This window comes from Lepidochelys kempii, chromosome 5 (assembly GCF_965140265.1).
Source record: "Lepidochelys kempii isolate rLepKem1 chromosome 5, rLepKem1.hap2, whole genome shotgun sequence".
NCBI classification, from domain to species: Eukaryota; Metazoa; Chordata; order Testudines; family Cheloniidae; genus Lepidochelys; species Lepidochelys kempii.
In genome coordinates this window covers 80659797-80803975 of record NC_133260.1, presented here as the reverse complement: position 1 = coordinate 80803975, position 144179 = coordinate 80659797, and the positions used below count along the sequence as shown (strand labels likewise).

The window sequence follows — 144179 nt, the reverse complement described above, 5'->3', positions numbered from 1 at the left end:
GGGTCAAATCTAGGGCCTCAATCTCCGCATACACGGAGGAGAGGCCAGCTCCTGCTACCCTGGGGGCCTCTCCTCTAGGGCCTGCCTCAACGGTCGTCTCAGGGTTCGCGGGGGGTTCGGGTGGTATCCGGGCAGAAGGGGCGTCCTCAAGAGTCTCGGAGGGGAGGGTCTCCCGTGGAGGGGGGATCCTGCACTCCAATGCCAGTCCGTCTTCCCCTCCCGACACCAGCGGATGGATCTCACTCGTGGCCATAGCGGGAGGCTCAACATCAGTGCCTCCTTTCCTGGTCTTCCGGGGGGCTTCCACATCGGATGGATGCAGCGGAGCTCGAGCCTTCCGCTTGCCTCGCTTCCCCTGGACTAGGGTCCAGCCCTCCATAGCGTCGTCTGGGGGTTGGTTAGCAGGGGACGTGTCGGTGGGCGGAGGCGATGGTTCAGGAGTTCGGGGGGGTAGTGGTGAGGCAGCATGAGGGGCGGGGGGTTCTCCTTGGGGCGGGCCCTCTCCTGTACCTGGTAATATCCTTGCCACACCCTCCTCCATAGGCTCTGCTGGATTGGTAATAGCAAGGGTGGAACTCCCTTGCTCGCCCGGGCGTTGTAGGGAAGGTATCTCTTGGGCCCGGACGGGAGCAGCGGTGGGTCGAGTAGGAGGAGGGTTGGTTTCAGGTGCCGGGCAGCCAGGGGCGTCGGCAACGACGGGGCCGATGTCCTGCCGGGTCTCGGGGGTCTCGGGTGCCCCTCCCCCCCGGGCCAAACGGCAGTCTCTGCGGACATGCCCCGCTGAGCGGCAGATGTAGCACCGGGCCTCTCCGGTGGAGTAAAAGACCCGATAGCGGGCTCCCTGGTAGGGGACTAGGAAGGACCCCTCGAGCGCCTCTCCGTCATGTGCCCCCGCCGGCGGTAGAAGCTGCACTTGCTGGCGGAACGAAAGGACGTGACGGAGGGTGGGGTCCTTGCAGCCCAGCAGGAGAGGGCTGATGACAGAGACAAGTTTCCCCAGGGTGGAGAGAGCGGGTAACAGGGCAGCACTGGGTAAAAAGGGAGGAACGGAGGTGAGGACGAGGCGAATGCCCAGGTCTCCTAGCGGCTCCAGGGGGACAAACACCCCCCACACCGCCAGGCCCCTCTCCACTGCCTCCTGGGCGGCAGCCTCCGAAGCCAAGAAAAAAACGACCTTCCCATACATCTTGGAGGCCCCCACAATAGCCGTGGGTCCTACCACCTTTGCCAACGCCTGCACGTATGTCTCCACGTGGGGCGAGGCGGGCACCAGGAGGCAACGGACACCGTGCCTCCTGGTCAAGGCGGGGAAAGGGCCCCGGCCTCTGGTGATGGTAGCGGAGGCTGGGGGGGGGGTGAGATGACGAGGTGGCAGGCAGGGGGCAGCCTGCCACCGCCCAGGCATACGTCCTGGGGAGGGACGTTCGCAGAGCTGGTGGAGTGAAACGCAGGGAGGGGTGCCACGGTTGATGACGAGGCCACAGCGGTGGGGGCAGCCCCTGCCATGGAGAGCTTAGTGGTTTTAGCGGGGCCCTTTCCTTTCTTCCCACCCTGGCCTTTTCGGCCAACTGGCAGGGGGGTTCCTAGAATCTGGGGGGGCGGTGGACGTAGCAGTGGCAGTAATCGCCCCGGTGCCTCCTGCTGCCAGTGCCCCAGCGGGGGCGGTGGCAGGTGTTTTGACAATAGTGGTGGTGGGGGACCTTGGGGGTCGGGCGGGGGGTGGTGGTGGGGGAGGGACAACTGATTTTGTTAAAGGGGCCTCGCCCCTCTCATTCCCCGCCATTGTGAGCAGGGAGAGACGGGGAGACACCGGAAGGAGGAGGGGGGAGGGGGAAGCAGAGTAACCGCTCCTCCCCGCTGGGCTGCAGGTGGGGTGGGGGGGAATGCCGAGGGGGTTGGACTGGGAGGGGGCGGGAAACAAAATCGGGGTCTGGTAATAGGGGCAAGCTGTGGGATAAGCAATCCGGGGGTGGGGGGTGCAGACCCACACACGTTTGTCCAAAGAGTCTCGGTTGGTCGGCTGTTATGTCCGGTCCGAAAGGCAAAGTTCAAAGTGAACAGCTGGATCCGAAGGGAGATGGCAGGTTGCCAGCAGGGACGGACGGCGGGGGGGGGCAGTGACAGTTGTAGTAATGGTGGGGGAGTTAGGGGCACCGATGGATCGGGGGGGGGCTCCACGCCACACCCCCTGTGCCGCCACAAACGCAAGTAAACCACAGTCAAACTCCCCCCCACGAGAGTATAATTCAGAAGGTTACTCAGTCTTACGGCCCCCTTCACGATGATTTGCAGCTTCCCTGGATTATTTCTCCCGTCTTCTGAAATCTTCTTCTCCAGCTGTGTTGGCTGTGTTCCAAGGCTTCCGGCCGGCCGAGAAAAATTACAAAAATAAGCTGACAGCAAAACAGCTGGGTCTGGGGGCTTCCACTCCCCTCTCCGGATAGCAGGTCGGCAATCTTCCCCCCCTCCTCCGGGGATTTCAGCTGAGGCAAATAGCTGCGCCCGGGAACAGGTGTGTGTGGGGGGTGCTGGTGGCAATTTGGCAGCTGACCAGCACTCAGCAGCAACAAAAAACGGCAGAAAAACGAAACGAAACAAAAAGCATCTGGCCCAGTTGGGGGGGGGGGGGGAATCCAGGCCAGGGGGCTTTAGGAAAGAATAGAAAGCAGATAGCTGGGGAGCAAGCGAGGGACGTTCCGTTTCCCAACAGGGAAGGTTTTTTTTGTTTTTTTTTTTTTATTTGAAACAGAAAGAAAATTTATTGGTAATGCTTACAGAATTACCAAAGGAAACAAAACAACTATGCAACAAAACAACGCAATCAGAAGGTATAACACAGCAGCTTTCAGGAGGGAGAAGTGTTCAGGCTAGCCTGGGCCCAGAGCGGGGGGGCTTCCTCGACACTCGTGGTCTTCCACCCTCCTGAGTTACCTGGTGGCCTAGAGCGGGGGGGCTTCCTCGACACTCGTGGTCTTCCACCCCCTCGAGTTACCCAGTGCCGCGCCCAGTGTCACCGATCCTCCCCCTCCTGAGAGTGCCCGGTAAGATGGGCACGGCTGCGGGGTGGGCAGGTTAGGGAGGGGGGGGGTAGACACCCATGTATTATAAGACCCCTCCTAGATGACAGGAATGATGGTATCCACAGCGGCAACGGCTGGGGCTGGCGTCTCTCGCTCTGCCCCTCAGTCAAAGGGTCAGGCGGAGGGAACCGGACGGGGTCACCGAGCAGAGAACCCCAGACAGCGCCCACCGCTCCTCGAAGGCTTCAAGGGAGTCGGTGGACGCCGCCCAGAGGAACTCCGCCCGGATACGTGAGTGTACTGAGGATCGAAAAACGGCCCCACAATCGCAGGACGCTTCATGGGCCAACCTCCTCTCTCTGGTTTTATAAATGGCTGTTTTAGCCAAAGCTAGGAGGAGGTTGACCAGAAGATCCCGCGACTTTGTGGGGCCACGAATGGGAAGTGTATAAATAAAAAGGTGGGGGGAAAAATGAAGCCAGAAGCGTAATAAAATATTTGTGAGGAGCCGAAAAAGGGGCTGCAATCTGGCACACTCTAAATACACGTGCGCCAGGGTTTCCCTCACATTACAAAAAGGACAAGTGTCCGGAATGGGGGTAAACCGTGTCAAAAACACGCCCGTGCTCACAGCTCCGTGAAGGAGCCGCCAACTGATGTCCCCGACGGGCCTTGGGACCAGGGTGGAATACAGGCTGGCCCACCGAGGTTGCTCACCCTCCAAAGGTGGCAGGAGATCCCGCCACTTTGTATCGGGGCGGGACACCAGGGTGTGGGCGTGAAGGGTGTGAAGCGTAAGTGTATATAAGTATTTCCGTGGAGCAATTTGAAAGCTAACCGGCTGCAGTTCGTGCAGCCGGCTTGCAGTGAAAGGGTGAGGGGTTTGTTGGGATCTACGGGGTGGGGGCCCGATGGAAAGGTCCGGCGGGCCCGGGGTAAGGGATGGGCGGGGTGCGCCCTCGCACAAGGCTCGGCTAACATAAGCCCGAGCAGCGGGGGTCAAGGCGGCCTTCACCTCCTGAAGCACGCGCCGGGGGGTACGAAGGCTGGAGAGCCCCATGCGCCGAGCGAGCATCAGGGGATCCAGCCAGTCTCTCCGGCCGTAGTTCAGGAGGTCTCCGACCCTCGTGACTTCCGCCAGAACCAACCTCTGGCGCACCGAGCGGGACTCCGCCACCTGCACACGGAGCTGGGGGTTGTGTAGCAGGGGCTCCGTGAGGAGATCTGCCCCCACGGTGGCCGCCACGGACCTGGTTGTTAGAAACAATTTCCAGGTCCGGAGGAGGTCCTGGTAGAAGACCGGCAGCCCGGAGAGGTCTCGCGGAAAACCCCTCGGAGAAAGATAAAAGAGCTGCCGGTCATATCGAAACCCTTGGAAACGGCGCAGGAAGGCGTGCGCCAGTATGCTCCACGCCGAACTACTTGCACTATAAAAGAGCCTCTGCAGGGCCTGGAGGCGGAAGACGCGGACCTGAGTGTACAGACACTTCAGGCCCTGCCCTCCTTCCTTCAGGGGTAGATGAAGAACTCCAACAGGGGCCCAGTGCATTCCTGACCAAAAGAACTCTAGAATCAATCTCCGGAGATGGGTCAGGAAACCCGGGGCCGGGGCCAGGGTGTTGAGCCGGTACCAGAGCGTGGACAGGACTAGTTGGTTAAGCACCAGTGCTCTCCCTCGGAGGGAGAGACATGGGAGTAGCCTCGTCCATCTCCGGATCCGCTCTATCACCCCGCCCTCTAAATTTTGCCAGTTCTCCGGCGGGGAAGGATGCGTGGCGGAAAGGTAAACGCCGAGATAGAGCAGTGGACCCGCACTCCACCGGATGGTCTGAAGTGCGGGTGGGAGGGAGCTCACCTGCCGCCAGTCCCCCACCGCCAAGCCAGAGCTCTTGACCCAGTTGACTCGGGCGGAGGAGGCTGCCGAATAGATGGCTTGGCATGCGTCCACTCGCGCCAAGTCGCCCGGGTCCTGGACCACGAGAAGTACGTCATCGGCGTACGCCGACAGGACCAGCCGCAGCTCCGGCTCCCGCAGCACCAACCCTGTCATCCTCCTGCGGAGGAGACAGAGGAAAGGCTCGATCGCCAGAGCATACAACTGGCCCGAGAGGGGGCACCCCTGCCGCACTCCTCGCCCGAAGCTGACCGGTTCAGTCAGGGTCCAGTTGAGCCTAACCAAACACTCCGCGGAGGCATACAGCACCCGGAGAAAACTCACAAACTGAGGTCCAAATCCAAACGCCTGCAAAGTGCTCAGGAGGTACCCATGGTCTACTCTATCAAACGCCTTCTCCTGATCAAGAGACAGGAGGGCGAACGATAGACCATCTCTCCGCCCGAGTTCCAAAAGGTCTCGGACGAGAAAGAGGTTGTCAAAAATGCTGCGACCCGGGACAGTATAGGTCTGGTCTGGGTGGACCACGTCCGCCATCACGGACCCTAGCCGCAGCGAGATTGCTTTCGCTACGATTTTGTAATCCGTGCTAAGGAGTGAGACGGGACGCCAATTTCGTAAATCGCGGAGGTCCCCCTTCTTCGGCAGCAAAGCGAGCACCGCTCGCCTGCATGACAGAGGGAGGACCCCGCTCTGCAAGGACTCAGCCCAGACGGTGACTAGGTCTGGGCCGAGAATGTCCCAGAACGCGCGGTAAAACTCCACGGTCAGCCCGTCCATGCCTGGAGATTTATTGGTGGGCATGCGACGGAGGGCTTCCGAGAACTCGGCCAGGGTGAGAGGCAGCTCTAGTCGGTCTCGGTCGCCCACGCTGACCGTGGGGAGTTCCTCCCAGAGCACCTCGCAAGCGTCAGGATCGGTCGGGTCCGGGGAGAAAAGGCTTGTGTAGAAGTCACGGGCCCTCCCACACATCTCCTCCGGACCCGTGAGGGGGGTGCCGTCTTCCGCAAGAAGGCAGGTGACATGTTTCTTGGCCCCCCTCGTTTTCTCCAGGGCATAGAAGAAGCGGGAGCCGCGGTCCATCTCCCGAAGGAGGCGGATGCGGGATCGAACGAAGGCACCTCGGGCCCGGTGGTCCTCAAGGGCCCGGAGCTCCTCCCGCTTCTCCCGGCACGCTCCGCAGAGGGACGGGTCCTCGGGATCGGCGGCCAGGTGCCTCTCCATCTCTAAGACCTCCCGTTCCAGCTGCTCTATCGCCGCATTTCGCCGTCGGCTGGTGCCCCGAGTGTAGTCACGGCAGAAGAGCTTGGCGCGCACCTTCCCGAGATCCCACCATTGCCGCACCGAGGGAAAGGCACGCCACTGCTCTCGCCAGGCCAACCAAAACTCCCGGAAGGACATCACAAAGCTCTCGTCCTCCAACAGGCTGTTATTAAAGTGCCAATAGGCCGGCCCCGGTCTCTCTGCACGGAGGGAAACCGTTACAGCGACTAAATGATGATCGGAGAATGGGGCCGGCCGAATGGCGGAGGAGTGGGCCTGTGAAAGATGGAAACGGGATAAGTAAATACGGTCCAACCGAGAGTGGTGTGACCGATGGGCCTCCACCCGGACGAAGGTAAACGTGGAGGTGTCATCTGGGTGATGGTCACGCCAGATGTCCACTAGGGAATGATGGTCAACTATCCCTTGGAGAATATTCGCAGCGGCCGGACTCGGTTCGGCCCCTGAGCGGTCCCGTTCCTCGAGGGTGGTGTTAAAGTCCCGTCCCAGGACCAGGCACTCGTGCGAATCCAGGGTGCCGAGAAAGTCGGACACCTGCTGATAAAATTGTGGCCGCCTGGAGCTCATTTGCAGGGCATAGATGTTAACAAAATTAACCACGAGTCCCTCCATACGGACTCGAAGGTGCAGCACGTGGCCCGGCACGGCCTCATTGACCCCTAGCACCTCAGGCCGTAGGTTGGGGGAGAATAGGGTTGCCACTCCAGCCTGCCAGGTCGCAAAGTGGCTAAAGTATACCCCGTCCCCCCACTCCAGCCGCCACCTGTCCTCGGCGGCCGGGTCTGTATGGGTCTCCTGCAGGAAAACTACAGAGTACCTCCCCTCCCGAAGGTAAGAGAGCACCTGGGACCTGCGGAGAGCCATCCTACAGCCCCTGGTATTCAGGGTCGCAATAATAAGAGGCGTCATACGGAGGGCTGGGGGGGTGGGGGTCTCGTATTGGCGGGGGGGTTCAGGGCCCCCGGCGGGTTGCACAGCAACCCATGACCCATCCCGTAGGTGAGTAGATCGCTGCGGAAGCTGCGGGCTCGCTCGTAGGCCGCAGCACCGCGCTTTCCTTGCCCCCTGCCCTCCTTTATAAGGGCCTTTGTGGCCTGGAGGAGTTGATCAAAGTCCCCCCATAGCCGAAGAGCCAGCTGTGCCCTATCGCGGGCGCCACGGGAGTGCTCTAGGAACTTCCGTAGCGCATGCCGCAGCTCATGGGGGGGTGGGGTTACAATTCCCAAGGTATTCCCTGATGGGCCTCTTAATACAGCCTCGTGGTCCGCTAAGGCAGGTAGACAGGGTGCGGACCACCGACGGGGCGTCTGACAGGCTGGGGTTATTAAATTCACTTCACGCCTTGGGGTGGAGGGGGATGGCAGGGGAAAAATTGCCACTCCTAACGGGTCGCGACTAGAAAGTGCAAAAACTGCTCCCTGGGGGGAGTCTGCAAAAGGCGGAAAGGAAATAACCCCAGGGGCGGCATTAACATTGCAGGAGGAGGGACCTTGGGCAGGGGCAGGGGTGGGGGCAGGGGCAGGGGTGGGGGCAGGGGCAGGGGTAAGGCTCTGGGGTGCAGGAGGCGAGCAGCTAAAGGAAAGTGCCTCCTGAGCAGAGTCAAGGGTTAAGGGGGAAGGGGAGGGGCTCCCAAGAATGCTCGGTGCTGGCTCCATGGTGGTTTTAGCGGTCACGGCATCAGGTGGTGGACCGCCTTCTGCAGGGTGCTCACCCGGAAAGGCAAAAAGGGGGAGGGAGCATGGGGAAAGGGAGGCTGGGGTAAGGCTGCCCAGCTCGAGGCCAGCCGGCAGCAAATCATCCCCTCCCTGGGTGACCGGGGTCAAATCCAGGGCCTCAATCTCCGCATACACGGAGGAGAGGCCAGCTCCTGCCACCCCGGGGGCTTCTCCTCCAGGGCCCGCCTCAACGGCCGCCTCGGGGTCCGCGGGGGGTTCGGGTAGCATCCAGGCAGAAGGGGTGTCCTCAGGAGTCTCGGAGGGGAGGGTTTCCCGTGGAGGGGGGATTCTGCCCTCCAATGCCGGTCCATCTTCCCCTCCCGACACCGGCGGATGGATCTCGCTCGCGGCCGTGGCGGGAGGCTCGATAGCAGTGCCTCCTTTCCTGGTCTTCTGGGGGGCTTCCGCGTCGGGTGGATGCAGCGGAGCTCGAGCCTTCCGCTTGCCTCGCTTCCCCTGGACTAGGGTCCAGCCCTCCATAGCATCATCTGGGGGTTGGTTAGCAGGGGTCGTGTCGGGGGGCGGAGGCGATGGTTTAGGGGTTCGGGGAGGTAGCGGTGGGGCAACAGGAGGGGCGGGGGCCTCTCCTTGGGGAGGGCCCTCTCCTATACCCGCTAATATCCTTGCCACACCCTCCTCCATGGGCTCTATTGGGGTGGTACTAGCAAGGGTAGAAACCCCTCGCTCGCCCGGGCATTGTAGGGAAGGTATCTCTTGGGCCCGGACGGGAGCAGCGATGGGTCGAGTAGGAGGAGGGTTGGTTTCTGGTACTGGGCAGCCAGGGGCGTCGGCAGCGACGGGGCCGATGTCCTGCCGGGTCTCGGGGGTTTCGGGTGCCCCTCCCCCCCCCAGCCAAAGGGCAGTCTCTGCGGACGTGCCCCGCTGAGCGGCAGAGGTAGCACCGGGCCTCTCCGGTAGAATAAAAGACCCGATAGCGGGCTCCCTCGTAGGGGACTAGAAAGGACCCCTCAAGCGCCTCTCCGTCACGCGCCCCTGCCGGTGGCAGAAGCTGCACTTGCCGGCGGAACGAAAAAATATGACGGAGGGTGGGGTCCTTGCAGCCCAACGGGAGAGGGCTGATGACAGAAACAAGTTTCCCCAGGGTGGAAAGAGCGGGTAACAGGGCAGCATTGGGTAAGAAGGGAGGAACGGAGGTAAGGACGAGGCGAACGCCCAGGTCTTCTAACGGTTCTAGGGGGATAAACACCCCCCCTACCGTCAGGCCCCTCTCCACCGCCTCCTGGGCGGCATCCTCCGAGGCTAAGAAGAAAACGACCTTCCCATACATCTTGGAGGCCGCCACAATAGCCGTGGGTCCTACCACCTTCGCCAACGCCTGCACGTATGTCTCCACGCGGGGCGAGGCGGGCACCAGGAGGCAACGGACGCCGTGCTTCCTGGTCAAGGCGGGGAAAGGGCCTCGGCCGCTGGTGATGGTGGCGGAGGCAGGGGGGGGGCGAGATGACGAGGCGGCAGGCAGCGGGAAGCCCGCTGCCGCCCGGGCATACGTCCTGGGGGCCGAGGGAGGGACAATCGCAGAGCTGGTGGAGGGAAACGCTGGGAGGGGCGCCACGGTTGATGACGAGGCTGCAGCGGTGGGGGCAGCCCCTGCCATGGAGGGCTCAGTGGTTTTCGCGGGGCCCTTTCCCTTCCACCCGCCCTGGCCCTTCTTGCGAACCGGGGGGGGTTTCCTAGAATCTGGGGGGGTGGTGGGTGCAGCAGCAGCAGCAGCAATCACCCTGGTGCCTCCTGCTACCGGTGCCCCAGCAGGGGGGGTGGCAAGTACCTTAACAATAGTAGTAGGGGGGGGACCTTGGGGGTTGGGCAGGGGTGGTGGTGGGGAAGGGACAACTAATTTTATTAAAGCAGTCTCGCCCCTCTCGTTCCCCGCCATTGTGAGCAGGGAGAGACAGGGAGACACCGGAAGGAGAAGGGGGGAGGGGAGAAGGCAGAATAGCCCCTCCCTCCGCTGGCTGCGGACGGGAAGGGAAAAAATGCCGAGGGAGGGGGGCTGGGAGGAAGGAGGGAACAAAATCGGGGTCCAGTAAAAGGGGCAAATTGTAGGATAAGCAATCCGGGGGGGGTGCAGACCCACACACGTTTGTCCAAAGAGTCTCGGTTGGTCGGTTGTTAGGTCCGGTCCGGAAGGCAAAGTGCAAAGCAAACAGCTGGATCCGAAGGGAGATGGCAGATTGCCAGCAGGGACAGACTGCGGGGGGGCCGTGACAGTTGTAATAACGATGGGGGGGTAGGGGCACCGATGGATCGGGGGTGGGGGTCTCCACGCCACACCCCCTGTGCTGCCACAAAGGCAAGTAATCACAGTCAAACTCCCCCCTACGAGAGTATAATTCAGAAAGTTACTCAGTCTTACGGCCTCCGTCACGATGATTTATATTATTTCTTCTGTCCGATGGAATCTCCGTCTCCGGCTGTGTTGGCTGTGTTCCAAGTCCTCCGGTATGTTAAGAATGCTATAAGGTCCGAGCTACTGGCGAAACGGCTGGGTCTGGGGGTTTCCACTCCCCCCTCCGGACAGCAAAATCGGCAATCTTCCCCCCCCTCCTCCGGGGGCTCAGCTGAGGCAAATAGCTGCGCCCGAAAGCAGGCGTGGGGGGGTGGCTGGCGAAGGACGTAGACGAAAAAAAACACAAAAAATGAAAAGAAAAAACAAAAAAGCGTCTGGCCCGGTCGGGGGGGGACTAAGGCAGGTGCAAAAAGTAAGAAAAATCCGGGCCAGGGGGCTTTAGGAAAGAATAGAAAGCAGATAGCTGAGGAGCAAGCAAAAGACGTTCCGTTTCCCAACAGGGAAGGTTCCAGAACAATCAGGAACCTTCTGGAGACAATTAAGACAGGTTGATTAGAACACCTGCAGCCAATCAAGAAGCTGCTAGAATCAATTAAGGCAGGCTAATCAGGGCACCTGGGTTTTAAAAAGGAGCTCACTTCAGTTTGTGGTATGCGTGTGAGGTGTTGGGAGCAAGAGGCACTAGGAGCTGAGAGTGAGAACATGGACGGTTGGAGGACTGAGATGTACAAGCATTATTAGACACCAGGAGGAAGGTCCTATGGTGAGGATAAAGAAGGTGTTGGGAGGAGGCCATGGGGAAGTAGCCCAGGGAGTTGTAGCTGTCACACAGCTGTTCCAGGAGGCACTCTAGACAGCTGCATACCACACGGCCCTGGGCTGAAACCTGGAGTAGAGGACAGGCCCAGGTTCCCCCCCAAATCCTCCAAACTCCTGGTCAGACACAGGAGGAGTTGACCTGGACTGTGGGTTCAGAAAAACAGCCAAGCTGAGGGCTGCCGTGAAGCTCCAAGGCGAGCAAATCTGCCAATAAGTGCAAGACCCACCAAGGTAGAGCAGGAACTTTGTCACAATACACACTACATAAATGTATACTGCTAATGACAAAAATAGACTGCAGGGTGCAGGGGAAGGGGTGGAAGGGAGGTATGAATGATTAAAGATGTATATATTGCAAAGGATGTTGTTCAAGAGGTTATTTCTACACGGGGCAGGTGGGTTGCAAGTACCTTTGCAGTATCCTTTACATAGTTCTCAATGTGTAGTGAGGTCTGGTTGGCTAGTGTTCATGTATCAATGAAATCTTGCATAACGAAGCTGTAAAAGTGCAAATTCCTTTTCAATGTGAAAAGGAGACTACATCTCTTTATTGACCAACAAAATTGTGCTGAACTTTGCATGCACCTGGAAGTCGAAAAACTATCTATGAATAAATGAGTTAGTTTGCCAATCCCAGCTGCTGCTAATATATTTTTTCCAGTGTTAGGCATCTGGCCTTAATTTGGAAGTGATCAGTAATGGATACCCTGTATAAACAATTTACACAGAGTTGTCCATAGCATCATTTTTACATTAAATATTTTGTGGGGGTAGTAGTGGGAGGAAGAGAGTGAACTCACCCACCATTATGTAACATGGACAATTTCCAATCTCCTGGAGTAAGGAAAAACACTTGTACAGTGAGCTGTGTGGACTTAATCTTCACTTTGTTGTCCTCTAGGTGGCACTGTTGGTCAGAACAAGACCTATTAAATAGAAGCAGAGTGCATTTGGTTTTTAAGTTCTCCTTCTGAGTCGTGAGGTCACACTGTGGAACAGCCTTTGCATTCATTAGGCAGATGGATAAAAACACCAGCCTCTACTTTTATGAGTGTCTTTTACATTCTGCACAGCTGGGAACATTACTTCTTTAGCTGATAATTACAGCTACTTCACTCTGCTTAAGCCTCAGTTGATTAATACCATTCTTATATAAAACATTAGCTCAAAAAAAGTCAAAGATGAAAATACTATTTCAGTTTAATTGCAGTCAAGCACCCATCCTCCATGGAAAAGGGCAAACCAAATTAAATACCTTATTCCATGCTTTACTTCTATTTGTTTTGGGGATTTTTGTCCCCTTTTCAGTGCAAGAATCCCCCAAACTGGGTTGAGCGCTCTTCTGTGTGGAATAGAAACTGAGAAAATTCCACTTGTGTACCATAGAGGAAGAAATACTTTTCCAGGAATGAAAGTTTTATACCACCTATGTAAATTGGTAATAATAATTTACACTCCCAGAATATCTTCTGTCCAGGGATCTCAAAGCCCTTTGCGAACTATAATGAATTTAGCTTTGCCATTTCATTGAGGTAGGGAAGCATTATTATCCCAGTTTTACAGATGGTGAAATGAAGGCAAAAAGGTTAAGTAACTTGCCAAGATCACACTCAGAGACAGAAAGCCACGAATAAAGCTCTCTTGCCTCTACGGCCTATGTTTAATTCCCAAACCATTCTTGAGTTTTCAAGGTTTTCACCTTGAGGTTTAAAAAACAACCCCCCCCCCCCAACCCCCTAATAGGCCTATGGTCAGCATGTGATTTAGACTAGGCTATAATGATACAATGTTCTGAGCACAATAGGTGTCAAATGGAAATGGAAAGTGTCTGAGGATATTGCTACATATCACTGCATTGTCTTGAACTTTAGTCCTAATTTAGAGCTGGCTTCCTCCTTACTGATGCAACACTTATTTTTCATGGACCATTGATGAAATATTGCAATCTTGATTCCAAAGAGTGAACATTTCTAGGTTCCCAGCACTATCTTTTATTATTAAACGATATTTACATGTAGTGTCATAAGTGTGCATAGCACTTAACCTAGGCCCAGATTGTGAACCCCTTGCTTACTCAAGTAATCCCATTGGAGCCCATGGGACTACTCATGGAACTACTTGCTAGCATGAAAAAAAGGTTCACGATGCCAACTCCGAGTGAGTAAACGCATGATCCCTCCTCCGAAACTGATCACAACACGGGAGGGCTCTAAGGCAGATAACAGGCAGTAGGATGGAAGAAGAAATATGTAGATTAAGGTTATGTGTTTCTTGGGCGGTACATTATACATCCTGCTACAGTACCCAGCACTCTTTTTTTGCCTAAGGGGAGTTTTCGGGGGGGGGGGGGGTTTGGCTTAAAAAGAATTTAGCAGATCATTGTGAAGAAGGAAGATGCATGGCATACAGGATCAGGGAGGCCATCCTAAGCATAGGAGGCAGCTTAAAAGAAGGCAGGAGAGAATTACGGGAGAAGCAGAAAAGGTGACATGGAGAGAGGTGGATTGGTAAAGTTTGGGGTCCGAACACAAGAGTGAAGAGATACAGGCAAGGGCAGAACCTTGAAAGTGAGGATGAGGAAACTGAAACTGATAGGGAGAGAATGATAAAAGGGAGGATGTGGTCATAGTGGTATACAAGACAGATGAGTTTGGCAGCAGTATTTTAGATAAATCTAAGGTTATGTTAGGAAGCTACAGTGGAGAAGGTTACAGTAGGGCAAGTGAGAGATTATCAAAATTTGGACATGGCAGCAGGAATGAAAGGGATGGGACTGATTTTGAGTCTGTTAAAAAGGAAGAAATGACAAGATTTAGCAAATGCTTGAAAATGATGGTACAGGACACAGAGGAATCAAGCATGACACGTAGGTTACAACTCTGGGGAGTGGGCAAAATTGTGAAACTATCTACCATGATGGTGAAAGAATGGGAGGACTTGGGACAGAGTGAATCATTCTGTTTTTAAGATGTATTCTGACCTTTACAAGAAAAATGACTGCAATATCTCTTAGCCCAGGGCTTGTGTAAGTTTGCTCTGTGGTTTTTGTCAACTCTGATGTAACAATCCATGTATTTCAAACCTGGCTACAGCTGTACATTTGCTAACCTTATATTAGCCAATATTTGCCTAAAATACTCCAGTTTGCATGCTGATTATGTTGTTTGCTATTCCAGTTGATTATCACCAGCTCCTTAAAGAAAAACAAATAGATTAAACTGGGGGCTTAGCTCTGTCTATTCGATATGGACTGTTCCAACAAAAGGACTAGTGCATGGGTTAGGTGTATTTGTTTTGCAAAAGTCTCTTCTTTTTTAAATTGCACAATTATCTGTTACCTATGGTGAAAAATTCATACTTAAATCTGAACATTAACTTATTTCTCCATTTTTTTTTTGTAGCTGGGTTATGAAATTGGCAAGTGGAGCCCTATTAATTTTGCAAATCTTAAGCAACTTGCCCATAAAGTATGAGTTGAACAGGAAATAGAACATATATTTCCTGCCTTCAAGCTGTATGATTTAACCACTAGAGAAGCTGCTGCTTTGTCATAACGTCCGGTTAAACCACAAAGATGTCACAGTACTACTTTTTATCCCTGATGACAACGGGCCTGAGGCAGCTTCTACTAGAGTTAAGGGGAATTCAGGCCTTGTCTACACCATGCGTTAGTTAGTTTTCAACACACTGGCAGGCACTGGGTGATTTGCACCCAGCTGGCGCATATTAAAAGTTCCCTAGCACACATCGTTGTAGTCTCATTACAAAACTGCATTATATCAGTGCTTACTGGAGAGCTTCTAGTGTGTGCCAGTGTAACCCATGTACCTCCTGGGTGCGGTGTTCTGTCCCATCTAGTGGCACCGAGACCACTTAGAGAGAGAGATAAAATGAGTCTGCTCTACTGCCTTAGCTAACCGCCAGTTGACTTTTACCTCATGCAGTAGAGGTTCATGCACTAAGCTCCAGAGGCGCCACGTTCGATCCCATCCACTGACAACTGGGGCCTGTCGGCATCACACCAGCAGGGTCCATGAGTACAGTTAGTGCACAATACGCTTGTGTACACTATAATTTGCGCCCCAACTAGTGCACACTAGCACATCCTGTAGACAAGTCCTCCAGTCCATCAGCTCATTTTTTCAGAAGTCCTATAGTCTGAAATACCTTGTCAACAGCAACTATTACATGCCTACTTTTGTTTTAAGCGCTCATAGATTCCAAGGCACCAGAAGGGACCATTTTGATCATCTAGTCTGACCTCCTGTATAATGCGGACCATGCAATTCCCCCAAAATAATTCTTCGAGCACCTCTTTTAGAAAATCATCCAATCTTGATTTAAAAATTGTCAATGATAGAGAATCCACCATGACCTTTGCTAAATTGTTCCAATGGTTAATTACGCTTTCTTTTAAAAGTTTACACCTTCTTTCCATGCTGACTTTGTCTAGCTTCTACTTCCAGTCATTAGACTGTGTTTATACCTTTTGCTGCTAGACTGAAGTGCCCATTATCAAATGTTTGTGATTAGAACAGAGTGTTTGTTCACTCCAGTAAAGTGGTAAGTTGCTTATGTACTGTTTCTTGAAAGGGAACAGCAAACTTAACTTCTTTAGGTGTACCAGGAGAGGGCAGGACACTTCCAGGCAGATGGGTTTTGGGGACATTAGGATGGGGAGTGTGTTTGAGGTCACCTTGCATAAAATAAGTGGGTGACAGAGAGTAGAGTGGGACTGTTTGTGTTGTAGGCAGGTTGCTGGGGGTCAGAGTGCTGAACCCAGGCTGCACAACCCACACACAGGGGCTTTCGTGCTTGTCTGCTGACTGTTGGTATCCAGACTGAGCCACAGCAGCAGAGCATTTAAGGCACCCAGGATTATAGGGCGCGTGGTGACACAATCTTTCACTAATCTGGATTGCACCCCAGAACATCACACCATTGTGTGCTTTATCTGGTAGAACACTGATCCATAAACTTTCAAGATCATTTTCTTCTGAGTTAGCAGTGACTTGGAAACAGGTAATGCCTTTCTTGACACACAGTACCACTTCCCCTCCCTTTTTGCCCACTCCAGCCTTCTTAAATAGGTTATATAGCCATTGATTTTAACATTTCAGTCATGGGACTCATCCCACCAGGTTTCAGAAATACCAACTAGAGCAAATTTATGCTCAAACAAGAAGAATTAGAATTGTTCATTTGTGTCCGATCGCTGGCCATCTTGAAATCACCCATACAGCTGAACGTAGGAGAGCCTCTCTCACTCCCTCGGAAACTCCCCTGTTAGCTGTCTCAGTTCACAGCTCTCTAGTTTGCCTAGCAAATAACTTTTATATCAAATCTCCCTGCTTAGCTCAGCTCAATACCAGAGGGTGACTAGCCATTCAGACACTTCAAAGAGTGGGGTTGATCAAAACTCCAAGGATTAGAGCCTCACGTCCTTTACCAAGGGACCAACAAATGGATCTGTCTCAGCTGCTTACTCAGGGGCCTATGGCCTGGCTACACAACCTATACACAGAGAGCAAACAAACACCAGAAGCCATGGACACTTAGGACAGTGTAGCATTAATAGATATGAACATGTCTGGCAGCAAGTTTCCAGGCAAGTATTGCTCAGTTTAGGTGGTGTTATAAGACACAGGCAAGTGGCTTTAGCCATCTGAAAAGTGCAATGATCTCCAATAAATGTACTACTTGGTATGTCTTATTCCTACTAAATTCCTGGATCAGTCACTCTGTTCTCATTTACTAGCCCTTGAATTGCCCAATGTTATTCAGACTGTTGTGCAAAATGAAATGCTCTTGTTCTTTTCCTCTGAAATCACCTACACAATCATGAACGCTGACAGCGTTAGGAACATTAGTGCCCAGCAGCATTTAACCTTTCAATCAATGACCCTTGTAGAATTTGGCTGCAAAAGTATTAATTTCATTTTCCCCAAGGAATCGCCACATGCAGTGGGCCTGATTTCCTCGCTATGCCTTATCATGTGCAGTCACTTACACCTCTGCAAAGGGTCTATGTTCCTGAGCCAGAATTCTCCACTCACACCAACTCATGAAAGCATTTTACACCCACTTTGACCAGGTGTATGTGATTTTGTGGCACAGCCAGAGCTGTAACTAAGCATTTTAATGCCTGAGGTGAGCTATTATATTTGCACTGCTAGAAGTGATGCGATTTCTGCCTTCCATTTAGCACAGAGGTTTTCAAAGCGTGGAGTGTGCCTTCCTAGCGGGATGCACCCCACAGTTTGAAAACAGTCATCTCCTGCCAGGAGCTGGCAGACTGGAAGCTGGTGGGAGCCACCTGGTCCACTGGGGCCCCTGGCTCTCCACGCTGTGGGAGCTAGGGTGCTGGCTGGCTGCCCAGCAGCCCTCCCTGCCCTGCTTCCCAAGCCAGGCCACCTCTGCACAGCTGAATGCTCCCCAGGCACAGCAGGTGCCATAGCTCCAAGCTGTGCCCCTGACATGCTCTTGCCTGTGCCCCGAAGGAGCTCGGTGCTGGCCAGTGAGACCCCCTGGGAGCCAGCCCCTATCCATGGAGCCTGGCTGCCATGGGATAGTCCCAGAGGTGCTCCATGCAGTACTCCTCCCACCTGCCTCTCAGCAGCCTGGTCACACCCCTTAGCCTCCTGGGGACCTGCTATTGCAGCTGAGTTGCTGTCTCCACACTTGCTGTGTGCAGAGAGGAACCGCCCTTGCCTGCCCTGCCCCACCCCATGGCTTCCAGGCTCACAGTCACACAGCCCAAGCTCTGAGCTCGGCGCCGTGCCCAGCCCAGGACTTGCTCCTGCCAGCTCTGGAAACCAAGGCCGAGAGAATGGAGCAATCCCTAGGGTTACCATATTTATATTCCCAAATAGAGGACACTGCCAGGGGGAGAGGGAGGTGGAGGTGTGTTTGTGTACTGGGAGGGACATTTGTGGGGTGTTGGAATGGGTTTTTGGAGGGCACTGGAGGGGGTACCTACTGGAGGTGGACTGCCAGTGCTGCGAGGGGGGGATGGGCTGGTTTAATGGTTGCTGCTGAGGGAAAACTGCATGCAGGGTCCCCACTTCCCCACATTCCCGTATCTCCTTCGCTTTCCCATCCCATCCTCCTTCCCCACTGCCCCCCCTCCCTCTACCCACTCCCTTTCCTCTCCTCACTGTTCTCTGCTCCCTCCACTCCCCCAACTCCCACATCCCCCTCTCCTTGCCCCATCCTCCTATCCCCTTCTCTTCCCTTGCCCTATCCCATCCTTGTTCCTTCCCCCTTGCCCTGTCCCCTGCCCTCCCAGGCACTCACCTTTGAACAGAAAGCAGGATGAAGGCCATATAGGGCACTTAGCACATGTAGAAGGGGGAGACGAGCGGCACTAGGACCCAGGAGGTGGCGTCCAGCTGCAGAGGCATTGAGAAGCAGCTCTGGACCAGCCCCTCCACTCCTGGCCAGGGTCTCTGTTTGGGGGGGCAACGCCCCCCAAACTACATCCATGGACTCCAGCCCACGCTGCTGGGCCCAATCCTGTTGGGGGAGGGGTTGATGCTGCTGGGCTGGATCCTGCACGGCCCCATTTTTGCACCCCTTGCCCCGGCTGGCTCTGTGCCCTGGGCAGCTGCCTCTCTCACCCTGCCCTAGTTATGGCCCTGGGCACAAGATAGTGGGGAATCAGGGTCTTTGCAGTTGGAGACCTTTGGCACAGTAGGGTCTCTTGTCCTGTTCTGTATTTTTAACAATACTTTTCAGACATTTTGTCCTATAGAAGGCATGAAGTGAAGAGGCTTTCTTCTCCTCCATCACAGTACAGGAAGTCTGGTCTAGCTGAGCATGTCCAGGTCATAGTTTGGTTAGTGAATCCAGCTGGCTATTGTAACCCACACACCCCCTGGGTGTGGTGTTCTGTCCCATGTAGTAGTGGCATCAAGAGAGAGGGAGAGAGAGGGGGGGAGATATATATAATTAAATGAGTTTGCTCTACAGTATTAGCTAACAGACCATTGGACTTTAGCTCATGCTGTAGAGGCTCATGCAGTAAGCTGCAAAGGTCCCCAGTTCGATTCTGATGACTGGGGTCTGTTGACATTACACTTGTTTTTTTTTCTCCCATAGTGAGCTTTCTAATTGTTTTGTTGATCAGATTGTTCATTTGGACTGAACTGATCACAGCTGTGGCTACAGTGGACAAACACCATGGTTTTACTAGTAATTCACAAAGTTCCATTTTCTTTTCCCTCTCCCTCCCCACCAAAAGCACATTTTAATAGTTTTTGAACATGCCTATGCTTTTGCCTCACGCTTTACTAAGCACAAAAGGGTTTGAATCGCAGTATGATTGATAACCATAGTTAAACAGAACATTAGCCTAATGACATGTAACTCCAGCATGGTTGTTAACTTGTGTACAAGTTTATTCCTTAAAAGGGAACGGAAGTTGCCAGGCTTTAAGTTCAAATGAGTAAAAGACAGACAGGTCCCTCTTGTTCTCATGTGGCTTGTGGCTGTGGCTGTGGAAGCCCAAAGAGAAACATGTAATAGTGAGCTAGTCCTGGGGCATAAGCAGTGCAATTGAATCTGCAGAATAACATGCACATTTCACACCCTCCATGTGTCTGTCCATATGGAGGGTCAAGCAGGCACACGTATGAACCAGAACAAAATCCATATAAAGTGAAAAGGGTGTAATGTATAATTAAGTTGTTTTATTATAGGGGGAACTGTACTTTATATTCTGTGTTTTAACCTTTTTACATACAAAAAAGTACATTTCTGGATTTGGGGGGGATGGAAGCAAAACTCCTCTACTGCTAACAAAAAGACAAAAAAATTATACCAAGGAACCCAGAAACAAATCTGTCCTCCTCAACAAAGAAAATTCAGGATATGCTAATAGCTAATTCAAAAAATAGGAACTGAGTGATTAAGAACTAAAGGGGAAGAAAAAAAAACAGGTAAATAGAGGCAGTGAAATGATTGATTGAAGTACTGTGCTTAGTGTTAAATGAACAAATTAATAACTAGTCACTCACAATGACCAAAGCCATCAACTGGGGAGTGTTGAGAATGTGATCATGGTTTCATACGGGAGAACGCTATACTGCTCTAAACCTCACATATTCATAAAACTATGTTAATATTATACTTGTTATGGCAGACATTCTTCAGATTTAGATATTAAAGGGCTGTGGTCAGTGTTTTAATCTGGTTTCTGATGGTGAGAGGCAATATAACACAAGGTCTTGCCTCTTGTGGAAAAAAAAATTATACATTATCCTCAGCTTCACATCTTATGAGGGCCTGATTCCTGGACTATAAACAATAGAAGAGTAATGAGCAGAGCTGTGTCGGCAGCATGATTTTAGAGCTCAGTACCACCAGAAATCAGTCTGAAATGATTACATATCTCCATTTCTACGTGGAATGAAGTTCTATAATTAAATAGGGAATAAAAAAAGAATAATAGCAGAGCAGTTTTTAAAAAAATTTGCTATGCCAAAACTTTCCAAATCATTTCCACTTACTAGAGGCTGTGGTTGAGTAGTTCCACAGTTAATACAAATAACAGAGGATAGGAGAGAATAGTCTAATACAGCAGTTACTATAAGAGCATTTACTGTTGGTCTCTAAAAAGTGGCTGGCCAAATTATGCTGAATATCTTGTTTTCATTTATTGCATGACATTAAAAGATTGGAATGCATTTAATGTGTTTTTAAGCTAACATAACCATCCTCTGGGTCCCAAAGAGATGTTATGAAGTTGCAAATGGGAAAAGTAGTTTGTGTAATTGTGAAAGGGAGGAGAGCTGGCATAGACATACTTTTTATGAAGATGTAGTTCACATTTGTGAGCCTCCCCTATTTAATAGTATCTGTGTTCTACCACTTGAATGCTTAGAAAAGCTGAACATCTACAAATAAACTATACATCATGATTAAAGACTACTGAGAATTGTTTCTGAAGGGAAAAAAACAACACCACCACCTCTGAGGCGACACCAAAAGATTTGGTGAAAGCGAATGTAGGCTTGGTTTTCAATAGAAGACATGAGAGCAGTTCTGGCAATTACTTTCCCATAAGACTAACTTCCATTGCTACCAACATAATAGAACAAGTTTTGAGGAAAAGTTTGAAGAGTAATGCTGGTAGAAATGGGGACTTGAGTGGAGCTGGATTTGCTTACACCAATAGTGCATTTGGTATCACTTTTCTGAACTTTTAGGGTGAAATCCTGAGTACTGTTGAAGTCAATGACAAAACTCCCATTGACTGTAATAGGGCCATGATTTCAATCTGAGGCCTTTTCTTCACTGGGAAAAAGGTAGCGTGTGTATATGTGTGGAGGCTAACACCTGTTAGCTAACACAAAATAAAATCCTAGTGAAGGCAAGGCCAATGTAGTGTTCGCATGTTATCTCTTTGAGGTAAATCTGGGCTCTCCCCTACTGTGTACCTCAACTGACTAACACTCATGAAAATGACAAACTATATTGTCTACATGAAGATGTTACCAAATATAAGCTAATGTGGTAAAAGTGCTGCCATCCTTTTGGAGCGCTCAGAGAATAAGGGCTTATCTGCATGGGGAAGTTGACTGACAGCTATTTTCCCCATGCAGACACGCCTTAAAAGAACCACAGGTGTAAAGCAGCATGGCTTTATAAAGACCAAACCTCAGCCAGCTAACTGGATAGCTTTTTTGGTAGAATTAGCAAATTAGTTAATGAAGGGGAGACAGTAGATTTAATATTTTGATGTCAGTAAAGCATTTGATGAAATCCCACTTAAAGTAATTCAAATTGGATGGCATGGAAACACTGGGATGTAGATCAGTAAACTGGCTAAAGGGTGAACACAAGGGGTAATGATAAATGGTAAAGTATCTGTTGGGAAAGGTGTCTAGTGGAGTATTACAAGGATCAGCGGTAGGTTTAGTCTTAAAATGTGGGTAACTTGTCAGTACCATGCTCTGTTTCAAGTTGGATACCATGTAGTAATTGTTTTAGACGTAGTTGTTCACATGAGAATCATGAGCCAGTGTCACAAACTGCATTCCATGAGAAAAAGTCAACAGTTCATCACATACGTGTTTGGAATTAAACATTGGTACAAAGTGACTTCCCTGTACGGCTTGCCTCAGCTCCAGCTTTTGTACAGAACAAGAACACACTGGAGGATTAGCATAGTCCTTCAAAGTCATGGGCACTACCATGCTGGTGGAACAGTTCCAGAGCCGTGTTTTGCACCATACACCAGGAACCAGGTACAGCATGTGAGGCTGTAATGAACTGGTTAAGCCACCTGTTAACTCTTTACTTTGGAAAGAGCACTTAGTGCTATCTGCAGATGTATAGATAAGAGCTAGTTTTTAATTTTGCACTTGGCAGCACATCCAAATGATTGCTCTCTAATCTGCTACTAAGTACTGGTAAAGTGCCTTCTCAATGGAAAATTACCTCATCAGTATCATTATGTATGAAATGCAGTTGAAGGGCCCCTTCAATCTACAGTCCTATTTCCATGCTACCTACGTTGCCAAAGACCAGGAAACTTGTTTATAAACAACTAATGGAGTTTAATATGGACACTTCCATTTCGTCATGACTTGAGTAACTGAGGGACAGCCTTTTACTGGGCTTCCTGTATGACCAACAAGGGTGGGTTTTTAACTTCTCTGAAATAAATGAGTATGTGACTAGTAACCAGATCAATTCAACACAGTGGAAGACAAAGTGTCATGTACATAGGAAAAAGATAACTGCCATTAAACACAATACACAAGATGATTATGCACACTATAGTTTTTGTTTTGCTATTGTTACTTAAATAGGTACCTGAATATTAAGTGAAAGTTGCTCTGGGAAGGAGAGAGAGAATAGAAAAAGTGAGATGTATAGGTGGGAGAGATGTGCATAGCTACACCTTGGGAGGAGATACCTATAGGCTATATGACGTCTTGTAGTAGATCCTTGTTCTTTCCATGATATATAGGAATGCACTCTCCATGGCAGGGCAACCTCAATGGAAGGTAGTGGTGTCACGTCTTTAAAACCTCTTCTCTGGTGGTCTTCCTAAGCTAGAATTTGGAGTGTTTCAGGGCGCACCATGTATGATCTAGTTATTTAGTAAAGCTTTTACCTGTTTTTTAGTAACAGGAGGTTTGCAGGGATGGGGAGGGAGGTTGTTAGTAAGCAACCTACTAATAGGCTACCATCTATTCCCACAATTTTGTGAAACCCTGATTTTACCAAAGTTCGTTCTTCCCTGCATTATAAAATTTCTGCTACAGGTATAGCAGCCAGCAGGAATTTGGGAGGAGCTCACTGATTTCAAGCCACAAATTTGAGAGGCAATAAGTAAGATTAGCCGTTCTATGTATGCTAGCAAATTAAGAGTGTTAAATAAGGGTTCTGCTATTTCTCACCTGGCAAACTGCAATTAATGTGTAGCTGGTGAAATCCTTCCAAATAAAGAAGTCATTGTTATGTTTATAAAAAGCATATGACAGAGTGATAAAAGGCCCAGTTTGTTTGCTTCAGTTTCACTTATAATTAGCCGTCCTTCTTTCATTATCTTTATTGCAGGCTATTCCTCCTTAATAACTTCAAACTCTCAATGCTCTTAAGTGCAGCAGGTCACCAGTAACTGCAGCTGACACGTCAGGTGATAAACTAATAACTGTGCCGAACTAAAGGTTCATCTAGAGATGATCAGATGACTACAAAATCTATAGCTATAAAGGTATGTCTACACAGCAGGTGGAAAGTGTAATTCCAGGTCAAGTAGCCATAGACATGCCTAAAAATAATAACATACACAGCAGTACTGGCAGTGGCTTGGGCTAGTGGCTTGAGTACGTATTCAAAACAGTTGTTCTACAACCTGTCCCCTCTCAGATGTAGAAGGAATGTGATGAATATTCTCTCTCTCTCTCTCACACAGAGAGTCATTTCATGAGCAACTCTGATAGAGATGTAAGGCCCAAGGCAGGGGCAGAAGGGTCCCAACAGGTGGACAAAACCCAGATGGAACAGACAGGTGAAACTCAAGTATTCTGCCTTAACATACCTGGCAATAATCTCACATGTTTTACTGCAGCAGGGGATGATCTGATCTTTATTGACTAGACCAGGTTCAGAGCTGTGAGATAGAGGGCCTACGTGTTCTTACTAAATGAACCTTGCAGAGATTTTATGGGCCCTTTCCCAGCAGCTCTCTATTTCCCAGTCTGGGGAGGGCATTGCACCGTAATTGGCACTTACACAACACCTTTTGGCTCTAATCCCATAGTGCTATTGAAACATTTATAACACACTTGTGAAGTAATCCACCATTATTCCAGATTTACCAGAAACTGAGACACAAATGATTTGCTGAAGGCAGTGTGCAAGTGACACTCCCAGGATCAGAAGACAAGTATGAGTTCTGACCTTCACCCACAGCAGAGCAGTGCAGCACAGCACTTACTTCTCCTGCATTAGAAAGAAATTAGATTACTTGGATTCACCTTACCTTGAATTGTGCCATCTGGGTTAAAGAGACAAGAGCTACACAGAGATCCTCTTCACCCACCTTGTATCTCTCTAATACAGCCACAACAACATGTAGGTTAAAGGGCAGCTGGCAGCCTAAAGACCTATTAAAATAAATTTGGATTACTCCTTTACTGCTGCAACTGTTTGTTCTGGTCACTGTTATCTCATATATGTGCTTAGAGAACAGTATGGTTAGTGATAAATCTTTAGCTTACCTGCTCTCCTTCCCAGGCTTCTGTAAGACTTCATTCAGCATATTATAAATATCCCCACAAAGCTTTTTCATAGCAAAAACATGACATACTTGCAGTTATCAGGGAGTAATAGATCTGCTGTGTTCAGTGAGTGGCAACAGTTGCTAGGAAGTTCTCTTGATTTTATAGTACCCAATCGTCAGTTCTTAAAGGCACAGTACTTCTATTAACTGATACCTAAAACACTATTACTACCACTTCCGAGTAAACAGATCTGTCTGGTGGGCATAAGGGAGGTGTTGGGGGATATAGAGCCCATTTTCATGTTATGTCAAAACAACAAAACAAAGCAGAAACTGTTCCAGGCTGTTGTGGAACTAGCACAGGGGAGGGGAAAGAGAATCAGTCTTGCCCAATTACCCCATCAGTTCTGGAGATGAAAGCTATGGAAATTCTTTCAGTCCTAATGTACCTGAGGAGGGGATAGACACAGACCCTAGGAAAGTCCAATAGGCCAGTTTGCATTTATAACTAGAACTCCAGGAGAAGTGAGGGCTTGTGTATGCATGAGTGAGAGTTCTGGGAAGCTGCTCTGTGTTAGGCTGGTATAATGTGAGAGCAAAGGGTTATGGCTAGCTAGGCACTTATGTAAAATTAATATTGACAGCCCTGTGCTATGGACCAACCTATTCTTTACTTAAATAATTGATGTCATCTTACTTCTTAGCTATTGTTATATTAGCTTTGACTTTTTGTGAGTTTCCTACCCCAAGTACTGTAAATCGTTTGCAATTGTTACTTGCTTTAGGGTTATGCATCCTTTTCAAGGGGCACCATTTCCCCCACCTGCATGGGTGTGAAGTTGACACCACATTGAATCCTTATGGACCATCCTCAATCCTCATGCTGTACATTATTTCATCCCCAGGGTGAGGATAACAAGTCCTTGCTAGAAGAGTACAGTAGGCAGTCAAAATTTTTAAAAGTGGCTGATGGTTTTGGGAATGCAGCTTGTGACATCTTTAGGGGTGTCTGATTTTCATAGGAAGTTCAACACTTTCTGGAAAGCCCCTTTTAAAGGTGCTTCAAATTGGACACCTAAAATCACTAGTCACTTCTGAAAACTTGGGCTTCTCCATTACATTTTCCCCATGAAATTTGTAGGAAACAAAATTACTCTGTAGAGAATTCCAGCAAGTGCATTTTGTATCCATTTGTTTGGTAAGTAGCGTAGTCCTTCTTCCCTGTCCAACTAGTTTGATTTTAAAATCTAAAAGACACCATAAAAACCTCCTGATTAGCAGTTCCTCATCACTAAGTTCAGTAAAGATCTCTTCCAAAGTGGGTGTAATCAGAGCTTGCCTAGCATAAAACCCCTCCCCACTGCACTTGCTGCTAATAGGTAGAACTATTTGGTATGGTCTTCAAAATAAAATCAGTTGACCCTGTTTCTGAGACAACTTTTCTGTGCTTTGTAATTTCAAGAATTGCTTTTAATTGATACCCTCTGCAAATTCAAAGTCAGCTTTTCAGTTGGATGGAGTTACATAGGCAGCTCTGTATAGTCTCCACAAGGTTTAAAAGACACCAGGTTTAGGAATATTGTTCAGATGTATTTGAACACAGACTGTGATAGTCTTTTCTCCATCCTGGGCTCTGCTTAGAGGGCTCTCTTTGAATTAAATAGGAGGCATGTGGGCACATCCAAAGGCAACATTTGGCCCTTAGATCTAGATAATGAATTTTTTTTTTGGACAAATAGTTAATTGCCAAAACATGACTTGAAACTTTATGTGAATTTGACCCAATTAGTTCTCCCTGGAAAAAACTTATTGCAGGCCAGCAAAATAAGACCAAATGTATTTTTCCCATTTTAACTTTTAGCCCAGGGGTTAGGGTATTTGCATGAGATGTGGGAAACCCCAGCTTAAATTCCCCCCACAGAGCAAGGATTTGAACTCAGCACTGCCCCCTCCCAGGTGAGTGTCTCAAAATCATCACTCGGCTATAGAGTCATTCTCTTGTGCTGCCTCTCTTTGGCTCACTGAATGTGTAGGTAGGTCCACAAAGTGGACCAGCTTCAACAGGAGAGATTGAGAGCAATGCCTCCTAAAACAGGCTATAGCCTGGTCATTACAGTGCTAACCTGGGAGACAGCAAATCTGAGTGCTAGGCACAGCTCCAGAGGGGGGGATTTAAACCTGGTCTCCCACATCTCAGACAAGTGCAATAACCATGGCCCTAAAGGTTATAAAACAAACATATGCTCACTGTTATTTTGCTTGCCTGAAACAGACTTTTCTGATCTGCAGACAAATCCCAAACGTTTTCAGCACTAAACCAAAACACTGATTTTTTTTTTTTTGCCCAACTCTACTTAAAGTTGCCTCAAGAGGCAAAAAAATTTAGTACAATCTCTGTTTTGACATCTCTCCAAGTAACGTCATGGAGAAATCTATTACCAGCATTGGCACACAATTCATACTGCAAACTCTGAGGCCCAGGTCTACTGCTGGCCTACAGCTCTTGTAGACCAGGTGTTTCCAGGGGCTGTTGTGGGATGGACCAGGCTGTGTTAGGGTGAGAGGAGATCAGACTGGGGAGATCCAGTGTTTTGGCCATTCCTCACTACCATAATCCTCAGCAGCGGAATCACATTAGGACAGCTATCGGCAGTGTCCTAGCTTGCACTAGGGGCTGAGCCAGCCCCTGGATAAGGGAGTTGCCTCTCCTGTCCCTTGCATTAAATTCTCTGGTGGAAGTCAGCTACTGCCCTCCATTGCACCCATGCAACTCCACTGACCTCACAAGTGAGGGCAGAATTTGGCTCATGTTTGAGAATGTGAGGTGAAAAGTTGTGTGTGGAAATATCTTAAGATGTTTATCAGTTTGCTCAACTAGTAATATTTATACATCTAAGTAAATATGAAAGACCTTCCCAGAAACTTTACAGCCACAAAGAGTACATTCAGTGGAACTTCTGCCATCTGTGTTTCGGGTGGGATGGAAAGTGGCCACTTGAGTGTGGAACTCTAACTTCCAGCATGCTGAAGAGCCAAGCCTTGTGGTGCTCTCTTCACTGTGGTGTGTATTTGTGGGGAAACCACATCAACCTGAAATAGATCCACTGAATGGGAGAGGTGCCCATGTGCACCATATACTACTGTCCCCTGGCTCAGCTGTGCAGATCGCTGCACCTTGCCTACAGGCTGAGGGCGACAGAGGCTTCTGTCCCACATTCTTCAGGCACAGGTTTACCCAAGGTTCACAGCAACATGTTACAAATATTGGCCAGATCCTCACTGGTGCTAGAACTAGGGGTGCTGGTGGGGCTCCAACACTCCTGTGCTTGAAGTAGTAAGAACCACCACATGCATGGTTTCCATCAGCAGCATCCCCACTATAAAAATTGTTCCTGCAAATCCTCAGCTGGTGTAAATTGGCCCTGGTGTTACATGGATTTACAGCAGCTGAGGATCTTCTCCAGTGGCCGGAGATGAGGAAAAATGCATCCACACTGAGAATCTGAACGAAAGCCTTCAATGGAAAGACTCTCATGGCCTGCATTAGGCTTTTGATCAGGCCCTAGCTGCCTTGTGTAGTATGATGTATTAGAAGAAGGTTTGAAAACAGATTCTGGAGGCACAAAACAGATTCAGAGTAAGAGCAACATTTCAGATTGCAAAAACCGGTATCAGCTTTGTTTATGGTATAAAACTAACTGCCACATGTGGAATGTACAAGCAAAATTGTAAGCACCAAACTTTTTAAAAGTTTATTTTTTATTAAACAAAATAAGGTACATTTCACAGAAATTATAAAAATACATATATAAAATCTGTTTACTTACAGGCTCTATCTTATGCTACTCTAAATATTGCCTCATGAAAAACCAACCAACCAACTTGGTAAACCAAAGAGTTAAAATCAACAGTTCATCATTTAAGGCTCTGTGAAAACAGAACAATGTAACAAGAGGGACACCTATTTTTCTTCTGTTCACTCCAGTAGAATAGCTTCTGTCTTTGTATTTTCATTAACTTGACAGTTCCCATTGTGTAAGGGTGATAGACTCTGTGGGATCTTCCGTGACCAAATTAGCTATGGGACTCCCAGTAACTGGAATGGGAACTGCACAGCTAAGACCTCATGCAACCCTTTGAAAAGCTGACAGTGTGTTAGCACTGGAGGGCATCATGAGCAAACTGTATTACAGTGGTAGATTTAAAATATACTGGAGATTTTAAACTGTGCTTAGGTGGCACCCTGGGCTGCTATCCTTATAAACAGTTTGCAGAAGCTACAGTTCATAGTGGGTGGGGTATTCTGTAAAAATTGTGAGTGGTTGCATAGGGCTTGATCTTGTCATCTACTGGGCGCTTAATTTGCATTGAAGTCAATGGGCCAGATCCTCAGCTGGAATTAAGCTGGTATAGCTCCAATGAAGTGAATGGAGTTGTGCTGATTTACACCAGCTGAGAATCTGGCACATAAGGAGAAGAGTGCACTCAGCACCTCAGAGAATCAGGCCCAGAGAGACCAGACATGAAGTTGTTTGACACATGCATAGATTTTGGGGACCTGGGGCAGAAGAGAAGAAACCTAAAAATGGAGTGTTTATTCATAACTACAGTAATATTAGAGAGACAGGTGTCTCTCTCCAAAAGACAACAAGCATTTGCACATGATGGTTCTGTAGCTGTACATCCAGGACCAAATTCTGCTCTGTCACATCCATGTAAATGGAAAAACAAATAGAGATAAAGGGAGTTACTCCAGATTTACACTGGAGTAACCAAGAACAGAATTTGGCCCCAAACTATAAAAATCACATTGTGTCTACTGATGTGTGACTAGCAATGGAAAGACATTATTGTCAGAATACACAGATATATTTTATTGCACAAGAATAAACCACTCTCCAGATTCTTGAGATAGAGGAGCTACTGCAGGAGTCTAAGTGTGGCTTTAGATTAAAAAAAAACGGAACACGAACTCCAGCCTGCAGAGTTCACTGCAGTGTTTGATGCTGCTTATCAGACACAGGAGAATGAGGTATGAAGTAGTCCAGAACATGAAGATTTCAATCACCATCTTCAAGTAGTCTTTGTAAGTTGTTTTGTATCTTAAAGAAGAACAGAAGGTTCAGATAAACTTACTTCTTATTCACACAGTTAGAAGGCATTCTTCAGTGCAAGTCTGAATGCACCAGTTAATTCTGGCACTGCTATTTATACCCTTTTAAAATGGTTGCTATACTGAAGTCAACCCAACATCCATGTGTATCAGCCAGGTACAGAGCTGTCTCTTGGGTACGGCAAATCGGAGCGACTGCCCTGGGTCTCATGCTTTGTGGGGTCCCCGCACTGCGATAAAATTGTGAGTTGGCAGGCGGGGAGGTGAGGCGGGAGGGTGAGGAAGCGGATGGGGAGGTGAGCGGCAGGCAGCTGGACAAGGAGGAGCCCCCCTACCAGAACCTTCCCCTTCCCCCAGCGGGCCCCGCCAATCAGCGTCTCCCCCTCCCTCTCAGTGCCTACTGCCTGCCGGGAATCAGATGTTTCATGGTGTGAGGAGGCACTAGGGGGTGGGGGGTGGGAAGGGAGAGGAGTGAGGGCACAGCTTGCTTGGGGGAGGGGGCAGAACTGGGCAGGGAAGAGAGAGGGTGGAGGTGGGAAAAGGTGGGGTGGAGGCAGGTCCTGGACGGAGCCAGGGGGAAGCACTCTCCCTCCCCCCGGCAGATTAGAAACTCTGCACCTTTGTCCCGGGCCCGCACCCTCCTAGGGATGGCCCTGGCCAGGTACAAACTCAGTTGGAAAGCTGGAACTGAGGTGGCAGGACTTAGGAGCACTTTAGGTAAATTCCATAGCTGCCTAAGTTTGAGTTAGTGAAAGAGCAGGGCTACTCCATGAAGAACAGTAAAGTTGGTAAAAAACAAACACCCCCCCCCCAAAAAAAAACAGTAATTAATTTCATTAAAGTTTTGAAGTGATTTATCAATATGTTGTAATTTTTCAGAATTTCATAATTGATCTTTTTTGATAATTGAAACATGGTGACCATCTTTATAGGTGGCCAAAATCTCAAGAAAACATCTACAGAACTTTTATCAAAAGCCTTTGGGTTATTCAAAGTGGGAAATTCAAAGTGTTTTGGCAAGCTCAAACAGGACAGGCTTCCCCCTCATCCTATGGACAGTAGGACACAATCTACAGATCATGAGGTAAAACATTCTATGCTCCAGAAATTAGCTTCATCCTTTAAGTAGAAGCAAGGTGGCAGCCAGCACCAGGGAGAAAACACTGGGCTCTATTCTCTGCCCCAGCTGCTTTGTGTTGTTGAAGGCAGTGCAAAGCAGCCAAAATGCTATCCAAGGGAACCATTGGATGTTGCAAAGCTGGCTTAGCCAGCCCTGTGTCTCCTGTTTCTCTCCCCACTTAGCATAAGGCATGTCAAGGTGTTCTGCCAGTGCCTCAGCTGCCGTAGCCACTGGCTACAGATGGTGTAATATGGCGCTGCCTTAAGGCTGCTCTAAAATTATGCCATGTCCAGTCCAGCCCCCAGTTGACCCAGGATCGGGGAAAGTTACCTTAAAGCCACATCATCATACCTCACTCCCCTCCCCCACACTTTCCTGAGGCTCACCAAACAAACACTTTAAGAAAAAAAAGTGGGGATGGGTTCACTGAGGGAAGGGAAGAAAAGAAAAAAATGAAGTTGGCTTCCAGGTTAATATATACAAATTCATCTAGTGCTTGCATTTTAATTTTATTCCCTTTTCAGAAGAGGTGGAGGAGTCAACGGGGATCCTGGGGCTCCTTTATGTGAGGCACACCAGTCCTTTTGGTTTTTAATTTCAAGCATTTGTCTGGTGCATACATCTGGTACGTTTGGCAATCATACTGTATGAAGCCCATCAAAAATAGTCTAGAAGTGCTAGATATTGTGGTACTAAGCCAATGGGAATTCAGTGGCGGACAAGTGTGGAAATCAATAGAGCTGGGAGAACCACAAGATTGCATTCAAAAGAGGTCACTGCAACAGGGTCAAATTCAGAACAGGCTTTTTGAGAGTAGGTTTAAGGCCAGACTTCGGCAAGTCTATGGGGAAGATGTAATGAGGAGAGGAAAGCATACATTAAGTACAGGTACCAGAACTAACTACTTTCCTCACTTAAAAAAAAAAATTGTAACATCAGAGCACAATGTCAATCCAGCAGTAAAATTTTCACAAACCACAAATAGCTCATTATTTCATAATATTAACTTAGGTACTTGCTAAGGTTTAGCAACTCATTACTGAAGAGTGCCAGTGCTCCTTTAGGAGAGGTGTGTTGGTATGCAACAACCTCTGCTCAGAGGACACGAGGACCATTGTGTTGTAAATTGGCAGCAATCCAAGTGTGAAAACAAGCATAGTTAAGGTATCTTTAGGGGTTCAATTCTTTTGGCCCCAGTTGAGCAAAGCATTTAACTTTAAGCATAGGCTCAAGTCCCACTGAAATCCATGAGACTTCAGAACATGCTCATGTGCTTTGCTGAACTGAAGCATTAGTCTTTATATGAGAAATCCCATTGTAATGATTTGGCCTGTGTACTTGGGTCAAGACTGCAGGAGCAGTCTCTGAATATATCTTACCATATAGTGAGTAATCTCCTCTCACTCACTAGTTTTAAACTAGTAAACATTGACACTGAAGTCAATGGAATGACTTCAGATTTACACTGAGGAAAGAATCAAGCCCCATTTCCTTGGTAGCAAAGTTGTTCTGAAACCTTTGACATATAGCTAGCACGGATATTAAGAAAAGTGGAAAATTAGTGGAAAATGTGAATGCATCCGATGAAGTGAGCTGTAGCTCACGAAAGCTTATGCTCAAATAAATCTGTTAGTCTGTAAGGTGCCACAAGTACTCCTTTTCTTTTTGTGGATACAGACTAACACGGCTACTACTCTGAAACCAGTGATATTAAATAATCTCAGTGACATGCAACCTGAAAAGTTTGCTCTTGAAAAACAAACTGTATTAAAGACCTTGGCAAGCTATCAACATTTTAGAAACAAACACTCATGTGATTTTAGTATGTAGGAATTCAAATAAAGGGTTATTACAGTAGAAATACAACTTACATGCTGTGTCAGTGGAAAAAAATGAAACACCTTAGTTTTAATTATCAGTTTACTGCACTTGAAATACAAATGTAACCAATTGAAAATATACCTTCCTGCCTACCCTTCTTTTGTTTGATTTTCCAGCTGGGGAAAGCAAATACATTTAGTTCTGCAATTAGTAAATGGAAGAGAGAAGAGGTCATCTGCAGGGAACAAATGGCTGGTGCATTCATGTTACCAAGCAGTAACAGGCTATTACTAAATACCCACTTTGTAGGTGAACACTGGCATTCCAGCAGCTTTTATTGTTTGGACAAAACAGGCTGAAGAAACAGATCACCTAAGAAAGGTAATATCAAAAATCTGTTGCCTTACCAGCCAAAAATGAAGGTCATTAACTGATCATAAACACAACAAATCACTGGAGGTTTCAGAGTAATTAAATGGCAATTGATCTCTCAACCTCTCATAAGGGAGCACTCACGTATACTGACACAGGTGCTCGGGCTTAACTATTAATTTATGCCATTGTCCAAGAACCATCTCACCTCAGGAAGGTGGTGCACACTCTTCCAGAGATGCTGTTCTGAGATCTACAAAAGCAAATCTTTCCCAAAAACTTTTGGGAAAGACAAACATCAGTGGTTTGACAAGGACCTGCTGTCCTCATCATGTATGCTGAGTATTGGGCATTTAAGTACTTGCCTTATTTTATTCATCTCAATAAATTACCTTTTCCAATTTTATGAGGTTAGCTGTTAGTTCACCACAGAGGGCATCAGCATTAATTTGCAGATGGGATCCCAGGCCTTGTTGCACTGGCTGGCTGTTAAACAAAAGAATGAGATGTGAAGGAGAAAAGCAAAGATGAGGACATGTAATAGAAATTTTATATAGAGAGCAATGAATGATTTGAATGGGAACATTGTTAGTGTGATACTTATTTAGCACAGTATTTCTGTAATGTAATTTGTGCCCCCAGACTACATTCTTTACCAGACTAATTCTACAGAAACCAAGATGGAAATTAAGCATTTTTATTAGTAAAACCCCTCTAAGTATGCTTGTGTCTTATGACATGGATCCAAACAAAGTGGGGAAAAAAAACTGTGGAAAGTGCACATTAGGATCACTCTATATCCTTTAAAAGTTTGGACCACATTGGAATGACTCTCCCTCCATTATCAAAGTGGTTTGAAGGGGCCATAACAGTCTCACACACTCTAAATAAGGGAAAAACCAGTGGATGAACAGCTTTCCAGGCATTCCAGTTAAGGATAAGGCATTTTTCCCTTCTTACTCCTTTAAATTAATAATCAAGAGCCTAACTCTGCCCTCTACTAGATACACACTACCCCCACTGTCAGTGGAACCTGCAGAAGTAACTGAGAGCAGAATTAGACCCTAAATGGTGCAATAGTTTCTCTAAATGGCCTGGAGTGTTTTTGTCATGGAATGTTTTATTCATGGAGGACTGCCTCAGGAAAATGGAGTTAGAAGTGTAACATAACTTGACCCAAGAGATTGGGCCCTTTCAATACTTTGCAGACAGGCCCACCCATTCTGGGTACGGCACTGCCTTGTGTTAAGTTTAGCTTTAGCTTTTTGTTGCTTTCTTTGGCTGCTTGCTTTTCAGGGCGTGCTTCGCCAGCGGGCAGACTGTGTCAACATTTCCGGGTACAACACCTGCTGCTGCAGTTTTGCATGCTGGTTTACTATTTGATTTTTAACTGTTTTTTGCATGCTAGATTAGGAAGGTTCACAGTCACATGGGGGAGAGAATATAGTCCACTCTTGAAAGTAATGCTAAATAAACTAGTCAGTTTCCCCTACTATATCCACCTGTGAACCCCACTAGCTATGGTTTTGGTGCAGCGACTAGGCGTTGCTATGTCTGGGTAGGATCTTAAGTTTCTGGGGCTTAGACCAGTGCTGGGTCAGGAGCCCTAGCTGAAGCAAGTTGTGCTCTGCCCTGCTGTGGAATAACTATTTCTTCTCTAATTGGCTCTCTTAAGGACAGCTATCTCCCTCCTGCTGGGTCCCATTCCTTCCCTGTGCTCGGGAATCATGTGCTTCCAGCAGACAGAATGTAGGAGGAGCCTGGGAAAAAATCTGTATTGTCAGACTTTCATAGAGCCCCCAGCTGCTCTGTGCTGAAGACTAGGTTGCCTCCCGACAACAGGTAGGTGCAGAATGAGGTTGGCAAAGGAAACGTTATTTGTTTTTTTGTTTATAAAAACAGCAAAGAAATGGGGCCTGGAGAGGGAACTATGATGTAACGAGGAGCAGGCCCTGTGTTTGCTTAGGTACCTCAGGAGGGTCAGTGAATTGCTTATAAATATACTATGTACCTCACTGCCTTTTACCCAGGATGATGAATGTTTATTTGGAGGGTCCGAAGGGTTAATCCAAAGTCTCCACACACTACTTACTTTTTATTGCCTTTTCCATTAACTGAGGCCATTGTTTTGGTGCATGGAAATCTATTTTAAACCACCTGAAAGTGCAGATGAGAGTTTATTGGTGTGGTATTGGGGATTGTGCCTTCAATGGCTGAGATTACCAGACAGAGTCTGGATGGGGCAGCGTGAAGCTCTTGTTAAGCACAGCCAACTGGAAGCAAACACAGAATAAACTTGATCTCCTGCAAGCACCTTAAGCACTGAATGATCCCTGAATACCACAATGGCTGTACTAGAAATAAATGCTTATTAGATCTGACGTCTTCTATGTTTTTAGTGCAATATAGTCCTATTCAGAGTACATAGTAGTCAGTAAGAATAAATATTCATGAGTTAGTGGATTAGGTTATTGATATTGACATTAACATTAACTGAATTACTTGTATTTTCCTAAAAAGAAAAGGCGTACTTGTGGCACCTTAGAGACTAACAAATTTATTTGAGCATAAGCTTTCGTGAACTACAGCTCACTTCATCGGATGCTGTAGCTCATGAAAGCTTATGCTCAAATAAATTTGTTAGTCTCTAAAGTGCCACCAGTACTCCTTTTCTTTTTGCGAATACAGACTAATATAGCTGCTACTCTGAAACCTTGTATTTTCCTAGCTGCTTCTCCCCTTTCCCCATTAATATATTTTACAGTTTAAGGCTAGGTCTGCACTTAAAAGTTTTGCTTGGAGAGCTATGTCAGTTAGGAGTATGGGGAAAAAAATCAAGCCCCCTACCAACATAGCTATGCTGACAAAGCCTTAGTGTAGGCACAGTTATAATGACAAATGTCCTTGAGCTGGTATAGCTTATTTTATTTGAAAAACTGGTATAAGGTATACCTGCAAAAAGACCCAAAAAACAACCCTGCCCCCCCATCTATATAAACTATGTCCCCAGTGGGGGGTTGCCAATATAATTATACCAGTATAGCTATACCAGCAAACCCCTTCTAGTGTAGATCAGACCTAAATCTATGAAGCAAGAAAACAGCCACTGGGGACAAATTTTTCCCCTGACCTGAGCTCTGCATGCTGCTGCAACACTGAGGGAATGGAACTGGGCCACAAGGGTCATGGGAAAATTCCCCTAGCGAACGCACAGCAGACATAAGTGGCCTTAACAATTTCTGGTGGAGGGGGCAGGCCCATAGTGCACAGCACTATGGGGGGTTCCAGCCTGCTCTGAACTGTGTAGCAGTCTATAGGTGCCCTTCAGGAGGCTGCTGTAAATTAAAAGACTTTTTGCCTGCTCTAATTTATGCTGATGATGGCCACACTGGCACTCAGAGCAGTCCAAATTCTTGAGGGAGTAAACCTTTTCCTTTCCTTTGTGCTGCATCACAAAATGGAGTACTGGTGCAGTAGGAGGGGTGTAGCCTGAAGATGAAGGTAGCCCAAACCTTCAGGAACCCTTTTCCCCACAGTGCACACAATCAGACGAACCTGCCTGCAGGTTCTGACCTGTCTAAAGCAGGGATCTCAAACTCAAATCACCACGAGGGCCACATGAAGACTAGTACATTGGCCCGAGGGCTGCATTGCTGAACCTTTTCATACAAAGATACAAAAGCGCCCCCCTCTGCCCCTGGTCCCACCCCCACTCCATGAGGGCCTGCCCCTTCCCTGCCCCCATTCCAACCCCTTCCCCAAAGTCCCCACCCCCTCGCTGCCCCTATTCCAACCCCTTCACCAAATCTCCACCCTAGCCCTGCCTCTTCTCCACCTCCAGCTCTGAGCGCGCTGTGTCCCCGCTCCTCTCCCCTCCCTCCTGGAAAGTCTTAAGTGGGGCCAAAGAACTGTCTAGAGGACATGGTGTGCTGGGGTGTGGGGGGGTGGAAGGAGGAGGAGGTGGAGCAGGGGGTGAGAGGAGCTATGCTGAGCCACAGGAAATAACTCGTGGCCTGTGTGTTTTAGACCCCTGGTCTAAAGCTAGCCAGATAGCACCTGGAGAATACAGGTTTCCTTTGCAGAACAGCCAGTTTCAGGAACTCTGAAATATGCCTCTTTGAAGGGAGGGTACAGTCCAACTCTAGATTGTCCCATAACACCCTGTGTCACCTTTAGTCCCAATTAACTGAAATTTGCTTAAATCCAGGTTATACCTAAATTCTCTTGAAGTACTTTTACCCCAATGCTCCTGAGAAACAGAAGAAGTTATGAGATGAGACTAATGCAGGCTCAAGAACTGCATAGCACTAAATTGTTGTCAATTATCATGAGGTTTTGAAGAAGACAGGTGTCCAGCAGGGCTTAGCGTGTAAAACAGAAGATTATTATTCTCCTTTAAAAATGATGTCTTCTTACTCATTAATATGGGAGGCAACAAAGGAAGCCATGGAGACTAGCTGTTCCTCCAGAACATTGATTTTATATCTCATGTAGAAGGTAGATAGGACTAGGACACAGACACTGCAGGGGAAAAATAAAGGACAAGACAACTGCGTTAGTTGGAACATAGTACCCTCAGACAGATGTATCCAAAAAGAAGTTTGATAATACTTGTCATTTTAAAAATCAGTGAATAAAGTTATTTGTGCACTGTACAATTCCAAGCGTGGGATTTTCAAAGCTGCCTTAGAGCACTGAACTCTCAATTCATCTGGTGCCCACATGTTTCAGGTAACTTTGAAAAATCTCATCCTTAGAGTCTACAGCAGGGCTAAGTGTTATTTGGGTGGACATTTATGTAGTGTTCTTAAACTTAGCTGTCACAATCACCACAGAGGTTTCTCTAGGGTATAGGCTAGAAAATCCACACCTACCCTGGAGCACTTCTTTGAGCAATTTAGAAAGTTTACAAGAAATGGTATTCTTCTGCTGGCTTTTATGCAGCAGAACACATTTTACTGTAAAATCCTATTACTGGTACACAAACAAGGAGGAATGAAGAAACCCGCTTTTAAACATGCTTCTAGTTTTACACTGGGTGGGGGTGCAAGTCCATTGAAATCAGCCCTGTTGTAAGACTGGTGTAATAAAGGTATGAGGAGACTCTGATGGTCTTGGTAAAGAACTGTTCACTTACAGAACTGCATAGATAACAAGTATGTGGTTCAGAGACAAAAATCTGTGGGACTTCACTCTGTGGAAGAATCCAAAGGCTCCAGTCTGGCCTGTTGTGAGAAGAACAGAATTATTTTGATTAAACTGGACTGACGTAGCACAACAAAAGAGACTTTGCAAATATGTGGCAAAGGATGTAAACAGTAAGAGACAGATACCCTACCGATGTAAATTGGCCTGTACTTATGTGGAGCTACACCAATTTATACCAGCTAAAGATCTAGCTTTGGTTCTTTACCATTTCTGGGAATGTTCCTGCCTGTTCCTTCAGGCATATGTTTACTGCATAGGTCTGTATGGATAGACTTTGCTTCTGCCTTGGCAACTTTCAGATGAGTCTGGGTCTCAATGACATGGTAATCTGTCAAAAACAAGATTGGATTTTAAATTAAATGAAGCACAAAGGAAAATGTTTAAGGTCAGCTAAGACAGTTTCTCCCAATATGAAGATCTGAAGGGAAGCCCTTCTGGGATCTGGATACAGGTGGCTTAATTAAAAGATTCATCTTAAGATTTTAGTACAATCTGCATAGTAGTTCAACATTTTACAAGCTTAAAAAAAAAGCAGTGGTGAAATGCTTTGCTATAATGTATTCAAGTTTCAAGTTCCTTTGGCAAGTTTAAAGTTAGATGGCAATGCTCATGAGCATTGCCAGTTATCAGTGAAGAACATGTACAAATACTAGACACAAATATTCTATAGTAGTGATCCAAACCAGTGCAGTAGCAATATCATGAACTTTAGGGCATTGGATCACTACTACTTTTAAAAAGGGTAGCTCCAATAAACACACTTGCTTCCTAATATTCTAAAGGGTGGCTCTCTCTTTTTTATTTAATTAAAATTAAAGTTTTGTTCTTGCAATTGAGTTCTCACAAAATCTGCGTACTTGGAATTTTAAGAACTTGGATGCAGGCATGTGTTGGGCAGAGGCACAAGTGTGTCCACTATTCATTTTTTGTTGGAGGAAAGCAAAAAGGAAATGTTTTTTTTGAAAATTACTCTATCTCCTCTTCAAGAAGGTACAAACAAATATTTAGTCCTAAAAGAAGGTTTCCTATATTATGAGTGGAAGTGACATGTTGATGACATGGTTACTAATCCTAGAACCTCCCCTTTTGAAACCAAGAGCACTGAAAATAATAGCTTGCTATTTTGGTAAAAACCACTATCAGGTCAATGTGACTAAAGCACAGGTTCTGCCATTAGCCACGCACTGACCAGCCATTCTCTATGACTGCCAATTTATTTTGCTGGAAATTGGATGGTAGTTATATTTAGGAATCCAATTAAACTAATTCTATTCAGTTCAGGTTCTTATAGCATACCTGTAACTGTGGTATCTGAGTATGTCGCAATGATGCATTAAGCTAGTTTTTTTAAAACTAAAATGGGATGCTGGGCTTTTACTTGTGAAAGCAGGTTAGAGAAGTGCACTTTGAATAGAGTGGTACAAGGAAGTTCTTAGTTCCTGCAGGACAGAATTCTACACTCTTGAAGCAGCCTAGAGAATGCAAGTATTAGAAAAGCTGGCCATATAACTGGGGAGATAGCCATACTGCCATGTAAATGTGAGCTGAAACTGAAATGTGTTCAGCGGGTGGTAGCAACACAGCAGTTTAGTTGTTGCTCCCTAACACCACCAAATAGTCATTTCAGAAACCCACGTGGTAAACATGGGGGGAAATAAAACTTTGTGGCAAGTAAAAAGCCCTGCTAAATTAAACCTAACCCAGTTAATAGATTCATAGATTCTAAGGCCAGAGGGGATGATTGTGATCATCTAGTCTGACCTCCTGACTAGCACAGAACAGTTTCCCAAAAATAATTTAGGCTATTCTAAACAAAAGAGGATTGATACACTGCCTCATTTGAAGTTACTGTTATTAAAATGGCTTTTCATATGATACAGATAATGATTTGGAATTGCAAGGTAGAACACAGAATGGCCCAAGAGGTGTAAAATAAACTTAAGTACTAGACACTCAGGGCACATTGGCACTACTTACACTAGTGTAACATAGCAGATTTTTGCCTTATTTCTTTAGATTGCAAAGATTGACACTCCACTATTCCCATTATAATTAAAGGATGCAACAAAATCCTCTCTGCCTCCCGCCTTCCTCATGCAATGTTTTGGGATGACTGGTTACAGAAAGCAATTACATCAAGCAAACACAGAGCTAAGGAAGGATAACTTTGTATATATTGAGGCATTTGCAGATACTGTTCAAAGAACCTTGAGTGAATAAGCTCATATGGCCAAAGCCAGCCTCTTCTAATAAAATGGTGGAAAAACTGAAACATCTGCGATACTTCCCAAGGCTTCAAGGATACATAGTTTTTGTTTTGTCTATCTAGCACCATGACACAAAAGCACATATTTACTTAAACTTATATGGGATAAGGCAGGAATTCAGCTGTTCATATTAGGAATGGATCAGCAGAGAAGGAGAAAGTTACATTGCTACTTGACATATAAAACTGAAAATTAATGCAGTAGACAATACTTCATGAACTTAATCTGGTTTCCTGTACAAACGCATATACAAATCACCCCAGTCACTCGAAGTGAAAAGTAAATTAGGTTCTTGATCCTAGGAACAGAGTTTAATGCCCTTAACTCTGCAAAGACAGACCGAGCCTCAGGGCAGGAGACCAGGATGGCTGCCCTGAGTGCCAACATTGCAGGGTGGCAAGTTACCATGCTTGGGGGCACAAAAAATATTTTGTGCCCTGTGCGACAAAAAACATAGGGCTGGCCCTGTACAAAAAGACTTACAATGTAAGTGCAAGTGCTTCACTTTGCTTCCCAGTGTGAGTAGATAGACACATGCTAGCTCTGCTTGAGCGAATGTGTTAGAAATAGCTGTATAGCTGGGGGTGGCAGCTTGGACTAGGTGCCCAAATACATACCGAAGGGGTCCAGGTGAGTTTGTACTCGGGTGGCTAGCCTGAGCCACTGCCCGTGCTATCAGGGCTACATGGCTATTTTTAGCATGCTCGATTGAGTAGAGCTAATGCATGTCTTGTCTACTCGCCCTGGGAAGCATGCTCTCAGCTGGAGCGTAGACATACTCTGAGAAGCCTAGCAAATGGGAATACCAAGTAGAAATAGGGAAGTGGTCTTATCTCTATATACGGTATTGCTGAGACCATTACTATCTATCTAAGGTGGTTATATAGGTCCCATTACCATAGTAACTGAGTGCCTCATTCTTTAATGTATTTATTTTCACTCCATCCCTGTTAGAAATGCTACTACCCTATTTTGCAGATAGGGAACTGGGAAACGAACTCTAAGGTCCCACAGGAAGTCTGAGGCAGAGCAGGCAACTGAATCCAAATTCCAGTCTAGCACCTTAAACTGGATCATCCTTCCTCTTGCTAGACTACTGGATTCAGTTCGGGCGTTCAAACTTCTAAAAGGAGGTTGAAAGATTGGAATGGATTCAGAAAAGAGCTACAAGAATGATTCAAAGTGTGGAAAATATGCCTGAAGCAAGAGTAAAGCAGCTTGATCTATTAGCGTATTTAAAAGAAGGTTAAGAGGTATCTATAAGTACCTACATGCAAAGAAAGTTTTTGATAGTAGAGAGTGCTCTAATCAGCAGACAAAGGGATAACACCGCCCAATGGCTGGAAGCTGGATGTAATGTTAAAGGCCTACTTATCTTAATTTATCCATCTTCTGTCCTTTCCTCTCCTCCACCCAAACCACACTTTGGGAAAACATAGTGTAGATCTTCATAGTATGATACTTCCTCTCCATTCCTAAATGATTTGATGGGGAATGTGGATATCTAAAGCATGGTCATTAGCATTTGATTTAGCACCCACTGAAATGAATGGTGCAATTCACACCTCAGAACCATTGCTTCAGGCTGCCAGCAGACTTCGGCAGATGTCGTTGCCTTGGTTACACTTGGATTATGTTCTGAAGGTTTTCTTCACAACCCAGGACAGCTAGACACAATTTTTTTAAATCAAAGCTGAGACTCTGGAGAAATTGAGACTCCATCTGTACTCTCAAGGCTAAACTTTCATGTCACCTGACCTTTGGAGGATGTACGCCACATTTTGGAAAACACTGCTCTAAATACTTTCAGTCTTAAAATATTGAGATTATGCTGACCTTGGAAGTGTTCTGATTCAGGGGTCTGAGAGCCAGTACTACTAGACTCTTCCAACTCTTGTCTCCGACGGTGCACTATACCTTCCAGATCTGAGTAGTCTTCATTGAAATCCTGAAGGGACAAAAAAGTCATGGAAAAGAACAGGCAAGGCCTAAAATTATGAAGATTATTTGTTTTTACTCCATTACTTTGGGTTACCTGTATCTGAAATCTGTACCAAGAGCAGCAGAAATTAAAAAGGTGTCACTCTATAGATGAAGAATTTAGTATAGCTATAGCTTGAACTTTTTGGTTATTGACGTCAGTTCCTGAACAGCAGCTTTTCTTCAGACCAACGAACTGACCCAGCATGTAGGGGAAAGTTTGCAAGTGGAAGCTTTGAGAAGCCTGTTATTCTGCCTTCAGTGGCAAGGGAAGCCACTTACTGCAACTCTAAATTAGCAAAGATGATAGTGAAAGACTGACTGCTGGAAATATAGGCATGTGGAAAGGAAGAAAAATGCAAGTCAGCACACAGCCCACATACAGACCTTAATAACGGGCACTGTTATATACACAGAGCACATATACAGACATCACATCTATTCATGCATCATTCTTGTGGAGAGAAGATTACATCTGTGCTGGTATCACCGACCATTTGCAGTTTATTCAGAGATTTCTGAGGTGACAGAACATGTGTGTGTCAAGCTCCTTCAGTTTGAGACATGAGAAGAGTTTGGACAATTTGGACTTTAATAAATGGAACTTTATCAAAAGCAAAATAAACCATCTTACCAAAGACAGGGTCATAGGGCGATTGGCCCTGAAGCTGTTTTCGGCGGAAGAAGGATTGGGACTGTTGCCAACACTTATATCCTGAAAGGCAATTTTTAAATAAATAATATAATATTTATATATATAATTATAGTTATCTAATTGCTATTCTTTAAAATAAAAAGCAGTCATAAGGAACATAACTGAGCTTCACAACTTCACTCTGTCAATACTTACCTCTAAGTGTCTACAGACAGATTTTAATAGCTTGTAGGTTGTGTCTCTGGAGAGTAAGGAGACAAATATGTACTGAAAGACAAAAGTAATAATTTACATAATTATTGTTTGAAAAAATATTTTGCACTAGTTTCGTCTTATCAATTATTAACAGGGTGCACTTGCTGGTTCAGCAATTACTTTCAAAGGCCTGCAGATAGTAAAGCATGGCCTAGAAGATATGAAGTAAAGAACACAGTTTAAGAGTTTTACAAAGAAATGTGGACAAGGCTTATCATAATTTGCCAAAGCCTGCAGTCCACACCCAGGTAAGATTCAGAAATTTTGCTTGGTAAGGACTATAAGAATAGGTGCAGTATAGTTTCCCCATCCCACTCAAATTGGGGGGTGGGGGGGCGAATCAACTTGCCTTACCCTTCCCTCCCTGGTCAAATTATATTGAAAATCAGACTCCTTCCATTGATATTGTAGGAATTCTCAGATATTTTTAAAAAGACAACAAAAAAGAAGAAACAATCCTGAATACTAACATGGGCTGCTATTATGTTGGAATTGAACTAAATTAGATTGTTACTGGTTAGACAGGAGATCACCAAGCAGAGTCGGAGGTGCTGCAGGAGGTGGGGCTGCTGATCCAGTAGATGATACTTTTCCCTCCAAGCCCTGCTGCCACTGGACAGGCCTCCCTGCAGCTTCATAAAGGGCCCCCAAAATAGGTTCATTTCCTCAGCTGTTTTAGCTCCATCCTGGATTGCCATGTAGTAATCTAGGAGGTTTGCAGGTCCATGGAGAGCTGCTGGTGCCCTGCTTCTCTATACCCCTCTCCTCTCTCAGTACCCTGAAAAGCTGCATCTCCTGTGGGTCCCAGGGGAAATATGATACTCTGGAAGATTGAAGCACCCCTTTCCCACAGGACAGGCAAAGAGAAGGTCCCCTCAGAGGGGTGCTTCAGGCTGTAGAGTTGGTCAAATCCTGCAGGGCTAAGTTTTGTGTAACACTAAAATGGCCACATGGGACTGGTCTGTGCCTCTATATTCTAAAACAGCCACCTGGCAACTGCTCCCTCAAGATTCCACCATGACAAATTCTAGGAATAAGTAGAGAAGAAAGCAAGAGAGGTCAAAGATAACCCCACACTTACCCGGTCACTGACTGTTGCTATGACCAGAGCATTTGGCACCAGAAGGGCAGTTTTGGTTTTCTTTATTAGTGTTATGGAGAGCACAGGAATACTAATCTGAAATGAAATGATCACATTGTTAGAATGCCAAAATAATATAATACTTCAGTCACCTTATTGGTTATATACAAGTAGCAGTTCGTGTGAAAACCAATCCACTAACATAGATCAAGAATGTTGAAACACTAGCTCATCTTTTCCAGGGCCTCGTTTTGATTGTTACACACAATAGGTGTGGGTTGAGGTAAGGAACTCTATTTTTTTTTATCTCGCTCAAGTGTAAATGTTAATTCATCAGCTATGTTTTACTCTAACAAGAGTTTGTGAAGCATGTAAGAAACAAAAGCAATTCCCCTCCCCCTTTCTGGGGTCTAGAGTTTTCAGAAGAGGTCTGCATTTATTCTAATTTTGCAGAACATGCGGGTCAGCAAATGGTGTAAAAGAAGCAAGGTCCCGTAGCAGACTATTTAGGAAAAGAAACATTCCAGAACATAGATTGCAGGAGATACAGGTCAAAGAATCAACATATTTCAAACTCTGCCCCACTACTTATACAGTGCCTAGTTTGTGACAAGCAGCTGAGTAAACGGTTCAGATCTTTCAGCATAACTAAAAGGATTTAGCCAATCCATGCTAAATATAAACACATCTCCATGTATGCTGTTCATCCTTTTTGCAAATACACCTGCAAATTATACTTTACATAGGTCAGTACTTTCAATACTTTTCCTTCCTATAGTTCCATACAGCTTCATTAGCAAGATCATATGCTTGATCACAAAGTTTGGTTTCTAATGAGGACTTCTCTTAAGTTTCAGGGTGTTTTAGTTCAGGGGTTTGGTATGGGCCACTTCAAAATCCCATATTACTAGAGGAGCATGAAGGGCAGGCTCTATTTCCAATAAAAGACTGGCTGGTAGCAAGACAGGCAGATGTGATACTTTAGGCTATACAGAGGATGGAATGGTCACCCTGTTAGAATTCCTGTTATTTACACTTCTCTCTGGACTCTGCATCAGTCAGACTAAGGGTATGTCTACACTACAAAATTAGGTCGATTTTATAGAAGTAGATTTTATACAGTCAATTATGTACGTCCCCACTAAGCGCATTAAGTCGGCAGAGTGCGTCCTCAATACTGTGGCTAGCATCGACTTACGGAGTGGTGCACTGTGGGTAGCTATCCCACAGTTCTCGCAGTCTCCGCTGCCCATTGGAATTCTGGGTTAAGCTCCCAATGCCTGATGGGGCAAAAACATTATTGCAGGTGGTTTTGGGTACACGTTGTCAGTCGCCCCTCCCTCCCTCCCTCCCTCCCTCCCTCCGTGAAAGCAACGGCAGACAATCATTTCACGCCTTTTTTCCTGGGTTATCCATGCAGACGCCATACCATGGCAAGCATGGAGCCCGCTCAGTTCACCGCTGCTGCTGTGAGCATTGTAAACACCTTGCGCATGATCCTGGAGTATGTGCAGAACTGGGCTAAGAGACGCCAGCACGAGGATGATTGTGATGAGGACATGGACACTGACTTCCTGAAAGCATGGGCTGTGGCAATTGGGACATCATGGTGGCAGCGGGGCTGGTTGATACAGTGGAACACTGATTCTGGGCCCGGCAAACAAGCACAGTCTGGTGCGACCGCATAGTGTTGCGAGTATGGGATGATTCATAGTGGCTGCGAAACTTTTGCAGGCATAAGGCCACTCTCCTTGGACTTTGTGAGTTGCTTTCCCCTGCCCTGAAGTGCAGGAATACCAAGATGAGAGCTGTCCTGACAGTTGAGAAACGAGTGGCAATAGCCTTGTGGAAACTTGCAAGGCCTGACTACTACTGGTCAGTCGGGAATCAATTTGGAGTGGGCAAGTCTACTTGTGTGGACTGCTGTGATCCAAGTAGCCAATGCAATCATTGACATTCTGTTCTCAAGGTTAGTGACTATGAGAAATGTGCAGGTCATATTGGATGGCTTTGCTGCAATGGGGTTCCCTAACTGTGGTGGGGTGATAGACGGAATGCATATCCCTATTTTGGCACTGGACCACATTGCCAACCAGTATGTAAACCGCAAGGGGTACTTCTCAATGGTTCTGCAAGCACTGGTGGATCACAAGGGACATTTCACCAACATCAAGGTGGGATGGCTGGGAAAGGTGCATGATGCTTGCATCTTTACGAACTCCGGGCTGTTCGAGCAGCTGCAAGAAGGGACTTACTTCCCAGACCAGAAAATTACTGTTGGGGATGTTGAAATGCTTATAGTTATCCTTGGGGACCCAGCCTACCCCTTACTCCCATGGCTCATGAAGCCATACACAGGCAGCCTGGACAGTACTAAGGAGCAGTTCAACTATAGGCTGAGCAAGTGCAGAATGGTGGTAGAATCTGCCTTTGGATGTTTCAAAGCTTGCTGACACTGTTTGCTGACTAGGTTAGATCTCAGCGCAACCAACATTCCCATTGTTATTGCTGCTTGCTGTGTGCTCCATAATTTCTGAGAAAGTAAGGGGGAGACGTTTATGGTGGGGTGGAAGGTTGAGGCAAATTGCCTGGTGCCAGATAGCAGGATGATTAGAAGAGCACAGCTAGGCGCACTGCGCATCAGAGAGGCTTTGAAAACCAGTTTCATGATTGCCAGCCTACAGTGTGACAGTTGTGTGTGTTTCTCCTTGCTGCAAACCTACCCCCTTTGTTGATTTTAATTTCCTGTAAGCCAACCACCCTCCCCCCTTCGATCACAGCTGGCAAAGGAAATAAAGTAACTATTGTTTTGAAACCATGCATTCTTTCTTTATTAATTAAAAAAAAAAAAGTGAGATAACTGACAAGGTAGCCCGGGTGAGAGAGGAGGGAAGGACAAGGTCACATTGCTTATTGTAGCCACACTACAAATCAAAACTGTTTGAATGGCAGCCTTCTGTTGCTTGGGCCATCCTCTGGAGTGGAGTGGTTGGGTGCCTGGAGCCTCCCCTCCACGTTCTTGGGCATCTGGGTGAGGAGGATATGGAACTTGGGGAGGAGGGCAGGCGGTTGTACAATGGATGTAGCGGGGATCTGTGCTCTTGTTGGCTTTCCTTCAGCTCCAACAGATGCTTCATCATGTCCACTTGCTCCCCCATTAGCCTCAGCATCGCCTCCTGCCTCCGCTCTTCGCGCTCACTTAATTCTTTCTTGGCCTCTGCCACTGAGTGCCTCCATGCATTAAGCTGTGCCCTATCAGTGTGGGAGCACTGCATAAGCTTCAAAAATATTTTTTTTGCCTTCTAATCTGTGATAACCTCAGGGACGGAGATGATAGAGGGAGCATAGAAACATTTGCATCTGGGGGGAGATAAAAAGGGAGAGTAAAATTTAAGATGATACATTTCTGAGAACAAAAGGGAGACACTGTCATAGTGAATCAAGCAATTCACAGCAGACAGCACATGTGCTTTAGGTACAAGATCGCATTTTGCCTTTTATATTGAGCGCCTGCCGGTATGGTGACATATCACAAATGGCTGGGCAACAGAATTCGGTTTTCAGGCAGCCATGGTAAGCCAAAGGGTAAATGGGGTTGGCTTCTTACAGCTTCATAACCATAGGCGCCGACTCCATGGGAAAAATTGGTGGGTGCGGAGCACCCACCGGCAGCTCCCCGCCCCGCCAGCTCACTTTCACGCTCCGCTCCACCTCCACCCCCACCCCTGAGCGGGCCGATGCATCCTGCTTCTCCTCTCTCCCTCCCAGCACTTGTGCCGTGAAACACCTGTTTCGCGTGGCAAGCCTGGAAGGGACGGGGGAGGAAGGGGATGCAGTGTGCTTTGGGAAGAGGTGGGGCCAGGGCAGGGATTTGGGGAGGGATCCAACAGGGGCAGGGAGGTGCGGAGTCGGGGTGGGGCCAGGGTGCAAGCACCCACTGACACCAACAAAAGTTGGCACTTGTGTTCATAACAGATGGGAATGGTTTCAAACTGCAGTGCCATCCTTTCCCATAGCAAGGAATGCCGGTTGGTTTCACATTTAAAAGGAGGGGCCGCGGTTTTCGGATGAATGTGCAGCACACACCTTCTGCCACCCCACTGCATGGCTATTCTCCGGGATGGTCCTTTTTAGCCAAACACAAACAACCTAGCATGAACGGGGTCCTTTTACTGTTCCCTTACAAAAATTCCCCTATTTCAACCAGGTGACCATGAATGATATCCCTCTCCTGAGGCTAACACAGAAAGATATAGACCGAATGTTGCTTGAATACGACCAAAACCCAGGACCATTTGCTGCCATGCTTTGCACTGCAATGATTCCAGACTTCTTGCTACTGGCAAGCCTACCGTGGAGGACGAAATAAGGCCGCCCTCCCCAGAAACCTTCTGCAAAGGCTTTCAGAGTTCCTCCAGGAGAGCTTCATGGAGATGTCCCTAGAGGATTCCCGCTCCATCCCCAGACACGTTAACAGACTTTTCCAGTAGCTGTACTGGCCACGAATGCATCCTAATTCTTCAGGGCAAATCAAACATTAAACACTATTGCTTTTAAACCCTGTACCGTAGTTACAAATGTGCACTCACCAGAGCCGCCTTTTCCGGCTTCAGGGTCGGGGATCCCGCCTTGGGAGGATATTGGCTCCTGGCTGCTGGGGAGAACGGATTCACCGCTTGCCTGCTGCGCATTCTCCTCCTCCTCTTCCTCATCCACAAAATTCTCCTTCCTGTTGTGTGAGACTCCCCACTTTCAGGTGTCCATGGACAGTGGTGGGGTAGTGGTAGGGTCCCCCCCCAGAATGCCATACAGCTGATCATAGAAGCGGCATGTATGTGGCTCTGACTTGGAGCGACCATTTGCCTCCTTTGTCTTTTGGTAGGCTTGCCTGAGCTCCTTGACTTTCATGCGGCACTGCTCTGTGTCCTTGTTGTAGTCTCTCTCAACCATGCCCTGTGAGATTTTGGCATATATACTAGCATTTCTTCTTTTTGATTGGAGTTCGGCGTGCACAGATTCTTCTCCCCATACAGCAATCAGATCCAGTGTCTCCCTTTTGATCCATGTTGGAGCTTGTTTGCAATTCTGGGGGGACTGCATGGTCAACTGTGCTGCTGAGCTTGCCACGCTGACCAAACAGGAAATAAAATTCAAAATTTCCTGGGGCTTTTCCTGTGTACCTGGCTAGTGCATCGGAGTTCAAAGTGCTGTCCAGAGCCGTCACATTGGAGCTCTCTGGGATAGCTCCCGGAGGCCAATACCATCAAATTGTGTCTGCACTACCCCAAATTCGACCCAGCAAGGTCCATTTTAGCACTACTCCCCTCACCAGGGAGAAGTACAGAAGTCAATTTTAAGAGCCCTTTAGGTCGATGGAACGGGGTTGGTTGTTTAGACGCATTCATTTTAAAATCGACCTAACTCGGCTAAATTCGACCTAGCCCCGTAGTGTAGACCAGGGCTAAGACATGCGAGAGATTAGGAGAGAGGGGAATGTGTCTAAAATTTGGCTAATAAATGACCTTTCATAGCACTGAATTGAAAGTATAGTACTGCAAACGAAGAATTATAATAAATTGAAATAGACTTTATTTATGGAATAATCTATCATCTTTTAGTTGTTAGCTTCTGTTTATGAAGGGCCTCTAAGGAAAGCAGTACTGAGACATGAAATGGTCTCTCATTATGTTTTGGCTAACCTGCCTATCATCACCAATGCTTTTGCTTATATTTAGCCTGGGTATGACATTTTGTCATTCACCATTTTAGGGATGGCTAACCAAATGGATACTCTACCCTTGCCCTAAAGGCTAGAGAAGAGGTCAAGGCCACTTTGATCAAAAGCCATTGATAATAAGTTTATTGATAAAAGAGATGGACCTGAATCAAAGCTTCATGTTCAAAACCCTTGAGGGTTTGGGAGGCTTGGATCCAAAATTTGCAACTCTGGCCCACCTCCAGTTCTCAATTTTGTGTGTGTGTGTGTGTGTGTGTGTGTGTGTGTGTGTGTATACATGAACTTCTACTTTGCCTGCTTACTATGCTGTTTTCACATCAAGACCAGAATGCCTCTAACCCACTTCTTTAAAACTCTACTGAAAATTGCCTGTCTACCTCAACCTGCTTTCTTTACCTTTCCCCAGGGATGCTAGAACAATTTGTCTGGTGTGTGTGCGCTGAGAGCCATTGAACCAAACTGTAAACCCTGTATATGATGTAAACCACTTCAAGCCAGGGGGTGAAGAAGCACCCCCAGAACTTCTAATTCCAGTACCTATGCCTTTACCGCTTGTTTGTATCATATGTTGTGTAGTTAGATGGTAAGAATTTCTGAACAGGGCTTTGTTTGTAAATTTTTTCTGGAAAATGACTCCATTTCAGCATTATCAAATAAATATATTTAAATAGAAATAGGTCAATTAAAAAGATATTCTGCAAACTTCATCAAATAGAGTAATTCCTACTGTGCTAAAGTTTAATGAAGTTTCTGCTTCATACTATTTTGGTGGCCGATATTAGCTGTGATATCCTAGTTCAAAAAGAGGAAAAAAAAAATCTAAGTGGGATGGAATACCCATTTCCTACACTCTTATGCCAGCAATTGTTTACCAGGGAGAATCACTGAGAGACCATTTCACTTCTACCCATCTGTGCTATCCATCTGCAATACTCACTGTCCAGAGGACTGAAACTGTGGACAACTTGGAAAAAAACAAGTAGAGAACTACGCAGGACAACCTGATATTGTGATTCAGAAGTGTGATTCACTCTTGGGAACCACACTTGTAGTTGTTGCACAGCCCAGAAGAGGGCCTGCTAGGCTCCAGTACCAAGATGTGGCTACCTGGAGAGGCACCAGGAGGAAACCTGCTAAATCATCTTTTGAGGTTTAAACAGCATTGCAATAAAAACCTCTTACTTATTCAACAAATAGGGCTTTGCTACTCAGAACAAATCAGTCATACCAGAACTCGCCACTTATACTTCATACTCTGAGAACTGATTAGTTGAAATAGCTACCTTTCTCAGGGCTTAAAACAATACTACCTTATAGAAACAGAAGTTAGAGATAGAAAACATCCATTAGATTGTGTAGTCCAGCTCCTTTTCAGTAAGGAATTGTTTCTTATGACAACTTTTCCTGTTTTTGGTCAGACTAGTTTTAAGAGTTCCAAGCAATGGAACATTATTATATTATTCCTAATTACATTTCCTATTCTCTTCCCCTTTTTGTTGTTGGCACCTGTGAAATATTTGTAGGCTTATCATGCACGCATACAGGTTCATTAGCTGCTACTTAGCAAAGTTATGAATGTTTATTTTAAGTCTTTTCTTGTAGGTCAGTCCTTCCTGATTGCTAATCATCGTTACTAGTCTCTGAATTCCTTCAATTTCTCAAAAAGAAAAGGAGTACTTGTGGCACCTTAGAGACTAACCAATTTATTAGAGCATAAGCTTTCGTGAGCTACAGCTCACTTCATCTGTGAGCTGTAGCTCACGAAAGCTTATGCTCTAATAAATTGGTTAGTCTCTAAGGTGCCACAAGTACTCCTTTTCTTTTTGCGAATACAGACTAACACGGCTGTTACTCTGAAACCTGTCATTATTCAATTTCTCAGTATCTTTCCAACAGGTAACTTTGGTGCAGTTGCATCACAATCATATACAGAGACACTGTATAGCCCCATGCACTATGATGGGATGTTTCTGTGTCCCATATGTCACCCCCAAACTATAATGTATTTTGAAATCATAACACATTGCTAAATGTCTAATTCTTAACTCTCTTTCCGCATTACTGACTTCCCAGGTTTATCCCTCCCATTGAGTGCGTGTCAGATTACATTTCCTCACGTATGTTAGCTTGCATACTTTAAAGCTGAACTTCAGTTTGGTCCAAAATCTGCCACTGATACTTGTGCTGAGCATCAGCTTACTCTACAAATAGTCTCATTAATTTCAGTGGAACTACATGCCAAGGAAGTTTGTACTCAATGAGCAAGGGTGGCACAACATGACCCTTTTGTTAATTTCAGCTTCCTTATTTGCTCTCTATGGCTGTTATTAAACACTTGTGCCATTTCCCCATTCATGTCAAAAAATTAACTATGACTAAAGCAATCTATTAATTCACAACAAACAGTACCTCAGTTACCTGAGTCATGTAATAGCACACCTTGCAAATGCAATAAGCTACTATTATGAACCACAATTTATCATTCTTTAAATCTATTTTACATTCTGAAAAAAAATTCCTCCAAATATCAGGTGTGTCCTATTAAGGCCTTTGACCTGATTTCCTTCCTGGGCTGATAACTTTTTAATCCATTTCTCTAACTAAGTCAAAAGGTATGGCATCAGCATCCTAGTAATTATAGGACGAGGAAAGGGTGTGCATCTAAATCTGATTCTCATTCAAGGAAATGTACAAGTATTTTAAACGTTCAGAGCACAGTATTCCCACTAAAAAGAACCACCCCCCAAAACTCAGCTACACTGATTTGTTTCAGTGAGAACCCAAGGACAAGAAGTAAGGGCAAAATTCATGTTGAAAACAGAAATCTCTTCAGGCAGGGACCTTCTCTTATTATCCATATGTACAGTGCCTAGTGTAACAGGGCCCAAGACGTACTTGGAGCCTTCATACCTTGATATACAACAACTAGATTAACTTCAAACATGAAAATCTCTTTCCCAAAACAGCCAGTACTGACTACAGGGATAAGTCTGAAACCTCCACAACCCACCTCTCCCCTTCCCAGCATACCCACAGGCAAGAATACAGAGCACTGGGTCCAGTGGCCTCCCTCAGTCACTCCACAGAGGGAGTAACAACAGCGGTTGGGAGAATGTGTTTCCCCTACCTTCCCACGCCTCCTCAACTCCCAAACCACACCCTGTCAATTGTGCTTCTCCTCTTTGTCTCCTCCATCCCCTTTTTATTTCTCTCTTCTCTTCCACTTCTACCCAGACCGTCCCCCCAACACCTCTAGATTTGTAGTACAAGTAATTATAAACAAACATTAAAAAAATTCAGACATGGAACAAACAAGATGTGGGCTTGTCAGTACTGTGATCACTGCATATTGAATGCCTTTTCTTGCTCTCCTCCCCAACTTTGACTTTGGGCTTTTGGGACTGCAAAATGGCTGACTGGTGCTTTTGGATATTACTGCAATATAGTTGTTAGTGTTCAGTAATGCTCAGGCAAGAAGATAAAAGGCTTAACACCACTCGTGCATATTAGAAGAGTGTCAATTTCTAGAAATCACCAAGATCCCAGAGAATTTCATTGCTTTTTGTACACAGAGATGCTACTAACCTTGGTGTCTTTACCAAAGACTTTGGAATGAAAACAAATCCAGTTTTCAGATATAAATAACTTTCCTTGGTACAGAATTTCTTTCTGTAGAGCACAGGTAAAACCTATAAACATTAAAAAGAATAATAAAAAAAGGGAAATAAGGACAATCCAGGGAATTACAGACCAGTCAGCTTAACTTTGGTACCCGGAAAGAGAATGGAGCAAATAATTAACCAATCAATTTGCAAACATCTAGAAGATAATAAGGTGATAAGTAACAATCGGCATGGATTTGTCAAGAACAAATTGTGTCAAACCAATCCGATAGCTTTCTTTGACAGTGTAAAAAGCCTTGTGGAGGTGGGGGGGGGGCAAAGAGGGGGAGAAGCGGTAGATGTGGTATATCTTGACTTTAGTAAAGCTTTTGATACGGTCTTGCATAGCCTTCTCATAAACAAACTAGGGAAATGCAACCTAGATGGAGCTACTATAAGGTGGGTGCAAAACTGGTTGGAAAACCATTCTCAGAGAGTCTCCGCGCTGATTAGGCCTCAACTGGAGTATTGTGTCTAGTTCTGGGTGCCACATTTCAGGAAAGATGTGGACAAATTGGAGAGAGTCTAAAGGAGACCAACAAAAAGGATTAAAGGTCTAGAAAACATGACCTATGAGGGAAGATTGAAAAAAAATTGGGTTTGTTTAGTCTGGAAAAGAGAAGACAGAGGGGGGACATGATAACAGTTTTCAAGTACGTAAAAGGTTGTTACAAGGAGGAGGGAGAAAATTTTTTTTCTTCCCCTCTGAGGATAGGACAAGAAGCAATGTGCTTAAATTGCAGCAAGGGAGGTTTAGGTTGGACATTAGGAAAAACTTCCTGACTGTCAGGGTGATTCAGCAATGGAATAATTGCCTAGGGACGTTGTGGAATCGCCATCATTGGAGATTTTTAAGAGCAGGTTAGACAAACACCTGTCAGGAATGGTCTAGATAATACCTAGTCCTGCCATGAGTGCAGGGGACTGGACTAGATGACCTCTCAAGGTCCCTTCCAGTTCTATGATTATTCAGCACCTTTAATACCTGCAGTCCAGCTAGGGTTGCCAATTTTGGTTGGGATGTATTCCTGGAGGTTTCATCACAGGACATAATTTTAATTAAAGATTATTTTTTAATTCCTGGAGGCTCCAGGATGATCCTGCAGGATTGGCAACCACAAGATGAGCAGAGGTGCTTTAAAAATATCCTGTGCTATTCATAAAAATAAATTGATACATCTCTTTAAAGCACATGAAAGAGTTAGTTATGCACAGAAAAATCTTTAGCGCTCAAACCTTCATGAGTCGGAACTCTGATAAACCTTCAAGGTATTAAAAATGCATTGTAAATAGGGATGAGACAAATGAGTTAAGAAGAATTCAGGAAGTTTCTTACACATGCTGTACTCCTCAATGGAAGGTTTTACATTTAAGTTCGGAAAGATACACACTGTGAAAAAATCCATTCAGCTAAACTGCTCTTATAACAGATGTTCTAGATCCACTACGTAAATGAACAACTGACAGCTTCCATTGTCCTGTCATGGATTCACTTTGCATTCTGGGACAGATAAAACAAGGGTGTGGTACTTACTTTGCTTCAGTGGCTCTGTAGTTGGAACATCCAGAAATAGCTTGTGATAGTGAGCATTTGCCTTGAACTAAAATTAAACAAACACAGAGCACATTTTGGTTATTCCTTCATTAAAATATATTTACCCCCCCTTAATCTGCACACTTGCTTTCTCCTTTAGCATCCTCTATACCACGGTGGGCAAACTTTTTGGCTTGAGGGCCACATCGTGTGCAAAACTGTATGGAGGGCCGGGTAGGGAAGGCTGTGCCTCTCCGAACAGCCTGGGCCCTGCCCTCTATTTGCCCCTCCCACTTCCCGCCCCCTGTCTGCCCCCCTCAAAACCCCAACCCATCCAACCCCCCCGCCCCGCTCCTTGTCCCCTGACCCCCCCCTTCCAGGACCCCTGCCCTTAACTGCCCCCCTAGGACCCCTCCCCCTATTTAATCTCCCCCCATTCCCTGACTGCCCCCCTGAACCTCTGCCCCATCCAACCACCCCTGTCCTCCAACTGCCCCCTGGGACCTCCTGCCTCTGGCCCCAGCCCTCTTACCATGCCATGCTGCCCAGCCAGAGCCAGCCCCGCTGCCGAGCTGCCCAGCATGAGCAGGCAGCCCCGCTGCCCAGAGTGCTGCCTGCGTGGCGGCGGGGGAGGGGCCGGGGGCTAGGCCTCCAGGCCAGGGGCTCAGGGGCCCAGCAGGACGGTCCCCCGCGGGCCGTAGTTTTCCCACCTTTGCTCTATATCTCAGGTACTATGGTGATTAGTGCTACAGAAATGCAGTTAAATGAATAAATACCCCCTTATTCTCAAATTCACCAGTTCTGGAAGTAAAAAATTGCCTTATAGCTCTTCTTTTAAACACCTTAAGAGAAGAGAGCTCAATGCATATTTTATCTGTGTTTGTACAACCTTTATACAACAGAAAGATAGCACTAGTTTTAGTGGTGTGAGAGTGGTACATCCATACTGAGCTTTTCACTAACTTTACAGAGAGAGTCCTCCAGCTCTGCTGTCTGAATAAAGCACTATCTTCTGCAGAGATGATAGAGAAGGAGACACTAGTAACTCCATAGTTAGAGCTGAATTTTCTTCTACAGCTGTACCATCTGTATGTGATGTGAAGAAATTTACAAAGGCAGGGCAGGAGGGGAAATAACACTACTCAACTCTGGGGGCAAAACTACATCCAAACTCCAGCTTAATCAGAGGACAGCAAACAAAAAAACCTCAAAGAACATTTCAAAGTGAGAAATATAGGTTCTAGATGTTGCCACATGAGAGTATCTGCACCAGTAAGTAGATGTGTTATATTTAGAATAGATATGCAAAGGGCAAGGGAGACGAGAGAGAGAATATCCCACGGGTGAACTTTTCCAAAAGAATGACATTCTAAAATCTTTTGAACTAAACTGGAAAAGTCATCTTCTGCTCCTGTTAAAGATTGTTCCTTTGTCTCAAATCCTCAGTGGCTGTACTTGGTAGTAAGGCTTCACCTTTTGCACTTACCATGTTTCACTCAATCTCAAAGGCACTGTAAATATCATTACAGTACAATGAACAGTGCTGTTACTGGGCCAGACAATGATAGTATAGTCATTTACTCTAACTAAAAACACATGTTATCTCTATATTACCTGATTTGAGGCATGTTTTTTCCTTTCAGGCTTGGAGTCACTCTTGATATCTGTTGTCAGGAGGGGGCTGTCCACACTGATCTTTGTCCTGAGGGTAAGAAAACATTCCTAATACCATGCTTAGTGTCATTTCATTAGTTTTATTACCATCTGGATGTATATTTCTGTCTATGCACATATTCATCCTTTGTTAACTGTCATTCTTATTCTCCTGTCTCTTGATGACAGCAAAGTGGATAAGGATAGCTAACATCAATTTCAGAACATGGCAAGTCTCACAGATCGATGAAAAGCCTTTTAACGTTAGAGGGAATGTTCATTTGTGGTTTGGAATAAATTAACTACTGTTCATTTCTTTTGTATACTTTGTTCACCTTATAGGCAAAGACTATGACTTTTCTTTGGAATAGAAGAACATGAGGATGCCCTTACTGGGTCAGAACAGTCTGTCTTCTGACAGTGGCCAATGCTAGATGTTTCAGAAGGAATCAACAGAACGGGGAAATTATCGCGTGATTCGTCCTCTGTCGTCTAGTCCCAGCATCTGGCAGACAGAGTCTTAGGGACACCCAGAGCAAGGAGTTGCATCCATGATCATCTTGGCTAATAGCCACTGATGGACCTATCCTCCATGAATTTATCTAATTTTATTTTAGCCCAGTTATAGTGAAAGCCTTCATGACATGCCCTGGCAATTAGTTTCACAGATTGAAGTACTTCTTCACAAAATGCACAGTCCTTATATATGTTTTTAACCTGCTGCTTATTAATTCCATTGGGTGATCCCTAGTCCTTGTTTTAAGGGAAGTCATCATGTGTGTCATTTGATATATTCACTATTGGATTCAAATCTTGAATGATGGTAAGAATATTGACCCTATCAAAAAAAAAAAACCGAACAAAAAAAACCCAAAACACTGTACAGGGACCGTCTGGTAAATTTTTCCTGGGACAGAAATGTCTGACTGGAGAGGTGCAGTTTACCGTGGATATTCTTGTACTTCCTCAAGAGTTTTACATGAAGAAGCTGGGAACACATAGTATGTGCAAGAAGATGCAATAGGCTCATGTGTGTTTGCCTCCTAAGCAAATTTGTGATCCTAGGTTGGTTGTTGCATTTGGTCATCTAAGGAACAGGCAAGAAGACAAGGCATTAGGACTTACATCCCATGGTTGTGAGCAAGTCATCTAGCTGTTTGACTAGGATTTTAAAGCCATCACAGCCTTTGTTTTGTAGGAGTTATTGTATTCCCTGCCACCCAAACTCTTTGATTTATCTTTTTTATAAGACCTAGTACATCCTGCTACAGATATTTCTATCATTGAACTCTGTTTCCCTGTAAGAATGGTGTGACTGAAGAGCTGAAGAGACAGAAGATTCTTACCACAGGGATCCCATATTAGGGCTCAGTTATACCTTTGTCATGAGTAAAGGACTCTACAACATTGTGCTGCACCAGGAGTAGCCCTGGAGCCAGACACAGCCTGGCTCCCAGTCTCTCCCTGTTCTGCAATGGAAGTAACCTGCACTAGGTCTAGATCTGTGCAGTGTACTTCCCCTGGCATGCCAGTATAACTGTGCTAGCTGGTGCACAGAAGGGCTTTGAAGCCATGGTTCTGCCCACTACCTACCTCATTCTGTCCTCTCCTACCTACTTGTATAGGAGGTTGGATGTAGGCGCCCCAAAGAGGTTGCTCTTCCCCTGAAATGCTCCTTTCTGTGTTCCAATAGCTGGCACAAGTGAGCATCAGATATCCCATTTATTCCCTTGTGCAGCTGCACAAGCAGGGCCACAGTCAGGACCTTATGTGTACTAAATATTTATCTTGTTTCTCACCAGTTTTCTGGGATGGGTCTCAGCATTTTTTATTGCTGCTGTTTCTGTTAGTCAGTTTTCTGACATTACCTAGTGGCGCCAGCTTTTTTCCGGTCATCAAAACATTCAGCCTCACTAGTAGGGGTCTGTGGCAACAGGCTGGGTGATTTTCCACCCTTCTTTTTTTCCTCTGCACCATATTCTCCATCTGAACTGGAGTGAGAGAGAGAGAGAGAGAAGTTCTCTTTATCTGAGGGTCAAAAAACAAAAGCCACTACAAGCTGACCTAAAAAAGAAAATTGTCTGCTATGTACTTCAATCATTAATTTTAGATTTTAACATATAAACACTTTAACAATAGGTATTCTTGTATCTTTGACCATACTTGGGAAAACTAAAAGCAAAGCCTCCACTCTTGTTTACTTAGAACTTTAATCTAGTCAGTCTTTTCCTTTCTGTCATACTAACATAGAAACTTAAAATAACCTTCTAGATCAGCTAATGTCTACATAGCACCAGTCACTGTTGTATCCAAGTTCTCTTTTGAAGATTTTTACTGTTTTGAAATTGACAAAAGTCCTTCCCCCCCCCCATTTTTCTGATCAGTTCTATAAATAGCTAACATAAATAGATAGTTTTTTCTGTTAAACCCTTTCCATGATATGCATTTCAAAAAGTTGTCTTGTTTCCTAGGATGCAGCAAAATGCACAGAGTGTCGCTATAAAGTCTTATCAGGGCATATGGTAGAACCCACCAATAAGCCCCAAGTTAAAGACAACAGTAAAAGAACACAGAGCATTCTCACTAACATGCAGGAAAGTTTAAAAACAAAACAAAAACCAACCAACCAAACAAAACCCAACCCAACCCCGCTATCATTTTGAGAAAAGCACCAATCTAGCCGAGGGATAACTTCAAACCCTACCTATGAATGTGGGACTGCTTTGTTTTCTCAAGCCATGTTCAAATGTCGTACTTTATAACGCTTTCAAAAAAAGCAAACAAGTAGCCTATCTTGTTCCTTGTACTCAAGTGTACAGCAACAGCTCTTAAAATCTATTTATTTGGGAAATTTAATGCCAGCAGAGCTATCAAAATATGAGTATTCAATGTAGAGTACACTTAATGCAAAAATATAACTATTTAGTACACACTGTTGTTTAGTGTCCTGGAAAGAATCTTCAACCACAGACCTGATATCATCTGAGCAACATGAGCTGTAGTATTGAAATTCTAGCACGGGGAAAAATTACCAGAAATTAAAGTGCTACTATCACACAATCAGTCATGTTTGTTTGTGGTTCCAAGTAGTAAAGGAATAAATCTAAACTAAATGAGTTTAGTGCTTCATTGAGTCAAGTAATACAGGGAGTTAGAATTTTTTAAATTTTCTAATCAACCTACAAGCTATATGTTGTGCTTAACACATTCTTTATAGCCAATTATAATAAAAGGAAAATCAAGTTAAGGCAGAGTTCCTCTTAATTGGAACCAACAGGTCCCATTTGACCCTTCAGTCACTACTTACTACAGAGTTTCCATGAAAGCCTTTTTATTGCATTTTATTTGAATGCGAAGAAGCATCTGTCAGGTTTATGAAGGTGACCTAGGTCACAATATAGGATCTGTGTTTAACAGCCTGCATATCAGACTGAAATCCATCTTTCCCATGGCAAACACATATACTACCATACTAATTAAGTTATATAGTAGCCAAATTTAAACAAAAACACAACCCTTTGCAAAATTTGCCCTGATGCTTAATACTATCCTAGAATTTTATATATATATATATATGCTCATGGGTTCAAGTCTAAAGGCAAAGGAGGAGGCTGTCCAACCATCTGTATTTTTAAGCCTCTTTCCTCTGTCCCCATCCATTGTTTAAAACTGTACTATTCCACCTTGGAAGTTGATATTGATTTTTTTTTTAAATGAAAAAGGTATCAGTTGAGGGTAGAATCCCCTGGTATGCATGGATTTTAGTTATAAAGTTGCTTAGATTTTTTTTTAGTAAGCTACCACATACATCTCTTATTTTGGGGATAAAATCCTAGAAAGATTAGACATTTTTCAACAAACATCAAGGAAAATAAGAAGGTATGGTAAATGTTGAATCTGTCAACATTAACTGTGTTCCTTAAAAGTGGTCCTGGATGACTTCAATTTTCCAGGGACCTCTCAGTGTAGTATTTATAGATCTGTATGCAATTTTACAATGGTTATACAGATGGCAAGGCAAACACAGTCCAGACCATCAAATGTCATTGGATAATGACATTACACAATGTAACTTCAATTAAAAGTTTTGGCAGATATTTTAAATTACTATACCAAGACCAAGGCCATGTCATTCATATTAGCACTGGCCTTCTCAGACTGACTACAATCTCATATTTTCACTTGGAACTGCACAAAGAAATCAAGAGAGCGTCTATGTGATGTTGGCTGAGTGAGGTCAGGAGAGAAACATTGCAAAATGCTTGTGCAAATCTCAGCCAACAACTGATTACTAATGTTTATTTTCTAGGACACAAATAATCAGAGTCTTATACCTTATTTACATAGGGATTTATAAATTTGAAAGCTTGAGAGAACACCCACCTGTTGAGCAACCAGTCCCACACACAGTGAATTTAATGCCTGTGAAAGAGATACCAAATTGACATTTGCTAAGGAAAATTCCATTTACCCACAGAACAGCCAAAGCACAGGAATCAACACAGCAAGTTTCCACACAGTTCCATCAATGGGTGCCAGTTTTACCAGAGGTAACAGCTTTCAGTGACTCTGATCTAACCTGAACCAGCAATCTAGAGGTGTTGGGTAGCACAAACCTTTTACATCAAGAACCCAAACCAGCAGTTTTATTTAGTTTGAGGTTCCAATAGGCATGAACCTCAAAGAGGACTTTGGTCAGGCCCTGGGCTGGCCAGGGATGCTCCCTCCCACTACAGACCAGGTTGTGGCTATCTTACGGGCATAGAAGGGCCTATGGTCCTTTAGCCACTTCTTATGATGGCTTCAGGAGGTAGTCAGCTGTCTCTCTCTCCCTCCATCTCAATGCTTAAGCTTCCCAAGAGAAGTAACTTGCTAGAGAGGGAAGTAGGCAGTGTTGGGATTGGGGAGCGTGGGTGTGCACACACCTTGAATTTAAGTAACCCTTTACTGGATGTAGGATTGTTATTTATATTACTGCCATGTTGAGAGGCTCCTGTGGGAATCAGGTTCACACCAGACTGGGCACTGTAAAAACTATGTAAAGAGGTTACAGTGCTGCTTAAAGAGCAAGTTGACAGGACTTAAGTAGTGACACAAAAACAATAGGGAAGGAAGGATGAGGAACAATGAAGCATCATGCAGTTAGTCAGGATTTCTCATGGGACTCAACAAGATAAAGAGAAGTGGTTAAATCTCTGTATAATATACAAATACCCTTTTCACCTCTTCCTTTCTCCTGTAACAACTCATAATAGTGAAATTCCTGCCCTAATCCTTTACAATCTTCAAATCCTTTGCAACCTATGATCCACTGAGTAGTTTTGGTTCCATCTTGTTTTATTTTTTTCTTTCAATTAATCCCTCCTCCCTATTTACTTTAACTGCAGAACGGTGGCATAAATGACTTCACACCTAAAATTCCCTTCCCCTGAAATCGGTCCATCATTCAATCCCTTGCCTTCTCTCCCGACAGCAACTCCACCGTACTACGTTATTCCTGTTACTTGTTCTGAGGGATTTGGGGGGCGGGGGGGGCTGGGCTCAGCCCAACCTGTTCGCCTTCTCTCTTCACTGCATCTCTAAAAGCAACCAAAGTCCTTTTTCCCCCTCAGGCCTTGCCTCCAGGAAGAAGAGGGAGAGTCCTGCCCATGTATGGATGCACCTGATTAAAGTAAAGAAGTTTAAGGAGACTCCATTCCGGCAAATGTGTGTTCATGGGTCACAGCTACAAATGCCTTCCTACGTATGCTTCATATATACGCTCCACCAACACACTGCCACATTCACCTAGCTCCTGCAATCAGAAATTCCGTACAAAAGGAGTAAATCTTCATTTCCTCTCATATGAATCTACAGATACCAGTTCGCTAAAGCTGAAATCTCTGGAAACTAACTCATCACAGCTGTAAAATATCAGCAATCGCGTGTAATTTCTCTGCCATTTCAGGCGCCTTAGACATTGGTGGCACCTTAATCCGTCCAGTTCTCTGCCTGTGGCACATAGCCTAGTTTCCTGAGAGTCTCCTTTCAGTTGTTGGATTGAGTGTGGTGGCCTGTTATATACAGGAGATTAGACTTAGATGATCTAGTGTTCCAAAGTTTTGCAATTTGAAGACAAAAAAAAAAAAGTTACGGTAGGTGTTCTTTTGCTTAACAGGATTTTCATGCAAGTGGACCATTCTTTAAATATCAAGGTGAAATGTCAAGATTTTGAGTTTGTTGTGAATATATACATTTAAACGCACAACTCTAACGCTAATAGAATATCTGCTTCAAGATGAACATGCAAAAAAAAAATCTACCTACTTTTCAGACATGCCACCCCCTTAAAAAAAATCGCTTTCAGGTTTATTATTGCACAAAGGAACTATATTTTAATGTTGGATAGATTCATCTTCACTGATGAGTCACACAATTAAAATGACATCATAAAATTAGGGACATTAAAAGGATATGAACTCTGTGTATTAGAAAAACAGTTGGTTACACTACAGAGAATAATATACACCAAGAATGGAACTGAGGAATGCAAGATTAACTCACAGCAAAGGAAAAAAAGAGCAGAGAAATATATTAACAAAAAGCAGTGTACTGAATGTCTCTCTAATGAAGTGTACCGAGACACATCATTAGTCAGCACATTTAAAAAGTCATGGGAACTAGATCTTGTCTCTTTTATACACTGTATCTAAACACAGAAAACTAGTGACAGACCTGGGAGCCCAAGTTCTTTATGCTACAGAAAGAAAGTTCCTTTTGAACTCAAAAGAATGTCTTCTGGATTAGAACATCAGCCACTCAGACTTGTAGCTAACCTATGCTGCAAAAATTGTATTAAGTTGATTACAATAGAATTTTTCAAAGGAAAACAAATTCAAAGAAAGCTACTATTATGAAGTATAATTGCTACTAAAAACCTCTGGTACATCCTGTTCCCTTTGCACTCACCAAAGGCCACTTTCTGTTTTTTTTTTGGCAGATGTTGAATGAAAGTTGCTTACAAATATTCAGTGTTATTTGACCAACAGGTACGTTAAAAGTTTAATAATAAGCGGCGTTAATGCATTAATTAAGTGTTCTGAGAAAGGTCCAATAAATTTGTTTTTTAGTTCTCAACACATAATTCAGCAAAAATGAAATAATCCCTAAAACACACAAAAGCGTATTATGTAGATTCTTAATATTCTGTAGGTTTGCTCATATTTCCTAGAGTGGCTATTCTCGCCTTCCAAGTGCACCCTCTCTTGGAGATCAAAAGCTATCTTAAGTACTGTCCCACTAACTGCTTGTTTAGTAAGCTGTCTCATCCATTTAGAGCAGAAACATGCTGCTTGGATGACCAGTTCTGAAACTCCACCATCACAAAGGCTGCCATTTGTTCACGTGCAGTGTTTGTTCAGAATTAGAAAATATTCAACAGATTAGAAAGCAACTTCTCCGGTTTGCAATGCCATAACCCCCTGTCTGTATACTGTGCTACAAAATCCCTCCTGGCCAGAGGCAAAGTCCTTTTACCTGTAAAGGGTTAAGCAGCTCAGGTAACCTGGCTGGCACCTGACCCAAAATGACCAACGAGGGGACAAGATAATTTCAAATCTGGAGGGGTGGGTGGGGAAAAAGGCTTTTGTCTGTCTGTATGATATCTTTGCCGGGAACAGATCAAGGATGCAAGCCCTCCAACTCCTGTAAAGTCAGTAAGTAATCTAGCTAGAAAATGCGTTAGGTTCTCTTTGTTTTGTCTTGTGAAATTCGCTGTGCTGGAGGAAATGTGTATTCCTGTTTCTGTGTCTTTGTAACTCAAGGTTTTGCCTAGAGGGATTCTCTATGTTTTGAATCTGACTGCCTGTAAGATTACCTTCCATTCTGATCTTACAGAGTTGTTCTCTTATCTTTTTTTTGTTCTTCTAATAAAGTTCTGTTTAAGAATCTGTCTGGGTTTTTTGGGTCTTAAAAATCCAAGGCTGTCTGTGCTCATCTTGTTTATTCTCAAGCCTCCCTAGGAAAGGTGGTGCAAGGGCTTGGGGGGATATTTTGGGGGAATAGAAACTCCATGTGGCCCTTTCCCTGATTCTTTGTTAAATCACTTAGTGGCGGCAGCATTTTACCTAATCCAAGGGCAAAGACTTTGTGCCTTGGGGAAGGTTTAATTTAAGCTGGTAGAAATAAGCTTAGGGGGTCTTTCATGTGGGTCCCCACATCTGTACCCTAGAGTTCAGAGTGGGGAAGGAACCCTGACAAACCCCAATATTTTGACTAGTTTTGAATCCAATCAGTTCTGTCTTGAATGCTGAAAACATTGCCTCTAAAGATAGACTGTCAGGGACTGTCTGTCACTGTCTACCTGTTACCCAGATTACTCTTACTGTCCTGGATATTTAAGGACTTCCTTTGCAACAGCCTAAAGAGATGCTGTTAAATTTAATCTGCCAAGCGAGTAACGTGTGGTACATCGTCCCTGGCCCATGTCTTTATTGGTTGGTGTATGATGAACTGGGAAATATCTGTATTATTTTTATGAATATGGTGCATGCAACTGTGGGTATGTCTGCACTGCAATTAAACACATGTGAGTGGCTGGTGTCCGCTGACTTGGGCTTATGAGGCTCGGGCAGTAAAACTTTGGTGTAGACTTTTGGGCTCAGGCTGGAGCCCAAGCTCTGGGACCCTTCCCCCTCACAGGGTCACAGAGCTGGCCCAACAGTCTACACTGCAATTTTACAGCCCCACAGCTCAAGCCCAAGTCATCTGACATGGGCCAGCTGCAGGTGTTTAATTACAGTACAGATGTACCCTGTGTGTTTAGTTATGAGGGGTTACTTGATGTGGTGTTGTTAAAGAGACCAAGCAGGGAAAGCAAAACGACGACACAGGTAAGAGCCCTTGAGGAAACCATGGGAAGCTGTTTATTGGGGAATACCTCCTTCTGAGCTCCAGCCAAACTAAGAATGATTTACTCTTCCCAAGCCTAGGCCTAGGATCAAACAAAGTTACTAAATCATTACAACACACAGGGCCTAGAAAAGAGGGGGTTTGGGTGAGCCAAGGGGGGCTGCCCAGCAAGAGCTACTGGCATACAAGGAGAGACAGAGAGCATGCTGCAAGCAGGAGAGTGTGCTATTCCCAGCCAGAAATGGAGGTAAGTAGGCTAGATGAAATGTAGCAAAGCTTTCAAGGAAAGGTAAATATAGGGAAAATATATGCATACAGCTTTACTGTTTTTATCCTTCACTTTGTATGCTGTGTACTTGGATAAGAGAATAAATAAATACTTTCTTTTGAAGATGCTGGCTCTATGTCCCTGTGAACTTGTATCGTCACAGGCTGATAGAGAAAGAAGGTTTACAGGTGCCAGCCCCGGTTGGACTTGTTGTGTTACCATGTTTGGTACTGCTGTTTAGAGATCCGGACTAGAGCAATTGAACAATATAGTTCTGGCCAGATACGGGTGAAAAGAGCAAGCCAAAGGGGTATATGTCAGAAGGACTAAAAGAGAAACTGCATTTTGACCTGTAACCATGACAGCTGGCATCCTATCTTTACTAGATAAGGATGTGGTGAGTCACAATGAAGCAGACATGCCACTAACACCATATAAAATCCATAACCATGCTCAGCATTTAAAAGGAATAGAATCTGTTTATTCTGAACTGTCCTGTTGTCTGGAGTTAAACATCTAAGCTCTGTAGCATACACCTATCCTGCTTCTGGGGTATAATATACACACAGGTATTGTGATTTTGACAGTGATTCAGAGAGCAAATACTATTGAAACATGTTCACAACTCCAAGCAGAATACATCTAGACTAAGAGTGAAGAAATGAAGAGCTGCTTAATGGGCCAAACAAGAAGCTAAGTAGACCAACGGTGTACTCAAGTGGATGGAGTAAATTTATCTCTGTCAAATTTAGAACACAGTACTCTGGCCAGTACATACAAAAGCCCAAAACTGAGCATCTGATTTTGGAAGGATACCATTTCAGTTGTATGTTGGAGGGGTAAAGTTGTCAGACATATCTTTATACATGTGAGGAGAGAGTGTGTTCAAAGCTTAAGGAATTCAAGAACACTACAACCGGGGGTCAGCTTGTTATTACAAGTGGATACAAAGCTAAAGATAGTGGATGCTCTATTCCAGGGGTTGGCAACCTGCGGCACACGTGCCAAAGGTGGCACGTGAGCTGATTTTTAGTGGCACTCTGCTGCCAGCCAGGGTCCCGGCCGCCGGCCCTGCTCAGCCCTGTGCTGGCTTGGATGGACGGAATCCTGGGCTAGCAGCATGCTGAGCCAGGCTGGCGGCCGGGACCCCAGATCTGGGGTTCTGGCCACCGGCCCCTGCCAGCCGGTATCGCGGCCACTGGCCTCGTTCAGCCTGCTGCTGGCCTGGGATTCTGTCCATCCAGGCTGGCAGCCAGATGAGTGGGGCCGGCAGCCGTCTGAGGTTCCATCTGCCGCCTGCGCTGCCATTCTGGGATTTCGGCTGCCGGCACCGCTCAGCCCGCTGCCAATCTCGGGTTCTGTTGGGGGGCCCTGTAAAATTTATTACTGGCATGCAAAACCTTAAATTAATGAAGACTTGGCACGCCACTTCTGAAAGGTTGCCGACCCCTGCTCTATTCTTTTCTAGCAGACATTAATGGTCTGCATATCTTCAGTCCTTTTGAGAGCAATGCTAGGAGGCTAATTCTCTCATTATACAAAAAACTCACTGAGCCAAATATAAACACAACAGAGTGAACCTGCTATAGTTGATGTGACTATATTTGAGTTATACCCTCTGCCCTCCCTCCAGCTATCCCTCTCTCTTTTACCAGATCTTCTGAACACCATTGTTTTGCTCAGTGTCAGCCCTTCTCAGCAGTCTGAGAATGCACTGGGCCTATGATTGACTGCATTTCCATGTGTGCCGTAGGTATATTTTGCCTATGAAATGGCTCTTAGGATAACACAGAAAGGATTTGGGGACATTAGCACTGCAGAGTTTGCTTTTGCTCACTGCTGGTGGTTATTTTTTGCTACAGGTTATATTTGTGAGGGTGAGGAAGTAGAGTTATTTGAATATTTATTGATGTATTCTCACTTTGCAGCAGTACCTTTAAACATAGCAATATACAAATTTGGTTTGAAATTTTGGTATCCTTATATAGTATTAGAAAATTTGAATACATTTTAATTTTAAACAAGTAATGAATTTTGTCTAATAAAACAATAAAATTCTCTAGTCATTAAGCATGGACTTATACCTTTTAAAACAGCAAAATAAAACAAAAAGGAAAGGTATCTTATTTTATTGAACTTTTTTAGCCCAGTGGATAAACACTTCACATAATAACCAGATCAAGTCTCACACCATAGTACCTCAGCAGACAGCAGTAAGGTCATTGTGACATTGTGGACATCATTAGCATGTAAATTCTCAGTTCTTAAATACCATCCATTATTAACAGGCAGTATTCCCTGTCTAATCAAAGACAGACTGCTATCAAGTTCTATAGAAAAATAGAAACAAATTCCTTGTGCCATTAAGTGAGAGGCTAATATTTTATAAAAATAAAGAACAGAACAAACCAGGAATGTAAGCCATTCTGGTTGTTCTATCTTTCTTCAGAATGTCCCCAGTCCATCTGTCCACTTCAAAAGTAAATAAATAAATAAACAAATAAATAAATAATAAAATCACTCCAAAACCTCACCACTGCAACTAGCCTCAGCAGAAAGTCCAAGGACAGAGCACTATTCTCGAAATCAAAGCAAGGCCAGATCCTGTGGGGCAGCCAGGCTCCTGGTGGAGCTGAGAGCCTGCACTCTCAGCTCCCCACACTGCCCCCTAAGGTCAGTGGAAATGCTCCTGGTGAGGATAAGTGCCACCAACTGAAGGCGGGTAGTGTGGACATGAACCACCGCCGTAATTACTGTGGTGGCTGTAAATTGACCTAATATAGGTCAACTTAAGGTTTTAGTGTAGACATGCCCTAAGTTTTATTCAAGATCAAGAAAGGGAGAGATGAGGCACCTGGAGGTCTGCGATTCCAATTCTCTTCTGCCAAATTAAATAAGGGAAAAATGCAGTTGCCTGCAGAACCTGCTAACAGTCATACTTACAATAGGGCCTGACAAATATTCATGGTTTATGAAAATCCATGGCTGCCACCTAACAGTGCAGTCATTTGTGGGCATCGTCACAGGAGCAAACAAGTGAGGAAACGAAAGCTTGACTTCACCACTGGAAAGTCTTCTTCACATGAGTGTGAGCCAAGTTTTCAGATTTAGCTGTGCTTATGCAAGAGATCTGTGGCACAAATATGGTAGGTTCTTCTGTATCCTTTTAGCAATGGTTAGTTGTACCAGGTGCTTTTAAAAATACAGATACAAGGAATTCTTTTTTTTTTTTTAAACTTAACATATTCAAAGAATTTTAGTGAAAAAGTCCTACTGGCTCCCTTTTTAAAAATGGTATAGTTCAGCACTCACAGTGAGAGATTAGGCTGCTAGATGCAGTGTAATCAGGATCTCTTCTCTTTTACAGCACTTTTTAGAAGGATTCTGTTTTGATATCAGAAAAGGAGTACTTGTGGCACCTTAGAGACTAACCAATTTATTGGAGCATAAGCTTTCATGAGCTACAGCTCACTTCATCGGATGCATAAAGTGGAAAGTACAGTGAGGAGATTTATATACACACAAAAAGAAAAGGAGTACTTGTGGCACCTTAGAGACTAACCAATTTATTTGAGCATAAGCTTTTGTGAGCTACAGCTCATTTCATCGGATGCATACGGTGGAAAGTTTAGAAGATCTTATTATATACACACACAGCATGAAAAAATACCTCCTCCCACCCCACTCTCCTGCTGGTAATAGCTTATCTAAAGTGATCACTCTCCTTACAATGTGTATGATAATCAAGGTGGGCCATTTCCAGCACAAATCCAGGGTTTAACAAGAATGTCTGGGGGGTAAGAAAAAACAAGGGGATATAGGCTACCTTGCATAATGACTAAGCCACTCCCAGTCTCTATTCAAGCCTAAGTTAATTGTATCCAATTTGCAAATGAATTCCAATTCAGAAGTTTCTCGCTGGAGTCTGGATTTGAAGTTTTTTTGTTGTAAAATAGCGACTCATGTCTGTAATTGCGTGACCAGAGAGATTGAAGTGTTCTCCGACTGGTTTATGAATGTTATAATTCTTGACATCTGATTTGTGTCCATTTACTCTTTTACGTAGAGACTGTCCAGTTTGACCAATGTACATGGCAGAGGGGCATTGCTGGCACATGATGGCATATATCACATTGGTGGATGTGCAGGTGAACGAGCCTCTGATAGCGTGGCTGATGTTATTAGGCTCTGTGATGGTGTCCCCTGAATAGATTATCATACACATTGTAAGGAGAGTGGTCACTTTAGATAAGCTATTACCAGCAGGAGAGTGAGTTTGTGTGTGTGGGGGGGGGGGGGAAGGGAAGAAACCTGGATTTGTGCTGGAAATGGCCCAACTTGATTATCATACACATTGTAAGGAGAGTGATAACTTTAGATAAGCTATTACCAGCAGGAGAGTGGGGTGGGAGGAGGTATTTTTTCATGCTGTGTGTGTATATAATAAGATCTTCTAAACTTTCCACAGTATGCATCTGATGAAGTGAGCTGTAGCTCACGAAAGCTTATGCTCAAATAAATTGGTTAGTCTCTAAGGTGCCACAAGTCCTCCTTTTCTTTTTTCAGAGTAGCAGCCGTGTTAGTCTGTATCCGCAAAAAGAACATGGCTGCTACTCTGAAACCTGTCATTATGTAAAGTTCTATAGGTTGGACTCGCTGGAAGTAAGCAATTGTCTACTAGGCAATTGTCACCTGTGTATCTTCTTCCCTCAGGTGAGAATCTCTTGCTGTTTTGTCAATGGAAAAAGGACAACGTGTCTGTAAAGGCCTCTGGCTTTTTACCTTGTTTGTGAGAAAGCATTGAGTATTTCTCTCCATTTGATTCAGCTATTGCTCCCTGAAGAGCTTTCTTTCTATGGAAAATACAGAGGCCGACAGAAGCTGCTGTACTTGGCTATCTGCCTTCTACGTCCTGAGCCAGAGCTTCTTGTGCAATATAGCATTTGAGGAAATAGCTCTGGCAGAGAACTTAATTGTATCTGGAAGTTGTCAAAGAATACTGGTTAAGACAGTTTTTTTCTTATTGATTTTATCTTTGAAGGTTGCTAGACCAAGCAACAGCTCTTCTAGCATAAGGGCTGGCAGTAACACATGCCTGCATGGTAAATTAAATTTACACTTTCTTCCTCAAGGGCCTGTCAACTCATCTCTCTGGTCATGGGTGTGCAGAGTGGGAAGAGTCAGCTGAGTGGCAGTATTAGATCCCACTGCAACATCTGCTTTGGGAAGCTGTACAGAGTTCATATAATTTATTCTTCAAAGAGATATAGAGCAGCTTCCAAATGAGAGCAGTTTTGTATAGCTTCTCTGATTAAGCACAGTAGGGTGGGTTTGGTTCTCTTGGTAACTGCCTGTTGACAATGAGGATCTGTTCTAGCTTCAGGAAGGAAATGTACCATTATTCCAACTACAGGATAGAAGCGTTTGTGTGGCTGGGGTGGGGAAGAGAAAAGATATTGGTATTATATTTGGACATCAACTGGCAGATATGACACTCAGAGGTCCTGTGGCCACTATTGAACATTAGAAGAGAGCCCCAATTATAAAGCTGCTGTCGGGGCTGTAGGCAGCTAAGTCTAGTGGTTGGAGCAGGAGTTGGAGTCAGGAAGTCGAGCCAAGGGTCAGAGGTGAATTCGGAGACTGGGGAAAGGATCAAGAACAAAAGCAGGAATCAGGAGCAAGGAAAGCAAGTAGGATTCAGGAGTCACACAAGAAGGCAGGGTCCAACGTAACAGCCAGGTAGAGCCCAGTTGTGGGGACAACTTCCTGTGGGTTTAAATAGGAAGCCCAGTCAAATCAGAATTCATGGTGTTTCTCCAATCAAGCCTGGGAAGTCCTCCCCGAGGTCACTTCAGGTTTCATTGTCTCTCCTGCTCAGTGGCAGCAGAGAGGCAAAAGTCAACTGGGGACCCTGTGGACACATCTTGAAGACCTGTAGGGTCATGACAGTTGCCAGAAAAAATTCTTCATAGACAATCTGTGTGTGTAAGAGTAACAGTGGTACAAAAAGGGTTGGAATCTTGTTATTTTAGGAGTTTAGTCAACGGGACTAGCTGGTGTAAAGCAAAAGCCTACATAAACTCATGCTCCTGTATGTGACATACACAGTAAGAGAGATAAGATGGATGATGTAATAACTTATTGGACCTGCTTCTGTTAGTGAAAGACAAGCTCCTGAGCTACACAGAGCTCTTTTTCAGGTATCACATAGTAAGACACAGACAGGCAGCTTTGTACTTTTGTGTGTTGACAGTATACATGACCTGCAGGGCAACCAGGGTAAATTTACATGGCCTAATTTTCAGGAGTACTCAAGAGCCACAACTGCAAATGAAGTCAGACAAGTGCAGGTGCTCAGCACTTCTGAAAATCAGGTCCAGAGCATGCATTATAGGCAAGGCTGGGAGCACTGCCTATTAGTAATATTGCCTAACACTTCCCATTGTAAAACCATGGTATCAGTCCCTTTTAGCTTTGGCAAACTGTTTCAGCTGAAATTTTCTATGCCAGGTATCTGCCTAAGGTGGATTCATTTCTGGGAAAATTTCAGACAAAAATAGTTCAGCCATTTCCAAGACTAAGGCTAGGAAAACACGCATTGTTTTCTCCCTATAAAAATAAATCAGACCAGCTTAATTCTAGTATTTCCTAAGTTGAGGGCTTGCAACCTTAAGTAATGTTCTTTTAAATGTAGTTTTTGCATGTAGTATAAGAGAGGATTATGAACATGGTACTATTGATCAGAGGACACTAAACCCTTCCATTGCAAAGTTCCAAGCATGTAAGTGTAGCATAGATGCACACTTAAAAAACAGAAAAGTGAAGAGCAGACATTTAACGGCTACCGAGCCTAGCTGAAGATTGACCAGGTTAACTCTTCATAACTAGAAACACTAAATTGCAGTCAGCTGCCAAAACCCTTCACAACAAAAGACACCACACACCAACAACCCCACGTATACAGAAAGAGATGGGAGGAGGGTCTTTACCACAGTTTCAAACTCTCTACCCCTTGCATGGCCCTATGTCACACAGCTCAAAGTACCGTGTACTGCCACATGAACGTCAGCAGACGAGGGCCCCCCCATTTTTTCCTTCTCCCAACCCGTGATTATTTATCAAACAGAAATTGAAGTGAGCTGTAGCTCACGCTCAAATAAATTTGTTCATCTCTAAGGTGCCACAAGTCCTCCTGTTCTTTTTTGCGAATACAGATTAACACGGCTGCTACTCTGAAACCTAGAAATATTTACGTTTCCAATTATTATCTACAGTATACATATAATTTTATCTGATATGCATTATGACACTCTCTCTCTACTCCTAGCAGCACACAGTTTTTATGTAATTATTTTCTACTGCTCTTGGAAGCACTTGTTTTTATATTTTCTCTCAGTATTAAGGAATATTTTTGCTTACCCTACCTGTAATGCCCTAACAAGACCTGCACTCATTTTTAAGTTAAAACCCTTCATTTCTTAAAAAGTCTGGCGCACCACGATTAGCAAGACAAAATTTGTCCCTGTGTTGTTGTCATTAGCGCACGGAAGGGACCATCTAATACTACTAGAACCTACTACTCCAGTGCGCTAGGTCACAAATACACACCACATACTGTGTTCAGCAGAAACCAATTATGTCCTGTTTTAACTGGCGTATTGTCTGGAGTTTTCTATCCCAGACAGATTTAGAGAGCATGGACCTGATTCTCTCTTCAGTATAAATCAGAGTGGCTCCATTGAAGTCAAAGGAATTAAGTGTATGTGACAGGAGAATAAGGCTCCATACATTACATACAACGTGAGATCCAGATACTTATGACCACAAGGAATTTGCATCATGACATCAGTGACAGGAATGCCAGTTTGGAAGCAATTTAAGGAATCTTGATGCGTTTAGGAAGAGCTTCAGAGAACAACTTGTCTGAGGACTATAGAGAAGAAAAAAGAGTTTAACGTATGAAATGATGGCACAAGATACTTTAGCTCAGCATTTCTGGGGAAAACCCCATCCCAGAACCATGGACTGTGAGCTTGGCACAGAGGCACAGTGAGAAGAGAGGGATGCTTTTCAAACACCAGAGGAGCGTACACATTGGTTATTTCAATGTGGACACATTTAATGACACTCGTTTAAGTACCGTAGGGTTCTAGACAGATAGTTACAATTACATTTCATAGAAACAGCAACAAGCCAATCCCCAAACAAAGCTTCCATATCTCAGATCCCACAAAACCCTCACACTCCTCAGCCATCCCCAAGTGCTGTTTTACAGACACTGGCTCTGACAAATGCCCCAAGATTAGCGAAGGTAGATTATTGTGGACCAACAGGCATGGGGTAGGACCAATTTCCTGTTCAAGGGGCCCCCAAGGAGTCCAACCAGCAGTCCTCTCTTACAAACCAAAGTACCTCCAGTTGGAGTGCCTCTGCTGATTGTCAACTGCACTGCTTGGGCACATGGAGTGTGGGGGTGGTCTCTCTTACAGACAGCTCCCAAGCCACTGGGGACACAGGCCATGGTGAGCACACTGCCTCAGAGAGATAGGAGCAGCCTGATGGAGGGTTTTGAATATCAGTTGGATTGCATATTCAGTGGGAAGCCAGCACAGATATTTGAGCACGGAGACAGTATTACATAATTACTCCTTTTTTAATAATTGAGCTCTTCTTTCACCATATGGAAATTTGTAAGATTAATTATTATTTAGCAAAGCATCAGAATGGTCCAGTGATTTGGGCACTACCCTGGGACTTGAGAGACATGGGTTCAGATTTATGTCCTGCCACAGACTTCCTGTGTGATCACTTAGCGTTTCTGTGCTTTGGTTTGTTCTCTGTAAAATGGGGATAAATAGCACTTCCCTACCTCATAGGTTTGTTGTGAGGAAAAATACATTAAAGATTGTGAGGTACTCAGATACTATGGTAATGAGGACTATATAGAGTCAGAGTGTTATCCCACCTGTGTATCAGGAAACCCAGGTTCTCTTAAAATTGAAGCTTTGCCAGAAAAGCTTATGGGAAGGGGAGAGAGAGAGAAAAAACAGGTCTGATAGCGTTTTAAAAACATGATCTAATGTCATAAGGATTGTATTACTTGCTTCTGCAAAAACACAACATTACAGAGTTTCAAGTGACATGAAACCCTTTGATGGCAGGGTTTGTTTACATCCTTTGCACTCACAAAGTCACACACTTCCACAATTAATGTGACACTGATCTTTTTTTTTTTTTTAAATATGTTGTCTAGTGCTCTGAGAGTTTTCAGAAATCAGATAAACAAGGCTCCCAACTCCTGCTTTACAAAAATAAAAAGATTGCTGTAGTAAAAATCAAACAAAACACCCTTAAAAGGAGTGTCATTTAAACTACAAATGTGCACTTGATTTTATGTGCTACTGTAACTAGAAGAGGATCTCATAGGTATCTTCTATTTAGACTCACACAGCCTGGGGCAGTCCAAGTGTATGTATTTAGTCTAAAATTCATGTATTATTCTATGCAAAAAATTGCTATATGATTAACAAACATAGGTCCCGATTCCACAAGTAGATCCACGTGACCAGACCTTCGCACCATAAAAGCACCATTGAAATTAATAGGGATCCACCAAAATGGATCTGCATGCACAGTCAGGGCCATCAATTGTAAGAAGTCAGTAAGCTCAAGAGTGATTCAGGGAACTTCCCCTCATTTGTATGGGATATAGTTGCTCCCTGCCTCACATGGGAACAGTATTGGGTTTACAATGGCTCCATGGAGCCAGGCCCATGCTCAGAAAAGCCTGGCCTGCTCTGCTTGCACTGCGCCCCGAGACCCCACTGGCTCCCCCTGCTCCTCTCTGCCCCCTGGCTGGACCCCAAGCATCTCTGACTCTGGGCAGTCTCTGCTTCCCACCACCTGTGGGGCCCCACCTGTCTCCTCAGAGCTGAGCCACCTGGGACTGGTGCAGAAGCCTGGCCAGTCTCAGCCAGGTGTGTGTGTGGGGGACTTGACTGGGCCCCTCTAGGAAAGTGTGTCTTGAGGGACCCTGGCTGATCGTGCCACACCAGAGGGGACGGACCGATTCCTGGTCCTGGGACCAGCCCTGGTGGCTCAGCCTGGCAGACACAGTCACCTCCCAGCAGGGCCAGTGAGTGCAGCCAGGAGGCAGAGCATGGGGGAGTGGGGAGTCTGGGGGCGGGGGGGGGGTGCTGGGCTGTGACAGGACAGGGCAGATGTGTGTGTTGGGGCACTAGAGGTTCTGTGGGGGGGTGCTCGGCAGTTGTGGTGGGGCTGTGGGCTGGGGTGGTGTTGTGCAGGGCGCTGTGCATTTGTGGGGGGGTCTGGGGGGATGCTGGGCATAGTGGGTCCAGGGTGCCTCTGGCCATAGGGAGTTGGCGAGTGTTGGGCGTGGGGTGCTGTGTGGTGTGACATAGGCCCACCTCTGAGAGGAAGAGGCACGCTGGCAGCACAGGGCCAGGTGGGCCACTGTGCATCTGGCAACTGCCAGTTTGTAAATAGTGCCCCTCCATTGGGCGAAGCAGGGCCGCCCCTCCATGTCCCTTTGCCCCTGGCTGGCCCCTCGCTCCGGGGACTAACCTCCCCCTGCCATGCTCCATTGCCTCCATGGGGAGCCCACAAACATGTTTGGCCCTGGGCCCACAAAAGATTAATCCAGCCCTGCATGGAAAGGGGGAAAATGTTGAACATGCCTCTTTCATTTCTGAAGCATTGCCTAAGGAACAAGTTATTTCTACCAATGCATTTCACTGTGGGGGGTATTTTGGGAGTGCACCTGTTTGGATCAGAGATACAAATGTTGGAAGCGTATACACCTTTCCAAAAAATGAGATTGCTGCCTTTCGTGTTCTCCATCCTCCTCAAAGTGTTTACAGGACTGAGACTAGAGTTGGCTGGAAAAAGGAATGATCCTCTTGTGAGAGATTTCAGTGGGTTAGACAAATAATTTAGTTCCAACTCCAGATGAAAAGTCAAAGAGTTAAAATTTTTCACAGGTGGGAACATTCTGAAAAATTCCATTTTAAAGAGAACTGAAACTGAATTTTTCAACTTTCTCCCAGCTCCATAGACAGCTGCTTTTCCACGGTGCCCAACTCCCCAGGAAGTTGGAGTCATGCCCAGGCAGGATGACCCGCTTTCTTGCCTATGTGGTTTCCATCAAAAGTGTCAGCACACTGTTTAGATTCCATCAAAACAGCATTTTCTGACAGGTAAGTGTTGTGTTGGAAAATTTTTAGACCAGCTCTAATCATGATCTGTGATGGGTAACTGGGAACTGTAATTTCCAACAAGGATGAGGCCATAAGGTGCAAAATTCAAACTCTTCCAAATTCATGTTTCTTTGTATCTGGCTATTTGGTTTGAGTAGATCTCTAATCTCTGGGTGGCATGTGAGTAACACTGTTCATAACTTTCTTCAATATTTTAGTGCAAAATAGGGCATCACGTATTTTCAACTTCTCAAGAATATTTTATGTTTGAAGGATCTCAGACTGCTTCACAAGCTACATACATACAGCACACACAGGAAATGCAGCCACCTGTCAGGCAGTAAGCAGAAGCTAAACAGTATACAGCACACTGTACAACTTTTTGGTAGGGAAGGACAACAATGGAAATTTTGACCAAGAAAACCAGAGCAAACCACTCCCTCTATAAGTACCACCATGAGGTCTAGCATATTCAGGCAAAACAGACAGGAGTTCATTTTTAACTGATAGTGCTCCATGTGGTTTGCATCATCAGTTATACATGGAATTATGTATATGTCACAAATTACTTATCTATAAAAAGCCATACAAGGATCTTATCTTGAACTAAACAGAGTGGGGGTAAGACTAAATAGGGAGGGGATAAAGAGCATATTTTGAAATAGTGAAAGATCAGTGTGTTGTGTATGTATTATTAGTTCTTTGGATTCAAAAACATGTAATTACATAAATATATTGAGGAGGTAGAGGGGATGTTCAAACAGCACCCAAAATGATGGTTGAGGTGGGTTGTTCTTCTTTATGAAGGAATGCTGTCGTAAGTGTTAAGAAATTTTAAGGAGGAACTCCCTAATGCAAAGTTAATAAAAACACTGAACTTTTATATGAACTCAAGTTCTAGTCCTTCTGGCCATCACTGCGTATACACACACACACAGTCTTCCTTTGCTTTTTTTTTATATTATTATTATTATTATTATTATTATTAAAGGTTTCAGATAACATTTTCAAAAGCGCTCAAGGAACTTAGAAAACTAAGTCCCAAGTGACTTTGGATTCTAGTGCCATTGACTTTCACTGATGCGTAAGAAAGGCTTTTGAAAATGGGACTTAGCTTCCTATGTTACTTAAGCACTTTTGAAAATTTTACCAACATCTTTCTCCACCTTCTGCTCCTACCTGTATCACAGACATTTTAACACAGCATTTTTTCCATAGTGAAGAAATAATTATGTGAAAAAACATCATGAAGACATGATTTAAAACAAACACCAACCCTTTCAGGAGGAACACATTTCTAGCCAATCTCACTTATTAATGTTGTATTTGTAATGGCCTTTTTATCTTTAAAGCTTTCCCCCCTTTCTCAAGTAAGCTCAATATGAAAAGGTCACACACTATACAGAGTGCAAGAGCCTTCAAAGATTAAAAAGAACAAGAAATTTAAGTTTGAATGAGTTCCTGGGTATCACTGCCACTAAAGGATATAGTTAACACAGATTACAGAGCTGGAGATACTTATCTTTAGAGCCCTGCGCGGTTTCTATCCGCATCCGATCTGCAAACATGGTCCGCGGACATGCACATCCGCAGATATATGCAGATTTGCAAGGCTCTCCTATACGATTTTTCTGTCCATTTTCCATTAGTCAATTGTTATTACACCTCCCCCACCCCAACTTTGGGATAAAAAGCAACATTTAACCCTTCCCTCTCCTTAAATACTGAGTACCACTAAATTAGGGGAACCGGGGAAAAGGAAAGCAGCATTTTGGTTACCCCAAATGAAACTCTGACCTTTCACTTCAGCTCCACTTACTGATAAGGAGCCTCATTCTAGTATGATTTACACCTGTGTAACTGTACCGAAAAATCAATGGAATTATACCAGTACAAAACTGTTCTCAGGGGAATCAGAATCAGGACTATGATATGCTGCCTGCAAACCAGCATTAGACCCCATAAAGTGACCTGTGCTTTCAAGGAAACTCACAACAAGATGATTAGAGGTTTTTCAGTCTGGATCTAATCATCGTTCCATTACTCTGAATGAAGGTGAACTTAACCTTCCCCAATTTCCTGTTCTGAAGCTGGGGGAGGGGAGGGATTCAAATCACTTTTAGAAAACAAAAGTGAAATAATCTAAGATAGTACATCATTATTACTTTAATGACTAGACTTTGTACAATACAAGCTTTGTTGAAGGCTCCCACTGGATACAAACTTGAAGATAAATTCTGGCAGGCAGAACTCGGCTGACAACATATACATATATTTACAATGTTCCTCAGATAGCATTCTAGTCTCCTAGCTTTAAAGAAAGCCAGACTCAAGTTCTGTTTAGCTCTAGTCGTGGTCTTTGAGTTCCAAAACTGGTCACGTGTAGTTGTACTATAAACAGTTCGCAATTGGCGTTCAAATACTTTCTTAATTTCACATGATCAGACCGAGCCTGCATTCCTGAAACTTTGTAGTCTCTCTACTACGTTCCAGCGCTAACAGCTGTAAAAGGAAACAGCAGAATCATGAGCCAGCCAGTATCAAAAGTTAAGAAACAATGTAAAATTTGTACAGGAATTTTTCCTTTTGATACTGTATAGATAGTTCAGCTCAGCCCACAGCACAGCCAACAGGCGCAGAGACTTTTCACGCAATACATCGGATACTTACAGGAGTAGGACACCTTTGTTTTCCCTTTTATTGACAGCCCTTACAGGTTTTAGTTCTTCCACATCAGACTGTTGTTCAGTCATTAGCACCGTCTGCAGAAAGCTCTCTGTGAGTTTCCGCGGGTCTCCTCCTCTACTCCTTACTACCAACAATTGAAATCGACTCACTCCAGCTTTTACCTCTCTCCCTATCATACAACTCTCTTTTGAAACTCCAGAGAGCAAATTAAGCCCAGCTCTTTGTCTTTGGCTAACCTGAGCAAGCTGAAACTGGTCCTATCAGCGGGACCCAATGGTAAAGGGAAGGCAGAAGAGGGAAAGGGAGGAGGAGGAAAAAAGAAAGAACGAGCAGAGACCTCCTTTTCTCCACCCCACCACTAGTTGGGGGCGGGCAGAAGGGAAGGCGGGGAGAAAGCCTGTTCAACAAGTCTTTCTGGGAGAGGAAACTAATGAGCCAAGCAGCTGAAAACACGGTGATAACAATTCACAGCTGCTTTACTTTTTAAACCAGATATTTATTGGAATGAAGCTATAAAATACGATTTAATGATGTTAAACATAATTACAAGCACTGACTTTATATAACTCAAGATGTGAGTTACATAAATTGACACAGCACTGAGGCAACACACGCGTCTTTCTAGATTACACCAGGCAGCTAGTCTTTTACACAACTTAAATTATTCAAACAGGATGTTGCCTCATCGGGTACTGCCTCCTGATTACGTTAAACAAAAGGTCCCTTTAATGTTTTATATGGGAATGACAACGACGACAAGAGACGCAAGTGGCCCTGCCATTAGCCCTTTGCTGCCCCAAAGAGCCAATTTTTGTTTATTTTCAGAGCAGACAATAGGCATGAAGCAGTGGTCCCAACCTGGATGACTAATAAGCTGGCCATGATGATTTATAACAGCAGCAATAATGTACTGCATTTTTATAGTGTTTTTCATCCTGCAGGATCTCAAAGTGCATCACAAAGGACACCACTGGTCTTGCAAATTGTTGTATCTGTCTGCATGGAGCTCTTTTGAAATCAATAGTGTTATGTATAGGTACAACAGTTTTCCCATATGTAACAAGTTGCAGAATCAGGCTTCTGTACTTATACATCATGAAGGGTGGCAGTCAGCCAGCAGGCAGTAAACTAAATAATAATTGGGAGTGGGAGGAAGGGGTAAGGAGTGGGAATATTGTTGAAGAACACTGGGACAAACTTCAATCTTCATTTACAAAAAGAGACTTGGGTTCTTTACAGGTGGAAAAAAAAAGAGCACATTTTGGTGTCTAAACAAGGCCTGAGAGGGGATAGGGTTTTATTTTCCTGCTTGTACATTAGAAACTCAGGTATCTCTAGACTGAAAATTTTTATGGTGTCTGGAGAATGAGTGCAATGGTGATATCACAAAAGCTAGGGGCTTGATCCTGCTCCCATTAAGTCAATGGCAAATCTCCCATTGATGACAATGGAGGATGATCAAGAGAGTGAAAGTTGAGCAAGGGAAAGCAAACTGTTTAAAATTAATTGTTTTGTGTGTGTTTTTTAATTTGAACATATTTCACTTCAATGACTAATTCACATTTTGGATAAATGAAGTCTCTGTTGAAGTTCATCACCTTTGCTCCTTCAATTAGCATTTTAGATCTCACAATATACATATCTGAGAGCTCCTAAGGTTCTCCTGCAAACCCAGGGAAGATCAAACTCTACATTCCTGATATTTCTAACATAAGCAAACATGGACATTTTGGGTACTTCTCATGAGACACTCAGCACTTCCCAGGTTTATGTTCCAAGATTTACCTGTGATTGTTAATATAGGGAGTACCCTGAAGAAGTCTGCCTATGTGCCAGTGGTATGAACCCTCTATATTAGGATAACTCACTAGAGCTGATGTTTTCATCTATACTGTCTCAGATAAATCTGTTTTCTGCTTCAGTCTAGCAACACTCTAGGTTGGCATGGCAGCCCCAAGAAACCATCTAATATCATGCAACAAATATACAGTAGGATCAAATGTCAGACCCCCCACTTGTACTCAGCAGGATGCTATTGAATTTGCAGGCAGAGAGAAACATTAAATGGCAGCATCTCACACAGGGGCTTCTGCATGCTACCAATGAAATATAAATGAAAGTATCAAAAATATTCCAGATCTCTGATTGTATTTCATAATAGGTAACAGGCCCAGGTAGAAAATATGGTATTTTATGTAAAGAAACTATATATAAGTTTAAAAGTGTGGATTGTATATCTATTTACATGTATATTATAAGGACTAAAATAAAATAAAAATCCCCAACAAAACTGGCCCAATTTCATTACATTTAAAATGTATGGTATAAATACATGTTTAAGCCTGTATCAGAATCACCACCCCTGATCCTGTAGAGTCATGGAGACTCCACACAGAAGAAGAGGTCTTTGCTAGTGGATCCCAGAGTAGGATCTGGACATTTGTATGTATTTCAGATTTTCTTCTTTATGTAGTACCAATACAATTCTCAGCTGAATATTGTCTGATGATGGGTGAAGCCTACTGCAGGGTTTCTTATAGCTTCCTCTGAAGCATCTGGTACTGTCCACTCTTGGAGAAAAGATTCTGGATTAGATGGACCACAGGTTGCCTATATAAAACCTTGGTCCTCCATATAATTTTAAGTGTCTGTGTGTTAAGGACTGGGGCCTAAATTTCTAGCCATTACATATAGCTATTATAGATTTTGCCCCATATCTCCAGGAGTAACAGACAGTGTAAATATGTATATTCTTCTGCGACTTGGCACCCTTTCCTGAAGCTCATCCTCATCTGAGTATTCTTACTGATTTCAACAATTGTTGTATACCGTGTAGTTGTAACTCTGTTGGTCCCAGGATATTAGAGACACAAGGTAGGTGAGGTGATATCTTTATTGGACCAAATTCTGTCCAACAAAAGATATTACCTCATGTGAAGGTTCCTTCCCCACTCTGAACTCTAGGGTACAGATGTGGGGACCTGAATGAAAAACCCCCTAAGCTTATTTTTACTAGCTTTAGGTTAAAACTTCCCCAAGGTACAAATTATTTTACCTTTTGCCCCCAGACTTTATTGCTGCCACCACCAAGCATCTATATATACAAACAAATATATAACAGGGAAAGAGCCCCCTTGGAAACGTCTTTCTCCCCCAAATTCTCCCAAACCCTACACCCCCTTTCCTGGGGAAGGTTTGATTAAAAATCCTCACCAATTTGCATAGGTGAACACAGACCCAAACCCTTGGATCTTAAGAACAATGAAAAAGAATCAGGTTCTTAAAAGAAGAATTTTAATTGAAGAAAAAGTAAAAGAATCTCCTCTGTAAAATCAGGATGGTAAATACCTTACAGGGTAATCAGATTCAAAACATAGAGAATCCCTCTACACAAAAGCTTAAGTTACAAAAACAGGAATATACATTCCATTCAGCACAACTTATTTTATCATCCATTTAAGCAATCTAGTTAGATATGCATTGGTTTCTGTTTTGTTTATTAGCCCTTTACAGGAGTTCTGACCTGCATTCCTGCTCTGATCCTGGCAAAAGCGACAGACAGAGAGAACCCTTTGTTTCTCCCCCCTTCCAGCTTTAAAAGTATCTTGTCTCCTCATTGGTCATTTTGGTCAGGTGCCAGCGAGGTTATCCTAGCTTCTTAACCCTTTACAGGTGAAAGGGTTTTTTCCTCTGGCCAAGAGGGATTTAAAGGTGGTTAGCCTTCCCTTTATATTTATGACATCTCATCTACTTTGTCTCTCTGATTTCAACAAGACAGCTCAAGTGAGCTGCAAGATCAGACCCCTTGCTGACTAGCCTTGAAAAAGTCTCTTAACCTCAGTTAGTGCCTTATTTTTCTTGTTTTAAAAATGTGGATAATAATGCTAACCAATCATCAAGGTTGTGGTGAAGATCCATTCATTAGTTAGTATTTATACAACAGTTAGAAATGTAAAGTACTATGAAAGTACTGAGTATTGTTATTAAATATTTATTAATCTAGTAAAAGAAAAGTTTCTGTAATAGAATCATAGGACTGAAAGAGGTTATCTAATCCAGTCCCCTGCACTCATGGCAGGACTAAGTATTAGTCTATGAAGTATACTATGTGTAAGAATAACTATGCATACTATGAAGCTGTTACAGAATTCAGACTTGCTGGGACAGAATGAGCTCTAGGATTCTGCAGGGAGATGCAAGGCTTCTGTTGCAATCTCATGCTGCTAGCCTGACCAGGTGAGGCTCATTAGCTCTAATCCAGGGGAATTGAAACGGCAGGTGCCTCTCTGAGTAGAGAGGAAACAGAGAAGCTTGGGGGAGGAAAATCAATTTATGAATATACTTGTGGAGAAAGCATAGGATGAAGTTTAGGGTACATTTTGTAGCTGATTTGTTGTTTAATTTAATTTAAAAATAAAGGCAAATATATGAAGTGGTAACCTTTAGCCTATAGCTAGTGTGTTTATATTGTTCAGAGTAAGATGGGAATTTTACCTGCTTATATGTGGTAATTGGAGTAGGATTCTGGGCACACCCTACACTAGAGGAAAAATGGAACATGGCCTACAGTGGGAAGAGGAACTCAGCAGTGGTAGTCCAAGCCTACTGCTGCCCTACAGCAATGGCTACAAGCCCAGGCTGCAGCCCAACAGGCTTTCTGCATGTGTGCAGTTTAGATTGTTACATTCATGGCATACACAAAGAGAAGTTACATAAAATACTCTTTCTGGAAGGTTGCAACTTAACATGACTTTATTTTAGGCACCCAAGTCTGAAAATTGGTGGCCTTAGTTAATACACTGCCTCTGGAATTATTTTAAATGTCTGTATGGATCAGCACATCTGAAAACAGAAGTGAAAGTGCCAACATTAAGAATAGTTTCTCTCTAGGAGAGTATGTTGAGGCCAAATGGAAGAAGGAAGTTCCAGAAATCTAGTGAGAGAACCTGCTGTTTTGTTGAAATTTCAAAGCTAATTCTGGAGACTCTAAAGACCAGATTAAAAATCCAGGGCAAGATTCCTGGTTTGTATATATTGGTGTATCTTCACCGATGTCAATGGAGCTATGCTGATTTTCATCAGCTGTGAACTTGGCCCCTGACCTTCCAATACTTAGACAAATGTAACCTTTATTTTTTTGGAGGGTTTGTTTACACGTTGAGCTGGGGGTGTGATTTCCTGCTCAAGAAGACATACCTGCTCTAGTTCTGGTCAACCTAGAGTGCTAAAAATAGAGTATAGCCACCGGAGTGAGTGGCTGCTTGCCCTAACTATGTGTCTTTGCTCTCAGATGGATACTACTCAGGGCAGCTTGCCTCTCCTGTTTCTTATGCTGCCACAGCTACACTCTACGTTTAGCACACTAGCTCAATCAGAGCTACCGTGGGTATGTAGTGTAGATGTACCCTAAGAGATGTCCATGTTGTAGGTAGCTACATAGCTTTCTATATACAGAATCTTTAAACGTGAGATGTTTGTCTACCAGAACCAGGACTGTGAAACTGTTTAAGGAGCGGGGACTTAGAATGAGGGATGTACTCTGCTTTCTCTCTGGTGGAAAATTTACACTTCTTCTTTTCTAGAAAGGATGGTCCAGTGGTTAGGGCATTAACTTTTAATTGAGGAGACCTAGACCCTGCTCTGCCACAGATTTGCTGTGTGACCTTGGGCAAGTCACTTTTAAAAATCTGCCCCTTATTCTCTGAGCTTCAAATCCCCATCTCTAAAATGGGGATAACAATACTTCCCTAACTTACAGGGGCATGTGAGTATAGATAAGCTGAAGACTGAAGTGCTCAAATATCATAGTGATAGGTGCCCATATACGTACATTAGATTTTTCTTAACCTAAAATAAACCATCTAGCCTGAATGTATATGTGGTGCTCTTTGCATAATGCCTATATGTTGTGATTTTGTATGTGTGGTGGGGGAAAGGGAATAGCTTGTGTCAAGGTCCTTCCCCACTCTGAACTCTAGGGTACAGATATGGGGACCTGCATGAAAGACCCCCTAAGCTTATTCTTACCAGCTTAGGTTAAAAACTTCCCCAAGGTACAAACTTTGCCTTGTCCTTGAACTCTATGCTGCCACCACTAAGCGTGTTAAACAAAGAACAGGGAAAGGGCCCACTTGGAGACGTCTTCCCTCAAAATATCCCCCCAAGCCCTACACCCCCTTTCCTGGGGAAGGCTTGATAAAAATCCTCACCAATTTGCATAGGTGAACACAGACCCAAACCCTTGGATGTTAAGAACAATGAAAAATCAATCAGGTTCTTAAAAGAAGAATTTTAATTAAAGAAAAAGTAAAAGAATCACTTCTGTAAAATCAGGATGGTAAATACCTTACAAGGTAATCAAATTCAAAACATAGAGAATCTCTCTAGGCAAAACCTTAAGTTACAAAAAGACACAAAAACAGGAATATACATTCCATCCAGCACAGCTTATTTTACCAGCCATTAAACAAAAGGAAATCTAACGCATTTCTAGCTAGATTACTTACTAACTAACAGAAGTTCTGAGACTGCATTCCTGATCTGTTCCCGGCAAAAGCATCACACAGACAGACGAACCCTTTGTTTCTCCCCTCTCCTGCTTTGAGAGTATCGTGTCTCCTCATTGGTCATTTTGGTCAGGTGCCAGTGAGGTTATCTTAACTTCTTAACCCTTTACAGGTGAAAGGGTTTTGCCTCTGGTCAGGAGGGATTTTATAGCACTGTATACAGAAAGGTGGTTATCCTTCCCTTTATTTTTATGACAGCTTGGAAATGACTTAGTGGAGAGGATAATAATTACAATGCTTTCATATTTTAAAAATCTGCTTCTGTTTCCTTGGAGGTTAGTTTGTAGCTGCTTGAAACTAACTTAGTTCTCATGTCTAAATTAATTAGAGGTGACTCTCTAGCAAAACATAATTTTTCAGGAAACCCAAGCCTCTGCGGGCTACAGCTTCAAAATTAGGCACAAGCTGAACAAGATGCTTGTACTCAGATAAACTGGTGTCTGCAAACTAGACATTGGAAAATGTATCCCCAATCTCCGCTCACAAATAGGTGGTAGCACTTTGTTCCATGGCACATCATCTTACTCAGGAAACGGCTCTTGGCAAATTCTCAGTGCACGCCATTTCATTGACAAAATGCTATGTGACAGCCTTCACACAATGCCTTTTCATTACAATGAAAATGTAAAATCTAGAATTGAAAATAATCCAGGCACTAGACTATATATATATAAATCTGTAACCAGGTCTTGTCAGGGAATGGTTGGTGCAACAAATACATTCTACAGTAACAGGTTTCAGAGTAGCAGCCATGTTAGTCTGTATCAGCAAAAACAACGAGGAGTCTTTGTGGCACCTTAGAGACTAACAAATTTATTTGGGCATAAGCTTTCATGGGCTAGAACCTTCTTCATCAGATGCATGGAGTGGAAAATACAGGAATAGGTATAAATACATGAAAAGATGGGAGTTGCCTTACCAAGTGTGAGGTCAGTCTAATGAGACAATACAATTAATGGTAGGTCTGTTATTGAGTGACCAGGGAGATTGAAGTGTTCTCCTACTGGTTTTTGAATGTTATAATTTCTGATGTCAGATTTGTGTCCATTTATTCTTTTGTGTAGAGACTGTCCGGTTTGACCAATGTACATGGCAGAGGGGCATTGCTGGCACATGATGGCATATATCACATTGGTAGATGTGCAGGTGAACGAGCCCCTGATGGTGTGGCTGATGTGGTTAGGTCCTATGATGGTGTCCCTTACCTTAGAATCATAGAATCATAGAATCATAGAATATCAGGGTTGGAAGGGACCCCAGAAGGTCATCTAGTCCAACCCCCTGCTCAAAGCAGGACCAATTCCCAGTTAAATCATCCCAGCCAGGGCTTTGTCAAGCCTGACCTTAAAAACCTCTAAGGAAGGAGATTCTACCACCTCCCTAGGTAACGCATTCCAGTGTTTCACCACCCTCTTAGTGAAAAAGTTTTTCCTAATATCCAATCTAAACCTCCCCCACTGCAACTTGAGACCATTACTCCTCGTTCTGTCATCTGCTACCATTGAGAACAGTCTAGAGCCATCCTCTTTGGAACCCCCTTTCAGGTAGTTGAAAGCAGCTATCAAATCCCCCCTCATTCTTCTCTTCTGCAGGCTAAACAATCCCCGTTCCCTCAGCCTCTCCTCATAACTCATGTGTTCCAGTCCCCTAATCATTTTTGTTGCCCTTCGCTGGACTCTCTCCAATTTATCCACATCCTTCTTGAAGTGTGGGGCCCAAAACTGGACACAGTACTCCAGATGAGGCCTCACCAATGTCGAATAGAGGGGAACGATCACGTCCCTCGATCTGCTCGCTATGCCCCTACTTATACATCCCAAAATGCCATTGGCCTTCTTGGCAACAAGGGCACACTGCTGACTCATATCCAGCTTCTCGTCCACTGTCACCCCTAGGTCCTTTTCTGCAGAACTGCTGCCTAGCCATTCGGTCCCTAGTCTGTAGCTGTGCATTGGGTTCTTCCGTCCTAAGTGCAGGACCCTGCACTTATCCTTATTGAACCTCATCAGGTTCCTTTTGGCCCAATCTTCCAATTGGTCTAGGTCCTTCTGTATCCTATCCCTCCCCTCCAGCGTATCTACCACTCCTCCCAGTTTAGTATCATCCGCAAATTTGCTGAGAGTGCAATCCACACCATCCTCCAGATCATTTATGAAGATATTGAATAAAACCGGCCCCAGGACCGACCCTTGGGGCACTCCACTTGATACCGGCTGCCAACTAGACATGGAGCCATTGATCACTACCCGTTGAGCCCGACAATTTAGCCAGCTTTCTACCCACCTTATTGTGCATTCATCCAGCCCATACTTCCTTAACTTGCTGACAAGAATACTATGGGAGACCGTGTCAAAAGCTTTGCTAAAGTCAAGAAACAATACATCCACTGCTTTCCCTTCATCCACAGAACCAGTAATCTCATCATAAAAGGCGATTAGATTAGTCAGGCATGACCTTCCCTTGGTGAATCCATGCTGGCTGTTCCTGATCACTTTCCTCTCATGCAAGTGCTTCAGGATTGATTCTTTGAGGACCTGCTCCATGATTTTTCCAGGGACTGAGGTGAGGCTGACTGGCCTGTAGTTCCCAGGATCTTCCTTCTTCCCTTTTTTAAAGATTGGCACTACATTAGCCTTTTTCCAGTCATCCGGGACTTCCCCGGTTCGCCACGAGTTTTCAAAGATAATGGCCAGTGGCTCTGCAATCACAGCCGCCAATTCCTTCAGCACTCTCGGATGCAACTCGTCCGGCCCCATGGACTTGTGCACGTCCAGCTTTTCTAAATAGTCCCTAACCGCCTCTATCTCCACAGAGGGCTGGCCATCTCTTCCGCATTTTGTGATGCCCAGCGCAGCAGTCTGGGAGCTGACCTTGTTAGTGAAAACAGAGGCAAAAAAAGCATTGAGTACATTAGCTTTTTCCACATCCTCTGTCACTAGGTTGCCTCCCTCATTCAGTAAGGGGCCCACACATTCCTTGGCTTTCTTCTTGTTGCCAACATACCTGAAGAAACCCTTCTTGTTACTCTTGACATCTCTGGCTAGCTGCAGCTCCAGGTGCGATTTGGCCCTCCTGATAACATTCCTACATGCCCGAGCAATATTTTTATACTCTTCCCTGGTCATATGTCCAACCTTCCACTTCTTGTAAGCTTCTTTTTTATGTTTAAGATCCGCTAGGATTTCACCATTAAGCCAAGTTGGTCGCCTGCCATATTTACTATTCTTTCGACTCATCGGGATGGTTTGTCCCTGTAACCTCAACAGGGATTCCTTGAAATACAGCCAGCTCTCCTGGACTCCTTTCCCCTTCAAGTTAGTCCCCCAGGGGATCCTGGCCATCCGTTCCCTGAGGGAGTCGAAGTCTGCTTTCCTGAAGTCCAGGGTCCGTATCCTGCTGCTTACCTTTGTTCCCTGCGTCAGGATCCTGAACTCAACCAACTCATGGTCACTGCCTCCCAGATTCCCATCCACTTTTGCTTCCCCCACTAATTCTACCCGGTTTGTGAGCAGCAGGTCAAGAAAAGCACCCCCCCTAGTTGGCTCCTCTAGCACTTGCGCCAGGAAATTGTCCCCTACGCTTTCCAAAAACTTCCTGGATTGTCTATGCACCGCTGTATTGCTCTCCCAGCAGATATCAGGAAAATTAAAGTCACCCATGAGTCACCTTCTTGTCAACTGTTTGAAATGGGCCACTCTCATTACCACTACAAAAGTTATTTTTCTCCCTTGGTATCCTACTGTTAATTGAACTGTTTCTTTAGACTGACCTCACACTTGGTAAGGCAACTCCCATCTTTTCATGTATTTATACCTGCTCCTGTATTTTCCACTCCATGCTCCTGGTGAAGTGGGTTCTAGCCCACGAAAGCTTATGCCCAGATAAATTTGTTAGTCTGTAAGGTGCCACAAGTACTCCTCATTGTTTATTTTATAGTAAGGTATTTAGTATGGCCTCTGATCACAATGACACAGTTATATAAGAATGAGTTCCCTTTCTACGTTAAGCTATTGGATGTGCAGATGCTAATGTGGCTTTTATTTTGATATTGTGGCAAATCTTCTGACATAAAGGAGAAGGCACAGTGGAGCTTGCGTTGTTATGCAGTTATAATAGGTGCAGTAAGGAAACTATGTGAAGATCAACTGCTGTCAGCAACAGACACCTGCTGTTATTATATAAAAGTCCATATCCTAGTGTGTCTAATAGTAATTACATAGCTTTTAAAAAGTGCTCTTGGTAAACATAGATATCATTGTATTATAAAGCATAGTTCATGGCTATTTCACGTATGCTGTGCCAAGAAGCCTTACAGGCAAATAATAAAGATGTGTACCTGCTCCAAGGAGTCTACAGTCTAAGGTCTTGATCCTGACACTGGGTCTACTAGACCAGGGATTGGCAACCTTTGGCACGTGGCCCGCCAATTCTTCTGGATTAGAGCTAATGAGCCTCACGGTTTGTTTACCTGCAGTGTCAGCAGGTAAACACAACTGCAGTTTCCATTGGCTGCGGTTTGCCGTGCGAGGCCAATGGGAGCTGTGGGAAGCGGCGTGCGCAGAGGGACGTGCTGGCCGTCCCTTCCCCAGCCCCCATTGGCCTTGCACGGCAGTGGGAGCTGCGATCGGCCGAACCTGCAGATGCTGAAGGTAAACAAACCGTCTCAGCGCGGCCAGCGGATTTCCCTGGTGGGCCACATGCCAAAGGTTGCCGATCCCTGTACTAGACCAACTTACATGATCAGGACCTAATCTGGATAAAACACAGCGAAGGATGGCAAACTAGAGTGGGATATAGGAAGGATGTGAGATGCAAGAATAAAAGATAATGACAGGCATAAGGTCCTTTGTCTGACACCCTTGCTAACCCTGGCTTCTCCCCTCCTTTCTTCCCAGAGGGTTGGTGTAGTGCTGCTAGATCAGTGGGCTCTCAACCTTTCCAGTCTACTGTATCCCTTTCAGGGTCAGATTTGTCTTGTGTACCCCCAAATTTCATCTCACTTAAAAACTACTTGCTTACAAAATCAGACAAAAATACAGAAGTGTCATAGCACACTATTACTGAAAAATTGCTGACTTTCTCATTTTTACCATATAACTATAAAATAAAACAATTGGAATGTAAATATTGTACTTATATTTCACTGTATAGTATATAGAGCACTGTAAACAAGTCATGGTATGAAATTTTAGTTAGTACTGACTTCACTAGTGCTTTTTATGTAGCCTGTTGTAAAACTAGGCAAAAATCTAGAATAGTGGATGTATCCCTTGGAAGATCTCTGCATACCCCTAGGGGTATGCATACCTCTGGTGGAGAACCACTGTGCTAAATGAAAGCCACATTGAACAGCTCTCCCTAATGGTGCAGTTTGTTTCCATTTAAACAAAACTGAATTAATATTGGTTTAAACATAGGATATAAATATTAATATACTATAAATAAGCACCTAGGCCCAAAATGTGGCCTCATATTTCCTCAGCCCTACATGTACTTAAAAGACAGTGAGCTATAAGATATTCTGAATGCTTCCGATAGACTTGCTGTGAACAGTGCTGCAAAGATTAATCTGTATTTATTATACTTTAATTTTGCATCTGAAATATTAGATCCATACTGGTCTTTTTTTTTCTTTACATTGAAAAAATTCTGATTTCTGAAAAAGAATCCTACCATGATAGGTGGTGACTAGAATAATGTTATTGACCATCCCAGGAGAGCTCATCTTCTTTCTAGTATCATTCAGATACCACAGTCACTATTACACAATCTAGATTGTAAAAGCTGGAGAATTCATAACTAGAGTTGGTCAAAACACTTTCAAAGGAACAGTTTTCTGCTGGAAAATTCAGTTTTGTCAAAATCAAACATGTTACATGAATGTTTATTTTGACAAAAAAAAATTATAGGAAAGTGTCATAAATATAAAGGGAAGGGTAAACCACTTTGAAATCCCTCCTGGCCAGGGGAAAGCTCCTCTCACCTGTAAAGGGTTAAGAAGCTAAAGGTAACCTCGCTGGCACCTGACCAAAATGACCAATGAGGAGACAAGATATTTTCAAAAGCTGGGAGGAGGGAGAGAAACAAAGGGTCTGTGTCTGTCTGTAGTCGTCTTGGCCAGGGACAGAACAGGAATGGAGTCTTAGAACTTTTAGTAAGTAATCTAGCTTGGTATGTGTTAGATTATGATTTCTTTAAATGGCTGAGAAAAGAATTTTGCTGAATAGAATAACTATTTCTGTCTGTGTATCTTTTTTGTAACTTAAGGTTTTGCCTAGAGGGGTTCTCTATGTTTTTGAATCTAATTACCCTGTAAGATATCTACCACCCTGATTTTACAGGGGGGATTTCTTTATTTCTATTTACTTCTATTTTTTATTAAAAGTCTTCTTGTAAAAAACTGAATGCTTTTTCATTGTTCTCAGATCCAAGGGTTTGGGTCTGTGGTCACCTATGCAAATTGGTGAGGCTTTTTATCCAACATTTCCCAGGAAAGGGGGGGTGCAAGTATTGGGAGGATTGTTCATTGTTCTTAAGATCCAAGGGTCTGGGTCTGTAGTCACCTAGGCAAATTGGTGAGGCTTTTTACCAAACCTTGTCCAGGAAGTGGGGTGCAAGGTTTTGGGAAGTATTTTGGGGGGAAGGACGCGTCCAAACAGCTCTTCCCCAGTAACCAGTATTAGTTTGGTGGTGGTAGCGGCCAGTCCAAGGATAACGGGTGTAATATTTTGTACCTTGGGGAAGTTTTGACCTAAGCTGGTAAAGATAAGCTTAGGAGGTTTTTCATGCAGGTCCCCACATCTGTACCCTAGAGTTCAGAGTGGGGGAGGAACCTTGACAGAAAGTAAAAATGATTCCTGTTGTTTTGTTTTGATAATGTTGAAATATCTTGGTTCCAATATCCATTAGATTCATTTTGTTTATACTTTTACATTAAAATAATACTGAAATATAAAAGTCAAAATGAGATATTTTGATATTATTGAAATGAAAAGCTTTGATGGTTTCAAAATGAAACTTTCCAGAATTTTTGTTCTGAAGAAACAAAAAATTCTGCTTTTTTGTTTCAAGTTGGAACAATTTTTTTGGTTGAACAAAAAAACAGCTGTAGTCAGAACCCTGCTCACCAATGCTACTCTTACTGCTCAATAGTACATCAGGTATATATGAGAACCCCTTGAGTACTGCTTGCCAGTCTTCAGTCATTCATATAGTTACTATCTGAGATGCTGTTCCTGTCACAGGTGACACAGTTTTTGCCCATCCTAAATCTCATAATTAGAAACTCCATTACTACTTCTCTGGTACCTTTTAGAGTGCATCAGCAGGACCTACCCAATTAGTGGTCTAGATATCAGGCCCTGGAGAGCTGTTTGCTGTGTTGGGTAGACAAGCCCTAAGCTTTTACCTCAAGTTAGTTAAGAATATCTTTTCTGTGTGTACGTGCATTTTTTTTTTTTTGTAGTGAAGATATGGCTTGAATTTCAAAATTTTGGCCACTCTAGCAAGCTAGCCTAGGCTTCCAGAAACTGAGTTCAAGGCCCCGCTCTACCACAAACTTCCTGTCTGACTTTGGGTAAGTCACTTAGACCTGGATCCACAAAGGGACTTAGGTGTGCAACACTGAGAGGTGGAAGATCCCTGTTCAAATGCCTTCTTTTCATCAGGCAGAGGGGGGAAATTGAACTGGGGTCTCTCACAGCATGGATGAGTACCCAAACTGCAGGCCTAAAGTTTATAAGGAAGGCCTCCTCAGAGCACCCCTAATGGACTATAGGTTAGATAGGCAGGACAATCAATGCCTATCTTCATCTGGTTTGAGGATTGCACTGGGGCTTAGGTGTGAGATTGGTCTTGGGCGTCACTGCCTCAGGCAGGTGCCTGATGCCTGAGGCAGAAATTAGGCACCTTAGAAGACTTTTACAGCAAAAATTTAATTTTTTGGCACTGAGTGAGTCTAGGAGGCAGAAGAGTGGGGTTTTTGTGGATCTCAATGGCATCTAAATCTCTTTGTGGATCTGGGCCTCAGTTCCTCACCTGTACAATGGGCACGTCCCGACCTCACAGGAGTGATACGAGTCTTCCATGCATTTATTCTGTGCAGCATTTGGATACTACGGTAATGGGGACCATGTGAGTAGCTGATGTATCTTCTTTTCCTCTTTTAAAAGGAGGTTTATGTTTAAGTGGGAAATACACATTATCATTCTGCACCTTCATATATAGAGTTGAAATACAGTAGTTACATCAGAAAATAGAAAGATGCCACATTATAGTCAATACTGTAGCAGCTTTTGGAGCTCCCTCCACACCCAAGACAATTTAAACCAGGATTTCTTGTCTACACTGGCAGCTACTAATGAGATTATTGCAATAAGGATGGTACTATTTTAAATGCTCATATTTTTGCAGCTGTGAGGGCTCACTGCATGCTTTCATATGTGGTTTTCTTGATATCTCTGACTATTAGTTTTGAGAAACCAAAACCAGGCTGATGATGTTTTGCAAAACCGAAACAATGAGGTCTTACAAAACCAAAACCATCCTGGCTTCTGCTCATCCCTGTTAAATTGTTACGTACAATATAAGAATATTTAGTATTCGGATTACGTAAAGGAGAAACTGATAATAGTTTGCAAAGTATGTGTGTCATTCCCTTCTGGATTCCAAGGGAGGAAAATAGTGGACCCTGCGCAGACAACTATTAATGCTGTGTTACTAGTTGTTTGCACAGGTCCACTGTTGTGTGTGCCACTGCCATCCATAGCGTAGGTGAAACATGATATACAGTACACAGACACAGCCAAGAGTTGTGCAAAGCTTAATAGAAGTGTTTGAGTCAGGAAAATTTTGGGAAATGCAACAAATAGGTTAGAAAATGCTAAAACGGACTAGTGGAGAACCACAGTGAATGCAGTGCATAAAGATAGGGGTGTGTGTGTGTGTCCAACTGCCTATGTTACAATACAGCAGTGGCCAGAGTCCTCCATAACACTGCCATGAAACTTTACAGAAGAATTTGTCTAGCACTAAACACCAAGTGCCAAGGTAAAATCGTGATGCCTGGAAAGTGTAAGGCAAACACAGACCAATAATTAAGAAAAGAGCCATATTTTCTGGTTGTCTTGCACACACCAACATCCACTTAGAAGAGTCCATGGATAAACAAGCAGTGACCTGAAGTACCCTCAAAATAAGATGCTTAAAGCCAGCCAGAGAAGCAATATGATCACCAAATTATGCTTGGGGAAGGACCTGAACCCAAGAACTCCTGGGTCACAAGGCCACATGTACAGTCATGTGCTGTGCTCTCTTCCATGTAGGAATTCTCTGTAACTTGAAGTCTTTAAATCAGGATTTGAGGACTCCAGTAACTCAGCCAGAATTTATGGGTCTATTGCAGGAGGGGAGGGTATGTGTGAGGTTTTATGGCCAGCAATGTGCAAGAGGTCAGAATCTATAGGATATTTCACAGTATCCTACTATCAGGGTCATTTCAAGGACAAAGAGAAGATTAGATAAAGACTTTTCACTAAGCTTTACACATGTGAGACATGGGCAGGCTCTAACCACAACCACACAGATATAAAAATTGTGCTGGCAAGACATGTGGAAAGATGTTGAAACAGCAGCACGACTTCTAATTCTACCACACATGCTAAAGCGTCACGCCTATTAGGCATACAAGCAAGTCAGTGAAGGGTTGTGAAACATCTGCAAGTCATTTAGCATACAAAATATGTACAAAAGACACAAAGTAAGTCAACTATGCACACACTCATAGTCAGTATATGTGCTGTTCCCTGTGGATTGCCATAAGAAGTCAGCAGGTACGACTATGAGACATAAACACTATTATCCACAAGTGGAAATGTGCATAAAATTAATCCCACAGGCCATCACACAAGTGCCTTCTCACAGTGATAACACATAATCAAAACCTTACACCCATATCATCAGCACTTCTCTACAAAGGACCCACAGGCATATCATACGCCAAATCCATCCTCTGGTAAGGGTCAGTACAGCATTGTTATCCATTATATAAACACTCAAACTACTTGTATAGTATGCGTTGCCCATTAAATGTCATCAACACTGCAACAGGTTGGCTGGGTTCTTCTTTTGACCCACCTTATTACCTACCAGACAGGGGAATCCTGCAGAGAGATTTTAATTGACCCCTATTGATTTACTGTAGCAAGTGCAGCATGTTAATACCCTGGACGTAATAGAGGTGTGAGTGGCCTCTGAGTAATCCTAAGGGAGGAACGACTGCATTTAGTAAGAAAGATTGGACTGATGTTCATATTATTTGTTTGAACCTCCACAGTATGTTGGGACAGCTTTGTGGCAGGATGCTCACAAACTCATCTGATGCAAGTGGCTGAATAGCAGTTTAATAACATTCACCCAGTATGGAGTGATAGAGAGACCTTTATCCTGAAAGTGGGGTAAATCACAGCACAGTTTTCGCTACAGGCTCAGCCAAGTTCACATAGCTTATATAGTTTTATTGAATTCCTTTCTTCACAGTCATGCTTAACAAGCATGAACTGCATGTCTTCTTTTTTCCACAGCTCCTCCACTTCAGCTTATTAAAATATATTGCTCCAGTTCATATGATGATCCCACACTACAAAAATATGGATTCCCTCCGTCTCGCTGATGTCCTCCTGGATGTTATGACTCCTATCATCATCATTACCTGTGGGCTGATCCTTCCTTCTTTTATGAGGCATGTCAGCAGAGGTGCTCTCCTCAAACTGTCTGCTGTTTCTCTTGGTGGATACCAACATCAATGCAGTATCCATTCTTCCTTCTGGGTAAAGTTCCTTCTTGTGAATAAAGCAGTGTCTGGATTTCAGGCCCAAATACAATATGATACCTGAGGTCTTCTTGGAGATAATTACCAAAACGACAGGTTGGGGACAGCTTTATAATAATAATAATAATACCCAACTCTTACAGACAATAAGTTTTTCTTCTGCTAATAAGTTTTTGTACCAGGTGAAATCCTGGCCCCATTGAAATCAATAGCAAAGCTCTCACTGACTTTAGTAGGGCCAGGATTTCTCCCATAGTGCTTTCTAGTCATGTCAGTTAAGTCCTTGCAGATCATGTCACCCAGTGTTTGAGGGAAACTTAGTCTGTGAGGACTACAAATATCAAATAAAAAATTAGGAAAGTAGATTATGAAAAAAATATGTCTTCAGTGTATATTGTTGTAGCCTTTATACCTAAAGTTCAAAAATCTCATCTTTTAATCACAGTGGAACCCAGCCATTTTAACCTCTCTTTCTTTTATCCAAAGACCTTTTCCTTTCTGCTATTACTACTACTTATTTTTGTTTGTATTAGAGTAGTGCCTAGAGGTTCCAATCCAGGTCAGAGCCTCATTGTGCTCGGCTGTGTATATATTTATAGTCAGAGACAATCCCTGACCCAAGGAGCTTAGAATTTCTAAATAAAATAAATAAAAAAGACATACAAAGGCTGCGAGAGGAAACAGAAACTGAAAGTAAGGTGACCTATCCAAGTTCACACAGCAGATCAGTGGCAGAAGCAGGAGTAGAACCTAGTACAGAGGTGGGCAAACTATGCCCACAGAACCATCCTGCCTGGCCCTTGAGCTCCCGGCTGGGGAGACTAGCCCCCGGCCCTTCTCCTGCTGTGCCCCCGCAGCCTCAGCTTGCCATGCCGCCAGTGCTCTGGGCGGTGGGGCTGTGAGCTCTTGCCGGGCAGTGTGGTGGCGTGGCTGGCTCCGGACAGGCGGCGCGGCTGCCAGTCCTGCTGCTCTGAGCGGCATGGTAAGGGGGCGGGAGGGTTGGATAAGAGGCAGGGGGTCCCAGAGGGCAGTCAGGGGACAGGGAGCGGTGGGATGGGGCGGAAGTTCCAGGGGGTGGGGTAGGCGGTCAGGGGACAGGGTGGTTGGATAGGGGTGGGAGTCCCGGGGTGCCTGTCAGGGAGCAGGGGTGTGGATAGGGGTCGGGGCAGTCAGGAGACAGGGAGCGGGGGGAGGGAGGGAGGGTTGGATAGGGGGTGGGGTTCTCCACATCCAACCAAGCCAGTCATGCCTGTTTAATGACCTACAATGACTTTAATTGGATGAGGCTATTATTATTCATTTATTTGTTTTTGGTAGCTCCCAGATTTTTCTAGATGTCTAGGAAAGGAGGTTCCTACCATGAGTTGCTCAAAGTGTAAGGAAAATCTCAGAATGAGGAAATAATATAACAATGAAAATGAATTATTGAGTCAGCTCCTCCCTGTTTTTACAGCAGAGAAGACTGTGGATAATAAACTTTTCTACTGAACTATTTATTTCATCTGAGGCAGAATTGGTCTCAAACTTTTTTTTTTTTTTTTTTGCTTTTGGAACCTGTAAGAAATGTGTCTCAGATATAACAGGCCACATCAGACCAATGCTTCTCCTGGAGAAGTTTGGTGTGTTAAAACACTGTGAACTGTTTCACTGCTCAATAAGTTGTCATAACTGGGCTGCAAAGATAGCATATGTTTAAGATGAAAGGTGGCCCCTCTCTTTACTGCTTCAGTTTGTCTGAATGATGCCTTGGCAACACAACGGAGTGGGTTGGGCTGGTCTCTGAAGGATACTGTTATCACCATGAGAACTTCATTTGTGTTAAGTGAGAGTTTACATTCTGAACAAATATAGGTTTCAGAGTAGCGGCCGTGTTAGTCTGCATCCGCAAAAAGAACAGGAGTACTTGTGGCACCTTAGAGACTAACAAATGTATTAGAGCATAAGCTTTCATGGGCTACAGCCCACTTCATCGGATGCATAGAATGGAACATATAGTAAGAAGATATATATATATATATACATACAGAGAAGGTGGAAGTTGCCATACAAACTGTAAGAGGTTAATTAATTAAGATGAGCTATTATAAGCAGGAGAAAAAAACTTTTGTAGTGATAATCAAGATGGCCCATTTAGACAATTGACAAGAAGGTGTGAGGATACTTAACATGGGGAAATAGATTCAATATGTGTAATGACCCAACCACTCCCAGTCTCTATTCAAACCCAAGTTAATGGTTTCTAGTTTGCATATTAATTCAAGCTCAGCAGTTTCTCACTGGAGTCTGTTTTTGAAGATTTTCTGTTGCAAAATTGTCACCCTTAAATCTTTTATTGAGTGGCCAGAGAGGTTGAAGTGTTCTCCTACCGGTTTTTGAATGTTATGATTCCTGATGTTAGATTTGTGTCCATTTATTCTTTTGCGTAGAGACTGTCTGGTTTGGCCAATGTACATGGCAGAGAGGCATTGCTGGCACATGATGGCACATATCACATTGGTAGGGTTAGGGTTTAGGGTTAGGGTTAGGGTTAGGGTGAACGAGCCCCTGATGGCATGGCTAATGTGATTAGGTCCTATGATGGTGTCACTTGAATAAATATGTGGACAGAGTTGGCATCAGGCTTTGTTGCAAGGATAGGTTCCTGGGTTAGTGTTTTTGTTGTGTGGTTGCTGGTGAGAATTTGCTTCAGGTGAGACAGCCAACATTCTGTTCACTTTTTTGACCGCCGCTGCACATTGAGTGGATGATTTCAGAGAACTATCCACAATGACTCCAAGATCTCTTTCTTGTGTGGTAACCGGTAATTTAGACCCCATCATTGTATATGTATAGTTAGGATTATGTTTTCCAATGTGTATTACTTTGCATTTATCAACATTAAATTTTATCTGCCATTTTGTTGCCCAGCCACCCAGTTTTGTGAGATCCCTTTGTAGCTCTTTGCAGTCTGCCTGGGACTTAACATCTTGAGTAGTTTTGTATCATCCGCAAATTTTGCCACCTCACTGTTTACCCCCTTTTTCCAGATTGTTTAGGAATATATTAAATAGGACTGGGGCCAGTACAGATCCCTGGGGGACACCGCTATTTACCCCTCTCCATTCTGAAATCTGAACATTTATTCCGACCCTTTGTTTCCTATCTTTTAACCAGTTACCAATCTATGAGAGAACCTTCCCTCTTATCCCATGACTGCTTATTTTGCTTAAGAGCCTCTGGTGAGGGACCTTGTCAAAGGCTTTCTGAAAATCTAAATACACTATATCCACTGGATCTCCTTTGTCTGGATGCTTGTTGACCCCCTCAAAGAATTCTAGTAGATTGGTGAGGCATGATTTCCCTTTACAAAAACCAAGTTGACTATTTCCCAACAAATTATGTTCATCTATGTGTGTGACAATTTTGTTCTTTACGATAGTTTCAACCAATTTGCTTGGTACTGTAGTTGCCAGGGTCACCTCTGGAGCCCTTTTTAAAAATTGGTGTCACATTAGCTATCCTCCAGTCATTTGGTACAGAAGCTGATTTAAATGATAGGTTACAGTTAGTCGTCCTGCAATTTCACATTTGAGTTCCTTCAGAAGATGAAGGTGAAGATGAAGGTGAAGGTGAAGATGAAGGTGAAGATCATCAGGTCCTGGAGACTTATTAGTGTTTAGTTTATCAATTTGTTCCAAAACCTCCTCTAATGACACCCAATTTGGGACAGTTCCTCAGATCTGTCACACAAAAAGAATGGCTCAGATTTGGGAATCTCCCTCACATCTTCAACAGTGAAGACTGATGCAAAGAATTCATTTAGTTTCTCCGCAATGGCCTTATCATCCTTGAATGCTCCTTTAGCATCTCGATCGTCCAGTGGCCCTACTGGTTGTTTAGCAGGCTTTCTGCTTCTGGTGTATTTAAAAAATGTTTTGCTATTACTTTCGGAGTCTTTGGCTAGCTGTTCTTCAAATTCTTTTTTGGTCTTTCTAATTATATTTTTATACTCATTTGCCAGAGTTTATGCTCTTTTCTATTTTCCTCATTAGGATGTATCTTCCACTTTTTAAAGGGTGCCTTTTTGCCTCTCACTGCTCGTTTTACTTTGTTGTTTAACCACAGTGACTCTTTTTTTGGTTCTTTTACTATGTTTTTTAAATTGGAGTATACATTTAAGTTGAGCCTCTATTATGGTGTCTTTTAAAAGAGTTTCCACGCAGCTTACAGGGATTTGACTTTGGGCGCTGTACCTTTTTAATTTCTGTTTCACTAACTTCCTCATTTTTTGTAGTTCCCCTTTCTGAAATTAAATGCTACAGTGTTGGGCCGCTGTGGAGTTTTCCCTGCCAGAGGGATGTTAAATTTAATTATATTCTGGTCACTATTACCAAGCGGTCCAGCTATATTCACCTCTTGGACGTGATCCTGTGCTTCACTTAGGACTAAATCAAGAATTGCCTCTCCTCTTGTGGGTTCCAGACTAGCTGCTCCAAGAAGCAGTCATTTAAGGTGCCAAGAAACTTTATCTCTTCATCCCATCCTGAGGTGACATGTACCCAGTCAATATGGGGATAGTTGAAATCCCCCATTATTATAATTATTGAGTTTTTTATTTTAAGAGCCTCTCTAATCTCCCTGAGCATTTCAGAGTTACTAACACCATCCTGGGCAGGTGGTCTGTAATATAGCCCTACTGCTATATTCTTATTTTTCAGGCATGGAATTACTATCCATAGAGAGTCTATAGTACAATTTGGTTCATTTAAGATTTTTACTTCATTTGATTCTATACTTTCTTTCACATATAGTGCCACTCCCCACTAGCGCGAGCTGTTCTGTCCTTCCGATGTATTTTGTACCCTGGTATCACTGTGTCCCATTGATTATCCTCATTCCATCAGTTTTCTGTGATGCCTATTGTATCAATATCCTCATTTAATACGAGGCACTCTAGTTCACCCAACTTATTATTTAGACTTCTAGCATTGGTTTCAAAGCATTTTAAAAACTTGTCATTTTTTGGCTGTCCCCTATTGCATGACGTAATTGAAGGGGACTTTTTTTCTTTTGACTGTTTGTCATGAGACTTTTCTAAAGTTTGGGGGATTTGAATGTAGAGATTTTAGAGATAAAGGTCAGCTGTGAAGTTCAGATCTTCATTGCTGTTGCCTATACAAATTGTTCCAGCACCCCTGCCCACAGAAGGGGCGGATGAGAGGATCCACATAGCAGTGGACCCTCTGGCCTTCCCCTTTCTGTTTCCTTCACTTGTGTAAGCTCCTCCCACTCCACCCCTGCTCAGAGAAGAGTGCATGCCATGTCATGCCATGCAGGAAGCTGTACACCCACTGTACAGTCCGCCCGGCATCCAGAACCTTCACTGGCCAATGGAACCACACTGATAGTGTGGTGATTGATAGTAGTGCTGCTTGGGAGACCTCTGTGACTGCCGAGGAGGAGCTGGATTTGGCACTTAGAATATGAGCTTTTCCAGTAGAACATTTTACTAGAGAGTCTTTATGAAATGTCACATCACACAAGCACTTTTTGCTATTATGCAAATTTAAGAATTTCTCTTAAAACTCAATTTAACAAGCACTATAAAGTTGCCCACAGGCCATAATGCTTGAGAAAATATTTGACCTACTTCCCTGTTTTAGTACACTTTAAATCCACTTTGTATTCAAATCCACTTTTACTTTCTAAATAATACTTGCACCCTCACTGGGCTGGCATGAGGCTTAATGACTGCAAAGAGCTTTGAAATCCTCAGATGGACAATGCTATATAAATTCAAAGTCCTACTTATTATTTTTTAATTAGTCTTATTATTGCTATACAAAAATAAGGAATTGTAATCTCATAAATGTTGTGCTCCCCCATAAATTCCCCCGCATGGCTCCCTTCAGACTAACTCCCGCATACCAAGTGCAGTCTCTAATCCAACTGTAATCATTATCACTGTGTGCTTTGCCTTTACAAATTAAACGTCTTTATTAGGGTTTCCAGCAGTGTAGGTGTTATGGTGCCATCCCACTCTTTTGCTGCTACTCTCGCTCCAGATATAAAATAGGTTCAGAATGCTCAATCAGAGTCTGAAACATACTGAGCTTACCTCATAAACACTGATCCGATGCTATCTGTAAGGCTGAGTGGAGAGCCATCACCGGGCTTTGGGAAGCTGTTCTGATTCGCATAATGAAAAACCGACTTATCCTGGGAATGCCTTTTTCTCACCATTTTAAGGGAGTTGACTGCAGAATTCAACAAATTCAGCCGATCTCCAAAGTGATCCTTTAAAAGCTCAGCCTTTCACTGCGGAAGGAAGTGCATTCTTGGTGTGAATCCAGCTCAAGCTAGTTTTTTTTTTTTTTAAAGATCTGTTAATAAGTAACATATTAGCATGACATCACAAGGTGGTTTTCCGTTTGTCCACAGTGATATGTCCATACTGTGTGGTGTGATATGACTTTAGAACTTATTACTACTAGTCCTATTCCCTACCTTGTATATACTACTTTTCATATGTAGCTCTAATGCTAATAGTAATAATATTCTGCCATTTAAATAAAGAAAATGAGGGTATATAAAAGAATTGCACTTTTTCAAATAGTATTTCTTTGACAAGGTTAGCATCAGAAACAAACAGAAATACACTCTAGCATATGGACTATTTTAATGGATTATCAGCCTGACTCTAATTACCCAGAAGGAACAAGAAAGTATACTTTATATACTATATAAGCTATTATATTTAAATCATTTTGCATATCAAAACAATTTTATTGCACATCCACATTAACATATGTATATATGTGAGTATAATTATCAATATATATAAATGTTTTAAAGTGAAGACGTTGCAGCTCATTTAAATGTGGATAAGCCTTTAACATTCAAATCACCAGATAACAATGAAGTATGAGCAAAAACAATGAGGAGTACTTGTGGCACCTTAGAGACTAATACATTTATTTGGGCATAAGCTTTAGGGAAGCTAAAACCCACTTCATAAGATGCATGGAGTGGAAAATACAGTAGGCAAAATATATATACACAGTACATGAAAAGATGGGAGTTGCCTTATCAATTCTAATGAAACAATTCAATTAAAGTGGGCTATTAACAACAGGAGGAAAAATCACTTTTGTAGTGGTAATCAGGGTGGCCCATTTCAAACAGTTGGCAAGAAGGTGTGAGTAACAGTAGGGGGAAAATTAGCATGGGGAAATTAGTTTTTAGTTCTTGTAGTGACCCATCCACTCCCAGTCTTTATTCAGGCCTAGTTTGATTGTGTCCAGTTTGCAAATTAATTCCAGTTCTGCAGTTTCTCGTTGCAGTCTCTTTTTGAAGTTTTTTTTGTTGAAGAATGTACGAGCAGTTTGCTTACCCTTTCTTTCCAGAGGCAGCTGACAGCCATTAACTGCAAGTTGTACAGTTTCCTGTTTGCTGAAGATGGTGGTAATGATTGTATATAAGAAAACTATGTACACGGTGAAAAAGTTTGTTTTAAATATAACTTCTATAATCATCCTGGACGAAGGCCTCAGCCCATGCAGACAGACCCTTATGCCTGTACCGAGTCCCTTTACCTTCAATCTGGATAGAAGGGTCTAGCTATGAGGATTCCATTGCCTGATGGATTCTAAATCTATGCACCTGACTTCTTATTCTAAAGTTCCATAGACAGATTCTTTAACAATGCAAATGGTAATGAATTTGGACTATTCAATCAAAATAAATGTTGTTTAAATTATGATGATTTTCTGTACAATTTACTTTTGTTTCTTTGTGTAACTAATACCCTCCCCCCCAGCCTCTTAGTTTTAGAAAACAAAAATCTGTTTTGTGATCAATGTGAAGCAAACTGTAATTACATCTACTAGAAATGACAGAAAAAACAGAGGGCAAAACAAGCTATGACAACACCATGATTTTCACCACAAGGGAGGAAGCAAAGATCAATACAAACCAGAATATCCCTTTGGAGGTAAAAACTCAAAATCATTAAAAAAATATTAAAGAAAAGATAAGGAAGCTAGGTTCACTGTGATACAAGAAAAAAAATATGAGAAACAGAAATACATATCAAACACAAAATTGGCATGTAAAAAGATTGTAGACAGAATTTTATGAAATGAAGTTTTAAAAAATGAGTGAAATCTATACTGTTGATCTCCTTAAATATTATCTGTGCAATAACAGACAATGATCGCCCCCCAAAAAAGAAGTTATTTTAAATTTTCTGCTCCCCTGAGTTAAACTTTCTGGAATTCCAATGAGTTAGATCTTTTCAGAACTATATTTTACATCTTTGAATTCCAGCCATCCAGATCTTTTAGTTGCCCAGGGTTCTGCTGGATGGAATTGATTTACAATCACCGGCTGATTAGCCATACTGTATCTCTGCATTTTATTCCTCTTCTTGGAAAACAAACAGATAAAAAGGTACCCTTCAACAAACAGAGCAAAACCATGACAATGCCATTAGTTCTTTAAAGGAGACTAAAGTTTTCTTAAAAGAATAGGGTGGAAGTGACCAAAAGAACAAAGCCATGGCCAATTCACGCCTTGTCATGGTTTAGCCACCTCTGTTTCCTACTCCTCCGAGTTCATTCAGAGGCTGGGTGACTGCTGCTGCTGCAGCTTGACAACCCAAGCACAGATGTCTAGCCTTGCCAAGCCCCAGAATTAAAAAATTGTGCATCAGGCAAGGTAAGCTCCTGACTGTTCTTCAGAACTGCTTTCTTGGCCAACCATCTTACTAGAACTGAGCCTGAGCCAGCTGCCTTTCAGCCAGAGTCCTGCTTCACTCAGACATTTCATGCTTGCTATAGATCCATAGTATTTGAAACAGTGAAATGAAGTCAACTCCAGTGTGGAATGGCAGTATTATGTTTTAGGTAACAGAGGTAGGTGACAGGTTTCAGAGCGGTAGCCATGTTAGTCTGTATCAGCAAAACCAATGAGGAGTACTTGTGGCACCTTAGAGACGAACACATTTATTTGGGCATAAACTTTCATGGGCTAAAACTCACTTCATCAGATGCATGGAGTGGAGAATACAGTAGGAAGATATATATACGCAATACATGAAAAGATGGGAGTTGCCTTACCAATTCTAATGAGACAATTCAATTAAAGTGGGCTATTAGCAGCAGGAGGAAAAAATCACTTTTGTAGTGGTAATCAGGGTGGCCCATTTCGAACAGTTGACAAGAAGGTGTGAGAAACAGTAGGGGAAAAAATTAGCATGGGGAAATAGTTTTTGGTTTGTGTAATGACCCATCCACTTCCAGTCTTTATTCAGGCCTAATGTGATGGTGTCTAGTTTGCAAATTAATTCCAGTTCTGCAGTTCTCATTGGAGTCTGTTTTTGAAGTTTTTTTGTTGAAGAATTGCTACTTTTAAGTCTGTAATTGAGTGTCCAGGGAGGTTGAAATGTTCTGACTGGTTTTTGAATGTTATAATTCTTGACGTCTGATTTGTGTCCCTTTATTCTTTTGCATAGAGACCGTCCCGTTTGGCCAGTGTACATGGCAGAGGAGCATTGCTAGCACATGATGGCGTATATCACATTGGTAGATGTGCAGGTGAATGAGCCCCGAATGGTGTGGCTGATGTGATTAGATCCTATGATGGTGTCCCTTCAATAGATATGTGGACAGAGTTGGCAATGGGATTTGTTGCAAGGATAAATTCCTGGGTCAGTGTTTTTGTTGTGTGGTGTGTAGTTGCTGGTGAGTATTTGCTTCAGGTTGGGGGGCTGTCTGTAAGCGAGGACTGGCCTGTCTCCCAAGGTCTGTGAGAGTGAGGGATCGTCCTTCAGGATAGGTAGTAGATCCTTAATGATGAGCTGGAGAGGTTTTAGTTGGTGGCTGAAGGTGATGGCTAGTGGCGTTCTGTTAATTTCTTTGTTGCGCCTGTCCTGTAGTAGGTGACGTCTGGGTACCCTTCTGGCTCTGTCAATCTCTTTCTTCACTTCAGCAGGTGGGTATTGCAGTTTTAAGAATGCTTGATAGCATGCTTTAGGTGTTTGTCTCTGTCTGAGGGATTGGAGCAAACGCGGTTGTATCTTAGAGCTTGGCTGTAGACAATGGATTGTGTGATGTGGTCTGGATGAAAGCTGGAGGCATGTAGGTAAGTATAGCTGTCAGTAGGTTTCAGGTATAGGGTGGTGTTTATGTGACCACTGCTTATTTGCACTGTAGTGTCCAGGAAGTGGCTCTCTTGTGTGGACTGGTCCAGGCTGAAGTTGATGGTGGGATGGAAATTGTTGAAATCCTGGTGGAATTCCTCAAGGGCTTTTTTTTCCATGGGTCCAAATGATGAAGATGTCATCAATGTAGCGCAAGTAGAGTAAGAGCGTTAGGGGACGAGAGCTGAGGCAGCGTTGTTCTAAGTCATCACATGAAACATGGAAAGCCAGTGGTGTACACAAAGCACAATGACACTGGCATAGACATGTGAACCAAGTGTAATGCGTGGGATAAACACCATGAGGTACTAGATCAGGGGTGAGCAAACTTTTGGCCCGAGGGCCACATTGGGGTTGCAAAACTGTATGGAGGGATGGGTAGGGAAGGCTGTGCCTCCCAAACAGCCTGGCCCCTGCCCCCTATCTGCCCCCTCCCACTTTCCGCCCCCTGACTGCCCCCCTCAGAACCTCCAACCCATCCAACCACCCCTACTCTTTGTCCCCTAACTGCCCCCTCCCGGGGCCCCCCATCCCTAACCATCCCCGGGACCCAACCCCCACATCCAACCCCCCTGCTCCCAGTCCATTGACTGCCCTGACCCGTATCCACACCCCCGCCTCCTGAAAGGCCCCCTCCCAGGCCCCCTTGCTTATCCAACCCCCCTGTTCCCTGACCCCTATCCACACCCCCGCCCCCTGACAGGCCCCCCAGGACTCCCATGCTTATCCAACTCCCTCTATTCCCCATCCCCTGATTGCCCCCTCCCCCAGAATGTCCACCCCATCCAACTGCCCCCTGCTCCCTGTCCCCTGACTGCCCTCCGGGACCCCCTGCCCCTTATCCAACCCCCCAGCCCCAGCCCCCTTACCATGCCAATCAGAGCAACATGTCTGGCAGCCACACTGCCCAGCCGGAGCCAGACATGCTGCCGCTTTACCTGGCAGGAGCTCACAGCTCTGCTGCCAAGAGCGCTGCCTGCGTGGTGGCGTGGCTGCTGGGGAGGGTGAACAGCAGGGGAGGGGCCAGAGGTAGTCTCCCCAGCCGGGAGCTCAAGGGCCAGGCAGGATGGTCCTGCAGGCCAGATGTGGCCCATGGGCTGTAGTTTGCCCACCTCTGTACTAGATGATGATTTGTACCATGGGTATCAGTAAAACACCAGCCAAAACTACATCCAAGAACAGTAACAGGAGCAGGCCAGCTGCAATATAATTAGGCTTGGAAGGATTAAGTTTTCATCGATAAATGTTGATAAATGATGATTTCACCGTGCACATACAAAGTGATGAAAAAATATTTCCACCAATAATAATCAAAATTCACAGATAGGCAAAGTAAGAGTTGGATTTGAGGATATTTACTTCATATATTTTGACATGTGCTGTTGACAATTTGTGTTTCTATGGTTAAAAAGCTTTAACTTTTTGAATCACGTTTGACCCGCCCACCTAATTTCCTGCAACTGTGAAAATTTAAATAGAAACAAATAGAAAAAATGCTTAAAAATAAAACATTATTAATCAAAATTATATTAAAAAAATCAAATTCTGCCAAGCCTAAATGTGACAATACAGCAAAGAGGTAGCAAGGAGACCTGAATTTAATTCTTGATTCAAAGAAAAATTCTCATTAACTTCAATGAGTTTTGATCAGGGCCTTAATCAGAGCAGCACAACCATGACTCAGACAGTCCTGTACAGTGACAATGAGCCCAGCCTGTAGAGAAGAAGCACAGGAAAAAAACAATTAACAGAAAAACTGAGGCACCTACACCAATCAATAAACACAGCTGGAACAAATCATGGGTTTGATTGCTTTGATTCTCTCAGGAAGTGGATAGAGGAGCATTTATAGAGACAAAGAAAGAGAAGGAGCTAAGCAGGCCTAGGAAATTCTAGAATGCTTAAAACCTTTCCTTTCTTCTCTTCCACAAGAAATATTAAAATTTTTCATTTTTCTTCCTTTGGTGCCTACAAGCCCAGTCAGAATCATGGCATCATTGTGCTAAGCACTGTATAAACATATTGTACTACACAGTCCTTGGCTAAAAGATTTTATCATCTAATTTTAAAACAAGACATAACTAAGTGAGTTTAACAAACAATAAGAGGGAGGACAGGGGAGACAATGAAAAGATCACTTTGCTACATAATAGCACATACCTTGATAAATCAGACTGAATTAAATGGGTGGGGAATAACTTTATTTTAATAATTATTTTGTTGTTTCCCATTGCTTATCTTTTTAAAATTTCTGTTTTTACTAGAAGAATCCCCTTCCTCCAAATCTCTGCTCTTGCCTGTTTCTATTTTTTTAAAATGTATCTTAAAAACTCCTTCTCTATTCTATCATTAAGAAAATAAACAGACAATGCAGACAAAATATCACATGGAGTTCCCTGGCTATCACCTTTTCTTCTTGACCACAGCCCTCCCAAAATGCAGTCACTGCTATTTCCTCTCAGAAATAACATCATATGTGTCTACAGACATGTACCAGACTTAAATTCAGTATACTTGGGTTTCTTCCTGCTTCAGGGAGAAAGAACTTATAAACCCTATACATTATTGTTTGTTTAGTAGACTGCACCTTCAAAGCAATTGTCTTTTGATATGTACTGTTTGGAAAGGGTGTGCTTACCTATATTTTGTCTCCTTTGTTTGATTAATTTCCTAACTGCTAAGGCTCTCTCTTGGGGGATGCAGGAACTGTTGTATATCTCCCTTCCTACATACAGCACTAATTGCTATATCTACCAAGTGCATCGATTGAATCCAACTATCTCCCATCTTTCTGTCACTTACCACTTACCACAATTTACCACAGTCTCTTCCACTTCAGTATTTAGTAATTGTGCATAGTGCTTGGCCTTTGATATGAAGGGTGAGGTGGCCTAGCCTCCTTGCTGGTCTCATTTGATTTAACGGTGTTAGTACCAGTCTTCTGGCCAGGGCACTTTCGAAGAAGTGTGACTATGTCTACACAGCAAAGAAAGATCTGCAGGCTGGCCTGTCCCAGCTGCCTCAGGCGTGCAGGATTTGGGCCTGTGGGACTGTTCCGCTGTGTAGGGTTCTCAGCTCGGGCTGGACCCCGGGCTTGAGGACCCTACAGGGTGGTCCAACCGCATTTTTTTCTTTGCTGCGTAGACATATCCTGTGTGTTCAGAGTCTCCTAATTCCCATATACCACACTATTTCTTATACCTACTGAACACATTTATTGGTCTCTGAGGCTCTGTCCCCACCTATCGCTGTTCACAACAGCCATGTTGTGAACATGTTTTTATCATATTAATTTTATAGTAGTAATTTTATGTGTAAGTACACGCATAGTCCTAACTGGGAAGGGCATGACAAAGCATAGAAAACCAGGCAATCCCTCTTTTCCTCTTTGAGGCCCCTTTGGAGTTGGTTTAACTATTTGAGGATGAGCCTGAAAAGTGGAAAACCATTTGAGGGAATGAATGGGTTATGGGATTTGTAGAGATGTAGAACATTTCATTTCTAGGTCACTGGTTTAATTCTAACCAAGTGATTGGTGACAAGAAGTTGTCTTTGCTTCCTGCTTGTTCGGTGGCAAGTGTGAGATGTGTTAGTGTTCTCAACCCCGTCATTGGCTAAACCACCACCCTGATTGTCTCTGATTGCCACCTCTGTAAGCACTCCCAGGAAAGAGGCTTAAATGGATTGAATTACATAAAGACTGATTCCCTGTCACCTTTATTAGAACTCCTTCATCCAGAACATGATTGAGGCACATTGGTGGGGCAATGTATGGAAGCATGTACTCGTGCTGCTGTGTATTTTTGGGGGAGGATAAACATGGAACTTTAAACTCCACTCTGTTAATTGGCAACTAATGATAGCATTACATTCACTTGAAAGATTGATCCATTGGTTTTCATGCCACTCATCCTCTTCCTTTGCAAGTTATTTATTTATTTATTTATTTGTATTACAGTAGTACAGAGAGGTCCATCAGGGCCACATTCTCCTAGGTACTGCATAGACTTAAGAAAGACAGCTTCTACCTCCACAGAATTTACTGTCTAGGTTTAAAACACTGAATGAACAAATACGTGAGGGACAGCGTGTAGCAAGAGAATATTATTTTTTTCATAGACCTGCTCTGTGCACAATTTGTAATAAAATCAGAAGGATTCTTGAGATATAGACAGTTTCAATAAAAGCAGATTAGTGTACAATACTTTGTAATTTAAAAGAGAATTGTCAACTCTATTGTTTAAATTAGAAATCCATGATACACAAGTTATAGATAATCACAGAAAAGGCCCCTTTAAGGTAATAATATTTAGCATTTCATCTGAGGAAATCAAAGTACATTACAAATATTAGTTAAAGAAATACATGCCACCGATGGGAGGTAGGTGAAAAATATGTTGTTTTATCTCCATTTTACAGTTGTGTAAATTGAAGGACAGAGATTTAAGGGTGGATTTTTTCAGAGTGCTCAGCAAAGATCTAATGACAATTCATTGACTTCAGTGGGAATTGAGTTGCTGAGTGCTTTTGAAAATCTTACCCTCCTACTGACTTGCTGAAAGTCACAAAGCAAAGTCAATGATACAAGTGGGAATAGAACTCAAAATTCCCACTGCTCTGCTGTGACCACAATACAGCACGCCTTCCCTTGAGTGACTACTTTGTGTCATGAATTACTGTAAAAAAAAGAGCTAAAGAGAAAGCAGAGCTCTTTTTCGCTCTGCTTTCAGTTGACAGCATTACTAGCAGGAGCAGAAGCATAGTTCTGGTCTATTCATTTCTGTACAAATCCCTAAGGTGGTGGTGACAGGGGTTAGATTTTTAACGAACTGCTTTACACAGCTCCACTTTAATCTCCTAATGGCATTTTCCCCCCTAATCCCTTGCAATGAGAATGAAGAAAGATATAAAATAAATGAAATTAATGCTATAGAATTGGGAACTTGCAAGATAACGTTTGTAAAATAAAATAAAACACATTAATCATTAATATAGATTCCCAAACATTTTTACATAAGAAAGCATATTTAATCTTTGCATAAAAATCTGCTTTTGTGTTGCAAACATCATTTCATACTTTCTGGTGATTACACAGCTAATGGTTTAGAATCAGACAATATTTTCTTCAGTATAGGGTATTACTCGCTATGGAGTTACCATTTTCTATAGCAAAAATAGACTGGCTGGTAAGCTGGTATCTAACTCACCGGCAAATGGAATGGCAATATCCATCTTTTAAATTTTAAACTTCAGCAAGGGGTGTGCAGAGGAATGGGAATTTTGAGTTCTATTCCCATTTGTATAATTTACTTTGCTTTGTGACTGTGGGCAAATTCATGATGATATGCAGAAGACCTCAACTGGTTTATTTATACCTTATTGTCCAGGATAAAACAGTGAACTAAGAGTAATCAGTAAACAAAGTCTACAGTGTGTTTGTGTCAAATAGTGCAATAATGACAGGTAGTGTATATGTAAAATGGGACACAATATTGCCATGCTTGCAAATATTGTTTTGAACTACAGGCTGTTCTTTAGAATAATAAAATTAGCATTAAACTTTAAACTGTCTTCAGGGTAATCAAAACCAGCAGAAAATATTGAGACCTGTATTAAGAAGTGAGAGAAAAATCTTTTCCCCACACTTAATGAATGAGTCGACTAGATTTCCATTAAAACAATTAGTTTTGCATTCACTGTTTCGCCCCTCCCTAGGTAACAAACAGTCTGTTAGTGACTTTCTATATAGTTAAAACTAATTGACAACTCTGTAAATAGGTATATTGGAAGAAATTAAGTTATAATTAGCAAAATTATTGATTTTTGTTAATGTGTTATAATTACAGCCAGAACCAGTTCTACAGCTTATGTCATTTTTAAGTAGTATCATTCTAACATTAGAGGTGACTCAACCAATCATTACCATTCCTCTTTAGGTAATTTATTATTTGTGTTACTGTAGCACCTAGGAGCCCTAGTCATGGACCATGGACCATTGTACTAGGAACTGTACAAACAGAACAAAAAGATGGTCCCTGCTCCAAGGAGCTTACATTTTAAGTATAAGACAAGAGACGACAGATGAATACAGACAGGCTGATATCAATGAGACAGTATTTGTCAGCATGATGGGCCACTGCCTCTGCACACCAGCACCCTAGTTATTGTCAAGTTTTCTATAGGCATCAAGGAGAGTTTGGAGGAAGAATTTGAAGATGGACAATGAGATAACTTTGTGGATGTTTACTGGAAGTGCCTCCCAAGCATGTGGGGGAGCATGGGAGAAAGCATGAAGGTGCTTGTTTGTAAATGTAACTGTGATGGGTTGGATCACAGAAACCCCCTTGGGACTGCCATCTGATGTGCCAAGACTACTTCTGCTCCAGCTTTTCTGCCCTGTCAGCTTAAGACTTCAGTGCCCTGCCTGGTTTGAGCCAGACCTGCTAGCCTGCTGCAAACCCAGACCCAGGTCTGAACCACATCCCCTAACAGCTGTAGGCTTAATTGAAAGCAACTTAGGAAGTGTTCCTGCCTTTAACACTCAGATGCTCAACTCCCAATGGGGTCCAAACCCTAAATAAATCTGTTTTACCCTGTATAAAGCTTATACAGGGTAAACTCATAAATTGTTCATAAATTGTTCACCCTCTATAACACTGATAGAGAGATATGCACAGCTGTTTACCCCCCAACCCCAAGTATTAATACATACTCTGGGTTAATTAATAAGTAAAAAGTGATTTTATTAAATATAGAAAGTAGGATTTAAGTGGTTCCAAGTAGTAACAGACAGAACAAAGTGAATTACTAAGCAAAATAAAATAAAACACGCAAGTCTATGTCTAGTACGGTAAGAAAACTGAATACAGATAAAAACCTCACCAGTTCCAGTAAGCTTTCTTTTACAGACTAATCTCCTTCTAGTCTGGGTCCAGCAATCACGCACACCCTCTGTAGTTACTGTCCTTTGTTCCAGTTTCTTTCAGGTATCTTTGGGGGTGGAGAGGCTCTCTTTTTAGCCAGCTGAAGACAAAATGGAGGGGTCTCCCATGGGGTTTAAATAGACTTTCTCTTGTGGGTGGAGATCCCCCTCCTCTCTCCTATGCAAAGCCCAGCTACAAAATGGAGTTTTGGAGTCACCTGGGCAAGTCACATGTCCATGCATGACTGAGTTCCTTACCAGCCAAGCCACATTCCTGGGAAAGCCCAGATGTGGATTGGCGTCTCCAAGTTGGCTTAAGGGCTTCTTTATTGGGCACTTACTGAGAATAGTCTTTTCTCAGGAAGCTGATAAACTGCTTCACTAAAGCCTACTTAGAATCAGACAAGTATACAGCCAATATTCATAACTTTGAATAAAAAAATGATACATGCATACAAATAGGATTAACAGATTCAGTAGATCATAACCTCCACAGAGATATGTTACATGGCATATGTAGCATAAAACATATTCCAGTTATGTCATATATATATATATATATATATTCATAAGCATATTTCCATAAAGCCTTATGGGGGACACCGTCACAGTAACATGTAACACCGTCACAGTAACATGTGGGCAACAGAGGCTGGAATCAAGGGCCAACTGGAGGCAAGCATTGACAGCTCAATAGCAAAGAAGAACTGATAGATAGGATGGGGATTGACTGTGAAGGGCCTTGAAAATGAACATCAGCAACTTATGTCTGATGCAATAGAGAAGAGGGAGCCACTGGAGGGATGCAAAAGGAGAGGTGATGCAAAGGTTGTTTTAGCCATGTTGATCTTGAACTGATGGCTAGTCATCCACAAGGAGATGTCAGAAGGAGAGGCTGAGATTTTAGTTCCATGCTGTAACTTTTTGTTTGAAATGAGGTGTTGAGGCTGACTATATGCATACGTCAAGAGTTCTCATTACTAGGTTACCTGAGTATTTGTACACAAACAGAAAGAACACTGGATTAGCTCCATGTCACTGGGTCTGACACATCTGGTTTATCTCTCCTCCCAGCTGCATCCTTGATTCAAAGCACAGATGCGGCTGTACTTTTCCAGGGACAGAGTCTACAGTTGCCATCTTGAGTTCCTCTTTTTCAATTCTATCCTACATGCTCACCAATCTGGCTTCCGCCCTCTACACTTCCTGGGAACCACTCTTGCCAAAGTCTCTAATCACCTTTTCCTATTAAAATCTTGGGACCTGTACTCTGTCTGTATCCGCCTCAAACTCTCAGCTGTCGTTTCCCATTTTAGCTTTTGTGATTCCATTCTTTCCCAGCTTGCCTCCTACCTGTTGGACCCTCCTTCCGCATTTCATTCAGTGGGTCCCCTCCTCACCTCTTCCTCTTTCAGTGTGGATTTTACAGGACTCCATCCTTGGTCCCCTCCTTTTCACATTCTATGCCTTATTGATGGGCAAAGTTATCACTTTAACCTGGCTTCAACCATCATCTCTACACCAATGACTACACAAATCTATCCTTTCATTCTGTCTCCCTCTGTCCAGTCCACGCTGTCCACGTAGGGATGCCAGTGCGTCCTTGTTGAGTTTCATCACTATAACTGTAAGGAGAATTTGGACCATTGCTTTGTTGCCTTAAAATTTCAAAGTCTGCAGCATATTCTTGAAAGAAAATTGTCCTCCTTTCGTGCAGTAGATCTGTGTCTTATCTAGCCACATATATAAACTGGAAACATTTAGAAAACGGGTCAGAATGAAGGATAAGAATATGATAGCAAGATATTCTGTGTGAACAATTCAGTGTTTTTTTTTCCCCTAAGACTGCACAGCCAGGAAGTTAGTGAGAGACTGAATTCTGTAGTTAAGTAAAACTGAATTCTACCATCTGTCAAATCCTAAATAAGTGGCAGACTAGCACCACCTAGTGGATTATAACTTTAACTTTGTTGGACTGGATGATTTTTGTCCCTCTTGCACCCTTAGGAGAATTACTATGGTAGTTTCATTTTCAAAGGTCTGGAAAGAGATTTATCTGAGTGAAGCCCATGATAATAGGAGTCACATGACTAAAATCTGCAGAGGCCTGGAACTTGATATTTTGGTTCAGGAAGGTTTTGATTCACATGAGCTTCCCAGGTGCCAGGGGCCCATCCTCGGTATGCCTTGCTTGTCCACCTGTGAGGAGCAGCAGCCCTAGAAACTGGGTTTGTGGATTTCTGCTTCCATCCTGCCACCTAACAGCAGAAACACTTAACCGGTCATGAGTCTCAGGATGTGGCCCACAGAGGGCCTAACTGACAGGACATTCCCAATCAGTCTGGACATACTATTTAAGCCTGGGGAAGATACAGGAAATTTGACTGTTCAGCTAGGCAGAACCTCAGCTAGCTGTTGCTACAGACCCTGCTTCCTCATGCTGCTCCTGATTCCTGACCTTAGCTTTTACTTCCTGGCTCTAATACCTGACTCGGCTTTGTCTCTTGCTTCTTACTTCTGATCTCGGCCTTACCTCCTGACACTGACTCCTGGCTCCTGATTTGGTTTTGACTCTGGCCCCTAGTTCCTGACCCTGGACTCTACTTCCTGATGTCTGACTCTGGCTCTGTCCTGTAGGCTAGATGTCAACAAGCCAGCCTTGACACCACCCCAATGTGATCAGTAGTTTAAAGCCACAATCTGCCCATGGTGTGTAATTAGCTTGATTTACACAAAAATACAGTACCTGGTTATGAGCATGTCTCTATCCCAGCCTGCTCTAAAACAAGCTCTGCACAATGAGTGGAGTCAAAAACTCACCCCTTTCTGAAGTCTGGCTTATTAACAAATAAATTAACAATAAGATAATGTAAAATTTAGCTAAAGACGTCTTCTGAAATTTGGGCTCCTCCCAGGGTTTCTCCCTCAGGACTGCTCAGCCTACATTCTATGTCCTCTTTCTCATTAATGAACCATCTTACCACTCAAGTTAACAGAATCCCCTTTCCCAGCAGGATCAATACCCGCTGACCAGTTGTTTCTGCAAACACTGCAGTCTGTTACACTGATGAAGAGATCTTATTTTACATCTATCCCTTCTCCTGCATTGTAATACATAAGAAAAGTCACTGTTAAGTAACAGAACAGTTCCAATGTTAAGATGTATGAATGTCTACCTCTGTATAATTTGGCTATATGTTACAGGGTTTATATAGGTGTGAGATATCTACATTAATCTTTCTATTAAGTAGACAAATAAATGGAGAAAATGAGTGTAGATTGTCAATACATGTGAAAGTTGAACAGCTGGTGTGCAAAATGAGCAATCAGCTTATATGTCCTGAGATTGGGGGTTCCACGACCACCACTCCCAAGAGAAGGAGGCAGGTGGTGGTGGTCAGGGACTCTCTCCTCCGGGGGACTGAGTCATCTATCTGCTGCCCTTACCGGGAAAACCGAGAAGTCTGCTGTTTGCCAGGTGCTAAGATTCGCGATGTGACAGAGAGAATGCCGAGACTCATCAAGCCCTTGGATCGCTACCCCTTCCTGCTTCTCCACGTGGGCACCAATGATACTGCCAAGAATGACCTTGAGCGGATCACTGTGGACTACGTGGCTCTGGGAAGAAGGATAAAGGAGTTTGAGGCGCAAGTGGTGTTCTCGTCCATCCTCCCCGTGGAAGGAAACGGCCTGGGTAGGGACCGTCGAATCGTGGAAGTCAACGAATGGCTACGCAGGTGGTGTCAGAGAGAAGGCTTTGGTTTCTTTGACCACGGGATGGTGTTCCATGAAGGAGGAGTGCTGGGCAGAAACGGGCTCCATCTTACGAAGAGAGGGAAGAGCATCTTTGCGAGCAGGCTGGCTAACCTAGTGAGGAGGGCTTTAAACTAGGTTCACCGGGGGAAGGAGACCAAAGCCCTGAGGTAAGTGGGAAAGCGGGATACGGGGAGGAAGCACAGGTAGGAACGTCTGTGAGGGGAGGGCTCCTGCCTCATACTGAGAATGAGGGGCGATCAGCAGGTTATCTCAAGTGCTTATATACGAATGCACAAAGCCTTGGAAACAAGCAGGGAGAACTGGAGGTCCTGGTGATGTCAAGGATTTATGACGTGATTGGAATAACAGAGACTTGGTGGGATAACTCACACGACTGGAGTACTGTCATGGATGGTTATAAACTGTTCAGGAAGGACAGGCAGGGCAGAAAAGGTGGGGGAGCAGCACTGTATGTAAGGGAGCAGTATGACTGCTCAGAGCTCCGGTATGAAACTGCAGAAAAACCTGAGTGTCTCTGGATTAAGTTTAGAAGTGTGAGCAACAAGAGTGATGTAGTGGTGGGAGTCTGCTATAGACCACCGGACCAGGGGGATGAGGTGGATGAGGCTTTCTTCCAGCAACTTGCAGAAGCTACTAGATCGCACGCCCTGGTTCTCATGGGTGACTTTAATTTTCCTGATATCTGCTGGGAGAGCAATAGAGCGGTGCATAGACAATCCAGGAAGTTTTTGGAAAGCATAGGGGACAATTTCTTGGTGCAAGTGCTAGAGGAGCCAACTAGGGGGGGAGCTTTTCTTGACCTGCTGCTCACAAACCGGGAAGAATTAGTGGGGGAAGCAAAAGTGGATGGGAATCTGGGAGGCAGTGACCATGAGTTGGTTGAGTTCAGGATCCTGACACAGGGAAGAAAGGTAAGCAGCAGGATACGGACCCTGGACTTCAGGAAAGCAGACTTCGACTCCCTCAGGGAACGGATGGGTAGGATCCCCTGGGGGACTAACATGAAGGGGAAAGGAGTCCAGAAGAGCTGGCTGTATTTCAAGGAATCCCTGTTGAGATTACAGGGACAAACCATCCCGATGAGTCGAAAGAATAGTAAATATGGCAGGCGACCAGCTTGGCTTAATGGTGAAATCCTAGCGGATCTTAAACATAAAAAAGACGCTTACAAGAAGTGGAAGGTTGGACTTATGACCAGGGAAGAGTATAAAAATATTGCTCGGGCATGTAGGAATGAAATCAGGAGGGCCAAATCGCACCTGGAGCTACAGCTAGGAAGAGATGTCAAGAGTAACAAGAAGGGTTTCTTCAGGTATGATGGCAACAAGAAGAAAGCCAAGGAAAGTGTGGGCCCCTTACTGAATGAGGGAGGCAACCTAGTGACAGAGGATGTGGAAAAAGCTAATGTACTCAATGCTTTTTTTGCCTCTGTCTTCACGAACAAGGTCAGCTCCCAGACTGCTGCGCTGGGCATCACAACATGGGTAGTAGATGGCCAGCCCTCTGTGGAGAAAGAGGTGGTTAGGGACTATTTAGAAAAGCTGGATGTGCACAAGTCCATGGGGCCGGACGAGTTGCATCCGAGAGTGCTAAAGGAATTGGCGGCTGTGATTGCAGAGCCATTGGCCATTATCTTTGAAAACTCGTGGCGAACGGGGGAAGTCCCAGATGACTGGAAAAAGGCTAATGTAGTGCCAATCTTTAAAAAAGGGAAGAAGGAGGATCCTGGGAACTACAGGCCAGTGAGCCTCACTTCAGTCCCCGGAAAAATCATGGAGCAGGTCCTCAAAGAATCAATCCTGAAGCACTTACATGAGAGGAAAGTGATCAGGAACAGTCAGCATGGATTCACCAAGGGAAGGTCATGCCTGACTAATCTAATCGCCTTCTATGATGAGATTAAGATCGAGGGACGTGATCGTTCCCCTCTATTCGACATTGGTGAGGCCTCATCTGGAGTACTGTGTCCAGTTTTGGGCCCCACACTACAAGAAGGAAGTGGATAAATTGGAGAGAGTCCAGCGAAGGGCAACAAAAATGATTAGGGGTCTGGAACACAGGATTTATGAGGAGAGGCTGAGGGAACGGGGATTGTTTAGTCTGCAGAAGAGAAGAATGAGGGGGGATTTGATAGCTGCTTTCAACTACCTGAGAGGTGGTTCCAGAGAGGATGGTTCTAGACTATTCTCAGTGGTAGAAGAGGACAGGACAAGGAGTAATGGTCTCAAGTTGCAGTGGGGGAGGTTTAGGTTGGATATTAGGAAAAACTTTTTCACTAGGAGGGTGGTGAAACACTGGAATGTGTTACCTAGGGAGGTGGTAGAATCTCCTTCCTTAGAAGTTTTTAAGGTCAGGCTTGACAAAGCCCTGGCTGGGATGGTTTAATTGGGGATTGGTCCTGCTTTGAGCAGGGGGTTGGACTAGATGACCTCCTGAGGTCCCTTCCAACCCTGATATTCTATGATTCTATGTAAGTGAGGAAATCATTCCTTAGTCCAGTAGCAACGAAATTAGAGAAGTAAATGATTGAGTCTATATATGCCTTGGGAAGCATCAATAAATAATAGAGATAAGCCCAAATTACAAAATTCAGATCTAGACTGGAGGTAAAATTGGTATCAGTGAGGTTAGAATCTGGCCCAGTATGTTTGTAATTTACTGGTGAAAAATGCTTGAAGGCTTCTCGGGTCTACAACAAAAGCGTAACTAAAAAAACAAAAGGGCAACGTGCCTCATAGAAAGTACAAAGGGGGATCAAGGGAACATATAAGCCTCTAGTATAAATACACACAAACAATCTAGAAAACATTAAAAAGGAAATAACACCTGAGCTTTCACCCAGGGGACTTTACTTATAATTTACTTATAGGCTATATAGTAGAGAATTCTAGAATTACGAGGCCTCAATTGAGCACTACATCAGCACTACTCATCCTGCTAATTTAAGTGGCCTCATGGGGGAAAAGTGAGAAGTAGAACAGGGCTAATATCACAAAACATCTTCTGTAGGTATCCACTTAGAATTAAATAATAACAACACCTAGCTCTTCTCTAATGTTTTAAATCAGTAGATTTCAAAAGTGCTTTACAAAGGAGGTAAATCTCACTTTTCCCATTTTACAGATAGGGAAACGGAGGTACCAAGAGGCAAAGGGATTTCTCCAAGGTCACCACGCAGAACAGTGGTAGATCTGAGACTAGAAACCAGGGCTTCTGATCCTCAAACCAACATACTTTTAAGTAGGATATACTGCCTCTCTGAGTTTACTTCAGCTTGATCTGCTTTGGTTTTCTGTGACTGTTAAAGCGACTGAGTTTTAATGGCAAAAGTGTTCATGGAAAGCAAATTTTAAACTTGCATGCTCCAGTATTCACATTAGAAGTGGTGTAGTTTATAAGGAATGAGGCATTCATGACACAGCAGGGTAAAAGATTTAATAAAATCCTTCCTCAGAGCCCAGGCGCAGAGGCAATTAAATGAGATAGATAAGGATCTGACCCTAGCCTTTGTAGCTACGATCACACATGCAATTATTTTGCGTCAATAACTGTGGTGATAAAAGGAAATTACAAACTAGTAAACATAGGCAGTTAATATAGTTTGTATGGGAGGTAGTACACTGCTTAACACAGCAGGATGAGGTATTTCCAAAAACCTCACCAGAGCTTTGGCAAAGAGACAATTAAACAAGCTGTATAAGGATCTCAGAGCACCCTTTGCAACTAGGACTACATGTATCATTATCATGTGTGAATGCAATGAGGAATTAAATGTAACCTCTACGCTGAGCACCCTACAATAGCCTCATTTTTCTAGGAACAATGCCAGGTTTGTGTGGAGAAAGGAAAAGGATTTAACATTTTCTAAAATTCTGCAATTGTAGTTCTGTCCTACTCGCTTTCCCTGTAGAATTAAAGCTCTCGTGGTTTCTTCAAGTCCTCCTCCCGATAATGATCCAGTCGAGGGAACTGCAACAAAACTATGAGACTTACATGGCCACTCTATGCAGCTGAAATTTCATATACTGAGTACTGAATGTTTGCAACAAAATGTTGGCGATTCATCCATAAAGTAAAGAAACTCTCAAAAAATTCATCAATTAAATCTGAAAGTAAATAATCGGCAGGCATTCTGGTAACAGAACATTGCCCAATAAATTATTCACTTGGCTCTGATGAATAGTGATGGCAATAAAAAAGTTCAGAAGTTATAAGCATTTTTTTTTGCTTATACCCAAAATATCCTTTACTGTGCTATATTTATTCTGAACAACAACTTTCTGAGACAATGCTGAATAAACTCAAACCTAGTAATTGCCATATTGGAGCAGAATATTTGTCCACCGAGTCTGAGGATTAAGGTGTCCCCTGCCTCTCCTGTGGCTAATTGTGCAATGTTCATACCTGGAGGCTTGTCAAGGTAAATCACGAGTGAAGTTATAAAAGTTTCATGGTGAATCTGTCACTGTGTAGCAAGCAAAATGCTTGTGTAAAACTCAGCTTGAGCCTACATAGGAAATAACACTTATTTTGTTTACTTGGGGAGTAGGAAACTCAGAAATGGCTCATCAGGTGCTTTTTGTTGCTGCAGAATGGTTATTGAGTTTTTGCCCTCCATTAGCTTCATGTGCCTCCCAGGGTTTAACCTTTCAGGCTCTGCAGGAGGTTTTTTGAGCATTTGCCTCCCCATATGCTACCGACTCAAGTGCAAAAGCCTCAAAATGTCAAGAGTTCTGAATATTAAATAACACACCTAATAACGATGGTATGAGTTACCCCTATGATAATTGTGACAAATATCCAGTCTTGATTTTGAAACACAAGACTTGAGTAGGTCCTGAGAATTCCATTGCATTTCCTTGCAATAGAAAAAAGATTGTGTTCAGTCAGAGAAGGAATTCTAGATCTAATATTTGAATTCAGAAAGAAAAATCACTTTTATGTGTATGCAAGGAAGTTGATGCTCGGATCACAAGCCCTTGGTGACATTAGCTGCACAGCCAGTAAGTCTGCCTATACTTTGGAATAAATTTGTTACAATAATGAGCAACAATAGAGGATGCCTATTGTACAACATAAATTTCAGAATATGGTATAAGCTGAATGCAGGTCAGTGATAGTTCAGAAAATGCTGCCAAACTGCAGTCACAGGGGCCCCACTAATGCTAGTGTGAGGTTTACTTCCTACATAACACCACACTGCAGTGGAGTGTGAGAACTGCTATCTGTAGCTGAGAGCTCTGCAGGGATAAAAACTGGAGCCCCTGAAGAATTAGGCCATGACCTTGCTGGTGTACACTGCCTCTTCCTGTTTAACATGAAATCTCCATCCACTATTTCCCTAACTCTCTCCACAGACACCAATTCTGGACCAGTTACTTACTCTCTTGCTAAATTAGCTCTGTGTAGCTTTCAAAATATAGGAGTGTGAGTCAGGTGGTGAAAGGAGTTCACACATTGAATTTTGGACCCTCCAAACTGTGAAGTAGCTCAGATTGTTGTGTAAGGATGTGGGCATGGCTGAAGAGGCACAAATTATCCTCAGTAAGCTGCAGGCTGCAGTTAACTCCAGGCTATGGTTGCTATTGTGTTACGGTTATGTAATGTTTAAATAAAAATAACTTTGCTAAATACACTCATCATGCCTGAAAAAGAACATAACCAGACTGTAATAAGAGTTTGACACCCAGGGGTGCTGTCACATGGCAAGTGTCCACATACACTGAAAGCACTGGCTATAGTTAAACAGATATAGGCCCAAATCAAAGGACTTTGTAGCGGGCCCAGATTTGTTTGACCAGTCCTGATGCAGACGCATTGGCTTGATAGCCACTCAAGATTTTCCAGGTTTAGGGGGTGAAATGGATCTGCGGGTTAGTACACTAATTTTATTTCTGAAGATTTAGGTTCAGATCTGACCTATTTTTGTGATGGATAAAAGTGCAATAGCTTTGCTGATTTCATCATTGTCCCAATTTAAGCACTCAGAACAGATTATTCTCTATGATGGGACATCTTTGTGCCATTCTGCTGGTGCAAAGCTGCCCTAAAGCTGACTTAGTCAGACACAAAAGATTCACCCCAGTGTACGTTGCTTGAGCCAACTGAAGTCATGCACATGAACAGCATCAATATTTTTCTAGAGAGGGATACCCTCGAGCTCTTTGCACGAGGCAGTCTGTGTTTGAAGAGTAAAACGTTTTCTTCTGATTAAGTAATTTAAAAACAATTAAGAAAAACATAAAAAATTTTGTGGGGCAAGGAGGGAATATTGTGACTGCCTTTTCCTGGACCATGTCCAGAGGTTTTCAGAGAGCTTGTTATCAATATAGTCTTTTCTTGAACAGGTTACCCAACATACAAGTATCTGACCTCATTGCAGACTACAACAGAATCTAGCTATGAGGGGAATAGACAGGAGCTGGGTTCAGCTTCTGATGTAAAAACCTGAGAGAGAAGCTTTGGGAGAAGAATTGTCTTTGAGGATTCCTTACTGTGATCTCCCCACATCATCCTTTTGGGGCAGGATGAAGGAGTTGTGGGTTTTCCTTCCTTGCCAAAATAGCTGTGGGGCTCTCCCCAAATGAGGCGGACCTCTGGGGATCTACAGAAGGCCATGACTATCTATGCCTTCTATATCAACTCATTGGGACTCTTGGCTCCCTGGTGCCAGCATCTATTGGCAGCCCAATTGGGGCCTGCATGGAAAAGATAATATAGGCTGATTTCCAAGGAGATCAAGGAGAGATGATATGCCATGGCTCTAGCTTTCCCACTTCTCTTCACCAAGTCTCCATCCTGTCCCTGGACTGCACAGAAAGGCCTCTACAGGGTTCAGACAGGTAGAGGGGGTGGTATGTGGAGGTGCGTAAGCACTTCTGCACAGAAGGTGAGGATTCAAGTGCAAAAGTTCCTCTTCAGGAGCAGATCTAGGGTACATGATCTGGTCTTATGGTCTCAGTATGGTTACAGTGATCAGGAGTAACTCCTGTGGAGTCGATGGAGTGACATCATTGTAAAACTGATGTAAGAATAGAATTAGGTTTTCTGTGTGAAATCTTAGCCCACTGAAGTCAATGGCAAAATAACAATTGACCTTAATGGGGTTAGGGTTTCATTCTCTGTGTTTTCTCTTTCCTGTCTTTCTGCTTCTCTCCCTCCACTGCTACAGTTTTTTCCTCTCTTCCCCTTTTCCTGCCCTTTGCCGCAAAGCAGTCCACTTTGGGATATTGCGAGTATCTGCCTTTAAAGTCCTTTTTTTTTTTTTTTTTTTTTTTGTAATTTGGCCTTTTGCCTTCATTAAAGAGAACCTCAGTCCTCTGGGTTTTTTCCTCTATCACCAAACACTTGGCTCATCTGAGTATTCACAAATCCAATTAAGGAGAATAGAAGAAGAGTATTTGTAAATTGTTACCCAAATGTACAAATTATTTGCATAAACTGCAAGTTCTGTACTGGCCAAGAAAACCAAAAGCTTGTGTCTGTAAGTGGATAACAGCAACTTGTAACATTACTGTGGAACACCTTGCAGCACTGAACACACCTGAAGGCTATATGTATCTGTGCTGATTAAATATGTGTGCAAAGGTCACTAACTGTACATCTCTTGTTTTGGAAACAAATTCACATAAATTACTATCAGCTATTTTTTTCCAGAACAAAATTCTTAATTGATAACACAGACTTCCATGACACGCTTCTGGTTTATTTTGTAATTTAGTCTGACATTAAGCAATGTATATTTGCTGTATAAATAATGTATTGTATTTGTCACATGCTTAAAGGCCTATCTGAAATTCCTGGCTTGTACACTGGTTAAGCATTAATAGAAAATTAATTTTCTGGCTGGATTATACTGTAACAAATGTATATTTAAGGCTTTTCCTCCTGAAAGCACAGAATGACACTTGCTCTCCCAGTTCTTTGTTACAAGTGCCTGAGGATGAAACTGTTCAGGTGTCAAAGCAAGTGAACTTTTACACTTTTAATTAAAAAGTAACTAAGAAATAAATTTTCAGTCTGATCTAGCCAGAACTACACCAGTAAACTTCTAAAGGAGCCTATTAATTTATAAGGATCCATAATGCTTTCACAGTTTAACAAGGAGGTATTTAACATCTTCTTCTTTCATTCTGTTCCTGAGGAAAGTAGTTCTTCAGATATTTCTGTGCTGAAAATGACTTTTCACCTGTTGCCTCTTCCAGAGGCAATGTGTTAACAGACTGAACAAAGAAATGCATGTTAGGAAAGACTTCAGGGTGCAATGATCTCATTATGGGCTTAATATCAAGAATGTAGCCTCCATGTGAAAAAAAGCAGAAGCATGTCAGAAAACTGTATGCCATAGTCAACTCCATTTTCAAGAGAGAACTATGGATTTGACAATGCTTGCCATATTACTCACAGAATGAACTTCATTCCTCTAAGCAGAAAGCATTTCCCCCTGCTTGCTGTCAGTCAAACTGCAGCAGAACACACAACAGCAAGAATGCTGTGAGGAAACTGGTCTTTTATCTCATGCTGAAGTGTGGGAAATAAATCCAAAGTACATTGGTGCTGATATGTAATTTCCATGGCCTATTGTAAAGTCAGAGAAATCTGCTAGTTGAACATGTTTACGTTTGGTCCTTCTGCTCTAGAGAACCTGAACTGGTGTTTTAAATTCACTGTGCCTTGCTTTCATTTTAGATTTCAGGCCATTCAATATCTGGAAGGTTAGACAGGCTGATGATGAAGATGGCAATGAGAACAGTCAACTGAACAAAGTCAGACAGTTTGGACTGCAGTGCTTGCCAGGGGGTTCAGGACCAATGCTTGTTCCCCATAATCTTTTACCACATATTGAGATGCATGAGAGTAATTCATTTCTAATGTTGAACTGAGTACCTTTATAGTCACATCAGTTCTTCCGAGGAAAAAGTTGCCATCGTCTTTTACTTAGCAGAGCTGATGCCTCTGCATTTTCTTAGTGATAGTTTCATGAAGTATTCCACTCAATTAAACACCCATGAACCATTTACACAGGGCCAAATCAGTTTTTGGCTCAAACACACTAAAAAGTCATCACTGGTTGGGTAAAGGTGTAAGTTGAGGCTGGTTTTATCAGAGCCAGTTTATCCATCCTGATTTCTAATAGTGTCATGCTGGCTCATCCTAAACTGGATCTGGAAAATCAACACTGTAACTGTGATCGTGATCTGGCCACGGTAACACAAGGAAAGCAAAAGCTCACAACTGTTTCCACTGTCAGGTCTGCAAGGGCGTGGAACCAGACTGGGATGGAGGGGTTAGGTGGTTGGGGAGTGAATACAGCTGTGGCTGATTATACTACAGGGCCCAGCTGATATGCATAAAATGAGGAATAGGAACAAGAGTAGGGGAAAGGCTGGACTCAGAAAGTGGTTTAGCTGTCTTGCCTTACATATCAGTGACTGAGAATGGTGAGAACCTTTTTATTTTTGGATCCTGTGCATCCTGAAGGGTACTGAATACTCTCACCTCCCCCTGCCTTCAGTAGACTAGAGGGTGCCGAGCAACTTGCAGGATCAGACCCTAAGTGATTGTGCTTATCAGTTGAAACCTACATATTCTGATTACCTATTAAATATCGATGATTGGCTACATTCTATACTCAGAACATTCAGACATGAAAGAGTACCGACTTAAAAAATAAATGTTGCTGTATGTCAGGAATCCTGGTAATGACTTGAATTAAAAGAGAAGTGAAAAATACATATTTCATAACTACAAGTATATGTCGTAGTTCCTAATTATGTAGCACAATCCAGTATACACTTGTACAAATATTTATATTTTATATGGGTTAGATTGAGCCTTTAGGCTCAGACCTGAACAAGGGATACCTTGTTATTCTTCAGCCCTGGGAAGGAATTGTGACTCAGAGTGGTAGGGAGGAGGGATGTTACTGCAGTTCTTGAAAGGGTGCACCTAACTTGCCCCCAGGCTTGGTCAGCTACTCTGGTAGTGAGTGGCGGGTTGGAATGAGGGTTGGGGAGTTCACTCCTACTCACTGCCTGGTTGCTTGCAGGGAGAAGTATCCAGACAGCAGGTGCAAAATCTGGATAAATTGAACAAGGTTTGAAGGGCCTTCCTCCCCTGCTTGGTGGAGTAAGATAAGGGCATAATATGGCTGTTATGTAGGGTAGCACATTTACGTTATGCAACAGTGAAATGTAATGCCTGTTGAACCTATAAGGGTCATAGGAATTGCCATACTATATCAGACCCGGGGTCAGTCTAGTTCACTGTACTGTCTCTGACTGGGACAGGGCCAGAGCCTTTAAAAGAATGAGCAAGAAACTGTATGATAGATAGTTATGGAATAACTTACTTATAGAGAAATCGCAAAAAGAAAAGGAGTACTTGTGGCACCTTAGAGACTAACCAATTTATTTGAGCATGAGCTTTTGTGAGCTACAGCTCACTTCATCGGATGACCAAGTGGTCAGCCCCTGGGCCAACAGCAGCAGTTTGGGTGTGGGAAGGGACTCAGGGCTGGGGCAGGGGGTTAGGGTGCGGGTGGCACTTACCTGCAGGATGGGGGTCCCTGGCTCCCACCGGCATGTCCCTGCAGTTCTTAGGTGGACAGGTCTGGGCGGCTGTGCGTGCTGTCCGCACCTGCAGGCACCTCCCCCGAAGCTCCCATTGGTTGTGGTTCCAGGCCAATGGGAGCTGCGCCTTCAAAGCCGGTGCGTGTGGAGCCCTCCTGGCCAGAGCTGTGTGGACAGTATGGAGTCCAGTAGGGAGCCTGCGAGCCCCACCAATCCCCATCCCCAGCAGGGGTCACCATGGCCTGCCCCCTCCCCCCAGCACCAGCGGAGGTCCCAGGCCACTCCCTCCAGCAACCACAGTGCCTCCGGACTGCGCCCTCCTCCCCGCCGCATAAGCACCCAAGTTTTAGTTAGGGGTATATAGTAGAAGTCATGGATGGTCATGGGCCGTGAATTTTTGTTTACTGTCTGCGACCTGTCCATGACTTTTACTAAAAATACCCATGACTAAAATGTAACCTTAATCATGAGATATGGGGACACGGTATTCCAGTTGAGAGCATGCCATTGATTTACATAAGCTTCAGTGTTCATTTCTAACGCATTCTTTTTGCATCCCAACTTTTTTTTTTTTTTTTTTTTTGGATCAGTGGTAGGCTTTAAAGAGATATTTTACTGGGTTGCCCACAAACAACACCTGGGCTTTTTGAAACTCTAAATATATATCAGTTGCTTCTTTATTTGCTATCTTGCTGATATGCTCAAATAATTCTTTTTGATTAGAGAGGCATGATTTCCCCCTTTTGAAGTTGTGAAAGGTGTGTATTACTATTTATCAGTATTATGATTGTGCCCAAATGCACCAGTCAAGATCAGGGCTCCATTGTGCTGAACACAATACAGATGTATAATAAATGACACCCCATGCCCCATCATATCATGATAATCTAGGTGTTTTATGATTCTGTTTTTAATGACCATTTTAACTAGTTTTTCTGTTATTGAAGTAAGACTCCCTAATCTGTAAATCCCAGGACCATTCCTTGTATCTTTCTTTGAACTTACATTTACAGTTACATTTACAACTTCTTAGTCTTCTGGTATATTTGCATTTTTGCAGTTCTAAAGTCATGATTTTTCTTTTTTTTTCTCCCATGACAAACACCAAACTTTAAAGTGATTAGAAATAAAATTTAGTGGAATATGATTTGATTTATTCAGATACCATTTGATTTTATAGCACCTTTCGTATTTCAAGTAGGTCAAATAAATTTACAAAGAAGCGAGTTAGATATTGGCAGGGGAGTTAATACATAGGCAAATCTAGCAGTCATGATGTCTTGGCAATAGTGCATACACAGGCCTGGTCTGGAATTCAGTGGCACTCTGCATGGGGTCCACCTGTCAGATGGAATTGCATGATCTTAGTTTTTTTTTTAAAAAAGAAGTCTTAATATTGTGGGAATAATTTTGTGTCCACAGTTACACATGGAAGCCTTTAATTACAGCCACAGTTAAACCCAGGCAGGCGCCTGTTTGTCTGACAGTACCCAGAAATCAGGGAGCTAGACATCTAAATGAGTTCAGTTGCAGGCTCATAATTGCAACCCCACCACTGGAGTCTGGGTGGGAGCCCAAATAAAATTAGGTGCTAAAACCTGTTTTATTGATATGGGCATTAAAGCCTCCACTCAGTAAAGGACAAAGGACTATTTTAAACTCCCACCTAGCCCGGTACTAGAGATGTACAGAAAGTCCCTTGATTTAATATCTTAACCGCAGAATGATGCCTGCGTAGTCCTACAAGTGGCACTGTAGGTACTGCTTCTTAGTGAGACTAAGCCCTGGTGTGGTGCTTGAACCTATGACTTGATGGCCACAGGTGACAGTGATAGTAACAGAACCATAGTGTCACAACCACTATATGTAGATCCAAGTATGACTTGCAGCTCTATTATTTAATAGATGTAAATTCATCCCTCTCAGCTTCTCTTCTGCTGCTCTTTTTTGTCTCTGACAGTCACTATCAAAGCATCACTGGTACAGCATGTCCTTGGTTCAGTGCAAGGCCCTCAAGACAGAGCCTAAGTATCACAGCAAAACCAACAGCAGGAAAAGTAAGGACATTTAAGAAATAAAAAATGGATTTGGACTCCATACCTAAAAGACCTAGTTTAAGGCTGAAAATTGTGTTGGAATCAGACGTGCTGTGACTTGTAAAGGAGCAGTTCAAGCAGCCTTATATGAAATTCAATCCTTTTAAAAGCACAATTGACAGAAAACCCTGAGCCTGTCATTAATCTTTCTTATCCAGAAAAGGGCTAGATTCTCTTCACAGCACACTTGGCAGTCTCTTCATTGACTGGCACAGGATTGAGTTAGCAAGCACTGGAAAATGAAAGGCCATATCATGCTGGGACGCCCCAGTAATCCCATTAGCATAGTTTCTGCCAAGGGGCTGCCATCTTCAGGAGACATTTGTGCCACTTCCAAGGTGGCAGTAGGCAGCTTCTCCCAATGATTTCAATATTGAGCCAGCAAGTGATGACCCATGCCATCATCAAAATTACAGAATGACACAGCCTGGGAAATTGGATGGATGTCATGGGGCAGCTGTGTGCCTTTTCAGGTATCAGACAGTTTAGGACAGAGTGGAAAAGCTTATATTAAAATTGCTCTTTCCAATATATCCTGGACAGTTCATGCACTTAGATTATACATGCTCCTTTTCCTCCTCCTCCTCCTCCTCCCTGGCTCTATAGACCATGGAGGTCTAGAGCTGGGCGAAATAATGGATTTTTAAATTTTTTGGGGGTCTCTGGGAATTCCAAAAAATTGAGAGAATTTTTCAGGTTGTACTGAAAGCAAACTTTTCTGGAAACTTTTGGTGAATCAAAAATGTTTTTGTTTCAACCCGACTTGAATTTTTTCAGTTTGATTTTTTGGGCATTTTGACAAAAGCAAAGGAGGACTAGAATCACAAAAAGGCATGGGAGGGGAAGGAGGAAGTGGCCATCCTTATAACCTTTAGCCTAGTGGTTAGGGAACTCATCCAGGATATGGGAGACCTAATTTGTGGGTGGGACAGGGCAGAAAGGCTAATTAAGCCATTAGCCAGCACTCACAAATAGGCACAGGAAGGAAGTGGAAGAGGGAAAGCAGGCAATAAGGGAAGAGAGAGATTGCTGTCCCCTGCTTGTAACAGAAGCTATGTATATTATGAAGGTGGTGGGAATACACTGGTAAATAAATTGCACAAGGTTTTGGAACAGCACAAGGGTCTCTGCATAGTTTGTAGACTGAGACAGAAGCAGGATCAAGATGGCCCTTTTACAGAAGGGTAGAGCCATAGCACTAAGCATTCTGATCAGTCCTTGGCCAGTGGAACAGCTCACTGGGAGCCATGTTTACTCCTGTCATTTTAGAGCAGCCCTGAAGCATTGGCTCCAGCATGGCAGGGATGTAAAGAGATGTAATGCCATCTCTCCTTCAGGTGCATTGAGTTCATCTCAGGAGCACATGAGTATTCAACTCAGAATCTGCAGAACTGAGGCTTTACTTCTAGAAAAGTTCTTAGCCCTCTTATGTTCAGAGAAGGGATCAAGAGAAACAGAAGGAGAGTCAAGATATGGAGGAATTGGAAATGACTAGGGAGCTGAGTGAGGGTAAAGAGGACAGAAGCCAAGAGAAGGGCCAGGGTTACCAGTCTGTTCTGAGGCCCCACTATGTTTGGATGCTATAATTATCACATATTGCTAAAGACATTTGCTATTCTGCCTGACATAAACCTACTTGGGACTGTTTTGGACATCACTGTTGTGTACCTGAAAAACTGATGCAATATGGTGATTGAGGACTATTTGAATAGACTAGCTTCGATATGTCTTCAAGAATTGGCCCAAGAAATGAATATTTACATTAGGAGACTCAGAAAAGTTAAGGCAAATCAACTAGAGGCATGAAGTCAGTCTGCATAAGTTAAAGTGCATTAACCCTCCCTTATGTGGGTTATCCTTTATGTGGGATACTTTCATTCACGTGTAAAGTGGCCTTATTTCCCTTAATTTAATCTTCCTCCAAATCTTTTTTTTTTTGTCGCAAGTCTGAATGTTTTAGATGAAGGAAATGTTTGTCTAGCTATTGTGCTTAGGAACAAATAGTAGTGCTGAAATGTCCCCTAATCACAGTATAATTATGCCATCTACTGTTCTTTTTCTAGTATCACATATGAATTGTCTTGAGAAGTCTGTTCTGTGAGCACACTTAATAAACTGACAGGTAATTTATAGACAAGCTGCATTTCTATGGAAGTAATGTCCAACTTTTTGCATGAGGAAAGTATAGAATGCTTTTTTTTTAAAGTACACATTTTAGTGAATCATTAAACATCATTTTCCTCATGCCTTCTTAATCCCTTGACAACCTTTTCCGTGACAAAGTTTTTAAATATAAATGTACCAATTGGATTATTACTTTTCCCTTTCGTGATTCAATCCCTGGAGACCAAGGTAAAATCCAGATTTGCAGAGAACTGCACATTAATCTGACTGGATTCTGCCAGCACGTGACATTGTAATGCAGTACAGACTGCTCAGGTTCAAAGATCGCTGGGAGGAAAGTCAGAAGAAAGAGGTGATAGAAAGGAGACTTCCTTTCTCTGTTGCTTCAGGAGAACAGCACATGTGGTTCTGAATTGCCTGAAATACAGGACATCCTGACAGAACTCAACTCATTCAAATGGCTACTATTCATAGGACACTGACTTCCTAGTTGATGGTTTGAATTTAATTTAATACAAGAAAATGAATATATTTTGGCACCTCTCTGAAAATGTTTGGCACTTAATAGATTAAACTATTCCTCCTTTTAACATAGTGAAGAGCTGTATTTTCCAAAATGATGCCTTCCCTCCCCCCCCCCCCCCCAAGAATGGATGGCCTTGTGGCTAGGGCACCAAATTGGGATATAGGAGACTTGCATTCCATTCATGACTCTACTTCCTTAGTGACCTTGTGCTAATCATTTAATCTCTATGTGCTTCAGTCCCCCAGAAAATGGGATAGTAGTACTTCCCTACCTCACATGGAGATTGTAAGGATACAGTCATGTTTGTGAGGCACTGAAATATTGTGGTGTTGGGGATCATGTAAACAACTAGAGAGACAGAATGAACACAAACCATCTTAGAAGCACTAAAGTTCCACCAATTTTTCCTTTTAATCCCTTAACCCTCTATCCTCCCAGGGTATTGCTTCTGAGTCAGAAGTATTACTTCAGAATTATATATGTCCCCAGTTCTGTGATCTCAGAGACTCATTATATAGTTTCTCAGCACCTCCTATCCCGCTGAAAAGAGCTCAGAACACAAAGGGCTAAGCTAAGCAGGCAGTATGCTCCACTGCTTGGAAAGTTAGATGTTCTGGGTTCTATTCCCAGCTCTACATCTGACTTGCTATATCATCTTGGAGAAGTCTCTTAACCCTTCTCCTTTCCCTCCTTTGTAAAGCACCTTGGGATCTATGGGTGAACTGTGCTAAATATTATTATTGTTATAACTAGAGTCAAACTTGCGTCCCACTGGACAGGCCATATGACAGTATTTCATATGCTTTTTTGTCTGAAAGCTGTATTAACAGTGAACACATAACAGGGAGAATGCTATGATAGTGAAAATGGTAAATTTGGAAATACAGAGAAAGGGGGACTTACAGTAGTATCCTTGCAAATAATATTTTGGGGACTGTCTGCAATATAATGAATAAAATACTGGGATTAGCGGGAAGGGGAGCGAGGATTTTCATTTTGTGTTTGCAAACTCTGAGGTACCCTATTTTTGCCTTTGCTAGGATAGTGGAATAATGAAATACTTCTTACTTTCGAAGTTTCCTCTGAACATTTGTGGCTTGACCTGAAACATAGGTAATTCTTATCCCATTCTTTGGACTATTGGGAAAATTAGCTGTGACACTGCACCCCATATTTGTTATGGTAATATTATTATGATAGGATTATGGCATAAGTATGTATTTTGTACAAGATAAGTCATGTGAGGTGTCATTGAAAAAGTTAGGATTTGCTGAATATGATTATCCTATTAGTATGCACGTATCACTTTTGTATCTGAAGTTATAAATACTGACTATGTATCTGTACTTCAAATGTAGTTACACCTGGGTAACGCCCACTACACAAGATGCTTTCAGTCTAGTTAGCTGGTTGGGAAGAGCCTATTCAGGGCAATGAACCATTACAGAAAACAATAAGCCTTACAAGAAGCTTATCTCCCACCTGGTGAGCCTTCCTGAGAACACTTGAGACAGCCTTTAAGTAATGGCTGCTATGACTCTTCAAGGACATGTGACCAGGACACACAATTCCAGACTCCATTTTGGGATGTCATTGTTTTTCCACAAACTGGTCTGGGAACTGAGCTTTGAAACAAAGGGTTCCCGCCATATCCTAAAGCTATATAATGCAGGGAGTAACATGATTTGTGGTTCTTTACTTCCCACACAGTAAGACACTTGGAAACACCTGAGGAACAAAAACTGAACTGAGGGAAGTGCTGGACCCAGGCTAAAGGGATTTCTAGCCTGTGTATGAAAGACCTGGAGATTCTAAGCTGTAAAGCAAGGGCAGCTTGTCTCATAAGAATCTGCAGCCTACTGTCTCATCAGCCAGGGTAAGAATTTGCTAGTTTATATCCTGTCTTTCTAGTATCTTAGACTTAGTTTGCATTTTGTTTATTTACTAGGTAATCTGCTTTGATCTGTTCGTTATCACTTGTAATCACTTAAATCTATCTTTAGTAGTTAATAAATTTATTTTGCTTTAATCCAAACCAGTGAACTTTGACTGGAGTGCTTGGGGAAAATCTCTGCTTGGTTACCACAAGTGTGCATTGCTCTCTTCACATTGAGGGAGAGGCGGACTGGGTATTAAACCCATACACTGGCCAGATTTGACCAGAGCAGGACAGTACTGCTTTGGGGTCATAGGCTGAGCAGCTGGTGGTTAGAAAGCCTGCATATAACTGCAGCTGTGTGTGTCCCTACCTGTGTGAATGCTGGTGAACGTGCAGGCTGGAGGGCTTTGCAGCTTATTACAGCAGCACAGTGTGAGAGGGAGCCCAGGCTGGTAGGTCACAGGGCTCTGTGGTACCTCAGTTCCAGGGGAACCTGTCACACTAGCATTTAAAAAAGAATCTGCAAACCCCAGTGCATTTTCATAGGAAAAATACACATAGAAGCATACAGCAAACCAGCCCCTGTATTGCAAACATATATATCAAAGCATGAAGTATGCCAGTCTCATGACAGAAATATATTTATGCCAGCAAGCAATATCCCATTTAAAAAATTCATACAAGAGCACAGAATAAGTCAATTTCTATTGCAAATATACATAAAAGAAAATGGCAAATCCCACTAGAGCTGGCCTGGGTTTAATGAATCCTTATCACATTGACACAGGGAGATTTCTTGGTGTTTGGGGAAACAGCCCCCAACTTCCCCAAAGAACAACAGGGGAATACAGCAAATAGATGGGGGGCGGGGGGTGGGGAAGAGTGCAAAGTAACAGTGAGGGGAAAAGATCTGTTTATGGCTTAACTACTTCCTGGACTCATTACAGCTCTGTGTATATTGTTTATTGAAATTGTTCCTCTGAGGCAGGGTGACACCCATTATGTACCTGCCCTCATGAAAGCTAGAGGCAAGGTTTTGGATATCTATAGCTGATTATTCCAGACCCACCTGCTGTTAAACAGACTCCACAGACCAAGTAAATGATCCTCTGACCTATGAATCCAGGCCTCTCATGCACCCTGGATAGCGCTGTCTATTAACAAAGAAAAAGGGACCCACTGGCTTTCATTTCATGGAAGTTTCTGGTTTAATAACTTTTTTGGTATCTCTTACACTGGGAAATATCTTTTAGTTTTTTGTTAGACTAGGGGATTCCAGACCAGATAAATACACTAAGAGAAAGAGGTGTCAGTGTCTCCAGAAAGAAGAAACATAACCCAGTTGACAGAAGGGAGGGGTGGGTTTTATGGGGCTTTTCCAATGTGTTTTGGGACCACGTTAATGTATACGGCATGATCTTTTGTGATTCTCACTACCTATGTGCAGCCCTTGCCTGAGCTTTCAGAACCCCACACCATGAACTATATAGAAACTCCAATATGCTGCATGGTGTATTAATGTGAAATTAGAACTCATTGATTGTATTATAAGAGCTTTAGTGACTATGGCTTTGGTATGGAAATAAAGGGAAAATACCAGCATGACATAATTTTATGAAAGAGGCAAGATCATTGAGAAAATACAATTGCTTTGTGTTGATATTTCTCTCTCTTTCTCTTTAGTCATACAATGTCTCTTCCTACCTCCTGAAATTCTAAGTTTTATTGTATTTCCATTGACTGACTGCCAGGATATCCACTAATGAGAGCAGAGGGGATCTGGAGCTGGCTTAGTTGAACATATCCAATAAGCTGTTAGTAGCTTCATCAGGTGCTTTTTTTCACTTAGACTCAATAGATTTGCCTTTTAAGAGGTATAGCCAGCATGAAAGAGAGACCTGGAAACTCATTGCATAGCAGGGCATGCAGGGCTGGCCTTACCATGAGGCGAACTGAGGTTGCCACCTCAGGTACCAGACTGTGGGGGTGCCACTAGGACCCAGAGTGTAGAAAATTGTGTCGCTGCTGGTGTATATGTATTCTCTCTGCTCTAGATGCACAGAGATGGTGGAGTGCTGTGCTGGAGGAAGGAGTGCACAAGAGACATAACAGGCAGGCAGGAGGAAAGGTGAGAGGGAATAACAGAAAGCAGCAGGAGCTGCAGGGAGAGGGAGGAGGAGGAGCCTCTTTTGTACCTCACTAGCACCCCCAGGAGCCTGGACTGATTAACACCAGCTTCTCAGGGAGCTTTCCTGTTTCCTGCTGCTTCCCTGAGCCCACCTGAAGAGAACAGGCAGTCAGCTGAAGTAGTAGGAGCCAGTTAGGTCCTTAAGATGCTGATATCTTCCCTCACTCAGGCCCTGCTACCAGCCTGCTTATTTGTCCCCTTCAGATGAGTGTTGAGAGCCATTATAGCTGGCACAGAACAGCAGTCATGAGTGAAAGAAGAAAACGACCCCAGCATTCAGAAAAAGAAAGAAAGCAAAGGAAGCTTTTCTATCTAAGCAGGAAGGAGCTCTCCTGAGATACATAGACACAAATGTTCACGGTGAGCCTTCTGACCCCAGTGAGGATGTGAGTGGTGAGGAGATGCTTGATCTTCCAGTTAGTCAGAGTGCAGGTGACCTGACAGCTACTGCAGCATCCATGTCTCCATCTCAAATGGATGTAACCGTGCACATTCCTGAAGAAAAGTGTAGATCAGAGAAGAGTGTGGTGGAGGCGCAAGAAACAGCTGCTGCTGAGTTTAGTTCCTTAAGTCTAGATGATCCTGGACTGTGGACCCACTTGAGCAGTAGCCTAAGGGACTTCCTTGTACTGCATGGGCCACAGCAAGAGGAAAAACTTCATGTTTCCCAAAGACAATGAAAATAGAAGTTTCCATCCAACACATTACTGGCATGAAATCCCCAATGGTGACAAAGTGGAGAGTCCATGGCTTATGTACTCAAAAACACAGAATGCTGCATACTGTTTTTGTTGCAAACTCTTCCAGTCTAATGTTCCAGCCACATTGGGTTCTACAGGAACAAAGTACTGGAAAAATCTGGCTAGAAATCTGGCATGCCCTGAGAAGGCAGCAAATCACCAGAGAGCATTCCATAGGTGGAAAGAGCTTGAGATGAGACTAAGGTTAAAGGCCACCATAGATGATCAGCATCAAGAGAAGATTGCATCAGAGTCTCTTTACCGGCAAAATGTTCTGAAGAGGCTCATTGCCATTGTGAGAATGCTTGCTACCCAAAACCTAGCACTGTGTGGCACTTCAGATCAGCTGGATGTGCCAAACAATGGAAACTTCCTTAAAATTGTGGAGCTGATGGCTGAGTTTGATGCTGTACTCCAGGAGCATCTAAGAAGAGTCACCACCCAAGAAATGTACGCACACCACTACCTTGGAAAAACAATTCAAAATGAGATCCTACAGTTACTGGCAACAAAAGTCAAACAGAAGATTATGGCAGCTCTGAAGTCAGCAAGGTGTTATTCTGTTATGCACACCTGACATCAGCCATATGGAACAAATGACTTTAATGGTGCATTTTGTAACAACAGAACCTAGCTGTCCCTGCAATGGTGACTGTCAGAGAGCATTTTCTAGAATTTACTGACATTGATGATACTGGGGAGCTGGTATGACAAATGTGCTGCTTAAAAAGCTGGAAGATAGGGGAATTGCAATAGATGACATGAGAGGTCAGGGCTACAATAATGGTGCCAACATGAGAGGAAAGAATGGAGGAGTGCAGACACGGATCAAAGAGTTAAACCCTCGAGATTTTTTTGTCCCATACAGTTCTCATTCATTGAACTTGGTGGTCAGTGATGCAGCATCAGCTTTTAGTGAGGCTGCTGAATTTTTTAATGTAATTCAAAGCATCTATGTATTTTTCTCTGCATGAACTCATCAATGGCAAATTTTGAAGCAACATCTGGGAACATCCCCTCTGACATTGAAACCACTGAATGCCATACGATGGGAAAGTCGAGTGGAGGTGATAAAGCCTATCAAACACCAAATTGGGAAGATAGATGATGCCATAGTTGCCATTATGGAGGATAATGCTATGACAGAAACTGTTCATGGGAGAACAGTGGCAGAGGGAAATGGAATCACCAGAAAAATACATAACTTCAAATTTCTGTGTGGCTTAGTGTTGTGGCATGACATACTGTTTGAAATAAATGTTGTAAGCAAGAGACTCCAAGGTGTTGACCTTGATATATCTGGACCAATGGAACAACTGGACAAAGCAAAGTCATACCTACAGTCTTACCGGTCAGATGAGGGATTTCAAAATGTTCTGAAGAGTGCACAGAAGTTGGCAGAGGAACTTCACACTGAAGCTATTTTCCTACCCTTTCAAGAATACAAGAGTCACCAAAGAAGAAGACATTTTGATTATGAGGCACGGGATAATCCCATAAGAGGCCCCAAACAACAATTCAAAGTTGAATTCTTTAACCAGGTGCTAGATTGTGCAATACAGTCAGTTGAAGAACGTTTCATGCAGCTCAAGGAACACAGTACATTTGGGATGTTGTATGATATTCCAAAACTCCTCACTATACCCAAAGAAGACCTACACCAGCAATGCAGGGCACTAGAGACAGTGTTGACACATGATGACATGCACAATATTGATGTGAGTGATTTAGGTGATGAACTGAAAGCCCTTTCAAGATACATTTCAGCAGGATCAACTCCAAAGGCTGTTCTGGAATATATGTGTACAAATAAGATGACCACCCTCTTTCCAAATGCTTTTGTTGCCTTCCTGTAACAGTTGCCAGCGGAGAACGCAGCTTCTCCAGGCTGAGGTTAATAAAAACACATCTACGCTCAGCAACGACACAGGAGAGGCTGGTCGGCCTTGCAACCATCTCAATAGAACATGAGCTGGCCCAGACTGTGGACCTTCAAGAAGCAGTTCAAATCTTTGCAACCAAGAAGGCATGGAAAGCATCACTTTGATTATTGAAACAAATAAAAATGCCAGTGTTTACTATGTAGACAAGAAAAGTTAAATTTGCTGTTCAGGCATTTTGAAGTTAAGTGTTACTTAAAATTTTTGAACAAGGCATTTTAAGTTTTTAGTTCTTCTTTATTGTGGTAGGTAGCAGAGCAGTACTACGAGAGGAGCAGAACAGGAAGAAGGCAGAATTGAGAGCTTTCAAAGTTTTGGCCCAAGCGAGGGGGCAGGGGGGCGTCATTTGAGCTCCCTGCCTCAGGTGCCAAAATGTTGCGTGCTGGCCCTGAGGGCATGGGACTGATTGTTCAAATCTGAGCCACAAAAGATTCATCTGAACAAAATGAGCTTCAAACCAACGTTTTGCCATGACTTGCTCAGAGCAGAGGAAGAACTCCTCCTCCTCTCCCCGGCTCTGTTCCCATCTTCTGTACCTGGTGATGGTTCAAGTGAGGACTCTGAGCCAGGGAATATGCAATCATAGAATCATAGAATCATAGAATCTCAGGGTTGGAAGGGACCCCAGAAGGTCATCTAGTCCAACCCCCTGCTCAAAGCAGGACCAATTCCCAGTTAAATCATCCCAGCCAGGGCTTTGTCAAGCCTGACCTTAAAAACCTCTAAGGAAGGAGATTCTACCACCTCCCTAGGTAACGCATTCCAGTGTTTCACCACCCTCTTAGTGAAAAAGTTTTTCCTAATATCCAATCTAAACCTCCCCCACTGCAACTTGAGACCATTACTCCTCGTTCTGTCATCTGCTACCATTGAGAACAGTCTAGAGCCATCCTCTTTGGAACCCCCTTTCAGGTAGTTGAAAGCAGCTATCAAATCCCCCCTCATTCTTCTCTTCTGCAGGCTAAACAATCCCAGCTCCCTCAGCCTCTCCTCATAACTCATGTGTTCCAGTCCCCTAATCATTTTTGTTGCCCTTCGCTGGACTCTCTCCAATTTATCCACATCCTTCTTGAAGTGTGGGGCCCAAAACTGGACACAGTACTCCAGATGAGGCCTCACCAATGTCGAATAGAGGGGAACGATCACGTCCCTCGATCTGCTCGCTATGCCCCTACTTATACATCCCAAAATGCCATTGGCCTTCTTGGCAACAAGGGCACACTGCTGACTCATATCCAGCTTCTCGTCCACTGTCACCCCTAGGTCCTTTTCTGCAGAACTGCTGCCTAGCCATTCGGTCCCTAGTCTGTAGCTGTGCATTGGGTTCTTCCGTCCTAAGTGCAGGACCCTGCACTTATCCTTATTGAACCTCATCAGATTCCTGATATGATAATACTAGCAGTAGAACTTAGTGGTTGCTGTGGCTTTTTTAGGCCCTGATTTTCCCACAATAGGAAGAGCAGCACCAGCACTAGACAGGGGAAGAAGATGATGTATCTCAGCTGGGAATCACCAGTTTGCCTCTACTCTTCTAAAGAAAGGTCTGTTTTCCCTGCCAGTTCCTCCTGCCCTCCTGGGCGAGAGAAACATGGAGAATTGTTCCCCCCAACCTCGTCTCCAATACAGTGGAGGGGGCAGAAGGACAGACCTGAGTCTCCACCCTTGGGGCAACCACAGAGAAATAACCATATTTAGGTTAGGCACACACTTTCTCTTCCAAACTCTGTTATAAATGCAGCAGATGGTTAAAAATTTTCTAGAGAAGAAACTCTCTGCCCTCACCCCAATTTGTATTTCTTTTTACATCAGTAAAGATTCTCCATCTTGCGAAATTCTTCACCTTGATAGAAATTGGAGTGGGGAGCATCAGGGATGTGTCCCTACTGAACTACATAGATTGCGCGTGCATGTGCACACAAACAAACTTTTGTTTGTCTGGCTATGGCCCCGCTTGGGACACGAATTCCTTATAGATCCATTTTTTTCTTGTCCCCTTTCTCTGCCCTTTCTTGTATCCCATCGTTATAAGATGACACAATGTTGACACATACCACCAAGATTTCCGATGACAGCCAGTAAAATGGATGAGTTCCTCCTTCTATTTTGACCATCGATTACTGTGCTGTGATTTGCGATTTTTGTGCGTACATGCTTAGAGCTTTGCAGCCAGAGTTTGTTGCAGGCATTTGTGGAAGTTTAAGTTGGAATTTGAGGGTCTGTAGAAGTTTGAGACTTTCATTTTGTGAGCACTGGAAGTCAGTGCATTTGCTGCTAGAGGCTGTTGGTTTCAGGGAGCTGCTCCACAGCAGGCACAGACAAGACTGCATCATGCTTAGGGCAAATAGTGGTGAGGTGCCTCACAAACCTGGGTACTCCAGGGGAGCATCACAGTTGTCTAGTGGATTGGTCAGAGGGCTAGGAGACAGGAACTCTTTAGTTCTTGGGGGTGGGCTGGGGGGAAGTCACTTAGTTACAAGTCATCAGTTTTCTCATCTGTAAAAAGGGGATATTTTCCTACTGTCCAGGAGTGTTGTGGGGACTACAGTGCAGCACAAACACTGAAAATGGGAACTTAAAGTGTAAAAGTGCTATTACTATTAAAAGTTCACAAACTGGCAACAGAACCAAACTACAGATGACCTTCTGGGGTCCCTTCCAACCCTGATATTCTATGATACAGAACACTGCATAGCAAGCACTTGTATATGAGAGACCTTACTGTTATCCTAAAAATTACCATAGGTTTGGTCTGTAATCTGACTCATATCAAAAGAAAAAGAGAAAAATACATTTCTGGAACTCTTTGACTTTCTCCTCAAGTGATGGCAGGCTGTGGTGTGTTCTGAACGTAACAATATAGTGCCTGTTGCTCCATTTCAAATACTTTCCAATATAAATGAAATTTCAGGATGCTCTGGCCTCCAAAGAGCTATTTAGAATTTCCAGGGATTGTATGTTCTTACAACAGACCCTTGTTTGTAAAGTTTTGGTGGATGATTATTCTTATTTATTCATGTTGCAGCAGCACTCACTGTTCTTGCTGCAGTACAAATACATACCAAAAAGACAGTTCCTTCCCCAAAGAGTTTATAATATAAGTAACATGAATAAAGACACATGAATACAGGGGGATGCAGACAGATGAGGAAGCACAAAGAAGCAATATTGGTCAGAATGATAGACCATGGTCTCATCACACCAACTGCCTAAACATTTGTCAAGGTTTATGTAGGCATCACAGCAAGAGATTTTTAAGGAGGGATTTAGAAAAAAATTCTTTATTTGTGGTAAACAAAGATGTTCAAAATCCATCATTTGCACCCATATTGCCTCCCCTCTCACCTGTCCTCCTCAAGGGTCATCATGAGAGTTTGAACCCTTCAGCTAACGAGCTTCAGCACAGACCTCTACCACTTCAGCTAAAGGAGTAGTAATTACCCTTTATGAGAGCCAGCGCTAGGGGGGGATTTGACATAAACTTTGCCTGTGGCTCATGTAATCTACATGCTTTTATACAAGCATTTTAATTTCAGTCCAAAGGAAGA

At 43.6% G+C, this 144179-nt stretch overlaps 1 protein-coding gene across 7 annotated transcripts; it reads right to left on the bottom strand.

The window, feature by feature from the left end:
- Positions 1-28558: 28558 nt before the first annotated feature.
- On the bottom strand, positions 28559-103985 carry GRAMD2B (GRAM domain containing 2B). Of its 7 annotated transcripts, none has more exons than XM_073344843.1 (14): positions 103789-103985; positions 59105-59227; positions 57198-57285; positions 55584-55650; positions 53973-54076; positions 44651-44746; positions 43510-43581; positions 43294-43374; positions 42516-42627; positions 38618-38740; positions 38342-38429; positions 37621-37725; positions 33597-33690; positions 28559-29880 (listed from the first exon to the last, which is right to left on the bottom strand). In XM_073344843.1, the coding sequence occupies exons 1-14, from the start codon at positions 103911-103913 to the stop codon at positions 29839-29841; spliced, it is 1320 nt and encodes a 439-aa protein (XP_073200944.1). In that variant the 5' UTR covers positions 103914-103985; the 3' UTR covers positions 28559-29838. The 7 variants fall into 7 exon arrangements, with proteins under 7 accessions (XP_073200944.1, XP_073200943.1, XP_073200949.1 ...); XM_073344842.1 differs by lacking the exon at positions 103789-103985 and adding an exon at positions 80280-80625; XM_073344848.1 differs by lacking the exon at positions 103789-103985 and adding an exon at positions 66506-67263.
- Positions 103986-144179: the final 40194 nt, after the last annotated feature.

Bases quoted from the DNA above. Each gene is read 5' to 3' on its own strand.
- GRAMD2B (XM_073344842.1), bottom strand. From the start codon at position 80,473: ATGATAGGGAGAGAGGTAAAAGCTGGAGTGAGTCGATTTCAATTGTTG. The intron at 43,582-44,650 runs GTAAGTGTGGGG...TTTGTCTTTCAG, and splicing joins TAGCAACAGTCAGTGACCGG to TACATATTTGTCTCCTTACT. The intron at 38,430-38,617 runs GTAAAGAACCAA...TTCTCACAACAG, and splicing joins CAGGAACATTCCCAGAAATG to GCCAGACTGGAGCCTTTGGA.